At 41.8% G+C, this 121,896-nt stretch overlaps 3 protein-coding genes across 5 annotated transcripts; all 3 read left to right on the forward strand.

The window, feature by feature from the left end:
- The first annotated feature begins 19,938 nt into the window (after positions 1-19,938).
- On the forward strand, positions 19,939-24,206 carry LOC115573656 (cartilage intermediate layer protein 2). The gene is made up of 10 exons (XM_030404534.1): positions 19,939-19,989; positions 21,021-21,105; positions 21,397-21,428; positions 21,556-21,589; positions 21,711-21,746; positions 22,123-22,161; positions 22,248-22,419; positions 22,536-22,645; positions 22,799-22,982; positions 23,993-24,206. The coding sequence occupies exons 3-10, from the start codon at positions 21,417-21,419 to the stop codon at positions 24,096-24,098; spliced, it is 693 nt and encodes a 230-aa protein (XP_030260394.1). The 5' UTR covers positions 19,939-19,989; positions 21,021-21,105; positions 21,397-21,416; the 3' UTR covers positions 24,099-24,206.
- Positions 24,207-27,460: 3,254 nt separating this feature from the next.
- On the forward strand, positions 27,461-28,969 carry LOC115573850 (cartilage intermediate layer protein 2-like). Its single transcript, XM_030404895.1, has 6 exons — positions 27,461-27,489; positions 27,617-27,650; positions 27,772-27,807; positions 28,058-28,135; positions 28,222-28,393; positions 28,849-28,969. The coding sequence occupies exons 1-6, from the start codon at positions 27,478-27,480 to the stop codon at positions 28,967-28,969; spliced, it is 453 nt and encodes a 150-aa protein (XP_030260755.1). The 5' UTR covers positions 27,461-27,477.
- Positions 28,970-42,157: 13,188 nt separating this feature from the next.
- LOC115573831 (glutamate receptor ionotropic, kainate 2-like) lies at positions 42,158-121,340 on the forward strand. Of its 3 annotated transcripts, none has more exons than XM_030404849.1 (16): positions 42,158-42,264; positions 71,595-71,762; positions 73,468-73,731; positions 76,167-76,348; positions 78,678-78,731; positions 81,122-81,295; positions 98,443-98,586; positions 99,355-99,462; positions 99,572-99,685; positions 99,819-100,025; positions 101,678-101,901; positions 106,112-106,230; positions 107,592-107,809; positions 108,849-109,074; positions 113,042-113,292; positions 117,944-121,340. In XM_030404849.1, exons 1-16 carry the CDS (start codon positions 42,210-42,212, stop codon positions 118,106-118,108), a joined length of 2,673 nt encoding a protein of 890 aa, XP_030260709.1. In that variant the 5' UTR covers positions 42,158-42,209; the 3' UTR covers positions 118,109-121,340. The 3 variants fall into 3 exon arrangements, with proteins under 3 accessions (XP_030260709.1, XP_030260708.1, XP_030260707.1); XM_030404848.1 differs by lacking the exon at positions 42,158-42,264 and adding an exon at positions 48,865-49,532; XM_030404847.1 differs by lacking the exon at positions 42,158-42,264 and adding an exon at positions 48,866-49,532 and having other exon boundaries at positions 73,468-73,725.
- Positions 121,341-121,896: the final 556 nt, after the last annotated feature.

Below are 121,896 nucleotides of genomic sequence, written 5' to 3' on the forward strand. Positions count from 1 at the left end.
CAGGGAAAATTGTATCAACACAGAAATGGAACTGTGTGTGTGTGATTGGCTGCATAATGCAAGCTTCGTCATTTTAAGCATGACTGACATCCTCCAACATCAGCCTCCACTGACCTTTAAAGTGTTTGTCGTGAGTCGCTGCTCTTTAAAGAAGAAAACTGGCTACCTGATCCCCTTTTCGTTTTAAGAGCGCGGCGATAATTCTCTTTGGCGGTGAGACAATTTAATCTCTCCACCAGCGAGACCACATATCTCAACAAACCTTTCGGATCAAAGCCTGCCAGGGACTCCTCAACGTGGTGTCCCTTGATCGCCTTTTCTAGCACAAAAACAAAACACCCCCGAAAGAGTGTGTGAACTGCCCACTCTGGGAAAAAAAAGTAGAAAAAGGAGACTTTAATGTCTGGGACAGCGTAAGTGGAGTTGCTCGACACTCTGGCCATTGATACGCGGCCGTTGTTGCCGTCTCCCCTCCCCTTGTGTGAGGCAATGGTCTTCAAGGATGGGTGGTCCGTCTGGGGCTGAAATCGGACGTGTGTGTAGGGGTGTGTGAGCTCCCTTTGTGTCAGGGGAGAGGGGCCTTTGTTCTCTTAACCAGGGAGGTGGGACCGACAGATTAAGCCTTTAGAAGTGCAACCGACCACCATGAGGGCACGCCACGAGGGAGAGCGTGTTTTACATGTTTGCGTTGATGTGTGCGTGTGTTTATATGTCTGCGTGCGCGTGTGCACATTGCATGTGTCTGCGTGCGCCGCGTGGTGCGTGCGCGAGAAGTGAAAAATAAAGAGGAAAAAAACTGAGAGAAACTGACGGAGAAAAAGTCAGAGTGGGCATTTGTACCAATTTGCATGGAATTAGCATGAGTTAGTGAGAATCTGATGCAGGTCAGCAGGTCAATAGTTCTTATCCATCTGTCCTTCTGATGGCATGCCTCCCAGGTCAGTTTGATTCCTCTGTGAGGGAGCTAATCTCACCCCAGTGCTCAGTGAGCCTCTACAGCGTCCTCTGATCTGCTCCTTCAAACCCCTCTGCTCCCCACACACACAACAAAACGGGCCTGAGCTGAGAGCAGGGGAGGAGGAGGGAGACACACACACACACACACAAACGCACACACACACACACACACGCACACACACGCGCAAGCAAACAGATGGATAGTTGCCTAAAGATGCTAGCTTTTACCCAGAATATTCACAAGATAAGTGTTGGGATGAAATATCTCCACTAAATCAAGACAGCAACTCTCTTAAAGGATAAGTCCACCCCAAAAATGAAAACGCAGTGATTATCTACTCAATCATCAAGTTTCGTAGTCCGCAAAATATTCCTGGAGCTTCGCAGCAAAGCAGCATTCTGCTAAGCAACTGAAGAAGATAAGGACTTGTTTTAAAATTGAAAAAAATCTTTCCAAAAAAAGACCAAAATGATGGCTCCATAGAACTTGTCCGGATTATCCAAGTCTCCTGAAGGCCTGAAATCCTACATTGACTTGAAAAGATGTTATGTCCACCCTCTTTTAAGCTGAAATCGTCACTGAAGCTGCTAAGCTAAAAGCATTAGCTCAGCCACACGGTAGGGTGTAAATAACATATTTTCATAACAATTTGGGATAAAGTTACTTCAGGAGTCTTGGATCACGTCCGTTGAGCTGTCTGGAGCCATTATAAGTTTATTTTTTTATTTCTGCCATTGCTTTGCTGTTTAAAACAAGTCCCCATCTACTCAGTTGTTTAGGAGAATGCTGCAGCGCTGTTTAACCGCAAAGCTCCATAAATGTTTACTGAACCACAAAACTTCTCCCATCTTTCCATCAGAGGTGTAGCATCCCTAACCGTACTGCAAAATTCCCTCTCCCTCCTGTTTGTCCTGTGTGGTCCATGCATTCTGGATATGCTGAGAATTATTTTTAAATACTGTTTGACCCACGTCTGAAGAGAGCAAAGCTTTTGGGAATAGGACAAGCGCACCATCTGTGGCGTACTCCTCCATCAGCCCTCTATCTCATGAAACAGCCCGACCTCCTCCTCCTCCTCCTCCTCCTCCTCCTCTCCATTCTTGTTCCCTCTCTCTCTAGTTCTTCAGATTTCTCCCTTCCCAGTGTTCCTCCGTCTGTCATGGCGGCTGTCTGAACAAACAAACACGCGAGGGTCCATGGCGAGCCAGACGGCGTGATGTGGGATTGTTTGCTCTGGTTGCTCCCGTGCGGGAGAAAGTTTTCTTAAGAGGCGCACAGAGGTCCGGAGCTCAACGGAGAGACCACAAAACAAATATTTACCCTCCTGCCTCCAGCTCCCGGGCCCTTTCCTCTCTTCGCCGGACGAGCAACGAGAGGACGGACCCAGCTTTGGTTCTGAGGAGAGGAAGTGGCGTGGTTCACAGATACAGAGAAGCAACTTGATTGGTTTTCAAGATAATTCATTATTAAAAGCTGCACATGGGATAAGTGTGCCATCATGCAGCCAATCTCACACTCACACATGATCTCTGGAAAACCTGACAGGCAGACTAACAGGACTGTATCACTTCTTTTTTTTTCTTTTTACAGTCCGTAACCTCTTTTACCAGTGTGATTCCTCTGACAACCTCCCCAGTCCTGCTATGCTCTTCTTCTCCTGCTCATAATCTCTACTCTCTCTATGCCTTCCTGGTACGATCAAACGAAAATCAACAGATATCACGGTCCCTCCAATGCAGCCATTAGGCTCAGCCTCTATCTGAATTTAGAGTGTCTCCCCCGCCGCTCCCCTGCCTGTAAATATGCACATGTTTGACTGCGGGGTCAGCCAGGAAGACAGGAACCGGGCAGAAATGCCTACTTCCTGGAGGAGACGGAGCGCAGCAGGGGGGTTCTACCAATCATGCGTCAGCACAGAGACATTCTCGGCTGCACGCCGTCACACATCAGAGATGAACAATAAAGTGGAAGGGGTGAGTGAGAGGGCGCTGACAGGAAGTGGATGATTTCACTTGTTGAGGTGTGAGGCCTGTGATGAACAGATATGCAGGTGTTAATATCCTGCAGAAAGGAAATAGTTGCACGCTTTACTGACCTCCGCTGAGCTCGGGGCTGTCCTCGGCCGGGCACTGAATGCTTAGTGCCTGGTTCTCTTTCAGACGACGCAGCGAGAATAGACTAGATTGTTGGCTCATTTTTTTAGTGGAACTATGAACATACATGTTTTATGCCACACAGAAGAGCCACGCTGAAACGCTCCTTTGTTTTTGTTCACCAACATGGAGCACGCCTGGCTCTGAAAAATAACCAGATCAAGTGTAGGACTCTAGCGCCCTCTTGTGTTGAATCAATCTTTGTTTCCTGAGCACACTGAAGAAAGAGAATTAGACGTTTTGAGTAAAATGCAGGTCTGTCTTTGTAAATCGAGAAACTACAAATGGTGTTTGTGTTTCTAGGAGCTGATAGTGGATGCAAACAAGATGAGAAAAGCTTGTTATTGTCCCGATACACAGTAAAGTATATCTTCTGATATACTATAGGTCATCTGTCTATCTCTCATCTACATTTTATGGATCTTTGCATCTTGATTCACAATTGTTGTCTTTCATGATATTATTCTTTTTCAGGTGTCATTAATATATATGTTTTTAACCTTGTCTGCTGTCTGAAACAACTTTATTTTCTGTTCATGGAATCAATGAATATATACAATTTATTCGTACTTGTATTTACATTCCATGCTCTGCTCCGCTACATCTTATTTACCGGACATTTGCCAGTTTTTAGATTACAGCTGGTCAAACCCTTCTTACGCAGTGAAAACCATCTGTCTCCGAATTTGGTGATTTTGAATTTCTCTGATGAATTGATGGATTAAACGTTCTCAAAATGAACAAATTAAAAACCCTCTTTGATTAGCTGGAAAATGCATCGTCACAACGCTGCACCCAGGCTGTTTTTCTGAGCTAATGAAAGAGAGTTCTAGGTAAACAGGGGTCTCACAGGACAGCAATGCTACAACATAAATGACAATCTTATGGGATATGATGCATCGCTGTAGATTAAACTACTCATGTTAACGGTTAGTGGATCAGACTACAGGCAGGCAAACTGTGGGAACAAAAAGTGAGCGTTAATTATCCAAAGTCCAATTATCTAAAGTCCAAAATACAAGAAACAGAAGCGCCAAAAACAGGAAGGAGCAAAACCATTGAAAAAAGGGAAACACAGAAAAACTTAAAGAAGTACAAACTGCAATGATGCTGCGGGAAAACCCACACAGCAAAGACCAGGAGGAACAAACACAGGGACATCGGGAACTAAACAGGCGAACTGCCAACAGAAAGAGGAAAAACACAATGACTAATTACACAGAAGGCTCATCAGAGACAGGCGAGACTAATCAGGACAATCACAAGGGAGGGAAACCATTAAGAAATACAGGAAGTAACACAACATGACACATGAGGATGGACCTTACAAAATAAAACAGGAAGCAATAAGACTGAGTACCAATGTCACGGTTACCTGTTAGTAACAATAAAGTAGTGAAAATGAGCTTAACCTTAAAAATATCAGATCAGAACATAAACATCAGGCTTGATAATTAAACATTGACAGGGGCTCACTGTGTAGAATCTGTACTTTTACTTTTGATACTTGGAGTACATTGTTCTGACAATACTTACTTTTACTTAATTAAGGTTTTAAATGTAGGACTGTTACTCATAGCGGGGTGTTATCACAGTGTGCTATACTGAAGAAAAAATCTGACACTGTGATTCAGATTCCTCTTTCCCTGTTCTTTTATTTTATAATATTGTACTCCTTTGTATCAGACACTGAATATCTGTCTTCGTCTTTGTTATTCCTGTTGGACCAGGGACGAAAGGGAAATAAGTCCTGGCTTTATGATTCTATATGATATATAAGTCTGATATGTTGTATTTTTATTATAATATTTTGGTAAATTTGTTTCCTCTTGGGGACCCGGTGGCCCAGTGTTTAGAGCCTCCCTTCTTGTGATAGTGTGAACGGCTCTGGTTAAGTTCTGGCAGGGGACTTTTGCTGCATAATGTCCCCCTCACTTTCTCCCCTTGTTTCTTTCTTTGTTGTCTAAAAAATAAAAATGAAAAGAACATGGAACTATTTGGCCCCATGACTTGCTGAAACGTGACACCACAATGTCAGCATATGGCTGAAGGTGTTTTCTGTTCCTTCTAATAACCTCACAGTAGTCCCATCGTGGATAACGACCATTTGTGTTTTCAGTGTTTGCGTAACTGTTTGCTGCGTGCCATTAGACTATGCTAACTGTTTACAATATAATGAAGCAGAATTGCTTTCAGCAGTGGCAGCGGTCACCAGAGAGTTAATTTACATGGAACTTGAAATAACCTGAGCTTGCTTCCTGGGGCACCGGCGGTGTTTTTCTCAGCTGGGATTCGTCCTTCAACCAAAGAAACCAAGGTTCAAGTCTTTGCCTGGTGGAGTCCTGCTGATTTGTCCTTTCAGCAAGACGCTGAATCCTTTTATCTCCAGGGAGGTCGTTCTGTAATTAATCCTGACCCCGAGTCACCCCGGAGGATTGTGAACAAGAGGAGAGCTTCCCTACTGGGATCAATAAAGTACCTTAAGGTTAAAGAAAATATGTCTGTACAGTAGCAGGCTGCTGTTTCCACCACTAGGTGTCAGCTCGGTTTTACTGTAAAACTGCAGAGGCGGTGGAATCGCTGCTTTGAGCACACAAAGGATATTTTGCTCTACACAGTGTGATGACACTTCATCAGGTGTTGTTTAATAATAACACAGTTTTTATCTTTCTTTATTTATGCCTATCTTTGTCTGCAATCACTGTATGTCCGGTGGCGGAGGAAATGTTCAAATCAATCAAAAAGTACTGCATGCAAATGTAATCAAGTATTATCAGGAAAGAGTAGGGAAATTTTGAAAAGTGAAAGTATTCAGAATTGTTTTTACCTGCGACTGTATTACTATTATATAGATTCATTACGCTGTATATATATATATATATTTCTAATAATTTTTTGCCAACAACTGATGATGATTTTTTTTCATTGTGGATTAATCTGCTCATTATTTTCTCCATTAATCTGATTGTTTGGGCATAAAAATGTCAATAAAAGTGAAAATTGCGGTCACAATCACACAGAACTTCAAGTGACACCTTCCTATTGTTTGTTTAATTCAAAATTTTAGAAGAATTACGGGGAAAATGTTGCAAAATCTCACATTTGAGACGCTGGAATCATGAAATGATTTTGGATGAAAATGACTTTCTGTCAATCGACTCTTCGATTAATCAAGAAATTGTTTCAGTTGTATTTGTATACTTTTGTTTGGTTTAATTTAGTACAAATCAGTATATTTTAAAAAATCCTCATATGTATTGTGGAACGCAATTTTGGAATCCATTGTACTTGTTAAGTAAAAAAAGAATATAGATATGATATAAAAAGGATAATATGGCCCTCTAAACTTTAGTGGAGTTGACTTAGAAAGTTGAATGAAAAGAAAATACTGGAAAAAGTACTTGAGTGGAGGCCTCAATATTGCATGCTTAATCACCAGTAACTGTACTAGTAACAGAGACTGCTTTATGTAATACATTTTTCTTTAATCTTTGTAAAAATCTTCTAAATGTAAGATTCCTTTAGGGTAACTCTGCTGATTTTACACATTAAAGTTGGTTTACAGGTCTTGGTGACAACTTTCCATGTGAAAAATATTTGTATAAAGCCTTTTGAGGCCAGAGGAAGCTGAATGTAATTGCATTGATTGCCTCCAGTGATGCCACTCAGTGGTGATGGTGCATTGTGGGTAATGCTTGCATCCGGTTTTGGAAAAGAATGCAAGGAATTAATATATCACTGGTTTTTCTGTATCCATTTTGATCTTTTGTTTTAAAAACTTTCCATGTCTGCCAAAACCCCGTGCATACACTACCCACAATGCAAACTAAGCCATAGAGTGACATCACTGGAGGCAATTTATCAGATTGCATGCAGCTTCCTCTGGAGCCACAAAATGCTTTATACTACTTTTTTTCATATGCAGTAGAACTCCCCAAAAGCTGTATACACACTAAATGTGTAAATTGGTGGAGTTACCCTTTAAACAGATTTGACATTAACTCAACAATCAGCACTGAAAACAAAAGACAAAAAGTTGTGTATTGTTAATTATTATTTCCTGTGAATGACTTTATGTTTTTATGATATAAATCAACATGTTTGTATTTATATACATATATTCATGAGATGCAGCGTCCTATATTTAGATACAGGTAGCAATCAGTCACTGACGGGTTTCTGTTTCTTCTAATCAGGAGCCATTTTTATTTAATAGAGAGCTAATCAGTGCAGACAACATTTATTATCAGCTGATTAACAGCACTGTCTATCAAACTGAAGCTTAACAATCTCCTCTCAGCATAATTAACATGAATTATGGATAAAGAAAAAGAAAAAAAAAGCTATCAATATTGTGAGATCAAGAAAGAAAACAGGTTAAACATGATGATACTTGTCTTTGCCTAATAAAAGAACAGGTGGAGGCATTATGTATGCTCCAAGATGACACACAGTGTGATTATTATTCTGCATACTTCTGAGTCCAACGCAGCATGTGTTACACTGCCACAATCACATTCTCATTCATAATTAAAGGGGGAAAAAAAACATGCCCTCGTTTACTCCATGTTTCCTGTTGTTGGGTACACGATGTCTGGATGTTCTCTTGGAGACTTCCCCGTCTCCCTGGGAGCCAGTGCCCGTCAGGCCGTTTTTAGGCAAAGAGGCCGCAAAGGAAGGGCTGTCAGCGGATATGGATGTTTCCAGAGCTCATTAAAGGGCTGTCTGCTGCATGCCAGGCTCTGGGAGACAGAGCCGGAGATAGAAAGCAACATCATAAAGGAATTCCATCCATCATGTTCCTCCATGACATTAATATCTGTCACGCACCTCTGACAGTGTTATACTGCACCCCTGGAGTGAGACATCTTTCTATCATAGAGTTGCAACGCAAGCCAAGAGGGAGTGAGGGAGTGTGTGTGTGAGCGTGTGTGTTTGTGTCGTCATGTAAATGTGCATGTCTCTCTGTGTACTTACATTTGTTTGAAGCAGAGAGGTTTATAGATGTGTTACCCCTTCTGCTTTGTTCCTGTTATGAAACACTGACTGCTGCAAGAACTCTGTGCTTTTTCCCACTAGGAAAGCTTCAGTAGTATTCTGCACAGAGGCGGCGTTTTCAACACACAAAGCACTTCGGGCTGTTGAACCAAACGCTGAATCCGGAGCACTACTGTGGGATGTTTACATTGAGATGATTCATAATGCGCAATATCAGAGTGAAGAAGCAATATTGAGGTGAAAGCGCTGTGCTCAGCACATCATGGATTTAAATGCGAGTCCTTGCTGTAGGACGTTCCAAACCCCGCGTCCTGCCTCCTCGCCGAGCTGTGTGCGAAGCAGGAATGTCCCCAAATTATCCCCTTAATTCCTTCTCTCACTGAGACTTGCTTGATTCCCAGAGGAGAGATTCACTTCTGCGTGACTTCACAGCTGTGCCTCTGCCTCGCAGGGATTCTGTTGCTTGCTCAAGGACACATCAGCAGCAGCAACTTGGATGAAGGACTGTTTTGCTGTTTACTTTGTCACCCTGCAGTCAAACAAGAAAAAGACTAAACTAAAACTAAATAATCCAAACATGCATCACACTTTGGAAAAGTCTGCTTTAGCTGCATTTCAGCATGAAGACATTCAGAAACTTTACTTAAGCAAAGGTTGTACTATCACAATGTGAACTGACTTAGGTGTAAGTGTTGTCATAGTTTTAGCTAACTTCCTGTCCTTTCTACGTCACCACACTTGCATGACTCCTTCCTCTTATTGCGAGGCTGCTCTCTTGCCTCTGTTTTCTATAAGGGTGTTTCATCACTCAGCCTGTTTGGCATTATAAACCGCCACTGGGAGTGCCTGAACTTTCCCTGATCCGTTGTCTGTGTAGGTACCAGATCTCCGCGTGCTCACGAGCAGACATCTGCATCATCTCTTTATGGAGTTCTCTGTCCTGATTTGATAGGGTAGGGATACCGGAAAATGTCTTTTCTCTGTTACTGCATGAGAGGGATGAGGAGAGATGTGGGTTACTGACCAAACATTCTATGCCAGTGATAATTGTTGGAATATAGAGCTATTTAACACCGATTCTAATGAAACGAGATCACTCGCAGGAACTTTAATTACATAGATAAGTCAAAGCCCTGCACTCCAACTTTTAATTAACTAAATGCACACAAAAATCAGAGACGAGCAAGTTTCTGTTCTAATGATGAAAGTTTATTTATTTACTTTTAAATTGTATATATATATATGTATATATATACATATATACTGAGATCAAAAACATTGATCTTAAATTCAGTCCAGCAGGCGCGCAGGTGGTCAAGTGGTTAGAGCGAATGCCATAAAACGCAGCCGACCCCGGTTCGATTCCGGCCGGAGGTCCTTTGCTGCATGTCACCTCCCCCTCTTTCTCCCGTGTTTCCTCTCTGTCTACTGCTAATAAAGGTGTCTATGCCACAAAAAATCTTTAAAAAAAAAAATTCAGTCCAGCAACGTCTGATCAACCCAGCCTTAAATGAACAACTACAGATGTAGGCATAATTTAAAGTCTCAGCTGGTTGAGGACCCCCCCCCCCCCAAAAAAAAAGGAAATCATTAGCTGCTCTCCACTGAAACATCTCTGGAGCTTCACATCAAGGCAGTGTTGCCACATTCTTCTAAACAACTGAATGAGACGGGGACCTGGACCCATTCCGCAAAGCTAGAGATTCCAAACTGATTTGAAAAAAATTCTCTATTTCAAAGCATGTCACATGTTATCAATGATTGTATTTTAACAGCTCTTCAGCTCTTCTTTTTTTGTAATTCTTGCAGCACCCTGAGATGTATTCTCGTAATGAAAGCTGCCATCGGTTGACATTTGAATCCAACAACAGGTCAATAAATTAAACATCGACGGTGGGTAAACAAATTGCCTGTGAGCTGTGCTACTTCTTGGCAGAAGTATCTACTGTCTCTGAGCCCAGGCTATTACCCTTAGACTCCTCCGGTAATGCTCCCCTGATTGAAATCAGGCATTGAGGAATACAGTTCACATTCACATTATGGGATTATTAGACGCTTTATTCCCTCTGTGCCAAACATCAAGTCTCCATTTGAACCTTTGCTCTCTGTCTCTTTCTCCGTGGATCATAACCAGACTCAGCAGTTTTGACCTGAATAATCAGCCAATAAAACTGTAAATCAAGCTGCCGTGGATGGCTTTTCAATTGCACGCTGGTTAACCCCCGAGCAGATCCATTTTACTGTAGAGATGGCTCACACTGAGGCCAGAGTGTGAAAGACTACGAGTTGTGATCATCACTGAGCATTCTGTATTTTTTCAGCATCTTCTGCTCTTATATCATAGTTGTGTATATTGCCTGCTGCATCAATTCAAGACATTCTAGATTACACTTTATAAGGTTACATGTATTAACCATTAACTGGCTGCTTTTTTAGCATATTACCTATTCTAATTCACCAGTGGGACATTTATTAACCCACACTGGTTCTATAAGAGCTTTGGGCTACACCTCACTTCAAATGTAAAAACAAATTCAGAGTTAGAAGGATTCATTTAGAGTTATTTGTAATATTGTGTTTTGCTGTATCACACAGCATCTTTATTAAGTGTTATTTAGGCCCCTAAAGATATAATATGTAAGATTTATGTAGTAAAGGTCAAATCTTTAAAATGATAAGTTGATTGTTCTTAATGCTTTTTGGATGGTGGCCAGCCTGACCTACCAACCCAGATCTTCAGTATTTGACGAGACCTTTATTATATATGTTGTTGAGTGATTCATAATATTCAAGCTAGGAGAAATCTACAAGTTAACTGAAGGGAATGGTGATCTTCATTTGGTCAGTTGTTGCTAAAACTGCCAGGATAGAGTCAAAGAATGACGGAAGGAAGACAGAATACAAACAGAACCATTACCTCATCCATAAACATTTGTGCCTGGGTCACGTCTGATGGATTTTTATCACAAATGGCGGTTGTTTAACTGCGCGTTCATCACCTGCATTTTTGTTTACTCACATTACTCGCTGGAGTGTTTTTTTTGCCTTAAACAGCCGGATTACTTTCCTGTGCTTTAGCTGTAGGCTAGGAGGCAATGTCACGCAGAGGATGTGTGACTCTGTGTGAATGCCTTACGTCAATCACAAGACTCAGCACTCACCAGAGAATCAGGTTCTCTCGTCCGTTAACAACTCCGAATCAGAGCAGAATCCGATGTGTGTCTCAGGGTGTTCATTCCTCCAGAAGTCTGGCTCTGCCCTTGACTCTCTCACCCCCCCCACCCCCCAGCGACCCAGAAATTATATATTGTACATAAAAAAAAAAAAAACATTCTTATGGCACTTCCACCTTATAAGGTCTGCAAAGCATCTTAAGATCACAGGTTGTGTGTACCTACTTCCTTACTTGTTATTAATGAGCAGTAATCAAGACGTTACTAAGGGAGGTCTCTTAGATTATGGCCAAGTAGTATATGCTTATGCTGAATGGGGCATTAAAGAGTGACCAATCATGTGATAATATGCCACTTATTAGTTTACTAAAAAGCAACTAGTTCATAGTGAGTGTGTGTACCTTAGTGCAATACAGAATTTCCATCAGTTTTCTGCGCCTGTTTGGGATTTTTAACTAACTTTTTAAGGATTTACTTTGTGAACATCTCCTCTCTCTCACTCTCTGTCTCTTACTACCCCCCCATCCCCCCCACATTTCCTTAGATTGCTGCAGCAGCAGTAGAGCGCTGACTGGTTCTGACAGGACTCTCCTTGGACCTCTCCTCCGAGCCATTTGTCAGCAGGCGAGCCCCGCGCAACGGAGTGCAGATTGGCAGTTGACTGTAACAGCGTTCAGTGTGAGCGAGCATAGGCACCGTAGGGGCTGCGAATGAGAAATAATACAGAGCCAAGCTGAGTAAACATGATCCTGCAGCGTAATGAATCAGTTCATAGCACTTCCTTGACAACAGAAGCCTGTCGGGTATAAATGAAAACACATGCATAAATATTCTCCCTGGTTAATATTTTATCAGCTACAACCCGCCCTGCATCCACATGAAACACCACAAAGTGATGAACCAGCATTCATCTCAACGGTGACCATATGTTGTTCCACATTTCTTCTTCACTGTTTGTGAGTTGAGCGAGCGGCACAGCTTGTTTGCTACAGCTCTCCCCTTCAGCGCAATTAATCATAATTTCAACCATAACACAAGTGCAAAAAAAAAAACACCTTAATTCTCCCGAGTGCTGTTTTTGTTTGCACCCTTGAAACTCCTCCAGCAAAAGAGGGTTTCATTAAACACCCCCGTTCTGGAGCAGGATGCCTAAATCACAGCTGGTGTAAAAGCATAGGTGACTGGTGTTTTCATAGATGAGAAAGGAGATATGTGGTTCTAATTAGACTACTGGCTATCTCGGCGGACCTCCTGTCACCGCACGCGCCCAAACGCTCTCTTTAATTACTCGCAGAGAAAAGAGGATGTCAAGTGAAAATAGCAAGTAGGCTCCGTGCGAGATGCGCAGGATGATTTCTGCTGTGGGGCAGCGGAGATTCACGCCATGGCACAGGGAAGGATTCTTTAGACGTGTAATCGATCACAGAGAGCTGAATGCAGCTCTGAAAGAATAACTGTGGTAGCAGCAGTGAAAAGGGTTTTTGACTAGACAAGATGAATGAAACTTCCCCGGTTGATTACTTACGTTAAGTTATTAAGTTATGTTAAATTACATACAGTACTCTCATGTACCATTATTTTCAGACATAATGGTGAATAAGATACAGATTTGACTACTTATGATGATGAAATAGAGTCGTTCCCCTCCGGCTCCAGTCGGCAGACAATATAAGAGGACAAGTTCAGCTCTGCAGATCGCTGCTGCAGTTGAGTTGATAAACAGGAGTGAAGATGAAGTGTTTTTTGGGTTTTTTTTTTATCTCAAAAGTTTAACAGTAATCTCTGAGCTCTCCTCCCATGTTCCCACTGTTCCAGATCGGAGCAGAATCCAGGTGTTTTGTTCTCCGGAGGTTCTGACTCTAATCCAAACTCTTTAGCTGGCTCCAAGCAGCTGAGCTCCCCCTTCTTCGCCCGGCCACACAACACTCTGCAGACATCTTATGTTTTGTTTAGATAGACAACCCCCTAGCGGCACAAGTTCACATGCAAATGAGAATATCCAATTAAATATTGTTTAATCTCCAGACCAGCCTCTTCTTATTCTCAGTTGGTGGCTGCACCAGTCTGATCCGGACAGAAATGTCTCAGCAACTATTGGATGGATCGTTACGAAATCTCGTAGAGACACTCATGATGAATCCTGATGATTCGGGCGATTCCCTGATGTCTCCTGTAGCGCCATCATGAGGCTGACATTTGTGGCTGCGAGTGAAACGTCTCTGTTTGGATGGATTGCTATGACATTTTGGCTCACACATGAATGTCCCCCACGGGATGAATTGTATTCATTTCCCCGACTTCTATTTCTGCAACATTTTAGAACATGACCAAACACCTGCAAAATTAATGACCTCCCCGTCAGCCTCGGATGACCTGTGTGTCAGGCTAAAATAGGATGGTGAACATGGTACCTGCTCAACATCAACATGCAGCTCCACTGTGCCAGACAACATCCACCATGGCTTCAGACTATTTGTGCAAAGCATATGCACTCCTCAGCATTTTCACTCAGTTTTGTTTACACCGTTTGCTTTTTTTGGCAATAATTTAAAGCAAACACATTTCATCACCATGATGCAAAGCTCCATGTGGAAATAATGGTGCACCTGTGTTCGCAGCCTGGTTTCGGAAAAAAAAAAAAACAAGTGTGGAGATTTTGCATTCTGACAAATGATGGGAAAAACCTTGTGTGCTCCGGTGCACCTGTGGCACATCATGATTGCCCGCAAGCCCCGGAATTGTAAGCGAGAGTGAGAGGTACACAACAATCCTCCACGCTGGGATAAATCAGACAGAAAGAAAGCGGGAGGGACGGATAAACTAACACAAACTTGATGTTTTCTCGGGGAGAGGAACAAGACAACACTGCATTCTTTGGCTTGTTGGTGGGTCGCACACCTCCTCAGTTACCATGGTAACAGCCGTCCCCGCGGAGAAGGTTTCCGGCTCAATCCCGGAGGCCAATGTTTGATTGAATGGTTGTCAGGATGCAAGACGAATGATGACGTGTAAGAGCCCGCGCTGTCTGACACACTTCACACACAAAAGCACAGTTAAGAGCAATAAAAGGTTTGTGTGTGTGTGTGTGTGTGTCTGTGTGTGTGTGTATGCACAAGTGCAGAAGTGTGTGTACGAGGCATGCATTAAAGAGTGGGTCACCGGGGGGTCTAGAAGGATTTTTACCGGCCTGAGAAAAATATCAATGAGTCCTCACACTCGAGCTCGCTCCCCATCAGCTGGAAGTACACACATGCATATTTCAGGCCATGGATTCTGTACGACCTAATGTGTGCATCAATACAGTTACCCATCGCTGTGTGTGCATGTCTGTCTTGTGCTGCAGGTATGAAATGACTGCAACAGACACACTGTAGTGCTGGCTGCGGCTGTCAGTACTCGATTGTTGGGCTGGAGCTTGCACACGACCCTGGTACCATGTGGTATGAGATTGTAATCCATTACCTGGAGGATAACAGGCTAACAAAGGGGACAAAGACACACCAGAAACCAGACCTTAGTCAGTATGTTCATGTAGTAGATGCAGTACCAATTTGCATGTGCAGCAGACACAATAATACCTTCTTTTTTTTAGCATTGGCGGGCATGGGTTCGCAAAAATACCTTTCTCAAAATTGAAAAGGGATTGCTGTCATTTCTGGTAATAGCCGGAATTGTTCTCATGTTTCCTGCCAACTCTTTGACTCCACCAGTAATAAGCAATCCAAATAAATGAGAAACAAGATACGGATAGCTGCATTTAAAAGGCACATTATCAAAAATCACTGCTATGTCTTTCTTGCCTTTTTTTTTTTTTTTTTTGCAATGAAGTGAAGTTCATTTCCAGTGATAATTAAACCCTCGCCACGTTTTCATCTTCTTACCTCTTTGCTTTACATAAATTATCCTCAGGCCACTTTCTAGTGCGGTGGACTGAACAGTTGGAAGCTGAAGACAAGGCAGAGAAAATAGACTTTTCAGTTCATGGTTATTATCAGCGCCTCGTCTGCCCAAACTATAGGCACATATGGAAATTAATTAAGGCACTTTAAACTCTAACGTCAACATTACGTCAATGCAACATGCAGTTATTTTTTTTAAACAGTAATCAGTTGTTGTTAGGTCGTGATGACTTTTTTGGCTAACATCCAGGAACACCGCCGCCAACAGCTACAAATAAAACCAATCTACATATTCTCTACTAGCAGAATGTGGTGTGACGTGTGTCCATGTTACGAACTGCTTGTCTTCTTCCTGTTAACTCGACAGTTACGTTGCCTTCCCCTGGTCGCTAACGGTACAAACCTAAACAAGCTAGCAGAAGTCATTTAAGTAATTTCTATGCCTAGGAGCTTGGCTAACAGGTCGCTGCAGCTATTTTTTCTTTTACGGATGTTGTTCGGAGGAGCTTCCAAGAACTACACAGACTGACACATGTTGTCCTGCGAAAGTGAGCGGTCAAGCTCTGACCTCAATGCTCACAAACCTGACTGTGCTGTACTACGGTACATTTTAGTAGTAAGGTACAGATAGATAGATGGATGACTGGCTAACCTTACTATTGCGATCAAAAATGCTCAAAACGTTAAAAACTAATGGATAAAAGAGCATTTTGATGACTTTGATTGAAGACAATGCTAACGTCACTGCCAGGTTAACATGAAATAAACAAACATGTATTCGTCCAAAACTCGTCACACTGCATTGTGCGAGCGGAGAATCACCGTCTCTACTTCAGATGTACCATTTGTACTATAAGTAAGTGACTAGGGGAAGCAGGACCACCAGCCAATTCAATGAGTGGTTCGCGATTGCAATGGTAACGTTTATGACCCCCCTTAACAGCTTGTTTCATTAGAGGTGAGTGTGGAGCACTGAAAGGTCACCGTGGGTTTCGCAGACACACAGCAGTGCTAATGCATTGTGAGAGCATGAAACATTTCACCTGTGAGACTTTACAAATGGCCTTGTTCCCTGCTTTCTTTAGCACTGAAGGAGCTGAGATATCCAATAATAAAGATAGAAATACACAGGTGTGCTGTGCGCGTCTGTGAGGGCTTTTAGTTTTCCCGGTAATGGGAACCTGCTTGAGTTTTGTGAGACCTCTGCAGAGGAGAAATTGTCAGTGTGGCCGGGGTTTGTACTTTTCTGAGCAGTTATTTCAGATTGAGGTGAAGGTGAGGTGATTTAGATGGGAAATATAACGAGGGACATGCACAGTGGATAAAATGGACAAAGCACATCCTACTAGTAGTTATAATTTGTTAGCTTTACGATACATCACAAACACTTTATGTGAATGCTTTCTGCATTTATAATGCTCGTTATTTCACCCAAATTGCTGACACGGCCATAGTGGTGTTTGGGCAGTGGTGATAGTTTTCTAGTTTCATTTAATCAGGTTTTGAGATGTGCCCGACACATGTTCATACTTAAACGACCGAATGACTCGAATGGCAGTAAGTCCCAAAATGACATATATGATCGTTGGACAATAGCTGCCAATAACAGGTGAACCAGACCTTTGTCAAGCCGGACCGTTGTCATGTGGTAAACGTTGTAAATCGATCTAGGGTTAGGCTTTGGCACCAAAGCTACTTGGTTAGGTTTCGGAAAAGGTCATTGTTTGGGTAAATAGAAGTATATTATGAACGGGACCTAATTTAAAATAATTCACCTTGACTTTTGGTTTCACACAGGACATGAGCAGCTTTCTCCTGGGTTAAAGTCGTCCATCAACTCTATCCTCCGCCCATACACTTTGTCACTCTCTGTGCTACATCGCCTGACTTCCCCCTTTGCTTCTGTCAGCTGCTCATGGTCACAGCCTGAAAATGAACTGCGATAAGCTGCGTGCACATGCGACCTATAAAGCATTTTTTTTTATGTGAACAGGCTAGAAATGTGTCTTTGAGATTTCTACCTGAATATTCTGCTTGTGGGTTGTGTTACCAGCCTTGAAAAAAAAAAATTCTGCCTCAAACTGCCTCCTGAAGGTGATGGAAACTCTTGGCTCTTCCACCTGTACTCCATGATGGAGGCATTTCAATGGGCTTTGAATGTAAATTGTTTGAATCGCTCCTGTTTCATCCAGCTGAGAAACATCGCTAAACCATTGTGTCGACAGCTCAGATGGAGCGTTTATTTCCTCCCCTCTTGATTTCTGCAATTCCCTTTTCAGCTGTCAAAGCGCTTACAAAATGCTGCTGCCAAGCTCCTGACCAAGTCCACCAACAGGTCTCAAGCTACACCAATCCAATGTACTTACAATGGCTTCCAATCAAATTCACAATCCAGTTTAAGGTTCTTATAATCACGTTTAGGGCCTTGCATGGGCAGGCACCTGCCTACATCAAGGAGCTACTGCAGCCATATTATACCAGAGGGAATCTGAGGTCCTCTGATCAGGGTTGGTTGGTTGGTTTGTTCTTGCTCCAGGATCAAGACAAAAGGAAAATGTTCTTTTGAAAAAAGAAAACTTTGGAACTCACATTTAAAAAAAGAAGAAGAGAAAAGAAAAGAGAAAAGAGCCTTTTTCCCTTTTAAATTTGCCATATGAAAACACTTATTTTTATTTGTAGTTGTTGGTGGAGACCAAAGGTAACTAATTTAGAAAGATAATTTGCAGCATTGAAGCATGCATTTGGTTATTCAAATGTGTCATTTGAAGAAAACCTTTATTTGTCTTTTTTCATAATTAAAACGTGTACGTTTAACTGCTGCCTGACAATTTGGTCTGACTGTTGTGAAAAATGGTATTTAGGAGAGATTAGATCCTTCAGTTTAGATAGTTTTTTGTGTTTTTTGTTAAAGCTGGTGTCAGGTAACATTTTTCACTTTCACTTACAATTACCTCAGCCATCGTGATTAAGATGGAGATTGTGCACTTGTGTAAATCACTGTCGACTGCTGCGGTTTGCATCCATCCTTCACTCGAGCCCCGCATCCCGACTGGACTACTCACTTTTATGGCCATCACACTACTTCCTGCATTGATCGGTGCTGAGTGTGACCAATGGACATTAACTGCTAATGTAGATTACTTGCATGTGAACATAATTTTGTTGCACAGCGACTGAGGCGGGCATTAGGTATATGTCTTTTAATGCAGTCGGTCAGCGGGAAAGCTCTCACAGATACACATAAACAGGAAAGTGTGTGCGTGTCTGTGTGTTTGAGATCCCACCTAGAAATTGCTGTTTTCTCGGCGCTCCATCTGTGTAAATGGGACGGATGGTCAACACAAAGTCTGCAGTCAGCTCTTCCACCACACGAGGATGGAGACACCAATGATTTCCATGGAGACGGGGGAACGAGAGAGGTGGGGGTAGAGAGATAGAGGGAGGTGTGTGTATGTTGCGGGGATGATAAATGAGTCTACAGCATGCTGTCATTTGTACTTTGGCATCCAGTCCAAAGCACAATTTAGTGTAAAATATTACGCTGGCCCCTTTGGATGACAAAGTTTAATGCTGATGTATGAATAGACACAGACTGTCCCCAGCTGCTATTGAACAGAGGGAGGTAGCTATTCTTCACAAAGGGCAATTAATTAGCGTACACACAACCACTGCAGAGGATGGACACTGAAAAAGGGCAGCCGTACTCTGGTATTGTACATGTAACAACAAAATGCAGGCAAGCCAATGTAGCGAGCAGTGACGTTAGAGGATTAGAAAGAGCTAAAAGAGGGTGGCCACAAAAAAGGAAAACACTGAATGCTTTGACACAAAGCATTGCACATTTCTTGATATCGACACAATTAGAGCTTGTGAATTTAAACTGTATTTTTTTCACAACAGATTCGCAAGTTGGATTGAAATCTCTTGACCAATTTACTTTTCGTACAATTTTTTAGAAACATGCTCATTATTTTTTACTATTAAATTCATTTTCTTTCTTATAAAGAGGTTGGCTGCATTCCTTAGCAGCTTATCAGAGGCACTGCCCTTTAATTTATTCAGAGAATGTAATCACCCTTTTTCAGATGCAATATGTAAGAATTTTAGCATAAAACATTCCAAAACAAATATGCATTGTGTTGCATCTCCTGAAGTTAGCATGCTAACCAGCCAGCCCCAGCCCATCTCATCTTCTAATACCACTTTTATACCTCAAGAGGCAAAAGTCCGATCGTTTACTTCAGGCATCTAGACTTCCCGCTTCACTTCTCTCCTCTCCCTGCAATAACCCGCCATGTGTGCTGTTTCCCTGAGCCTCACGGAGCCTTTTAGCATTTTCAAGAGTTGCAAAGTGCAAAGTCACTGTTAAAATGCTAAAATTGCCTTGATTTTGTGAGGGATTGTTCAATGTCCTTCAAAAACGCTGTGCAGACTGGTTGGAAGGTTCTCTGGGACAGTGTACAGACAGGTCATGTGCGCGAAGACAATTCAGGAAGATCTTTGCAAAAGCAGTTTGGTTAAACCCCTCAAACAGAATGTACCCAGGCGTCAAGATGTTCTGTTACCCTGAGACAAATTACCCGCCTTATATAACCACAACAGCCTCTAAAATAACTGTGTGCAGAGTGCAGGTGCTGTGCACTAATTCCTATCAGCCACTTGCACCTGAATCGTCCTTTTATAATTACAGAGATAGCATGACAGCTGCCTTTAACTGCAAGAGGAAGCCAAATTTCTGTCTGGATTAGGGCAATCATGGCAGCTGTGCGGTTACAGCCCTCAACCACAGTTCTGCCAAGGACAAGAAGGTAACTGCTCCAGCTATAAATGTTCATTAACATCACAGTTCAAGTTAACTAGTCTAAAGATGTGTTCAGTCAGAAGAATCTGGGCTTTTGCATAGTTTAACCCATATCTGTGTCCATCTTTCTGTGTTGCAGTTTATTACAAAGTGAATCATTAATTGACACATAACGATTTATTTATCTTGTTGAAATTATCTTGTTGTCTAAGTGTTGAAATGTTAAGTTGTGGTACAGATCGAACAAATTTGAAATGAGAATTTAAATTTATCTCACCCAACCCCTACAACACATTCATATATCTGTTGGTTAATTAACTTTACAGTCTGTCTAACATCACATTGGTTCCATTCTTCCAGCAATCTCATGTTATTTATTTAACAGCTGTATTTACTTATTGTTTGTCATTTGCCTGTGACTTTGACCTTTGCCTTATGTACTTTCTTATCCGAGATGGCCAGTTTCCAAGCATCTGGCAGGTGGCATGTTGAAACCACACACATAATATTGCATGTGTTTATGTTTATGCATTCATTGTGTTGTATAACACATGCTATAAAAGTAAGGATGTAAATAAATGCTTTGGGCTCTGTGAGGCTGTAGTCACAGCAGAGGTTTGGGCTAACTGCTAACATTGGTAATGCTAGAATGCTCATGATGATGATGATGATAACAGGCTGATATAAAGTAGATTTAATGTTAACATCTTAGTACAATGTGTTGATTATGACTGCTAAATGAAATGCACAGGTGTGGCTTTTAAGGGTTGGTTTTGCACATATTGGGTCGGAAACAGAGAAATTAAATGCAGGATCAGATTCTTTATAGTATTCCCCACAACATATTTTCACCGATTTGGGAAAGTGATCTGGCTCACTCCCAAATCATTGTCTGTCCTTTTGAGCTTCTAGGCCCTAAAAATTCCATTATTGCAGCAGTTTGCAGAAGTGCTGCAATAATGGAATACTGGTCTGCAACACATGATGTCAGTGCGTGGGACTGTTTACTTATGTTGGTATTTGAATATCTGTCGGCAGTGTATTTAAGGGGAGAACCAGGAGAGAGGCTCATCAACCCCACGGCGATCCACGCACCGAACCGTCCAACTGAAAGGTCCCGCAGGTGAGTTTTTTTTTACTTTTACATTGGTGTTGCTTTTGAAGAGTCACAATAATGTCTCTTCTGAACTCCATTTTTGCAAAAGGTTTAACATTCTTCAAAAAGTGGCATGTTTTACGAATTCGAATTTTAGTTTCCAAATTAAAATTTACTATAATTCAGATGTATTAGACATAACAAATGCAGTGAAAATTGAAATATTGTACATGAATGTTATTATTTCATTACTTTTTTCTAATATAACTCAATTATTTGTATTCATCAGTAACAAACAACTTCTTTATATTTTTAAAGGTCCCTTGTTATCTTCCATCATGATTAAACTGGTAATGTATGACTTTTTGCATTTTGTTTCAATGTATTCAAATGAATTATGTTTTTTACATCTTTGATAAAGATGTAATGTTCTGTGTCTTCTTCTGTGATTTTAACCTTTTTGATTCTCTCTGATAGTTAGGTGTTGCCATCGTTGCAGGATTGTTTTTCGGTAAGTTAAATCTCAGTAACTGCAGTGGTTGTGATCCTGATTACGACTGTGACTGGTCAATAATTAGAAAATAGACATGGTCATACTGTACAAAACTTACTATTTAACTTTTTGCTTTTAGCTGAAAGCGACCAGCTGGCCATCGAAGCAGCTGAAGGTAAGACCCTCCGTTGTAGTGTGATAAAGATTCTCAGCCCGTGTGCAGTGTCTCCTTGCTCTACTAAAAACTCCAGATTTTGCAGCAGAGCAAGTCTCATTACATGCAGTTGAGGAAACCGAGAGAAAGACTGTCTGTTTCATATCAAGTCAACTTCTGTAACACCTCAACAGTTTTTAAGTGATTTCGGAATGGCAAGTTATTTTTATCAGATTCTTGTGCGGTCTGAGAAAAAGTCAAACAAAGAAAAATCATTTGGTCACACAGAGGCATCTCGTCCAATCTCCTTCCCTCCATCTTAGTTGCTTTTTGTGGCAGCCCTGACAGTTAAGGTACCAACAGAAGTGGTTCTGATGTTTTTTTGTTTGTTATCTAGTTCAATCAGGAACGCCCACCAACGTCCTTCACCACAACCGTAAGCGTATACGCCCTTTTGTTTGCACATATAATTGCAGTAAGATTTCTGTTTGCTAACATCTCAATTGAAATACCTCGCTGCAGAATGCTGGACAGACTGGTTTAACAGAGATAACCCCTCTGGATCTGGTGACTGGGAAACCCTCAAAGAACTTCGCAGAGAGAACCCAGGAAAGATCTGCTCAGACCTAAAAGGCATGGAGGTCACGACTCTGTCTGGGCACAGTGTGAGCGCAGCAGGGGAAGTGATCTTTAGGTATGTTCTGAACAAGCTTTGAATAGTTTGACCGGGTTTACAGGATTCATGCTGTATTCTACTAAATGACAAGGACTATTTTCAGTATTGGTCACTCTCTGTTTTCCGTTTTTCAGGAATGACCTAACAGATGGATTCGTCTGCAGAAACCAGGACCAGTCTGACAGAATGTGTAATGATTATCGTGTTCGTTTCAGCTGCCCTCCCCAGTTCTGTGGTGAAGAAGGTACTTTGAGAACATATTGTACAGGTCCAGTGTCAAGCTGCTAATTCAAAGTGCATTTCACCTTCATTGTTCATGTGCTTAAAACACTTGTTTAGAATGGCTCTTTGGTGCCACAGCTTCCCACCCATCACTGTGTCTCTCTTTTATTGCTAGTCACAGTGTGCTGGACAAAGTGGTATGACAGGGACGATCCCAGTGGAACAGGGGACTGGGAGCCTTTGAGCAACCTGAGGAGTGAAAACCCCGGACAGATCTGTGCCAACCCACTGTACATTGAGGCTGTCACCACTGACAGTGACCCCGTTCTAGCCACCAGCACAGGGCAGACCTTTCATATGTAAGTTGCCTCATAGGGAAATAACTAAAATGTTTGTACAATGTAATTTTAGCCCACTAAACAATCAATACATCTTAACATGAACATCTTTTTGGAAACCCTTAAAAATGTATCACCTGGAGCTAAAGCTTAAACAGTGAATGGAAACTTTGTAGATCTACATTTACATTAGATCAGATCACATTTTAATGAGCCCCATGAGGAGACTGAGTAGAAGGCACAAGACGGCTGAAATTTGAAACATACTGTAGCTGAGCCTTATTTTATTCTTCAACAGCTTTGACTGAGAAAAAAAGTCTTTGCTCAGTAGAAGAAGCACACATAACCCAGTGTATTGATTATTGATTATTTTCTTCCATTTTCCTTGGATTTCTGTGACATTTAACTTTGAATAGAGGTCACACCTGACATCACAGAATGACACCAAGAACAATATGGTATCACACAGGATGATAAGTAGATCTTGTCCTTTGACAATTCAGATCATGTTATTATCACAGTTAAACAATGATCTGTGGATTTGATAATGCACCTTTTGAAGCTGGGGTTGGTAAAGTTGAAGAGAATGTAGTTGTGTACTGCGAGTGCAGCGTATCGTTGTCATCATCGGCATATCCAACTACCTCATGTCTCTTTCACATGCAGGAAAACTGTTGTGTTTGGTGGGAGACTATTAAGCTCAGTCTCTCGTATGAGATACAGTGACGGTTAGACTCGCTCGCTAATAGTTTTAGCAAGACGTGAATAACATTGTGGAAGTCTTTCTGTGCACGTGGGTACGCAGGTACACAGGTGAAGTCATTTCATTTGGGCAAAAGGTGAGGACCACCACAGACACCACATTCTTTTCTCTTTCTTTTACAGAGTATTAGATGTATTGATTGCTTGAAATACAAAAAAAAAAAAAGCTTCTTAAGTGAATTACCAACCCTAGCTTTAAAGAAGTTATTGTTTGCTTTCAGCGTTGTCGTCATATACTGATTCATTAACTGCCGGGACTCATTTTTCAGCTTCAATCCAACTGTTGGATTCGTTTGCCGCAACGCGGACCAGAGATTTGGCGGTTGCCATGACTACCAAGTTCGCTTTGGATGCCCGTGCTTGGGCTACAACTGAGAAGCACAGAAGATATTCAACTTCTTATTCCTAGTCTGCTTTTTCTGTATTTTATGCCTGATAAAAGATGTGTAATTAACCCCTTTGAAATAAATGAGTTGATTATAATTACCTGTGTCAGGTTTTCTATATGCCTAATAGGGCTGCACAAAAAAATCTCGATTCACACACACACGTGATCTCATATCTACACACAGCAATTCTGAAGCATTTTATATCTCGAGCTGAATCACAAACAAATGCTCCTATTTTCCTCCCGGATTTTTTGAAGCGCCCCCAAACGCAGCACTGCCGCTGCCTCCTCCCTCAACCTGTGGTAAAGCGTCATTACAACACGTGATTCAGCGGAGGAAGCCCGCCTGCAGTTGAGTGTATGGAAGGAGTGAGTGAGAAGCCGTTTTTAAACGGGGCAGCAAGCCGCCAATCTGCCCGTCCTTTTGGCGGCTAGGTCCGCGGTTTTAGACAGAGGGCGGCAAATTGGGGGTCTGTTTTAGTCCGCCGATTTCCCGCCTCGGAGGGTACACTTATTTCCGCCTCGCCTGCTAGATGAGCAACTGGACAGCCGCTGAGATCAGGAGATGCTAGCGTCTCCTGGATCTCTAGCTGTATGGTTGTGTTAGCTTGTGGTTGTAGCCACAATCTAGGAACGGTCGCTACTTTCAAATTAAAAGCCCCCCGCTAAGAACCCAGCTCTAAACTCCAATGGGATGCAATGTAAAGCTCTTATTTTGAAGACAAATTCGTTGTCAACTGCTCACAGCCCAACGTCGGGCTTCACGTCACGTCACATGTTTACCTCTACCTCTGAGGCGGCTTTTGGAAAAGGAAGAAAATTATGCCTCCGTTTTAGAAAGCAGATCACAGCAGCTATCACATATCACCTAGCTTAAGATATGGCCCCAATAAACACTGTACAACATGAGGTATAAAAGGATGCCCTCTCATCTTGGGAGACTAGTTTTTATTTTTTTTATTTGTGTAAAAATAATTTCTCATCCAATGATGGAACTTGAAATGAACAATGAATGAATGCTTTGGCAGAGGCATAGCAGTATCTGCCATACTATCATGTTTTTTTTTGTTTTGTTCAAGTTCATCAGTGCAATAAACATTTTGTGAAAAAAATTGTGCCAGAGAATCGTGATCTCAATTCTAAGCAAAAAAATCGTGATTCACATTTTTTCCAGAATCGTGCAGCCCTAATGCCTAATAGGCTGTATTGTAATATGCTATAGTGTATGAAGTATAATCATCACAATTTATCAATTAGTTTTCACAAAATTCACCAGAAGTCATCAATTAAGGGTTAATTTGTAATTTTTTTCTTACAGGGGGACATGCCCCCGAACCCCTCTAGCGGGAAGGGGGCCCAAAATTTCTAGTACTCTCTACTACATAGCAATTTTTTTATTTTGGAACTCTGCCTTTCTACAATCCTGCGTACGGCCCTGAATCTCATCCAACCCCTACAATACCAGTGTTGGGCAAGTTACTCCAAACACGTGATGCAATATTTATTACTTGTTACTGTCATTTCAAAGTAATTCGTACATTACAATATTACTGTCTTTGAATTGAGAGGCATTACACTACTATTGCGTTACTTTTAAGCTGAGGCCCAAATGCAATAAGCAAACATTGGCTAAAGGGCCTTAAAATGTAGGCTACCCTCCATTCACAACCAACAACACTGAAAACAACAGTTTTTGAAAGGGCTGGCCAGGCTAAACATGAATTGCAATGTTAATATAGAAACATTTGGGGTGCACTACCTGTTTCACTCCCATGAGAAGATTTACATTGAAAAATCAATATGTGTCAAAACTTTTTGTGTGTCAACACCTTGGTCTCTATTAATATAAGGGAAAGCATTTTCTAAAAGCTTATGTCCTCTAGATGTGATTAAACATACATGATGCAAGGACATGTCCCACCCTCCTCGATGTATCAGGGACAGTACATATTCCAATAATGCATCTACATTGTATTGAAAGTTTCTGAAACACACATTGATTTTCAATGTAGCCTAAATCTGTTCATGGGGCAGAAACCGGCCGTGCATCCCAAAATGTTTGATATTAACACTACAATTCAGAATGTGCAGACCTTTCAAAAACAGTTTGTTACATGTGTCGGTGTGTGTTTGTGTGTGCGTGTGTGTTTTTGAGGGAGGGCCTACATTGTAAGGCCCTTTAGCTAATGTTTATTGTGTTATCTTCAACAACATACTCTGCCACCAGTCTCCTCACTTCTCGAGGTTCAAGCATCGCAGAACGGGAGAATGTTTTTTCTCCGCTCTCATCCTCAGTTTACTTTCTTTTGGTCACTAGCTTAATGTTAGTGTGGCACCGCTCTAGATGTTTCGTTCAATTACTTGTGCTATTTCGTGAGGTAGAGAGATCTTTTGGTTTCACACACAAAATGCACTTAACTATAATGTTCTTCACATCCTTGCCTCTGACGAACTGAAAATAATGAACGTATGTCCATCTCCAAACCTCTGCTGTGTAGTCACAGCAGAGGTTTAGGCTACATGCTAACATTGGTAATGCTAGAATGCTAATAATGGTGATGAAAACATGTTGATATTGCCGATTTCATGTTAACATCTTAGTACAATTTGTTATCATGCTAACATTTGATTATTACTGCTAAATGCAACGCACAGGTGTGGCTGAAAAGAATTTGATTTGCAGATATTAGGTCAGAAACAGAGGAATTGGATGCAGGGTCGGGTCTTGCTCAAAGATTCTTAAGAGTAGCCTCCAAAATATATTTTCGTCGATTTGGGAATGTGAGCTGGCTCAATCATTATTTATCCATTCAACTCTTGTGAATGTGAGAGCTATTATTCGCTAATATGTTAATCTTAATCGAGAATCACTTGTCTTGTATGGGTAATTGTTTTCTTTAGGTGTGGTCAGCATGATGTCAGTGCGTGTGACTGTTTATGTATGTTGGTATTTGAATATTTGTTGGCAGTGTATTTAAGGGGAGAGCCAGGAGAGAGGCTCATCAAACCCCACAGCGATTAACGCATCGAACCGTCCAACTGAAAGGTCCTGCAGGTGAGGTTTTTTTTTACTTTCATTGGTGTTGTTTTTGAAGAGTCTCAATAATGTCTCTTCTGAACTTTATTTTTGTAAAAATATAGTTCATGTTCCAAAAACTTGAATTTTTTACGGATAACTATTTTAGTTTACAAATGAAAATTTACTAAAATTCAAAAGTATTAGATATAACAAATGCAGTGAAAATTGAAATATTGTACATGAATGTTATGATATTATTACTTTTCTCTAATATAACACAATTATTAGTATTCATCAGTAACAAACAACTTCTTCACAGATTTACAGGTCCCTTGTTATCTTCCATTATGATTAAACTGGTATTGTATGATTTTATGCATTTTGTTTAAATTTTTTCAAATGAATTATGTTTTTTACATCTTCAATAAATATAAAATGTTCTGTGTCCTCTTCTGTTATTTGAACCTTTTTGATTCTCTCTGATAGTTAGGTGTTGCCATCGTTGCAGGATTGTTTTTCGGTAAGTTAAATCTCAGTCACCGCAGTGGTTGTGATCCTAAATACTACTATGACTGGTCAATAATTAGAAAATAGACATGGTCATACTGTACAAAACTTACTATTTAACTTTTTCCTTTTAGCTGAAAGTGACCAGCTGGCCATCGAAGCAGCTCATGGTAAGACCCTCCGTAGTACTGTGATAAAGATTCTCAGCCAGTGCGCAGTGTCTCCTTGCTCTACTAAGAACTCAGAAAGAAAGACTGTCTGTTTCATATCAAGTCAACTTCTGTAACACCTCAACAGTTTTTAAGTGATTTCGGAATGGCAAGTTATTTTTTTCAGATTCTTGTGGGGTCTGAGAAAAAGTCAAACAAAGAATAATCATTTGTCACACAGAAGCATCTCTTCATCTCTCCTTCCCTTCAGCTAAGCTCTTTTCTGTGCCAGAGCTGCTATTTACAGTACCAACCAAACCAACGCCCAGCGCCTGCCCTACCAACATCCGTAAGAAGATTACACCTTATGTATGCACATATAATTGCAGTAAGATTACTGTTTGCTAACATCTCAATTGAAATACCTCGCTCCAGAATGCTGGACAGACTGGTTTGACAGAGATAACCCCTCTGGATCTGGTGACTGGGAAACCCTCAGATCTCTTCGCAGAGAGAACCCAGGAAAGATCTGCCCAGAACCAAGAGACATGGAGGTCACGACTCTATCTGGACTCAGTGTGAGCGCAGCAGGGGAAGTGATCTTTAGGTATGTTCTGAACAAGCTTTGAATAGTTTTAATGGGTTTAAAGGATTCATGCTGTATACTACTGCATATGACACATTGATATTGTCTTCTGCACAGCACACTCAGCAAAACAATGCATTTATCTGAACAGTTGTTGAAGGATCTCTGTGGAACTTTTGTGTTGTTAGCTTATGTGAGCAGACGCCATTTCTAAACTAATGTTAGCTACTGGCTCAACATTGTACAGTATAAACTCACACTTTAACCTCTTGGGATCATGAATGCCTGTACCAAACTGCGTGGTAAACAATTCAGTGTTTCTGGAAATATTTAAGTCTCGAGTAGTGGAACAAACGACTGAAACATCACCAGACCATCCGTAGAGCCATGACAAGAGCATGGCTGAAAAGCACTTCTGTGAATGCATCCATTGGATTATTTTGAGTATGTGTCAATCTCTGTTTTTTGTTTTTCAGAAATGACCTAACTGATGGATTCGTCTGCAGAAACCAGGACCAGGCTGACAGAATGTGTAATGATTATCGTGTTCGTTTCAGCTGCCCTCCCCAGTACTGTGGCCTACAAGGTACTGTATGAGCACATTATACATGTGCAGTGTTAAGCTGCTAATTCAAAGTGCATTTCACCTTCTCTTTCATTGTTCATGCTCATAAAACACTTGTTTAGAATGGCTCTATGGTGCCGCTGCTTCCCACCGTGTCTCTCTTTTATTGCTTGTCGCAGTGTGCTGGACAAAGTGGTATGACAGGGACGATCCCAGTGGAACAGGGGACTGGGAGCCTTTGAGCAACCTGAGGAGTGAAAACCCCGGACAGATCTGTGCCAACCCACTGTACATTGAGGCTGTCACCGCTGACAGTGATCTTGTTCAAGCCACCAGCACAGGGCAGACCTTTCATGTGTAAGTTGCCTCATAGGAAAAGAACAAAAAAGTTTGCATGTTGTAATTTTAACCCACTAAACAATCAATACGTCTTCAAGTGAAACTCTCATCAAAATGCAACCTAGGCTTTTTTTTTTTTTGTGAATGTACCCGAGTCAAACCTTCTTGTAAATTCATAATTACGACGAAAGAGGCACTTTTAAGATTTAACGTATTTTTGTTTTCAGTCAAACTAATTTTCAATGGGAGTGCTACTGGCACTTTTACGATAGCATCAAAATCGCTATTTTTAAAACACTAAGAAGGCTCGAAACAACATGAAACTTTGCTCGTAGTATCACCAGGGTCTCTACACATAAACTCGAGCATTGAGAATATTGTTTGTGTACACAGAGTTTAATAAAAGTAAAGTTTTTGAACAACTCAGGTTAGCAGATAATTGTTCCGCTAGACGCCGTCCTGCTAGCTGAGAAGTATTGATTTCCGAATGCGATTTAACATGAAGGAGAGTTAAGGTGGACTGCTCCTAAAGCTTAGTTCCATATAAATGCACAGATAATTTGTCGTTTTGTCGTTAGCGAAAACAATATTGACCTTGAAGTTGAAAAAGGAGCCTCATAACAGAAACAGTACTAAAATAAAACGCTGGAAAAGTCGCGTGAGATATTGCGTTCCATTGTTGCCGGAAGACAGTAGTGTTCCACCTTAACTGTCCTCCAAGTTACATTGCATTCGGAAATCGACACTTCTCCACTGGCAGGACGGTGGCTAGTGGAACAAGCATCTGCTGAGGTGAGTTGTTCAAAAACCTTCTTTTTAGTAAACTCTGTGTACACAAAAAATGTTCTCGATGCTCGTGTTCATGTATAGAGACCCTGGTGATACTACGAGCAAAGTTTCATGTTGTGTCGAGCCTTCTTAGTGTTTTAAAAATTGCGATTTTGATGCTATCGTAAAAGTGCCCATAGCACTCCATTGAAAATGAGTTTGACCCGAAAACAAAAATACGGTAAATCTTAAAAGTGCCTCTTTTGTCGTAATTATGCTTTTATACGAAGGTTTGACTCGGGGACATTGAAAAAAAAAAGCAGAGGATGCATTTTAGCGAGAGTTTCACTTTAACATGAACATCTTTTTGAAAACCCTTAAAAATGTATCACCTGGAGCTAAAGCTTAAACAGTGAATGGAAAATTTGTAGATCTACATTTAAATTAGATCAGATCACATTTTAATGAGCCCCATGAGGAGACTGAGTAGAAGGCACATGACGGCTGACATTTGAAACATACTGTAGCTGAGCCTTATTTTATTCTTCAACAGCTTTGACTGAGAAAAAAAGTCTTTGTGCTCAGTAGAGGAAGCACAAATAACCCAGTGTATTGATTATTGATTATTTTCTTCCATTTTCCTTGGATTTCTGTGACATTTAACTTTGAAATGAGGTCAAACCTGACATTACAGAATGACACCAAGAACAATACGGTATTAAACAGGATGATAAGTAGATCTTGTCCTTTGACAATTCAGATCATGTTAATATCACAGTTAAACAATGATCTGTGGGTTTGATAATGCACCTTTTGAAGCTGGGGTTGGTAAAGTTGAAGAGAATGCAGTTGTGTACTGTGAGTGCAGCGTATCGTTGTCATCGTCGGCATATCCAACTACCTCATGTCTCTTTCACATGCAGGAAAACTGTTGTGTTTGGTGGGAGACTATTAAGCTCAGTGTATCATGGAGCCAGGGTATCTCTCGTATGAGATACAGTGACGGTTAGACTTGCTCGCTAATAGTTTTAGCAAGACGTGAATAACATTGTGGAAGACTTTATGCGCATGTGGGTACGCAGGTACACAGGTGAAGTCATTTCATTTGGGCAAAAGGTGAGGACCACCACAGACACCACATTCTTTTCTCTTTCTTTGTCAGAGTATAAGATGTATTGATTGCTTCAAACATGAAAAAAATGCTTCTTAAATGAATTACCAAGACTAGCTTTAAAGAAGTTCTTGTTTGATTCGTTTGCTGCAACGCTGACCAGAAATATGGCAGTTGCCGTGACTACAAAGTTCGCTTTGGATGCCCTTGCTAGGTTCAGGCCGGACCCCACAGCCACTACTAAGAAGAAGAGAAGATATTCAATTTCTTATATCTAGTCTGCTTTTTCTTTTCTTTTATGCCTGATGAAAGATGTATAATGGGCCTTTTTTTTTTTTTTTTTTTTTTTTACAAAATACGTTTTGACTTGTATGAAAAGCAAAGATGATACAAGCAACACCAAAGGGACCCTGGCACCTTTTCAGCTAAATAGGATTCAGCCACAATTCATTTTATCTTTTACGTCTGTGCTTTTCCCACAGCGCCAAAATGTCTTCTGTGCAAAAGGCCCATTAAGTGATTTATCACTCTATCTTGTCTTTTTAGTGATCATGAAATTATTACCTTGTAGAACTCTTGTAAGACATAAATCAACAGTCAACAGCAATAAAAATACTAATGAACAGCACGTCCCCTTTGTCATTAACTTCCGCTCATAACTCTTCACAGCTTGTTAGGATTATACAAACGAGCTCACGGGCTTTCGCAAAGTTGTGATTTAGTGTGAGTGATGCAGACTTGTGTGTATTCAACAGATGGTGGGAACTGATATGATATACAGACGGTAGGCGATGCTGGATAGCAGCACTGTTCAACAGTGTTGTGGAGGAGCATAAGCCAGAGAATCTGAATTTCATATCCAGAGCACATGAATGCACTAACAAACGCAGTTAATGTAGGCGCCGCTTCTCTTCCTTTTCCTCAACCTTTAACTTCTTCTCTATTTATAGAGGTTCGTGTTGTCGGTGCAGGCCTAGCGTCTCTTCAACCTCTGCTCCTCTGACCTAAATCACACCTCTGCCACGTTTCCCTCAAAGTCAAATGCTCCTGATGTGAGCCTACAACTACACTAACTGCTGAAAACCCCTTCAGTGTACACACACACACACACACCTTGAGAGAAGCAGGGAGGTACAAGTGATTCCTGCTACATCAACGCCGTCAACATTTCCTCAGGAGATGAGCGCTCGTGATAGGTGCTGCTGGAGAAGAAAACTCTGCAGTGCATCATTCGGAATGTGAAATGAGGGGAGAAAACTTTCCCACTGTCTGCTGTGGGGAAACCTTGTGTACTTTGGTGTTTCGCTAATGCCTGCATGTTTGCACTGCATCAGTATTTCAGCCAATATATATACATACATATATATATATATATATATATTTTGTGTATATATATATATATAGTGTGTATATATATAGTGTGAAGTGTGAAGAAGACAGTAAAGAGGAGAAGGGGGGGAGTCAACTGGGTGCAATCTGGTGAACTTCACTTTTTGGTTTTTTTTATGATGAAAGTGAAAAGGAGAAATTGTGCGATCGGATGGCGAAGTGAAATGAAATCTGCTTCGAAGCGTTATGGTGTTCCATTCTCTTCTATTAATCTCCCAATATTCCATGGTTGTGGAGGCCTATTAATAGACCAGGGGATGATTAAGTGGTGAAGCACTGTGCCAAAGAGGGAACCAAGCTCATTTTCTTTTTTTCCCGTCCTCTCTCTTCCTTACTCATTCTCTACATACTCCTCTTTCTTTTCCCTCCCCTGGTGACTTTATCTTCTCACTCTCTCTCCCTGTCCTCCTCTTATCCGTAAGCGCATACACTATATTACACGCCAAGCTTTTTTCACCTAGTTTAGTTGTCAGTTGAATTACGTTAAACTCAAGGGGGTGGGGATAAGGTCCTTAAATTCAGTTTTTTTTTTTCTATTAAGCATTTAACAAAAGGGTTTATGCAAGTGTTAATTGTTATGAGGCTTCAAGAGGAAGATTGACAGCCTTAACGAGAGAGGATAAACCCCCAGCGCAGCGTGTTTCCATCGCTAAGTCAAGCTGGATCAACACTGAAGGGTGTCCATTAGATGGAATTGCAGGAGGAAAAATATGCACAGAGAGATCCCTACTTACACCTGCAATCGCAAGGTGTCCTTGAGTGGAAGTAGAGCACGTTAAAAAAAGGAGTTTAGCTCATTTTCGTGCTTACGGACGTGATTAATGGGGGAGAGGAAAGGAGGAAAGGAGAGGAGAGAGGAGAGGAGTGACCTCGGCGAGCTCAAGACCGGCCTCGTTTCATCACCTCCAGAACAGCGAGGGCATAAATGAGATCAAACCCCTTCTTTATATTTCAATGCTGATGCTTTATCTGCTGGTCCACATCCAGATTTTATTCTCTGGGTTTTACAGGGGCTTAGGTGGCAACATTTTCCTCCAGGATAGACTTTGCACAGGGCTTACTGTGCAGATGCTGAGGACCTTTGTAACAAGTATTTGTCTATTAAAACCACACCGAGGATTTGTGCAAGGAGGAGAAACCACTGACAGTAATTCAGACGGCATGTGGCTTGAATATGTTAAAGGAAACGTATCAAGCATTTTCAATTTTTTTTTTTCCCCTTTGTGTTTGAATAGGTTCTGGTGCATGTCAAAGATCTTGAAAGTTAAAAGGCCAAAGTCCGCACTAACAGAAGTGACATCACACTATGTCAGCGTGTTACACACTTGCTTGATTTAAGCCTAGTGGCTAGTTTGGCGTGTAAGAAATAATTTAGCATAGCTGGTCGGTTGTTGTTAACAGTGCTGGCTCAGGCATGTATGAGCGGACCAACCAGAGAGGACTGGGTGTTCAGGAAGGGGCTAAAACAGAGCATTTTGAATACAGTGCTGCAGAGCTGGACAATGTGAGAAAGCTTATGCCTTTTTCACATTTAAACCTACTCTAGTTCTACCCCCAAATAAACTTGAACCTGTACCTGAATATTAGTGCGATACGTCTCTTTAAAATCAACCAATTTGTCAGTCAGGAAAAGCGGCAAAGTGTCTTGATATGATCGTGAGTGGGATGTTTAGAATTTCATACTGAGAGTTTATGCCAACATTTATTCATCTCTTATGCAATGAAATTGCATGAGCGAAAGAGATGTATTTCTGTCACTCAGCATAAGAGTTTCAGATTGAAAGTAGCGACATTTATTCTCCATCTCATACAGTGTGTCCTTAAATCTCTCACAGCTCTTAGCAAAGAGCGAACAACCGGTGCTTAACAAATCTGTCACACTGTTTACTATTTCTGTTTATCTGTCCAATATATTTTTAAACTACTGCAGTCTTGGCAACCCATGAAAACACTTGAGCTGTGGAAGGCACAGTCCATGTACCTTGAGTTATATTTAATAAATCCCTAACCAGGCAATTTCATAATTCTCAAATCCATGCGTCAAATGCTATTTATTCTAAAGACCCAAATTTATCACATTTTATGATGCTATAAATTTGATTCATGTTGAATTATGTGTAAATGAATGAGCTCAGCCTCCATCACTACACTCTCTGGATAGTGAAACAGCAACTTTAAATCCCTCTCACCAAAGCAGTATGAGCCTGAAAAGCTATTAGAGCATGACTCCTGAGAGATGAACAAGACAAAAGCGTTATGCCTGTACCTTTCCGGAAGGTGAGAACAATACCAGGCTATTTTCACTCTGACAAGCCATATTAGTCGTGCCAGCTTTTGCCTGCCGGCAACTCCTACGTGATAGCTGTCTGGGACATTTTGTTTCCAGTCACACTAGCTGATCCCTTGATTGAAAACATTGAATGCTGAGAGGGTGTTATCCCTGTTTGGAGTTTCTGATCCTGGATGTCTGAGGCGAACGCTGGGCCCTCTCATCCTTCGCTGCAACAGTTGATCCCCGGATCTTTGTGGAAACAGAGTGGATTGCATTACTGAGGTGGAAGCGTAAAAAGGTCAGGGATGTGTTCCGGCTGTCACCCCTCCCCAAGAAGATGACTTAAAATGTTCATGTGACAGAAGGTAAAGCAGATTTTAAATTAAAAAGTTGTGGCTTTCTTACACCTATGAAAATATCCTGCTAGACCTACTTTAAAGAAATGAAGACAGGTTTTTGCATCAGATTGTTATATAGGTCAAGTCAATTTGTTGTTTGTGAGTGATGCATTTCTACGTCAACTTAATTTTGGCATTTTTGGTGTATTAGCTACTTAAGAGTTTTAAATGACTAATTTTTATTGGGATCTACCTCTTCATTTGAAACGTGCTGGTGTGACATTTACTCACATATTCTTGTCAGTAATGTTTTATACTGGAAATATCAGCTCAAATAGTTATGTATTTACTTAACTTCAGTAATGCAAGAAGGGTGAATGAGGTTTGTATATTTCAGCCTGAGGTTGAGGAAAGGTCATGTGGTCACCAAAGGGTTATGGTTTTCAACTTATGGAAAGCCATAACACTGCACTGAAATAATTCTGGTTTATTGAAAAAAGCCAAAGGTACATCACTCACTGTACATAAAAACATTCAAAAATAAGTCAACTATGAATCCCATCATGCATTGCCCTAAGTTGAACAAACGCAGGTTAATCTGAAAGTTTTGCTGAATCTATCTGTGAAAACTGATATAACCTTAAGATATACAAGAGGCCCTAACAATTCTGAAACCCAGAGCTCACATGTGTCCTTTGCGACTCTGTAAGGACACTCCCACACAGGGTTTAAAAGCCTGCAACTCCCCTCCAGTCAGTTAGAACTGAAGGAGCCTCTTGGATGAAAGGTGAAATGTCTTCAAGAAACTGAAACACGTCTGGTGGCCTACGATACAGCACTTAGAATCACACCAATGAACATTTAAAAAGAAAATAATATTCCTTTCTACATTTTCTAAATCTGAAGATTTCCTTTAGTGTTTGAAATTGGTACAATAATAACAGAAACTTTAAAACGTTAGAGTGTAAAGACGAAGTCAATACTAGCCTTTGTCATGGTAAGCAATATTTTCATTCTTGTGAAAACAAACAACCATGACTTATCTTAATATGTATTGATTTTAAACTATTTTCTTCCGACTATGAAAAAGGAGAGAGTTTTAACTCCCAAACATTGCATGCTGGGAAGCTAATATGCGTATCGTGTTTTTTTTTAGAAACTTAATTTAATAAGATGATTGAGCTACGTACATTTATCTAACTCATCATAAGATGTACTGAGTTTAATTCACTTGAAACTTGAAAAGTATTTACATTACCACTCAATTCCTGTATGACTTTTCACAGTGTAAATACACAAATCTATTTTGTTATAGCTGATATCACAGATTTAATTATGATCTGACATACCTGAAAGTCGCCCTGTGATTTCCTGCATTACTGTGTGTGTCGACACAGGTCCGGATTTGAATCACTAGTTTATGTGTGTCATCATGTTTGCGCCATTCTTTTGTCAACGGTGTGTAAAATGGTGAGCATTAGATCAAGCCCTGATGAGTCACTAATAGGCACCTAGAGACCCCATTAACAAAGCCCCAGATGTGCACAAATCAGCTGCGTGTGTCCGCTCTTTCTTTACACGTCCACGTCGGCCTTTGAAAGGCCTTCCTCTTACTCTTGTTCACGGACACCACAGATTGAGATGTCTTTTCAGGGTGGAAAAAAGGAGTTCATTCGAGGCTTCCCTGTATCAGAACGTGGAGACTTGTGAGTTCCTCTCTGATTCTCCAGTATCTTTCTCTGCAGGCAAACCCTTGGCACCGACTAGTCTGATGGGAAAAGTCACTTTTCGCAAGCGGTGCCAAGATTTCTGTTTGATGGCCAAAACACTATGTAGGCAGACGGATGCATCTGTACACGTTCTGTCTATTCCTCACGTTCAAACTTTTCTCTCCGGGTCTCTATCAGCCTCTCTTTCTCTCTCTCTCTCTCTAATGCACACTTGCACTTACACACACGCGCGCACACACACACACACAAACACAGGGGGCTGTTTCCTCATCATTCACACTGAGAAATGCCCTGTAAGGACGTCCTTATCCTGCAAACCAGACTCTGCTGGATGCTCTGTAATAACAACTCCAGCCGTCTACCATCCAATCAGCCTGGCTCTCTGCTGTGTATGCCTATGTGTGTGTGTGTGCGTGAGTGTGTGTGTGGGTCCGTGAATATGTATGATTTTTCCCTCAGATCTGAAACCACAAAGCACAGACAGCATTTATTTCCCTGACAAGACCAAAGACACAAACAACTCATACAAAAATGAAGGGGGGAAAAAAGGAAGATATTTATTTATTTAGACTTATTTGTGTTGTTATGTGATTATGTTTAGATGTTATTATTAGAAATATCTCTGAATATTATATTTGTCCTATGAATAATGCTGTTGGCATCTGGCTAACTATGCCGAGGACCATAAATAAAGTGAAAAAAATAAAGTTCATAATAAATGAGTTGGGATGTAGTGAGCGTGCAGACGGACGGAAGTGGATTATGCTGCAGGAGAAATTCGAGAAGTTTGGACATCCTGGCTTTTTTATACGCCTGAAAACTGGGTCAGTTTTGCTATCCAGAGGAGTCAATTGTAAGTGACTACAGCCACCATAAACTTCTCAATCCTACCTTCCAGTGTGTGAGTCTTTTCACAGAGTATTCCTTTGCAATGGCACGACACAGATACATTAGAATAATGGCAACAATGGTCGTCCTTTGTAAATGTTGAATACACAGTCTGTTGGCTTTTATTACGTACTTTTGTGCAAATGAATACGAGCCCTTAAGGACTATGAAGCATAATCCTTTAATTCTTCTTGTTCATTCTTGTCTGAAATGATGATGCTATCTTCGGCTAAAACTAATTTAAAATTATGGACCCAGAGAGTGAAATCGATTTAACTTGAGATACACAGTCCAAGAAAAATGTGAACGTTGGCCAACTTGAAAGCCCTGCAAACCTGTGGTGTGTGAACAAACACAGATGTTTTCACTTGTTTTGCCTGATTAATCATTTTCTCTGGGTTTATGTGTGCATGTAAGCTAAGGGCTTGATGCTCCTGCTCTCCACCTGCACAATGTAGTGTGATGTATGTCCGCTTTATGACCTCCACATCCTTTTGCTTCCAGTGCCAACTCAGAGTCAACAGTACACATCTGTGGTTATCTGAGTGTTTTTTTTGTTTGTTTTTTTATCCCTAATACTTAGCTTTTCACAGTTAGCTTTAGATAATCACATAGGTGTTTTTAAATAGCGAGATTAGCCTGTCAGCTAGCCTTGCTGGCTTCCCAAATGGTACAACCAGTCACCCCTCTCTCATTTTTCATTCAAATCTGTTAAATCCCCCTACTGAGTTTAAAAACGAGCCTAACGTTAGGGTATGGCCCAGCAAATGTCGCTGACATTTATTTTAACTAAGTTACGGATGAAAAAAGCACCAAGATAACTACAGACACACACCGGAGATAGACAGATAACTGTCAGTGAAGTAAGCTAGCGACACGATTAGTTGCTATGGCTAATTTTCAAACTCTCTGTTGATGAAGAAGAGCTGGCAAAAAGTGAAAGTAACTTTGATCATTAAAGCTACGTCTTTATTGCTGTATAAGGGATATAAATCGAGTGGTTCTACTATTATGTGTATATGCAGAACTTTTTAGGAAGCCAGCTAGGCTAGCTGACAGGCTAACCTCGCTAGTTAAAAACACCCATGACATGTTCAAAAATGTTAAAAACACTACAAAAACAAACGGTGAACTATTAATAATATATATGTATATATATACATATATATGTATACATATATAAAGCAGAGTGTGAAAAGTATTTTAACAAAGTTATGGATAAAAGTATAGATATAGACTGCGTTGAGCGAGTGGAGATTTGTTGCACCTGTTTGCTGGGAGAAGTTGCATCTTTATCATTTTACTGGTTTGTGGAGTTTAGTTCACTCATGTAATTCCAACGAGGCGCTGTCTACGTTCAACATGAACTCAGGTCTAATCAGGCAGAATAAGCAGAAACACCTGCTAGCTGAACTAGGGGCTTTCAGCGTGAATATACCCCACAGCGGCAGACATTTTGACTTGTCATAGCAGGAAAAAGCACAGGTGGAACTAATGATACTGACAATGGCTCAGTTCCATTACGTGTCCCGGCGAGCCATTACACTGAACCAGAATGCACAATATCAAGAGCCCCGGCTGGAACTGCTACTCCAAACGGAATGCATGTTGTTATTAATGCTATTGATTACATCTGTGCTTTTCCTGCCCGGACCTGTCAGAATGTCTGCCGTGAAAAAGGTCCACACTGGTCTCATTACAGATCGGGGCTGTCAGTATCTATGGCGGGCGGAGGTGTCGCAATTGTCAAGGCAATCACTGGTATTGATTTTTATGATATGATACACTGCAATGACGATGCACAAACATGACTTGACTACACCACAATGAATAAACACTCACAGACAAATCATAATAAATAACGTCTCGAAACCATAGCTAATCACAGGCACTCATATTACTGTAATTTCAAAGTCATTTTTGGGGTTGTAATTTTTCAAGTCTGTAATTTTAAGTATGCATTACACCATGTAGTCTACTAAGTTACTTTTAAAATCATAATTGAGTAATAAGTACAATTTGAATTCATATCTAAACCTTTGTTTGCATTTTTTTTTGCCAGTAAGGCTCGCCGATCACAAATGGGCCGATGGAAACCCTGAAATACAGACCAAAAGAAAACCCACAACTGCAGTTCAGGTTTTTGTACTTTTACTTATTATTATTTTCATACCAGTAATCTTACTTGTAATTGAGTAATATTTCACTGTACTCATACTTGAGTATGGATTTTCAGCACTCTTTCCACCACTGATCAAAATGTGGCACTATACAGAAACTTTGCCACAAGTCATATGAAATAACTCTCTAATGTCCAAAATTATTATATTTCCCCCATAACTTTATTTATCATTTATCAGTGACAAGGTAACAATACAAAAACAACTAAAGCAAAGGACATCGGCATCATGACAGAATAAAGTTTGGACAGTGGATAGCTTTTCTCTTAGTGAGATGTTACATTCAACAAGGTAACTGTATTATATAGATATTAAATAAAGGTAAAAAAACAAAGAACTCCAAGCAATTATATGATATAATAACTTGACAGAGACTTCAGGATCTCTATGAAGAGTTCTTGTAGCATACTGACTTTAATTGCAAATAATTTGGGTAGACTCAAAGTATCTTTTAAATTCCATCCTTAAGGGTTCAAAAGTTGGGGAGACTTTAGGAACTTGGCTTTATGGATGTGAAACTTTCCCAGCAGAATTATTAAAATGACAGTCTGGGTTTTGTTCACAGAGTATAATATTACATCCTCGGCTTCCACTTTAACTGAATAGTTGGTTTGGGGATCAAGATAATCTTCTACTTTCTTCCAAAATCCTGATGTGTACTGACATACATAAATTAATTCATTATCAACACACCTTGAAACACAAAGTTCCATAGTAGGATGTATGTTACACAATATGTGTTAATGTGTTGGGAGACACTAAATTTACTGTTTTCCCTTATAAAAATAATTGCTGTTAAATCCATGCCAGGTGTGACAATGGTCCCGCCCACAAGTGACCTGATTGGACAGGTTCTCGAACAGCCAAGCCCTGAACAGTATCTGTCCTCCTGCCCCACGTCAAGTGACCTTGGTAAGCAAATTGGTTAAGTTACTCTGACGTTTTCATTCATGCTTTGATGGGACTGTCAGCCGGAGGATGCTAGCTTAAGAACATTAGCTCTGATTCAGGACTAGGGCTGCACGATTCTGGAAAAAATGTGAATCACGATTTTTTTGCTTAGAATTGAGATCACGATTCTCTGGCACAATTTTTTTCACAAAATGTTTATTGCACTGATGAACTTGAACAAAACAAAAAAAAACATGATAGTATGGCAGATACTGCTATGCCTCTGCCAAAGCATTCATTCATTGTTCATTTCAAGTTCCATCATTGGATGAGAAATTATTTTTACACAAATAAAAAAAATAAAAACTAGTCTCCCAAGATGAGAGGGCATCCTTTTATACCTCATGTTGTACAGTGTTTATTGGGGCCATATCTTAAGCTAGGTGATATGTGATAGCTGCTGTGATCGGCTTTCTAAAACGGAGGCATAATTTTCTTCCTTTTCCAAAAGCCGCCTCAGAGGTAGAGGTAAACATGTGACGTGACGTGAAGCCCGACGTTGGGCTGTGAGCATTGGACAACGAATTTGTCTTCAAAATAAGAGCTTTACATTGCATCCCATTGGAGTTTAGAGCTGGGTTCTTAGCGGGGGGCTTTTAATTTGAAAGTAGCGACCGTTCCTAGATTGTGGCTACAACAACAAGCTAACACAACCATACAGCTAGAGATCCAGGAGACGCTAGCATCTCCTGATCTCAGCGGCTGTCCAGTTGCTCATCTAGCAGGCGAGGCGGAAATAAGTGTACCCTCCGAGGCGGGAAATCGGCGGACTAAAACAGACCCCCAATTTGCCGCCCTCTGTCTAAAACCGCGGACCTAGCCGCCAAAAGGACGGGCAGATTGGCGGCTTGCTGCCCCGTTTAAAAACGGCTTCTCACTCACTCCTTCCATACACTCAACTGCAGGCGGGCTTCCTCCGCTGAATCACGTGTTGTAATGACGCTTTACCACAGGTTGAGGGAGGAGGCAGCGGCAGTGCTGCGTTTGGGGGCGCTTCAAAAAATCCGGGAGGAAAATAGGAGCATTTGTTTGTGATTCAGCTCGAGATATAAAATGCTTCAGAATTGCTGTGTGTAGATATGAGATCACGTGTGTGTGTGAATCGAGATCGCGATTTTTTAACGATTTTTTTGTGCAGCCCTATTCAGGACATCACAGCTTTGTCCGACCTCATGATTGTAATGTTCCTTACTTGTCAATAAAGATTAAAAAAAACAAACAAACAAAAAAAAAACGTATGGCTAGAAAAACGATAGTTTGTCTTAGCCGTTAATGCTAACTACAGTTGCTATAAACAAGACTACAAATGACATCGAGCTTTATGACTTTTGGCACGTTGTGGAGGTATTTGCAAGTATCAGGTAAGCTAGCTTTATACTGTGACTGAACTTGCTGTAGTTTGTCTCTGCTGTATTCTATGTTTATGTCATGTTTTTGATTTCTGCAGAAAATAATTTGAGCCAGCTTATAATTTTTTTCCAAGTCATATTAGCATTAGCAGTATGTATGTTGTAGACATTTGTAGAAGTGACATTACCTATTTTTCTGAGTCCATAAAACTACAGGTGAGATTTTGCACTGTGGTTCTGTAGTATGCTAATTTGAATGAGTGCATGAATGAATGAATTTTGGTTACATACATCTTGAGGAACAAAAATACAAATGTTCTCATGGTCAATGACTGAAAAAAGGATCGGCCCAAGGTTTATTTTTGCCCATCCTATCCAAAAGATAGCCCAAAAAATCAGCAATACTAAAGAAAGAATATAGATTAAATAATATATGAATACATCATACTACATTTTCATTATGTAACATTATAGTCTGTGCTGGTTATACATTTTAAGACTTTTTTGAAACCAAACAGAGAGAAAGTCCATTTCCAGAGACCAGAAACTGAAACACATCTGTATTTTACATTGATTCTCACTTATTTTCACTACATGTTCCCTCTTAAATTATAATCTCCTGGAAAAAAACAAACATTTTGAATACAGACAGGAAAGCTTTTGTTCACAACTCAAAAACGTATTTCCAATGTTTTTAAACACACAATGTCTCGATTTGCTCAATTTGCTCATTATAGTCCTGATGAAGCTCACAGAAGTGAAGTGACAGTGGCAATTTGCTCACAATTATGATGATAGAATTGGTAGAATGTACCATATTACTCAACCATCATGCTTCTGACAATCCTTCCATGCCATTTTTGGCATTATCGCCATGATAGATGGAAGTAACAGATGGCTGTCACAACAAAGTCAGAGTGCAGCTGCAGAAGTAAGTCTGTCTGACTGCGACTGCTGGAGGGGGGGATTTGCGGGCATCCGTCAGCACTAACAGGAAGTGACAGTGTGCAGAGAGGTCCTAATTACTGTCTCACTTGACTAATTGTCGTCTCTGAAGAATGTATTCCCACTGAGGTCCCGGGGAAGTCATTGACAGCATTGCTCAAGACATATAGGCCACTGCTGACTTCAGCATGCTGTTATGTTCAAAGGCGCTGCTGAAGCAAAGCCACAAGTGGGAAAATGCATTGAACTTATATCAGCCATGATTACAGGCTCAAGTGAGGCGCGTGGCATGGTGCATTTGCAAGGGCGTACGCTGTTATATTGCAGCTGTGAGAAAGGAACAGGTTGACGTGCTTTGTATGTAATTGTGAGTGCTAAAGGGGAAAGTGTGCATGTTTTTGTAGGGCCCTGTCAACTCGCAAAAAAAAACCCAAAACGCCAAGACATTCTTAACTACAGTCATCCTGACATAATGGGCTGATGAAGTGAGACCACTGTTGGATCTCTGGAAGCAGCCGTGTTAGAATAAACTTGTAGCATTCGGAACAATGCAGTAGAGATGAGCCTTTAGTACAGGCCGACTGAACTGAATGAATGTCTTCTCTTTCAGGGTCTTAACCATTCAAAGTGCATCAGCTTCTCGTTTCCATGGTTTCCTTCCCTGTGCCAACGCTATCTTTCCACCAGTCTGACTGCAAGAGAGAGGGAGGGGGGAGAGAGAGAGCATCAGAGAGAGAGAGAGAATGACAGAAGGCTTTTAGCAGTGGTTATCTCTCCTTTGCATAAAGTCCCCTTTGCATTACCCAGCGCCTGAATGGCGTCTGAATAAACACACCAGCCCAGCTCATGTGGAAGCCTCCGTGGGTTACAAGCGAGTGGGTGCGTATAAAGTAATCTAATTTGTGGTCTCCTTCAAAAAACGACACGGTTTGATCATGGATGAAAAAAAAGAGTACATCTCCCAAATGGCGTTTTTCCTATTAGTCACAATGGCGCTGAAGGAGCAGGAGTCATTTTAACACCATAATGAGACAATTTGCATTCCCCATCACCTCTTCTTGTTGAATCGGTTTACATACGCGGTTATCTAATCCTCACTGGCTTAAAGGGGAGTGAAAAGTTTGTTAAAGTGCGATTTCTCATTTAATAATCCAAATATCAACAAACATAATCTCAGCAGGGGTATTTACAGGGGAGAACGACTGATCCTTCTGTCCTTAAATGCCCGCTGCTCAAGCACAGACATACAGTACTGTTCAGATGAATGTTAGAAAATTAGGTTAGCATCATTTGTGGGAACCTTAATTCTATTTCACAAATTAAATTGTGGGCAGGGGCACCTGAGGACTTTTTCTCAATGTAATACCTTATTATCGAGCCAGAGGGCGCTGTGACTTTAAGTGGAGACCTATGTGCCTGTCAGTTGATGTCTTCTCCCTGAGCTCAATAAGCATTCCTTTCATGCTGTGTGAGGCTCTGCTGACTTCTACGGAAACCCCTAAATTTCTCCATAATTATGCTAATGGTCCAGATGGTAGCATGATGAGTGCCTTTCTCTTTGATATCCTTGCGCTGCACAGTGCTGCTTGTGTGCAAACCCACGCAACCTGCCACACGTTCAAAGTCAGTGCTCCCACACCGCGTATACTTGATCCCCTGTAATTGCTTTGGTGTTTCCTTTAGCTGATGCACCCTTAGCCCTCTTAACTACTAAATGCATTTTTTTTTTTTTTTTGCAAATGAGGATTTGACAGATCCGGCGATGTATAATGGAGTGGTACTCCAACAAAAGAGTGGGCAGGTGCCTGTATCATTTGCTTATCTACACATTTACTTTTATTTTCATTATTCCACGGTGTCATAAACATGCAACACATAAGGAAAATGCAGTGACGTCAGACTTAAAGAACACTTTAGTGACATCAGAGGAGATAGACATGCCATAAAGTATGCCAAGGTCACCTGGAAGCCCAATTTTAAACAGGTCATACAATGATATTGTGGGGGAGAACAGGATTGGTTGTCATATTCATTAGAAGTGTTGATAATGAAGTGTTCTGAATTGTGGTCAGAGGTCACCTTCAGGGTTTGTCACGTCAGAATGTAAATATCCAGCTCTTGCGTGTTTCTTTTTAATGGATTTATGATAAAAGAATTAAGTATAAAGAGTGTAGTAGTTTTCTTTGCTAGGCTACAACATGGTGCTTGTCGGGTGGTTGCCACGTGTGACAGTGAGTGACTGACACAAGGATGAGTTGAGTGTTATTGTGCTCTATATTGTTCTTTTTGCTGTTGTATCAGAAACGTTATAAGAGACGAAACACTTAAAGCATTTTGAATAGCGAGATGGCAGTTGTATGACACATATCCTGCCCCTTCCGCCCCCCCCCCGAAAAGCCAATCATCTGCTTCATCACAGGCGAACCAGGAAACATATCAGCCAATCGTGTTGAGCGCACAGTTTGGATTCATGTCGAGTTTAATCGATTTGGGGCAGCTGCGGATTAAATTCTAGTAGCATTTCAACTCGCATTTGTTCAGGTGCTCTGATGGAATGAGTGCTGTGGTTTGAGCCATAAAAGAGGTTGGTGTTGTTAAGCTGTGTGCTTGCGTAGTTGAGGTATTTGAGGAGGGGAAACCATTTTTGGGTAAAGTCACTGTTTTTATGTCCTGTTGACCATGGAAAGGGAAGTTCTGGCTCTCTCATTCAGATTGAGGTCTGGTCTCGTTAGCCAGGAAGAACTGCCTAGCTTAAAAGGACTGTGGTTATATACTAATTATACAAAAGTATAATACTAATACTCTTAAGGATTACTAAATTATTTTATTCCTTAATCGCTTTTAAATAGCTAGCACACAGCTTGTTAGCTTGATGCTAATTCATGATGGGAATTGCCATGATATGCTAACAAACGATCCATTTCACTTCACGTTGAAGAAAAACACGACGTGTGCTCATGATCAAAGGCACAAACCTTTATTGACTTCAATGGGGAAACAAACTATTAACTGCTAACTTCACATTCTCAACTTGCTCTGCTACGCCGCTTCAACTGAGCAGCTACAGCAACCTCAAAGGGTCAAAACTCGAAATTCCCTTTGGGTTAAAAATAGAAATACAGCCAGGAGAGGGCAGCACATTAACAAAATGTATTATTGTATGTATTATTCTTATTGCACTAGTTTGATGAGCAGGAACAGCTATGTCTCTGTGTACTTCAAATGTATTTTATTTACTAGTTTTATTTGCAGCATAGCAATGATCAGAAAGTCTGACGGACATGTGATATGTGTAGCTTTTGGAAATACGTTTCAGTCTCTGGAGGTGTATGATTAAACTCTTTTCCTGTGGTCTGGTGGTAAGAAAGGAAACAAAAGCCGCAAAACAACACCCAAGTATCGCTATTGTAACGAATTGGGAGATTATCATTAGGGGTCGACCGATTTCGCTTTTTAGAGGGCCGATACGATACCGATTATTAGAAATCAAGGAGATTGAAAACCAATAGTTGGGACTGATTCATTTGCAGTAAAAATTAAACTCTTTGTGTACATTTTTGACGTACTTTACTTGAGTATGTCCCTTTTTCTGCTACTTTATACTTCCTCTCTACTACATTTATTTGATAAATGTATTTGTCAGGTGTTACTGATCAGATAGTGTTGCAAGTAGCTCATTTTCAAATATGTTTATTTTGAGCTGGCTGGAAAATCACCGATACCGATAATCTGAAAATGCAGAAAATCCTCCCTGAAAACCAGTCTAGCCCTAATAAGCATATCCACTCAGCTCTGTTATATTTAGGTTAAATAAAGGAATGATTTTTCTCTTTATGTTCTCCACCTGCAGGAGCCGTGTGAGGTCGAGGCCGCTTTAAATGAAACGAAATGTTTCAAATCCATTCTTGAAGGCTTGCCCCATTTTGTAATTCCTTTTCCCCCCTATTGCAAATGACAATGGGACATCCAACCCCCTTAGTGTGTGACGACGGCGGTGAACAAGACGTATTAAACAGTCATCATCATTTTGAATGGAAGAAGTCTGAGGAGAGTAAGGTCACTCCATTTCTACCTGACACTTAAGACTTCCATTACACATAAAAGGGCGGGGGGTCCGTTAAAGGGATGCAGTTCTTGAGGGATTCAAATGAAAGTGGAGAGTGTGACGACTAAACCCTGTTCTCCCATAGTGGCTTTATTTTCGAGTAGTTCTACACCACACACACACACACACACACACACACACACACACACAGGCCAACCATTCACACCGGGAGTCACACAATGACGGTGTTCATTCAGGCTCCAGGACTCCGGTGGCGCCGATCAAAGAGCCTCTTTCACGTCTCCTTTGGGATTAAATCGCCGTCCACCCTCTCGGCGCACCACCACACCACCGTATACCTACTTATATAGCTCCAGCTGAGGCACCGGCCCATGAAGGAGCTGCTCGGGTGGGGTTGGGGGGTGCGAACGCTGATAAGGTGCATGTAGTGTTGAATCAATAGCATGTAGGGCCCGAGGAGGAGCCGCAGATATCCATCTTGTCGGAGACGCGAGCGACGTTTGAATTCAACGATCAGACGCAGAAACGTGATAGGCCTACGTACAGTCAGAGATATGGGCCCGGCTTTTTCCTTAAGAGATGTAACCAGGAGAGGATCAGTCCTCAGTGTGGAGGACACACACACACACACACACACACACACTCTCTCTCTCTCTCTCTCTCTCTCTCTCTCTCTCTCTCTCTCTCTCTCTCTCTCTCTCTCTCTCTCTCTCTCTCTCTCTCTCTCTCTCTCTCGAGGATAGTCTGTTGCTGGAAGGGTTTCAAGTCTAAAGTGGAGTTATTTGCATAGGTTAAATATTCGTTGCCTTTCAGCAGCTACCGTCGATATCACGGATTTGCTGTTCTGCCAATTTTAATTTCCTTTCATGCCACCTCCTCCTCCTCCCACTCCCACATTTCTGGATTGAGGCTGGACGTTGTTGAAAGGTCGCAGCTATGAGATCCCGTAAAGAGAGGCGAGGGAAGTTGTGAATGATACAAGACAGGCAGAGAGAAGGTGGGCAAAATAAAAACAATGCAATTAAGTCCTGCAGGCATGAGACGATATCGCCGGTGTGCAGAGGGTTGGCCAGTTGTTGTTGTTGTGTGCAGTGCAGTGCAGTGTGTGTGCGTGCGCGTTGTTGTTTTCTTTATGTGCCAAATAGAAGGAAAACACGTCTGTGGACTTTGCCAAGCGCACAACGTCGGCTGGATCGCTTCTGGTTGGTTTGAAGCACGAGGAAGATGAGGAATGTCTCTGTCCGTGGTGCTGAAGAGAGATCCCTCCTAACAAAAAAACACACACAAAAAAGAGGCTCCTACTTCATTCTAATAACTAATTAGTAACTCTGTTTTACATGCTGGTGCGGATCTGCTTTGCTCTCTGTGAGCTGATGCGCATCCGGTGGGCATCTGGACGGACTGCATGCATCCAAGCCCTGAAGTTGCACATTTTATTTCAGACAAATCTTCCAATCTTCGAGCGCAACTTTATTGGATAGACACAGAGCAGCCCATGCGCGGTGGAATGAAATAAACTTTCCCCACTCCTCCTCCTCCTCCTCCTCCTCCTCCTCTTCCCCTCCTCATTATTCCCCCCCATCTCTTCTCTTTTCCACCTCTTTCTATCCATCTGTAGCTCCATCTCTCTCGCTCTCTCTCCTCGCTCTCTCCGGTGTGCGCGTTCACAACGCTAACCTTGGCTCGACGTCAGAGCCTGTGCAGCAGTGCAGTATAATGGGAGCGCAAGCAACCCAGAGCGCCTCATAGGGGGGCTGCATATCGCTGCTGTATCCTCTGCTTGGCGCTCGCTCTCGCACTCGCTCTCTCTCTCTCTCTCTCCGTCTCTCCAGCACCTCAGCCCACAGCCCATGCTCGGGCTCCCCCCCTCCTCACTGGATCCGTACCCTTCGACATGGATGTCCCGCCGTCCCTCGACCCGGAGGATTGTTGCTTCTTGGCGCAGTGAAGGAGGAGAAGGGAGAAAGGAATCATGCCGGGACTGCTAATGGATTTAGGGAAAGCGCAAGTGACCATGCCGTGATCTTGCGCATCCAGGGCCGCCGTCACCCTGCCTTGCCCAGCGACCGTAGAAGAATTCCGGGGGAATCGAACCCGCGCACTGGGTGGATTAAAAAAACCACTGTGCATTTTTTTAAAAACAACATGAAGATTACCTCCCACCATCTGATGATAACCAGTCTCGATTTCAGGTCCAACCTCAGGCTGATCCCGCTTCTGCTGCTGTTTCTTGGTTACTCTCGCGGGATGCCACACGTTTTAAGATTTGGTAAGAATCTGTTTGTTTGTTTGTTTGTTTAGACACGATTTCATCTGTAACGACGTCCGGCCGCACCAGCCGGCCGTGTGGCCGCGCACCGTGGAGCGACATTCACGGCACGCAAAACGGCAGATTTAAGGAGACGTTTACGGTCTCACTCCCGCCGTGTTTTGTCACGAACAGCCGGCTGTGAAAAGAAGAAATTGTCGAGTTACATCTCTTCGTGTCCGACCATATTTCGTGACAGTCATTCGGAGGCTTATAACCGGGTGCAACACGAAACCTCCACGCACCTCCAATCCGGTCTGACGGTAACTTTGAGTGTAAATGAAGTGTAAAAGGAGTTTGTCCTATGCAACAGTTCACGGAGGCGTGCAGCTGATGAAACTCCGAGAGAGAAAAAACACCACCTCCACCACCACCAGAGTCTTGTATCTACACGGCCCTTTTTAAACTGCTGACACCCCGACATGTCCTCTGCACCAGATGTTTACATGTAAACATTACACCCGGTGTAAGGCTGCCGATCAATCACTCTGATCTCTCGCCGGGGGTCGATCAATAGTTTTACTTTTCATCTTAAATCCCGTTGAACTGCCATCCGAACGGGAATCCCCGTGGTTTTGATTTAGAAAAAACAAAAAACTGACGGAGTAACATGAAAGTAACAGCTAAAACTGAGAAAATAATCAGCCACGTCATCTTCAAGAAGAATTAACTGTTGATGATGAAAGTGTTTCCTCAACAGTTGCTGATTCGTAACTTAAAAAAAAAAAAAAAAAAAAACTGCGCTCAAAAAAAAAAAAAAAATCACTACATCACATCCTCTTGTGGCTGTCGCTTAATTAGATCCGTCTCAGGCTGGCTGCTCAACATACACAACAACATCTTGGAGTGACAGGAGGAGCCCCCACCACCACCCTCCTCCTCCCTCCCCTACCCCTGACAAGCGGATGTCATCAAATGTTGACAACACATCCTTACAATCCCCCCCTTCCAAAAAAAAAAATCCCCCCTGAGGGTCCTGTTTGAGAGTCAGGCCGCGTCCGCAACAGCCGCCGCTATGGCAACGGGATGTGCTTGTCCTCCTGCTGCATCCTCAGCTCGATGAGCGATTTCCCATCTCACACGTTGTCTGACAGACGCCGGGCGTGTACTCACTAATCCTCTGAGGGGCACAGAAAAAAGTCCCCAAATGATAGTATTGTGCACCAAAGTTTCCAGGCTGGAGAATAATGAGCACATTCTTGGGAGGAACACTGAGGGAATAATTGATAATGTGTCTGTGGAGGGAATTCTGGTCTGTGTCCAACAATATGAGATAATATTTGCCTCCACCACAACATGCATTCCCAATGTGTCGCCTACGGTGACGTGCAGGATCTGGCAGCAGGTTAATAATTTTTTATTTATGCTGCCCAAAATCACACTCACATTGCCACAGTGGGCTTTTACAGTCTGTGTAGTGAACGACATCCTCTGTCCTCAGACCGGCATCGAGCACGACAGACACAACAAGCGAGATAAGAGGTGATTCATGTCACTCAGATCTTGATCTCTCGTGTCCGGGTTCAGGTGGCAGAGATGCTGCCAGAAACCCTGCTTTTAAAAAAAGCCAGATCTCTGTCCGTGGTCCTGAAAGAGCGGCTGCACGAGCTGCCGAAGCTCCTGCTCAGGACCACAGGCAGCGAGCCGGCTCCACGGTGCCTGTTGCTGCACAAGACACACGACACTAAATGCCTCCCGTAAAAGCCTTTTCGTCTCTTGGCTTCACATCTCTCTGTTGTAACAAGGCTCCATTTCGCGTGGTGTAATTTGTTCCCTTTGGTGAAGATGATCTGCTTATCTGTCTGTGTTTGCTTGTACTGTGAAGGAGCTGAGTCTCCAAAAGAGAAGAGATAGATGACGATAGAGGTGTGCGTGCGCTCGGCTGATTTTTATCTAAAGAAGAAAATGTATGTCATTGTGCGATAGGGAAGAGAATTACAAAACTGCCTTGAGAGACAATAGAGCCCACTGGCCCTTTTTCCTCGAGCATTTCCTGTCCTGCAGGATGTGCTTGCTCAGCAGATCATCCCAGCTGCTCCTGCAGGAGGCTGGCTAAATGAGGAGGTCAACTCCCCTGGGCCTGTCTGTTCCCTCACTGCCCCAAGTTCCATTCTGCCCAGACAGGCGGCTCACATTGTACAACCACTGTTCTCCTGTCAGCCTGAGACCTTTTACACACACATACACACCGTACAACTAAAGCATAGTCAGCCCTTTGTTTGTATGCAGAGCGACAAGTGTCAGAGGAAACAAAAAAGAAAAGCCACGAGAAGTGTTCGACCAACAACCGCAGCCCCGGTGCAGCCGTCACAAGGTACAATAAAATACCTTCCGGTGAAGATTCTCTCCTTCTACCTGGCTCACACTTGCCTTGGGAGCTCTGAATTAGACTCTGCAGCTACCGATTCTTGTTAAGGGTCTCACAAACCCGGAGAAAGAACTGAATGTTTTTTTTTCCTACCTTCAATAGCCACTTTGGTTTTCTCTTCACTTTCACTCACACCGTAGGCTGAAGGAAATGCTGGAAAAACATCCACTTTAGACATGAAATGAAACGTTACTGCTCAGTAGTGAGGCACAAAAGACAGAACTCGGTGTTGAATTTGCAAGCTGAATTATAGTCGGGCAACATGCTAATATTCTCCCTGAATTTTAGAATACGGTAACGTCTGACCGTCTTCCTTAAATTATTTCAATACAGTAGCAGTTTAAGATGCGGCAGTTCTCAGAGTTCATCTTTCCCTTTTTGTTGTAGAGGAGCTGTTAGAATTGAGTGAAGTGAACAATGACAATTTCAATATATTCTGTGTATATATGATAATGTGTCAGTTAACCTTAATCCTACTGACTGGAGTGAGGTTACCTCATATCTCACAGGAGCTTTACTCCAGTTTTTCGATGCAAATGCATTGGGGTCTGCAGTTGTGATAGATGGGACTATTTTATATCAGTTAGACAATACTGCTGGCCAATATTTGACCGATCAGAGATACATCGATATCAGCATTTTTATTGACCGATATGTGCCATTATTAAAACTAAGTGCAAAAAAGATGCTTGGGGTCATTTTCTCATTATTACAAGTGAAATGTTTTATTTCTGTGCATTGATGTCGTTTTGGGCTATACAATTTTTCAATAAAATGTTAAATGTCCTTCTTCCATAATTTTTTATAAACATGTTTGAGGGATTGTTGCAAAAAAAAAGTATATAAGTATAAATTCTACGTAAACAAGAATATTGGCAGATATATTGGTATATATCGGTATTTTTAACCCCCTACAATCAGTACTGACATGGGCCACTAAAATCTAGTATCAGTAAAGAAAGTCGATATTAATAGTTCGGCCGATGTACGCACACTTTTTGACACGATCCCTCAAATGCTGACATGAAACACTTGACCAAAACGTATAAGGATATTTTGCAGTTTGTTAGTAAATTTAATGCTCTAAGATGTGAACTGAAACAGTAAACATCACTCCAAATGTAATAATTATAAATCACCCCAATCTTTCTTTTCCGCACTGGGTTCCTCTCATCGATATCGATATCGACAACACATCCGACGATACGATTTATCTGTGATGTACGAATACAGGACGATAATATCAGCCTACCGTATATCGCTCAGGTGCTGGACTATTTATTGTGTTCATGTTGCCATACACACTGTCCGGGAGAACAGGGGCTCACTGCCAGTCATTTTTAAGTAGTAAGACAGCGGACATTCAGCAGACGCAGATTGTTGGAAGTTTAAAAGACTGTCGGTTCATTTTGATTATCTTATGTTGAGGTCAAAATTCCCTTGGTTAGTTTAACATAATGTTTGCTTAAAGGTATTAATGATATAGGACTCAAGGGATGGTAAACAAACCTTTAAAGGGACTATATGTAACAATACGTAACGAAATACATGTATAAATCACTTTTTTATCGGCCATATGTGAGCAGATTGTAACGTGATGTGAAAAACGAGACCTTCCTCGTCTTTCTCGGTCGCCTATAGCAGCCTGTAGATGATTTGTGTTAGTTGTTTAATGCTGCTGGACTGCGGATTTCTTTGTGACGGACTCGCGTTGGATTTTCTGTGACAGTCCAAAAGATGTGACTTTATGCACGTTTGAATGCAAAGCACAACAACACCAGCGCTAGTTTAGAGATGGAGTCCACTTACATAAACTAACAGGCTTCCAGCACAACACAGTTCAAGTTCCACAAACCCTCTATAAGTCATAATGTGGATTGTACGAGTGATAGGAGCTGCAAATTGTATTTGTCATTTGCAAATGAACTGTAACATTCCTTAAAATGTGTTTTTTTTCAGATCACATTAATTACATACCTACAAATATTGATAAATGGTAGATTTACAGTTAATTAAACTTCAGTTAATAGCTATTTCCCGATTAACAAACACTGAAATGCTTTATAAAGCATTTGTCAAGCAATTATTTATTGTGACGTTGCAACTGATGGCGAAAAGACTTTGGGAAATAAGTTGACAATTCGCTATGATGGTTGTGTCTTTCAGTAGTTCCTATCCAGTCTGTAGGGTGTTAAATATGTCAGGGTGTCAGCTCATATTCCATTCTACTGTGGCAACAGTGCAATATGTGCATGATCTTATTTGGCTGTCCTCATAGCAAATGTTCATTCATACAAAGAAAGAATGAGTCATCACATCTGCCACCCCGTCCGAGCTAATCAAGTTTAACTTTCCGACATGTGTCCAAATCATGAAGGTGCCTCAGGAAGAAGTAAAACAACAATGAAATTGAGACAGTTTTTTAAATTCCGATGGCTATGGTTGGTCTGCGGCTGTGAGGTTGAGTGATAACATTATCACCGCCATCTTCAAACAGCATTGGCAGACGCAGTATGTCCCTGGGCTGTCAACTGCTGCTGAAAGCATTGTTGACTCAGAGATGCTCATTTTGTTTGTTTATTTCCTGCTTATGTTTAGATTTTTCCCAGTGCAGACATGCCTGGGAATATTTATGACTAAAAACACAACACTGTTTTTCATTTTGGAAAGGACATCAAGTCTATTTTTTTTTCTCCCTCAGTCCTCTGGCAAAAGACACAACCCCCTCTGGTAAAAGCTATGTTTATCTAGCTACTTCCACAATGCTGTGCCAGGAATAAAGGTCCTTTATTGCATTTCTAATATTTAACAGCCTTTTCATCCCCTCAACTGGGCTATGGTTGCGAAATTACAAGGCTGTCAAGAACAAGCAAGGGTAGAGGGAACAAATTCAAGGGGAGTTTGTAGTTAATTGACTTTATTTGCTTTTGCTTTTTCCGCCAGCCTGGATTATCAGCGCGCCGGAGTTTAGTTTGGGATTGCAGGAATTACGGATAACACCCTGTGCTCTGGCCCACTGCCAGCGCGTTCACAGCAAACACATTTAAACAGGCACAAAGCTGCTTAAAATATTCATGTGTCACTTGGCCCCGCTATAGCTTATAGAAATGTGAAACTATCTCCTCTCTGCTGGCAAATGATTTCCATGGTTTAAAAATACCCACCGTGGGTTTCAAGAACAAAAAGGAGATCTGTCCTACATTAGCATGCAGCACCACACATGGGCTTCAAGCAGGGAACTATCTAGATGGATTTTTTAAAACTTGTTTACGTTCCTGAGTCTTTGAAGGTCTTGCTGTCATGCCTCAGTTACAAAAGGCTCAATAGTGATTAATTCTTCTTTTTTTTTTTATCCGTTTTCAATTGGAAAATATCTGTGAGGTATGAAATTAGTTGTTGTGCTCAGCATTAAAGCAATCTTTGACATTTACCAGCTACATTCAAATAGAATATTTACATGGAGGAAGCTTTAGATGATTGATAGTTGCAAGGTTAACCAGTTCCGGCGTAACTGCCTCTTCATATTGTCTATTTTGAAAATCAAATGGAGAACACATTTAAGTCTTACGTGGAAGGCTTGCGTTCTGTATTCATTATTCACAGCCTCTCACTCTATGTCATTGTCACTCAAGGATTTCCCCAGGTATAAGGAGGGGTTAGGAGGTCATGTGTGCAATTGTTCTGTGAAACTGTCCCTTGAGAAGAGCCTTGCAGCTTGTCTTGCCGCGTGGTTGTCTGGCTCAGAGCTGACGGAAGGTCAAAGCGGAAAGCGCTCGCAAGGAATCATGTTTTTTTTTTTTCTTGCATCTTTTAACACATGTGGAGCTGTCCCTTTTCACAATCCCAACGAGTGAGATGGGAGAAAATTTAAAGTCACTGAGAGGTGTAAGAAAAAAGTGTTTGTGAGAGAGGAAAAAAAAGAGAAAGAGAGATGGGGGTCTGTGTAAAGTGTGAGCGAGAAGAAAAACAGCAAGTGTCGAGGCCAGCAGATACAGAGTAAAGATAGATTAGTTTGCCTCTGAGCAGTCCACTCTCAGCCCACTCTCAGTGTTTTATTACTGTTTTTCTGATTGTTTCTGTGAAGAGAGACAGAAAAGACAGTGGGAGTCCAGGAGTCAAGCACTGCAACTCTGAATAAACATCGGCTGTGTAGTACTAGCAAGCTGAGAATTTGCAAGGGACTAGACTGCATTGATTATTTTCATTAACGATTCATCTGCCTCAGGCTGTAACATGTCAAAAAAATGTAAAATATGAAAAAAATGCAAATCAGATTTTCCACAGTCCAAAGTGACATCTTTATTTTGCTTGTTTTGTCCAACCCAAAGTCTAAAACCGGAAGAAACGCCGCAAATACTTACATTGAAGAATCTGTGACGAGCAAATGTTTGACATTTTGACTGATGCAATTAATCGATTATTGGAATAGTGAGCGATTAAAGGGTAACTCTGCCAATTTTACACATTAAAAGTGTGTTTACGGGTCATGGGGAGTGCTACCGCATGTGTTAAGAAAGTAGTTTACGCCGCATGTAATGTGATAAATTGCTTCCAGTGATGTCACTCAGTGGTTAAGTTGCATTGTGGGTAATGTAGGGAGCCAGGTTCTGAAAAGGAAGAAGAATGTGTGGAATAAAATAGGTGTGTTCTCAGGTTCTGCTGTGTCAGTTTTGACCATTTGCCTTAATCTGTCAATCGTTGTATTTGTCATATACAGTATATACATTGTCCTGGTGCCTACATTACCCACAGTGCAACTTAACCAACAATTGACATAACAAGAGGCAATTTATCACATTCAATGCAGCTTCCTCTGGAGCCACAAAATACTTTTTATTTACTTTTTATTTATATATGCAGAAGTACTCCCCAAGACCTGTAAACACACTTTAATGTGTAAAATTGTCAGAGTTACCCTTTAATCGCTCACTATTTTGATAGTCAATGTATTGATACTATGATAGTCGATATATTTAAATATATATATAAAAAATGACAAGATGGCACCACGGACGGCAGCCACGGTTTGTTGGTGCGTGTTGTTTTGTCTTGTTTCGTTAATTTAACTTGTACAGCTCTTCCATCTTTATTTATCAATCATCCCACACTCCCACACACTCTATATATTGTATATATAATAGTCACTCTTTGTTTATTGTTTCTTGTTTATTGTCTTAATGTATGCACCTTATTCACCAAGACAAATTCCTCGTTGGTGTAAAACCCTTCTTGGCAATGAATCTGTTTCTGATCTCTGATTTCTGATTTCTGATTGTTTAAGTCAAAATGCCAAATATTTGCTCATAACAGCTTCTTCAATTAAATTATTTGCTGCTTTTCTACCAGATTTGGACTCTGGGTTAGACAAAACAAGCTAACTAAGTTATCCTTTAATTGTCAAATATCTGTAGCTCTGCCTGGGGCTATACAGATATGCACATGAAAAAGCTACAACAGCAAGGAAAAAAAACAAAGACCATAAATAACACAGATATCCTTGGGGAGCTAAACCCAGAAATGTGTTTTATTAAGATCTCATGCATTCATCTGTATTTGTTTTTATTACATATGTGGCTGTCTCCACATCCAGTAGACTGCACAATGGTGGGAATCAATACAAATCAATATGTTTGTTTTTGCTAAGAGGAATAATAGGGGGAAAAAAAAAAAGAAAAACTGGCAGCGAGGCAAGAAACCAGTGCCAAGTTGCGGTTGGCCTCTCCTGTGTGCATCTATCACAGGTTTCCTTCCATCTGTGAGAATTCAAACACATAAACCAAGAAAAAACAAAACAAATGTGTACGATAAGGAGGATGTGTGGGATCAGATTAATAATACACGTAGCTGTGAATTAATGACGACTTTAAACTGCCACGCGCTGCAGGGACTCGTGTAAGCCTGTATGGTATTGATGTAGTCATTATCACATTTCGTCTTCCTACTCGACACCCCTTTCCACTACGTTCAAACCCTCGATCGAGTGCATTTACGCTGACTGCGATATGCATTCCGAGCTGGCTGTGCCTTAAATGGTGTGAAAAATAGACCTTTTACTTGCTGCAATGCCGTGCCACTGTTTGCGTCATACGTGGGAGTAACACGTGAGCCCTTTGACTTCATCGGAGCTCAGCCGTGGCGATTAAGTATTAAGTGATCTCTTAATAGAGGAAAACAAACACACAGCCTGTCAGTGGTTTGTTATGGAAGCTGGTGATAGTGCTAATTGGGAGCCAGAGTAAATGTTTACCGTGTATATACTCTAATACAGTGGAGGGGTCATTGATTTTCTTCTCGCTGGATGGATTTGTTGCCATAGAACCCAACGGCGAATATGTATATATCATTTTATTCATGCAGCGTTATGTATTCTGTGAAACGGAAGACATTCGCATGTGAATTGCAAGCACGCAGAGCAGATATTTGGAAGGCACATAACACCGTAAATGCAAGCATTGACGTCCAAACTACCCGGGATTCAGAAGTCAATCGATTACAGAGAGCCCTCCTGCGCTTGCTATGATGTGAGGCACCGATCAGGTTAGGAATGTGGTGATTCACCTTCATCTCCAGCCAGCTGAATAAAAGAGTAAGAGGAGGAGGAGGAGGGCGAGCGGCTGACTGAAAGAGAGAACGCAGCAGAGTTCGGGCTCCCATTGACAGCACAGTCGGTCGGATGTATGAACGTTTCTCTGTGTGAACCAAGGACACGGGGGGAAATGAGCTCTGTGGGAGGACGTATTGAGGCAGGCTTACTTAAAATCATGTTCTTTGAATCAGCATGACACTCTATTGTCCGCCATCCACCAGGGCTATGCAAAATGTCTCCTCCTGCTATGTTGAATTTCATTTTTTCTGTTCTCCCTCTCCTTTTCGCTCAGAGGATTTTCAAGTGTTTGTGTAGCTTTCTCTAAAACAGTCCACTTGTTTTGAGGGTATTTTTTGAAAGGAAAGGTGAGAGCAGAGGATAAACACGCACAGGAAAGAATGCGGTTCTTTTGTGTGAGCTTTTTGCCAAAGTAAATGGACCGGAGAGGAGCACAAAAGTGTGTCTTTATTTGAGGAATTAAAAAAATCTCCTAGGGCCGTGCGATATTGCAGAAAGTATTGTCACGATCAATTTAATCCCAGTCATGATCCAAGATCTATACTGCAATCTTTTTGTTCCCTGTAGTCTACAGCCAGACTTGAAATGTCCTACAAATTCCCCCATTTGCACCATCAAAACACAACATTGAAATAAAGATGGCTCCTTATTTGCCATGTTGTGATGTGTAGTGTGTGAGTGTATTACTCCACATGGCTCTTCTGACTTATTGTAAATAATTTGCTCAATCAGCGTAGCTATCTAGTTGGTAACATCACTGGTTTGTTCACTGGTCGATGAGGTCACGTCAAGTTTGAGAACAGAAGTAAGAAAATGGCAAATACTGCGATCAACTTTTTTTTCTGGCTGCAGTAGCGTCTGTCAGGGTTTCTGCTGCTTATCGCCCTCACCTGTGAAGACACATTTCCTCATTTGTTTGATATGAGCCCCCGATCCCCACCCTTATCCATGTGCACAAAGCATTACGGGGGCTTGGAGCAGACTCGGATTGATCTCCTGTCTTACATCTTTTTTTTTTCTTTTCTTTTAAGGGTTTGAGGAGACATAATGAAGCCAATCGACTCTGTTTCCCCCTCGCGCAGCTGCCGACGCGATTATACCCACATTCGGCCATTACTTTCCGAACATGACAAAAGGCACCGAATTTCCTCCCCAGCAGGGTGTGGATTAATATGAGAAATGGTGACATAAACAGGAGACTGCAAGAACAGAAGAAAGATTAGAATAGCAATCTTGATTTTCACCTTTATTCTCCTTTTTCTTACATTTATCCTCAAGATCTTTCCTTATTTATTGAGAAGAAACGAGTGCACAGATTTGAGGAACTTCATTATTCAGTAATTTCTTTTTTATCGGCAAGCCTTTGGCTGTTTCCCTCCGTAAAGCCGGGTCTCTTTCATTTGGTTTTTTTCTGCCGCTGAGCAATTGCCCCTGTGTGTGTTTGCAGAACAAGCGAGACAAATTGACACGCCTTTGCAGGAAAGTGTAGCATATTGACTCGTACCTGTAGCTGTGATTATCGGCTAGCTTGTGTACAGCAGTGGGTGATGGGATGCTGATGAACCCAAACTGGGAGCTGACATTATCCTGCCCTGTGGCTGAGGGAGAGGGTGGAGGTGGTGGAGGGGTGCAGGTGTCCGTTCAGGTCTAATGGGCCATCCATTCAGTCGTTTAATTGAGTGTCTTTTATCTGCCTCCAGTGACCTCTTTTATTCTCCATTTCTTCCTCTTCGTTTCCTGCGCTCATCCATTTTTTTTTTCATCCTCCCTCCCTCCCGTCTCCAAACTCTCCTCCGCGTAGTTGTCTGCAAGAACGCCCGACTTCAGTCAGAATGGCCGTCACCTGTTGTTTTTCTGAGCACATCTGACAGGTTTTGAGGAAACAGTGTGATGGCGAGCTGCACTTTCAGATTCAAATCAATACCAAGAATACAGAAAATAGGTTTTCTCTTCTTTTCCCTCACATATTTTCCTCTCTGTCCTTCACTGTCCTTCTCTCAGTGTCATCTTTGTCTCCCTTTGGCTCTCAGCTTGTGTCCCAGTCCTTCCCCTTCTGCTTTGTTCATTCACACTATCATCGAGCGTTACTTTCCCTCATCCCCCGGTCTCAGTGTCCTTGCACACAAAGGCACGAAAATGACATGCACATTCCGGACCATTTCCCGTCGCACCTTTCGAATTTCAATGCAAAGAATACCTTTTCAGTCTCGGACATCTCCAATCCGTGAATAGAGCGTTGAACTGTAGGTTTTATCACCGCAAATGTCTTTATAACATGCCTCAACATGTAAGGGACTTTGTGGAAGCTTAAAATGAGCCCACACATTGTCATTCTTCTCATGACAGAAATGGCTTTGATGAGGCAATATACTGTAGACACAGTATGAATTTACTGTGGTGACAGAACTCAAATTCAAATGCACTCTGTGAAAAATGGAATCCTCTTGCAATGCTTGTGATTGTAATTTCCTTTAGGAGTTTAAAAAAAATATTGTCCGTAATAATCTTATATCACTTCTCAGCTTCTAGGTCATTGCCAATCTGAAAAAATGATAATCACCTTCTGTGCAAGCATATCTAAATTTATGAAGATTAAAAATTATTATAATCAGATTATCGAAAATCCTGTAAAATGTCTTCTTTTCCTCTCCCGTCGCCCTTCAAAAAGCCCAGCTGTGAGCAATAAAGAGCCGCCTCCTGAATTAATTCTTGACCTTTGGCTCTGACGGGAGATAGCATCTGCCCTTCTACAAGAAAGAAAGTCTAATTTTACAGCCATTTTGTTCAGAATTACAATGGGAAGAGTGTAATACAGGGCCATTTTGATGAGCGGGAGAAGAGCGAGAATTAGAGTGAGAGCAGCAAGGGGAGCAAAGAGAGACGACAAAGTCTCATATAATTTGCTGTGACCTGATTGCATCATTATAAATTGAAGGCTTTTTTTAGAGGTTCTACACCAAGGTCGACTGGCTCCATATGATCTATGTTAAATGCATGTTGGAGATGTTGTAATTCAAGTTTTTCCCTGGTATCGCTCTTTTCTCTGATAAGAGTTCACGTCTAAAATGCAAATGTTCAGAAACAGCACGGGTGTGAGAGCATTCTGGCGAGTGTGCTGAGAGACAGATGGAAATCCCCCTGCTTAACTTTCAGAGGGTTAGTATAAGACTCCAAGATTACTGTTTGTCAAGTTCTCATCTATATTTATTTTGGTGAGCGATGCAGCTTGAGGGCTGCTGGAGTATCGAGGGACGCTCGAGACACCCAGTCCATCCTGCCTCGTACTTCTCTCTGCTGCGAAGCCATAAATGGATGAAAACGCCTTTATCTCAACGTGGAAAGTGATTATGAACCAGAGACACACATTGTGCATGCATAGTCACAGTGTTCTCCAGGCTGGACTCCTGCCTCACTCTTAGCCTGCAGTGGATAATTAGCATCTCTCACACGTGCTTAGGCTTGATTAAAACTCAGTTTACAGTGAGCAGCGCTGTGAGGTCGCCATCTGTCACCTGCCGAGGCCACCGTGAGATGTACTCTAGTCAGAGGCAGTGGGGAAGGCTGTGTGTGTGTGTGTGTGTGTGTGTGTATGTAGTCGTTTGATAAAGCAGGCAGGGGAAAAAATGGGGGACAGAAAGAGAAATGGCGGTGACGGGCGCGGCAGTAAGCATTAGGATGCATTCTGTTCAATAACCGGTCCCTCTCACTCCCCGGCTGTATATTGCAGCCAAATCACATATTTTCAGTGCTGGCAGAACGGGCTCCCGAGTGCAGTTTGGGGATTTTGTGTTATTTACTTGAACTTATAACCTTGCGACGGCAGTTCTGGGAATACTCGTGTTTACACTTGGAAGTCAGATGGGATGTGTGAAAGCTCATAAAACCCAGTGTGTGAAAGCCGCTCTGTTTGTCCCCAAAACACAAAGTTTTCGTGCCACAGACGCAGTATACACCCCTGTCGCTGCAACTACTATTGTTGGAGGATATATTGTCAGAGAAATAATAGCAATAAGCAGTATTATTGTCATTCTGACACCATTCTATGCTACTTCAGTAATATAAAAGTATAATATTGCAGAACACCTTTTCAAATGGCAAAGGAAGAATATTCAGAGGCTGGAAGAGGAAATGAAACAAATACACGGATATCCTAAACAGATAAAACATAAATAAAGTAAAACCACACAACCACAATTTTGAATAAAATCACATGTTGAATATTTAGGTCATATATCAGAAAGTCATGACTTAAAGGTATCATATTCTGCTCACTTTTGGGTCATACTTAGATTTTAACATGCTTTAATGTTTGAAAAAGCACATTATTTGTCTCAGACTGTCCATTGCTGCAGCGCCTCTATTCAGCCTCCGTCTGAACGCTCTGTTTTAGAGCTTTAGTCTCCTGAAAAGCCTTGTCTGCTCTGATTGGACAGCTCTCACAGGTGTGAGCAGACAAAGCAGACAGGGCACACCATGTTTCTACATCAGCTCTGCCAGTGCTTTTGCAATCCCTGCCGTGCTGAGGGGCGTGGCTGAGGGCGTTGACTTTATCCATGTGATGTCACAGCCTTACAGCTGTCATGGTGGGTCGTTTAAAAGCACAGTTTATGATCACTGACTGTGTGCATTTCACCGTGTATTGAGTGTTTTGATACTTTTACATTATTTATATAGTACATTCATAGACCTGCAATTTAATTTAAAAAGAAATGTACATTTCAATCCCAACAATATGGGACCTTTAAGAAATCGATAAGGCCATTATCACGCTTTTGTTGTAGGATGAGCGAATTTACATACCGTGTGCTATTTTGAAAAGCTTGACTACATGTGCCCTGTATTTACAAAAAAATGAAAAAGATTACCAAACTGGAAACAACATAAAGACTTATATTTAGAAAAATATTTGTCAAACTGGCAACCCTGAACGATGCCTGAGGATGTGCTGTCTTGTTTCTGCATTTCCCAGCTCCTGTCTTCTGGTCTTCTATTTATTTTCTTCTCATTTTCAACCGACCGAGAACTTATTCCACAGAGGAAAATATTTGATTTATTAATTGCATTTTTTAAAAAAAAGTAATTACTATTTACTTCACACTATGATCTTTGCTTGCAAACTGTTTTGCTTGGGTTGATAAAGCGCCTCATAAACAGATGACATTATCAACAGAAAAATTCCGCTGTTACTATTTTGACAATCATTAATCTTTCAAGCTTTCGAGTTTCATACAAAACATAGTTCCAGCTTCTCAGTGCTGAGACTTTGCTGCATTTTCTTTACCTCTAGTATACTGAATATCAATCGGTCGTACAAAACAGGCAATTTTAAGATGCTACTAAGGCAACAGTGATGGACATTTTTCACCATTTTCTGATATTTTACAGACCAAACCATTAAACAACAATTTGGAAAGAAAAAAAAGAAAAAAATGGTAATGCAAGAAGGGCTGTACCAAATACCATTATTTTCTTTTATTTCAAAGCTTCTGTTGAGGTTTTTGAATGCAGCCTTGAAAGACTGTCATCATATATTATTGTGAGGTCAAAGCAACCTTCAAAACATCCTTGAACTAAATCATCAATACGAACAAAGCGATTAATCATCAGCAACCTTAAAATTCTTACAAAACCTTGGTTTCTTTGAGATCTTTGCGCAGTCGCCATTGCCATGAAAATGATGACGTTTAGATACGGCACTGGGCAAATGCAAAAAAATTGGCCAATATGACCTCTTTTTGTAAAGCCTCCATTTATCTACTATAGTGAGAGCACAAATGTGCATGTCAGCTTGTACGACAGCCTTGTTAAATGTATTTGCACTACACTGCAAATCATGCACTGGCATCTCATTTTGTTTTCTGTCTTTGTCTGAGCAGGTAGTGGAAAAAAAAATGTTCAATACAACACATGCCACATGAAGAGCTCTAGTTGTGACCTAATGATTCTGTAAAAAGCTTTTTTTCAAATCTCAGGAACAATCTGTTAGTTCTTTAGAGTGTGTGTGTGTGTGTGTGTGTGTGTGTGTGTGTTTGATAATACTACAGAAGCTCCACAGCATTTGACTCGAGCTGCGTTCTTATGTTTCTTTAAGGAGCTCGTCTAATCTCAAGAGCGGGCGCGTATTTCAGTGAAATGTGTTCGTGTGCATCCGTGTAATGTGCGCGTGTGCGTGTGCACTTCCACATCTTTATTTTTCTCAGTCGTGTTTCTTTTCAGTTGCATTCACAGTTTGAGAGCAGTGGAGAGGTTGGAAACTGCGAGCAGACAGAAGTCATTTGGGACTTCAGCGATTCAAGGCCCGTGGAAGTGTACTCACAGTTTGGCACAATTAGTACCAAAAGGGGTCCCTGCTTGACAAATTAGCACACAAAATGTCAGCCGGTAGTTTAGCACATCCACAATGAGCCCTTGCAAATTAGCACATATTTTTAGGAGGGAGCTGGCACATTATTATGAATAGAGAGAGTCTGGCAAATTAGCACATCTGTTGCCAGCGCTCAGAATTAATAGATGTTATATGATCACTGGTTTCCCACTTGGAGTTGGGTCAGGGACGAGGGTGGTGGCACACATTTCTAATTGAAGACTGTATGTGTGCTCATTATAAGAGATTGATGAGATTGAACTTTTGGCGATGGTATGGATGGTTATCACCCCAAGTGCAGCTGAACTTGGTTACCACCGAATGCTGCGGGCGCGGGCTTTATATTCTCACATCGCTCACGTTTTCCCCCTGTCTCGGTTGTTTCTTACCTGACACGTTTGTTTAGGCTCAATCTTAAGGGTGTGTGTGATTGTGCGCGTACCCATGCTCGTATTCAAGTGCGTGAGTCAGCCCCGAGGCTTAGCGTCCAGCGGTGGCAGGTGACAGTCTTGTCCAGTGTCAGGAGGCTTTAGGGTGACAGGAGTGATTCTATTGTGGAGGAAAAAACACACAACAAGCCAAACAAGTCGGATAACAGGAGCTAAACTTTTGTTCACGTAAGCTGCTTTCTAACGGTTTCATGTTCCGTTACCATAACTCCAACAGAGTGATTGATTAAGCTATTGATTGATGGCTGACCCGCTTTTTATTGTGATCATTTGATTTATGGTTTCATCTGCTTTTCTCTGGTAGTGGTTCTTTTCTCATAGTCTTTATAGTTTAGTCTTACATGCTCTATAACACCTGATTTCTTACTCTAGTCATTGATGGGAAAGTGTACGAACACATTTCACGAATACAAGTAATTTACTTTTATTTTTCAGTTTTGACTCCTAAATAAGTTTACAAGGCTCAACCAAGATCGCTATCATGTATCTTCTTAGAAAATGTGCCTCTATTAACAAAATTTACTGCTTTCCTTATCTTTCTCTAAGAAAACCAAGGCTCTATATGATGTTATCTTCGAGCCACAGCCGGAGAAGATGTAGCTGGTCAAATAATACGCTGATATATCACCTCTGCAGGGGTATTAAAGCAGGGTTTGGCTCTGCCCATACACGTAGAATACAATAGAATACACTAATGTTCTTTCTTTTATTAGAAATAAGGTCAAACGCCAGGACTTCATTTCCTTTACAGGCTGCATTGATGATAGCTTGTTTGTGTGATATCGTAGCACTGGCGAGCACAGCGAGCACACTCCTGCACAGTGGATGTATCTAGTGCCCATGGTCACATTTCTGAGGAATCTTCAGGGATAAGGAGAATTGGCCCTTGTGCAACGTAGGAAGGTCAGTCCACCGCAAGGGGAGCTTCAGATTAATGACCAGGGGCGGCGACTCTCTGCAGGCCTTCATGCATCATGTCCCATTCACCGCCAAACATGTCAGGGAGCGCTCCCACTGGGAATTTCGGGGATATTTACGGAGCATTTCCATCACTTTTTGCCTCCTGCCTGTTGGCTTTGAACGCCGATGCTCAGCGGCTGAAAGACTGAGGGAGACAGAAACAGGCCAGGGTGTTGGGGTGTAGTGTGTCGAGGTCTTGAAGCCTAACTGACTTCATACCTGGGCCGCTCGCCCTAGCGACAGTGTTGCTAGCTGGTTGCTATGGCAGCCTCGCCGCCATCCTGCAGCTGCGCTGCTGGTCATTAGTCACAGAGACAGGCTGTATGCACTACTATCACAATACTCTTCCTCCACCAATCAGCTGCTCACATTCCAAAACTGCCGATGTCTCTCAGCCATAGCATAGATGTATGAGTCACCATGGCAACATATCTGAGTCCCCTCTCCCAGAGTACAAGAGCATCCTTGAGCAGAGAGGGCTAATTATATTTTCATTCATAGTTTTGTAAGTAACAGCTTTCTTTTAGTTATAAATAAATTGTCTCTGCTGGTACTGACAGTGAATTGACTTTTTGGAAATTTGGAGTTCAAAATGTAATACTTTATTTCCATGTCAACATGATTTATTGGCGTTTGTCTGATTGGGCTCACTTAAACAAAATCAGACAAAGAAAGAAATCATAAAACGGCTCTCTCATAAAGAAGGTAATAGATTAAACAAGTCTAAAGCAGACAGGTAATATCCAACTCATTATCCTAAAAGCATAAAACATGTGAACGGTGGAATACATTTCACCGAAAGACATTTTGATAGCCACTACATGATTTCCAAGGTTAATCTCTGTCCTTAATGAAGCCACGTTACTTTGTAATGTTAAACCCAAAACACACTTTGATTAACTGTGGACAAACATTTAAAGGGAGTCAAATTTACATAGAGGAGACGCCCTTCTACACTGCCTTTTCATTTCCACTTTCAGATCTCTCTGTCTCTGTCTCTGTCTCTCTCTCTCGCTCTCTCTCTCTCTCTCACACACACACACACACACACACACACACACGCACACACACTAAGACACTCAGATCAGCAGGCCTGTTTTCTCGTCAGGGTGATTATCCAGCTCATAACTCACTCAGAGCTTTCATCAGTGCGATAATTCACACCGGTCCCAATGATGGCGGCTCCATAATTCACACACGCGCTGATTATCTTGGCCGTAACTCACACACCTGCAATCAGATTGACCACGATGCCAGAGAAGGGAGAGGAGGATGGATAGATAGATGATGCGGCCTGAGTGTTATTAGACTATAAGCAAGATACATTCATATCATAGGGTTATTACAGGATCGGCTATTTAGCTAGGACAGCAACTAATGGTTATTATAATTTCTTTTAAATGCCTTGTTCTGTCCACCAAACCAAAAGGCATTTAGTTTACTTTCAGAGAGGAGTAAAGAAACCACAAAATATTTACATTTAAGAAGTTGGAATCACTAAATTCATAGTTGCATTACTCATTACCACAAGAAAGTAAACTGAGTCCTTGAAATTGTACTAAGTATAGCTCTTGAGTAAATTGTACTTTGTTACATTTTGTCACAGGTTATTCAATGTCCTGACACTACAATTTAAATTTGACTACAAATGTACACTGGCAACAAATATTTGTTATTGGTCCCCTAAATAATAATCATTATCGTATAAAGGTGCAATACGTAAGAGTTAGCAACCCTGAATTCATACGGGCCAGCATAGCATCAGAGTAGCGCTAACTTCTGCTAACTGTCTTTTTATTATACATCCCTGACTGTAGCTGCTGTTGGCTTGTTTGCTCAGTTAGCTAGGGGAGTGTCGGTGCACAGGAGCTCTGGAGCCCTGGGAGGAAGAGGATTACAGGCCAAGAGCTAGGTGGTTAGCATGCTAACTTTAGTGCTCTTCAACACAATACAGACACATCTTTGAAATAACGCCGACACCGTTTTTCAATTTATTGAAAATTCAGTACATTTTCGAACGTTTTGAACCTAAATTCTTACATATTACACCTTTAAATCAAACAATAACCGTTTAATCTTCCACATATCATCTTGCAGTGAAATCTAAAACTTGACATCTCCTTTGGAAATATTGAATGTAACCCTCTGCGGGCTTAATTTAATGTTCCCGCTCGCCTGTGTACTCAAAGGTGTAGGATTTCTTTCAAACCACCGTGTCCAATGCATACAGTATGCCGAAGAAAATTTGATGAGCATAACTTAATACCCTCACGCTCATTTCCACACTGGTTGAGCGGGCCTGTGGAGCTCCGGCTGCTCCCTCAGGGCAATAGAGTCATAATTATCTATTAGGTCAGACTGACATGATTCCAATCATCTTTAATGGTGATTCTCGGGTATTCGTCCCTTTGAAGATTAATATGCTATTTCAGTGAGATGAAATGCCACGAATAGCAGCATGTTAACATCACATCGCGGTACTACGGGGGGGACCAACACATGAGAAACTCATTATAGCTCACTCAATTACGGTGAAGCACAAAATATGTACTCAAGTTCTAACACTGTAGCGTCTTTCTCTTTTCCAAGTCATCTCCTTCAATTCTCCGTTGGACTTTATTTAAAAGAAAATCCAATAAAGTAAACCAAGGAACCACAACATATGATGGTGACAGTGATAAAGCTCGCTCCCCTAAATTAATGACATCTTCTTTGCCCTCCTGCACTTCTTTTCTGTCCCTCCCTGCCATGGTCAGATGCTATTTATAGCGTCGGCGGCCATTATTGCACAGCTCCCCCTCTCGTTCTCCTCTCTTTTAGAAATGCGTCACTCTCCCCGTCTTTTTCTCTTTCCGTCTCACTTTTCCGTCTCACTCTCTCTGTAATTGAATCGATAAACAGGCTTTAAACTTTTTTTCTTCAGTTTTCAGGATTTCGTCAAACTGACTCTCTGTCCTCAGAGAGGACGGGAGGCGTGGACGGACTACTGAGCCGAGCTCTGGACGCAGAGAGTGTTTTCTCAGAGCTGCTCTCACAACCTCCCTTTCATCTTTCCCCTCCCTCATCCATTCTCTTTTAAGTTCGATTTCTGTAAAGCTTTTCTCATGATTTAGTCCATCCTCAAAGGTGTCGTAGCCCTGCGAACGTGGGTGCCGTTTTCTTTTTTCTTTTTCTTTTCTGTTATGTTTACTGTGAAAGTTGAAAGTAGTTGCTGGACTCTACAGCTGTTTCAGCTGTTTGACATAGAAATGTTCTGTGTAAAACTTGAATATGCTACCATCCCCACAATATTGCATCACCTACAACACGACTTCATCATTCTAATAATGGATGAGTGAAAATACTAATCATCCTCACTGACTCCATTGGAATCAGGGATGCATGATAGGAATTCTAGCAGATATGAAAACTGATAATTACCCACTTCTACGATACCTTCACACAAGTTAGCATTTTTGTATCTTAAATAGAAGTAACTCCTTCTACTTCCCCTTCTTCTTCTCTGTGTTTATTGGTGGATTGTAAACCATCTTTAAAGGTGTATACTGCCCCCTACTGTATCAGAGTGTGTAGACGCTGGGCTTACTAAACATACAACAAGGAACCTTTAACTGGTTTTGAAACAGTCTTAATAATGATACCTCTTTATCACCTAATATGCAAACAAGACTATAAGTGAGGAGGATTCCGTATTTGTGTGTAGTTATTGTAGTTATTTGTAATGCCTGATGGATTCTGACTTGTCCAGCTCAGATAACTCACGAAATTAAAACTGTTTTTCATAGCGTAGTAGTAAAGTTTAATTTGTTTCACCGTCGTCATATTACAGTTATCATTTATACCTATAAATGTATATATAAAACCGCTGCGTCACGCATCCTGCAAACAGCTTTGCAGAATGTGAGGCCTCTTTCTTTCAGGTGGTGGTGCTCATACCACTTCCGACCACAGGGGTCGCCAGATTCAACTAAAAATGAAAGTTCCATGTAGCTGCTTTAAGTCAGTAAAAGAAAATTGGCTTCTTATTATCAATTTTTATGTTTATCAGCTATACTTTCATGATAGGAATAATACTTACTAATATACATTCTACATTACCAGGTTGATATACAGTACATCATGCTAATTCATTTAAATTTAGTGTGTCCTGAAAAGATTTGACAAACAAGTTTATCATTTGTCAAATCAATGCAGGTAAATGATGTCCTGACACAATCTTGAAATGACACATGTGGGCAGGTTTGAACGTTGCCTCCCTTTGTTTTAGGATTCTGAACCATATTGATGGACCATCTGGAGCCTTACACGTTTTTGTTCAGCTCATAGGAATTGACAAGTCTGAAGGGAGCCGTTTTAAGTTGACAACACCTTACTTTGTGGTGGTAATTATATTGTCTGGCTTGCGCGATGTGGGGAAACGGCGTGTATTGTTTGTTTTTGTTGTGTCGAGGCTTACTCCTTCGTCAGTTATTGGCCGTCACAAGGTGTGATTCACATACATCTCAAAGGCATGAGATTTCTCAGGCAGGCACAGCTTGAAAGTCCCATCAGGATGCTTTTACATTGAAAACCAGCAAAAGTAACAGAGAAATATGATGTAGAATTAACAATCTGAAATGTTTGAAGTAATTTTAAAAGATCCCTGATGTTTTATCTCAATTTCTGAGGTTTAATGATCGGCGTTCTCCTTCACTATCTCTGTCTGTCTGTTCTTGGTGCCCTTTTTATACCACTTTAAGTGTTTCCGATTTTTCCATTGCTCTAATTTTCTCTTTCTCAATTTTGAAATCGTTTCCCTGCTCCCTGCACTCTTTTTTTTTCTTTTGCTATTTTCTCATTTGAGAATCTTTGAAATCAATGGGACAAAATGGAAGAGTGAACCTTCCTGTCAAGGCTGAGTGAGGAAGTTAAAGAAGGGCACCCACCCCTGAACTCACCTCACTTCATAACTAATTGCCTATAATTACACCGACGACTGCCACAGAATGCAAATCAGATGAGATCTGATGGACTAATCTGAGCTGGAAATCAGTTTCATGTCATTCTATGACTGAGCTGTGTCAAGTAAACACCATGCCATCGATAATATGAGAGTACAAATAGTGAAATGTTAATATTGATAGCACTGCTGGGGCTGTGGTTGCCTGCATCGTATCAATCATTTACTTGAATGTCAAATTTGTTACAGAATCTATTGCAATTACAGGAGAAAGAAGTGGCTTTTTCAGAGGTCTTTCATCTTGGCTGAGTTTTTTTATTTTATTTTATCGACCCTCAGGAGGAATTTTTGAATCCATTGAGAGCGGCCCCTCCGGAGCAGAGGAACTAGCCTTTAAATTTGCCTTGAACACAATCAACAGGAACCGCACCTTGCTCCCCAACACTACGCTGACCTATGACATCCAGAGAATAAACATCTTCGACAGCTTCGAGGCCTCCAGGAAAGGTGAGTAAAGGGAAAATATGCACCATGAAAGCATGATTTGTTATCACTTTGAGTTAATACAAACCATGACATAAATGAAGAAATAGATGGCGTATGGAAATTAAAACTACTCCAATTATTTAAAAAAACACATAAACATTCAGTGTGAGCAAGTAAAATTCATCCATAATAAATAGAAAAAAATGTAATACATCCAAAACAAATTTTCATCAAATCATTTTTAATGTGGGACATTGACTGTTTGGTGTAACAAGCTCTCAGATTATGTGAAGTGAACATTAAAAACCAAAGATTTGAACTAAACAATTCCCTTATATGAAATGTATATACATCCATATTTGATACCTATTAGAAATTTGATATATCTACATATATGTCTGACCCATACAAATATGTATGTTTATGAATGCAAGTTAGATATTTTGGAATATATTTTACATGGATGATTATTTATACATGGTAAATATACTGTATGTATTTGTGTAAATGTGTAATATACAAACAATACTTATATATACATACAATATCATGTACACACATTTGAAATTTATCACAATATATGTATATATATACATATTTTACTGTGGGTATTTCATATGTGTTATAAACTTATACCTTTTACATATATGATTTATATTGTTAACCTGTATGGCTGCAGCATATAATACCATATAAACATTTTACAAATACACATTTTCATAAACGCACCTATATTAAATTTGTCTGTGGGTCTATGTATTATCGAAATATCCAAGGATGTATGTATGTAATAATCAAATATTACCTTACAGGTAACATTTGGTAGCATCACTTTTGATATGCAGGCATACAGACATTACAGTTCTATATGGGAAGTCAATTTACAGTACTGCAGTGTACTGTATAGTGACATCAAAATGTAGTGCGCATGGCCTCGACACGACACATGTGTAATGTAATGTGACGTGTAACATTTGTTAGATGCAGAAATTACCACAGCACACAATGAAGATGATAAATAAGTGTCTGAAATCTCAATTTACTGCTCACTATAGTAATAGTAAATTATTCATTGTTTATTCTAAAAGGAACAGGGGATGAGTTTACAAGACGGTGATTGTAGTCACTGCCATTATGTCAATTTGATTGACAACATATGTATAAACACCAATACAGTCTGTATTATCAAAATGTCCATGAAGGCTAGACGTTAAATTGCTAAGATGAAGAATTTACCAAAAGGAAACAAGAGGGGAAACGGCTGAACAGTGTCCTTGCAGCAGATTGTTATTCACACTAAAGGTACCTTGTGGAGATTTCTTTGCAAGCTTCCAGTGTTACTCTCCAAAATTAATCATGCTGCTTGAATGAGACGGATGGAAACAAAAACGTATCCTTAACTTCAGTGCACATCGTAGCATGTCACTGTAAAAGGGACTAAAATTAGGCGTTGTATTTCCATAACTGCAGATCGGAGCTGGAGCCAATAGATAACAATGAGTACTGTAGAGGCATCTGATGTGGGACTGAATGGCAATTGTACCCTTTCCCCCTGAATACAAAAGCCCGAGTTGGAGGGATTTTTGTCTAGTATAAAACGGGTATTATTGTTTGCTTGGGGTGATATGTGGGCAGAAAACAGAACAACAAAAAACAATACAAACAGTGACATTTTTCAAAACCCATTACACTGACTTGGTGCTTCTCACTCTTTCTACCTTATCAGCATGTGATCAGCTTTCTCTCGGGGTGGCGGCCATTTTTGGCCCCTCACACAGCTCGTCAGCCAATGCCGTCCAGTCCATATGCAACGCTTTGGGAGTGCCCCACATCCAGACCAAGTGGAAGCATCAAGTGTCCGACAACAGGGACTCGTACTATGTCAGCCTGTACCCCGACTTCTCCTCCCTCAGCAGAGCCATCCTCGACCTGGTGCACTTCTTCAAGTGGAGAACCGTCACTGTGGTGTATGACGACAGCACAGGTACAGGTACAGTTGGTGTCTGTCTTCATCTTCAAGTTGTGCATGATGAGCATGATAATGTTTGCAACATGCAGCCTTCACTCCTTAGATTTTCCAGAAAAACAAGAGGTACCAGGTGAACGACAAAAAGCAGCACTGCTGCTCAGAGTTCAGTGAGTGCTTTGTAACCTGTCAAGTTAATTCAGAAATCAATAGCTTACTGTTCTGCCTCAGTCCTGCAGGTGCTGCCCATGTCAGTCTTCCAGAAGAGTGAGCAGCAGCTTAGAAAAAAAACCACATTACCCAGAATGACCCAATGTCTCTTCAGATTAATGCCATGCAGAACTGTAGTATGTGGGGGCTGACAACAGCCATTAATAACACACGGAGACACTTGATCTCTGAGGGTGGCCATCAAATGTGTCTGCGAGCCATTTCATCTATGCTGTGACTTTGTGGAGAGGCTCATAATATGCATTTTAAAAAGACGAGCTGTATTTTAGCGGGAGTGCGGGATATTTTTACGAGGTAAAATGTAACCGGCGCAGAGAATATAACGATATTCAAATGCTCATTCGCAATTTATGAGCTATTTGGCATGATGTGGTTGACAAGTTATTGTAAGTAAATTAGATAAAGTTGAAAGGAGGTTGACATTTTAGACAGATTGAATAATGAATTCACTCCCTACTGAGCGAGTGAATATCATCTTGTAGATGACATCCTAAATGGTGCCTGGTGGTGGAATTTGAGCCCCCTTCTGTTCCTTTAAAAAACATCATTTTCACAGTTTCATGTTATTCAGCCTCCTCCAGCATCTCTACTTTCACATCTGTTGCATACATGCATGTTAGCACCCGTACGTTATCCTCCCTATGACTCGTCCCACTTGCCACGTTATTCTTACTCATCTCCTTGACCTCGCGTCACTTCCTGCCTCCGAGCTCATAACGTTAACACCCTCGTTCCCCTTGCAAACTGCTCCGGCGAGTTGCCAAAATGTGACCTCTCGCCTCACTCTTTGTCAGCGAGGAGCGGCTTGGGCCTCCACGGTGGAGCATTTCTGCTGCAGCACACCTGACGCCCTGGAAAGTGTGACAGCTGCATAGCCGCGTCGCTTCCCCCACCCCTTCCACCTGGTCCCAGGCTGTAATCACACAGCTTCATGCTCCAGGGCCCCACGCAGCTGATTGGAGCCTATCTGACGGCTGGCAGGAAAAACTATCGGAGGGGATAAAATATTCACACACAGCCGTTAGAAGATCCAGGGGGAAAGTCTGAAGGCATTAGCCAGAGCCCACAAACATCTACACTGACAGTGTTTCCCAAATGTTGAGCTCCCTTGACAGATTCTTTTTTCTTGCTTAACACCTCCCAAAGTGTCGGTACGAACAAAAACAGGGAGACGCTGACATGCCCTAGAGTAGGGATCTATTGGGATTACCTGCGGAAAGCTCTAGGAGGTTCAGTATTCCTCCCTCCAATGCCACTTTTCACAACAAGACCTGCATGTTCCTATTTCACACCAATCTTTCCATAGGCTTCAGGGAGACCCAGTCCCACTCACAGTAAGACCATTAAACTGCTCACCCAGCACTTCATTTCAAAATAAAAAATAGGCTGAGCTATCTTAAAGTGGTTCCACGGAAAGGAAAAAAAAATCCTATCTCTCCAGTTCCCTCTCAAACTAGCCGGGCTGCACCATCCATTTTTATACCCATGACAAGTAATCATCTCTCCCATCAATCCAGCCTCTTTCATCCCTGCACTCTGAAGTTCTTTACTGAGGGAGAAACTCATTGTAATCTCATCACAGTATCTCCCGGAGAGCTTTCTACCTGAGCGTGTGGTCGAGAAATGAAAGGTGAAGATTGTAGCTCAATATATGACGGCGGCATCAGGCTCCCTAGGGGCAAGTGAGAGCTGGGCAAACAGAGGCTCTCTCATCAGAGTGCGTCTTAAGCGTGTGTGTGTGTGTGTGTGTGAGTGAGAGAGAGAGAGACAGGAGAGGCAGGATTGACCATGGCTTTCCATCAGGATAAAATTGAACCTATTCCATGCTGCTGTACGGTATCATGGAAGACGCGAGCGGATCAACATTTGGGAGGCTTCTGTGGGATTGGAAGTTTCTGTAGGCGGGTGCAGATCGAGGCTCTTTCCATTTAGTGCTTCTGGTATAAAAGAGTGCAATGTGCTGGGTTGGTGTTAAATTCTCTTGATAGGTCTGTAGCAGTCTGTTTGCCTGCCAAGCATGAGTAGGCGGATCAATAGACTGTGGATTAGGAAGGCATGCATATGAGCTTTTTCTGCTGAGAAAAAAACCTGAATCCTGCTTTTTGTTTTGTTTTTTTGTGGCCTCCTCAGAATAAGAGATGCTTCGAAATGGCAGCGGATCAAACACATAATGTTGCAGCATCTTTAAAATTCCTTTTTCACGCTATATGTATCCTCTTTGTCTGCAGGTCTCATTCGACTGCAAGAGCTGATCAAGGCACCGTCACGATACAACATTCGTTTGAAGATTCGACAGCTGCCCACAGAGACCAAGGACGCCAAGCCACTTCTGAAGGAGATGAAGAAGGCAAAGGAGTTCCATGTCATCTTTGATTGTGGACATGAGATGGCTGCCTGGATCCTAAAGCAGGTATGAGCTCAGCTAATGAGCCACGATAGTTCATTAGAGAACTTTCAAAAACAGAGCCTGGGGTCTATTTATGGCACCCCACAGTGATTAATATTAAATGAAGAGATCCATGAAAAATTCAAATTGAAACGGAATTAAAAATTGTGTTACTTATGTATAAGTGTGTGTGTGTGTATGTATATATGTGTGTGTGCATGTGTATGTATGTGTATAAATATATATATAATTTCCCAAATATATGGTTAATTTGGGAAATGATTTAGAAAATTATTGAAGTGAAGTCATTATTATGAGGAGTGTATTTATTCTTTTATTAGTTTTAATAATAGTTTTTTTTATCAGAGTTCATTCAAATGTCTGTCTTCATGTCATAATAGCATTTTTCCCAGCAACACTATTCATAATGTCATTTCATGAAAAGTGCTTCCACAACAAGCTCAACAGCTGCCACCAGATTTAGCCAATAAGCACAAGTTAGCTAACGTAACGTTAATGTCAAAGTAATTGTGAATCACTTACATAGCTGCCAACACAGTACACAGACACATCTTCCATTCACCTATCTTAAGAATGCTACACATGCTACCCACCTAGCTTGCTAACTGACCGAGGTTGGTTTATCAACTTACTTGGGGTCAGTGACGACGCAGTGTTAACCTCAGTGGCTACCGTTTAGCCAGGTGACTCCCAGTTAGGCGACCTCAGGTATGTTTTGATTCTAACTGTGTAAAGATCAAAAAGACTAGAGACTCTAAAAATTGTTAGCATTAGTTACTGTCTCTGTGTGCTGGTAATTTAATACGCTTTACTTAAGTTAATGATTTGTACTTTTATTTTGAAGGGTTAATTTTTGAAAAAATTACGAGAAATGAAAGTGTCGATATGATGTGAATACAATCTTGAAAAGGATTTTTCCTTTTTCATGAATTGCCTGTAACAAAATAAAAACGATATCCAACAAAATTAAATAATTATTAACGAACATTTTACATTGATATGTTGAGTTTTAAGAATTCCTTCAATTATTTCACAAATTGTGAGTTCATTTATATATTTTGCGCAACTTATTCAAATAATAATTGTTTTCATGATGTCTATTTTATCGAATGTTTGTGGCTCCATGTCCACTTCTAACTGCTCACTTATTGAACTTAAAGTAGTTAAGTTTATTTATTTGAACAGTCTGTTACATTTGTCTACACGTAATTGCATCATCGCGCTTCCTGAACTGAACAAACCTGAAATGTACATTATTTACCCTAACAGAAACACAGACTCAGTGCTCAATAAATACACTCATAGTTCATTCATTATGAATGTGTACTAAATCAACAAGCTCGTATGTGTTCCCATTCTCTCCTTCTCTAAGCACTGATGCAAATGATTCAGATACCTACGTTCTGCTCTGTGCATCTTTAATCTCCCTGTAAAATATTAGATCTCTGCCACTGACCCGTCATAATGGATGCTCTCCATTGGACAATAAAGGTTTTTTAATTAGAAAGTCTAATTCTGCTCACAGGCATGTTAAATTCATTTAACAGGGGCACATTATTTATGAGAATGGAGGGGGGTTCTTATTGAATTGAAGTCTTCTCAGAAGCATATTGCGCTGCTTGACTTCTCTATACAGCCATGAGTCGAAAGGGAAGCAATAAGAATGATTATTTATTGATGTTGAATATACTTTGTAGATGCCACGAAACTGTGTGTCAACAGCTCAATTCGGTGTCTCTTCCCCGGATTCGTTACGGCCACAGTGTTTTCTTGCCTGTGAAGAGCCGCAATGGTGCGCTCACAGAAAATAACAGGACATCATAACGTTTATTTCTTTTTTTTTTTTTTTTGCCTTTTCACATCAAGCAGGAGCTGTGAAATAAACAACATCACATCAGTACAAACAACACATGTTGTGCGAAAAATATCTACTTAAAAATCCTTCTTTTTTTCAAAAAGAAGCTTTAGATGTGTCGTTTGAGCTGTTGTAAGATGTTGGTCCGCTCCTTTTTATTCATATTTCAGAATAGTTTTCTCCTGCAGGGTTTTTTTGGGATGGGCTGGGGATTAGATGATGTCATACCATGCGTTTGTGTAATAATAAGTCAATATATGTTTTAATTCTTTGATTATTTAATCTGAATTTAATACAAAGTAGTCTGAAACTTTTTCTCTCTCACCTGCCTTCCTGGTCAGGGAAGAGATTTTGGTATCAGAGTGACTGTGCAAGTTCTTTTAAAGCAAAATGATGATCTGAATGAAAATAACAGAGAAATGGGCTCATAAAGGTATACATCTTTTATTTCTAGTGACTGTTCTTTTCTCCCTGTAGGCGCTGGCCATGGGTATGATGACAGAGTACTACCATTATATTTTTACCACCCTGGTGAGTACTCTGGCACCTCTTATTTTTTATGCTGTCAAAATGCAATTATATACAATGTTGTGTTATTATGGGGGTTTTTTGTTGTTGTTTTTATGCACAGCACTGTCCACTTGACAATGCATGTGTACGGTTTGAACTGTTTCCTTTTCATCGCATCGCACACAATCACATGTTTTGGCTTTCTTGCGAGGCAAAAAAATACATCCATCTGTCAGAGTGTCTGACAGCCGTTTTTCTTCTCTGAGAACAAAATTAAATGTGACTCAACCAGGAGGCAGTCGAAGGAAAACACGCCATTATTTTTCGTTTTGTGTGAAGCTTTTTGAACCTGAGCTACAACCTGAGTGCTCACTGATGGAAATAGACGGTGTTCAAAAGCCAACTCATTGTCATGCGGTTGATTATAAATACATCTTGCATTTCTAAAGTATCAGTTTTGAAACTTCTTCTTGTTCATTTTGTAAAATCTGCGCCAACCCTTTCGACCCACCTGCCCGTCTACAACCCTGCGTGTAGGAAAACCAAAGCGCTTGGATATATTTTATTCCGACTCTGGCAGCGATTGAAGTTTTCCAAAAGGTCTTTGATCTAGCCTCTACAAAGATTACTTGCCACGCCGCTGATGAACAGCAGTGCATCTTCACTGAGCCATGGAGAACAGAAGACTGAGAGCTCTGATAACAGCCCTCAGCAAATGAGACTGTCACCCATTTGGTCCATTATATAACAAACAAATGGCATGCTCTGAAAGGCTGAGGGAAAAGGTTGGACAAAAACCGACCTAAAACAGACATTTACGGGTGCAGAGGACACGTAACTACCCCTTGTTCATCCACATAAGAACCTGGCTTGATGAAAGGGGGAGTGAGTGACAGCAGGTATGTCATTGGGAAAGGAAGAGAATAGTGATTATGGGGCTGTTTCAGTGGCATGCTGCTGCTTGTCGGGGTGGAAACATGCCTACTTTAACATCAGCCAGTGTTTGGCAGGTTGGAGGCCACTGTGCCGGCCAAAGCCGCTGTACACTGGTTCTAAGCCATCCATGCTGCTCTCGGAATAGGACAGCAAACATTGACCGCGGCACCCCCATTCTGCGTCCATCACCTGCTGTTGCTCTGTCAACTGTGTTGCTGCATCCCAGAGACATCTGCCTGGTGAGATGCCAGACATGCTGTATGCAGGACAATTGGGTTGTCCTTTCACTTCCACATGATAGATGGCAGTCCACCAAAAGCCTGCCTGTAACCTTGAAAGCCTTGCCTTAATCAAAGCTACTGCCTCAGCATGAAATAAAATAACCCCTGAAAAACCTTCAGTGGGCGCCCCTCTGCTCTTCTTTTGCTAAAGCCGCCACTCAAACAGAGCTGCAACCATCGAATAGAAAAAAGGAATTACAACTATGTTGCTTATTGTTGAAGTATTCTTTTAAGCAAACATTTGTTGGTTCCCGCTTCATAAATATAAGGATTTGCTGCATTTCCTGCAAATTTTGATAGTAAATGAAGAGTTTGGGGATTTTGGTCTGTGGTTTGGACAAAAGAAGCAATTTGAAGAATTCACTTTGGGCTCTGGGACATTGTGATGATCAACCCACTATTCTCAAACTGTGTTGTGAGGAGTGGTATGCAATCTTCTTCTAGTCGTACCCAGAAGAATCCAGAAAACGTTTTTTTCTAAACACGTACTATCAAAATACTGCTGAATGTTAGGAATCCTGTAGTAGTTTCATTGTAGCATCTTCCGTAGTCATTTTCATGCGCCTAAATTCGTCATCCATGATTAGTTAACGGGCATAACTGAGGTGAGGTGAAATTAAAAGTTGAAAACTAAATGGGAACTGTCAGGAATAGGAGTGCAGCGCTGAAGGGGAACATTTTGAACAGCCCTGTTGAACCTGAAGTTGTTGACAGTGAAGCGATCATGAGTGCAATTGGCTACTTTAGCGTCCGACGGCTAACATTAGCAACAAATGACGCAAAACAGTAACCATATGGATATGCCTAATATTTACTGAGGCGGTACACAATGTATAAAGTTTGATACACACCGAACCAAACAATTAATCATCTGTTAGTCTTTAAAATAATTGGTAAATTAATCTATAATGACAATGATCATTAATTGCAGCTCTATACCCAAATGACTACTGACGACAGATGATGAGATGTACATTGTGAAATATTAACATTTTTCTGGTTTCTTTACTCCTTAATGACAGCAAATTCAATATCTTGTGGTTTGTGGACAAAATAAGACATTTGGCATTGTCATCTTGGTTTTGACTGAGAAAACACTGGTTTTCCAGCATTTTAGAGACCAAACAGCAAAAATATTCCAATTAATTAACAATGCAAGTGAGTTGCAGCTGACTGTCATCTTCATGCATCCAGGACCTTTTTGCCCTCGACATGGAACCGTATCGTTACAGTGGAGTCAACATGACGGGGTTCCGCATCCTCAACACAGAAAACTCTCAGGTGTCGTCGATCATCGAGAAGTGGTCAATGGAGCGCCTACAAGCCCCGCCCAAACCGGACTCAGGCCTGCTGGATGGATTCATGACGGTAAGCCCAACACTTCTTGTACTGCTGACGCAATGCATACGTTATGCTGTGTTTGCAAAAACACGCTTATAGCTGCACATCATCCTTGTGTGTCCATATGACCGAATCAATCGGAAGCCATATGTAATTCAACAGCACCTCTCAGGGTTTTATGCTGCAGGCACTTGTGTTAATCTAGAATGATCTTTATGAAGCTAGGTGACTGTAGATTGAAAAAAATAAATCAATGCTTTAAAATACATAATAATTTTTAAAAGAAAATGAACGAGCAGCAGTTGTCAATCACAAGTTCCGTGGTGCAGAGCTCCCGGGGTGGGCGCATGAGCAGCATGAACGCCCTCTGCGTGGAGCCTTTGGGTTGGTGCTCCTGGGTCTAAATGCTCAGTAATGAGCCGGTGTGAATGGTAATAGCCGTTTATCTGCCCTCCTGCCTCTCACAACTCTCCTCTGGGAGCGTGGCCAAAATATGACAATCTGTCAGTGCTCATGCAGAGAGAGGGAACAAATTGGATGGAAATTATGGCCTTGGTTTTTTAGGATGGCGTCCAAAAAAGGCATGGGATAAGGTGATTTGAAAGTGAAAAAGGGAATGGAGCTCATCATGGACGTTCAAGGTCCTTCTTCGGGTTTGTTGTTGTAAACAGTCAATTTACTCCACCTCCCGCGCAACACCTTCCTTGCTGACAAACACCTTTTTTTTCCCTCCGTCTTTCAGCCTGCCTTCTCTTGCTTCTTGCCAGATTTGAGATCGGGTATCTGAAATTGGTGTAATGAAAGAAGTGTCTTTACATCAAAGAGTGAGGGACAAGCCTTTTGAATGGTGCATGGTGTCTATTCATGTATCTGTCACAGCCTTAATTTGCACTTACATGTGATGAAAGATGGAAATGCATTGCAGCAATAGAAATCAATGCGTTCTTTTCTTTACATAGCTGTGTAAATGTACCACACTTAACTTTCAAGTGTTGCCAGGAACATGCTGCAAATATATAAATATTACATTCTAGTTCCCCTTAAACTAAAGCGTGTGCCTCCCTTTCGTCACGCAGAGCAAAAAAGATTAATGCAACGCACAACGAGGTTAAAGCACTTGTGCTTTTTTTTCCTCCACCGGAAATTAATGGACATTAGTGGAGAATGTTGAATTGATTAATTGCGTTGCATGAATCATTTTGTCAGATCCTATAGTACATATTGACATATTTCACTGGACTAGAACCACCGTTGAATAATAAATAATAAGTCCGGAGGCTCATGCAAGCTTGATAAAGTACTTCATTAGAGTGCTCTATTTATGAATCCCGGCTCTGATGTGTTTTATTCTTTAGAGTGTTTCACCCCTAAGAGGATTCCTTATAATGGGTGACTGAAGAAATAGCAGCCTGAGTATAAAAACATTGTCATTTTTAATGTTTTAATAAGCCGATAATGGAGAAACAGTTCTGCTTGTGATTTAAAAAATAGCCTCTATTTGCATTTCAATTGCATCGGTGAGATTAAGAATTCTCTGTATCTCAAATAATGGATTTTTAAGATTTGCCTGACGTATAATGTTACAGTGGGATGAGAAGCCTCCTTGAGGGGCATCGTTAAATGAAAGCAAGAGAGGGCTGCAGCAGTCAGTGTTTGACCTTCCACCCCCGACCCTCCCTCCAGCCTTTTATTTCCTCTCCTTTCATACCTTCTTCTTCTCTCTGCAACACTGAAGCCTTGCTGGGCTCTGGGCTTGTTTGCGCTCTGTGACCAGGCAACAGTTGTATAGCAGTGGTTACCAGGACAACGCCGTCCGTGTCACCTTGTGATTTCATGAAGGATTGATTGACTGAGATTGGGAGGGGGGTGAGCGGGATGGAGAAGGTGAGATTGTGGCAACGGCGGGAGGAGGGTTGATTAGGAAAAGAGGGGGGGATGGGAGGACGTTCCAAGCACCGAGAGATGCATGCGATGTTTTCTCACGCCACAAGGCTTGCATTAATGCGGGGCAGTGTATAATCACAGTGACACTCTGTGCCCTGGGTGAGGCCGACTGTTGTCTCAGGGAAGGCTGCATAATGAGGAGTCCCTCCTCGGTCCAGGCAGGCTCGCGGCCACAAACACGTTCGTTCTTTGCCGCTCTTAACTCTGTTTGTCAGGGGTATCTCTGACGTGGAGGGATGCATGATAACAAGGGGAGGATGCTTATTAGTTCAGTTCATTTGTGTGCCGACGTGCAAGTGCGGGTGATCTCGTCTGTTTGTGTCGACACTTGAACCGCATCCCCAGAGTAATTAGAAGCTCAAATTGTTGTAACCCTCCATCTCTCCGTCATGTGAATTAACAGCAGTTAGAGACCCTACCGCAAGATAGGTAGGTAGATAGATAGATAGATAGCTAGATAGATAGATAGATAGATAGATAGATTTGTCTCGTCTGTGCATAATTGTCGCTTGCAGCTAATGAGATATTTGGTTTTTAATGTTTTGTTGTAATTTGAATTCTTTTAAATCCCCATTCACTGAGCTAAGTATATCCTTGGATTTAATTGAGGAGAAGAGAGAAAATGAAAAAACAAAACAGCATCCCAGTTGAGCTCCTCACTAAGGGCCAGATATTTTCTACATCTGCATCATTTCATTAATGTCTACATCTCAGTGAGCTATAATTACCACAACAGAGGGCTGGTAGTCCTCGACGCAATTGAAAATTCTGGTGTAATAGCTCAAAAATAATGACTCTGTTATTAATAGAGAGCAGCTATTTGCGTAATATGTATGACACAACGGAGTTGGTTCACATGGGACACAGTTAAAACAGCGTGTTGGTGTAACGCAGGCTAAATGCACTGGAAAAACACACGAGGATACTTCTGAACCAGTAAATCTGAGCAAATGCGACTAATTTCTTTTTCCTTCCCATCAGCAGCTACTTCTAAGATTGTGCAAGACACTTCGCTTTAAATCAGCACAAGAATGTGCATGATCAGCAAACTTCTCCAGGATAGTGTAAATGATAGCTAATGACAAGGATTTCAGGAAACAACAACGCAGCATTTGTCTCTTACACAGAACTTTTAATTGCCTTTTTTCTCCCCCCCCCCTTAAAAAGCTGTCATAAAACACTGTTTGACTGCACATAGTACGCCAGGCAATCTAGTTTTGGTGGCATATAGATGATGAAAGAGGGGAACAGAGAGATGGATACATAGGTAGGTTTAAAATGTTGCATATTCTTCATAACTAAAATAACAACCCTAAAGATTTTTTTAAAGATTCAACACGCGGGCAGTAGGTAATTTGAGGGGGGTTGCCATCAACCTTGGGTATGGAGCTTTTGGGGATGCCAAAATATGTCTCCCTTTTTAACCTGCTAACTCTCCCCTTCCACCCCGAGACCACTAATAGGCTCACTGCTGTCCATGACACCATCTAATCCAGAACTAGACCCACAACAGATGAGAAATTATTTCATTTTGCAAGAACGTTTTCATCTTAATTGGTTCAGCTTTGCCTGCCTTTACAGCACTAGTGGCGCAGGGAGCTCACTGATCAGTTGCATGCATTGTAAATTACTCAAGTGATGCTGCTCAGCCAATAAAATCAGTGTGTCGCATTAAGCACTGTGATGTCAGTAAGAGACTGTTAAAAATTAACAGACCGTTTTCTGCGTCTGGGTATAAAACTACCTGGATCTCCCAGACTGCCTCTGCTTTGTGCGGTCCATAGAGCATGTGCACCAGAGACTAACTTCTGCTCTAGCCCTCTGCTAACATGAATGGAGATCTCATCTAGACTTTCCAAATGTTATCAGACGAAATGGGTCAAACATTGATTTTCAAACAAGCCATTTCATGGGGGACACCAAAAAAATTGTGCAGCTGCTTCTTTCACAATGTAAACTTCTGAGAAAAAGTATTTTTTGACCCCCGCGTATCAAGTGACGATATAATTACACAGTTTGGCCACTATTTTAAGTTAACTTTAGAGCCCAGCACGACTCCTTCTTCCTTCGGGCTGGGTTGCATTACAAGATCATTCCCTATCCTGTTAGTATTGACACGTTTCACTTAGGAAAAAAACCTCCAAACTCAATACCTCCAACCCATTCCTGAGCATTTGTAAAACGTGCCGCCATTTGCAATCTGCATGTAAAATGGCCCCTCAAAACTATTCGTGGGACCAAATCTGGAGCACGCAAATGGCACAATTCGAAGGCAGCTTGGCTGACTTCTTCAGTAGACTTCTATATTAAAACAGTGACACAATGAATCCCCTCAGCCACAGCTTGTTCGGGGAAACTCACTAGACTGCGAACACACAAACAGGTCGTTTGCCAATCGAGGTGTATTTACTGTTCCCAGTGGACGACACATTTAATTTGAACTGAACTCTGGGACCTGTTTTGTTAAAGCACACCAGACAAAACAAAGATATAAATTATATCGGCAGGTTTTTATGACATGTTTTTCCATTTAGTGCTGGATGACTCGGCAATATTAGGATCGTGCCTTTAAAACATATATTTACTGAGAACTACAGTATGTGTACTTTCAGAGTATTCTTTTGTTTCACTTTTCAAATTAGGAAATACAGTCTGCAGTGTTGCAGAGAAACGTGCTGGGGGAACGAGGAGTGGGGAGAGAGCCGACACCTCGCTGAATTAACAAGAACTACTGGGAATAGAGTAGAAGCCACCCACACACACAGAGAGCGAGAGCAGGAGAGAAGATAGCTGCTGGGTGGCAGCTACACTCTGGTTTTACCACCATGCCTGTTTACATACATGCGTGTGTTTGTACTGTACAGTATGTAAGTGTGAAACACACTGAGCTTGTAAGATGTCTAATTCAGTTGCCCACGTTTGGTCGCACCTCCTGAGGGGAGGACTATGCTCAGGTCTGGCCTCGACGGTGGGTTTGTTGTCGGGTAGCACATGACCGACAATGGGACGAGAATACCGACACATGAATCCCTCTCCCGGCGAGCTTCATTCATACAGTATTTCAACCAAATGAGGGTCCTCGGTGTGGGTATCGAGCCAAATGTGGTGTTGCCCAGTCGATATGATATTGAATTGAGGACACACACTGTAATTTAGCCCGATATGAATCACTGCACAAATGAGCTTTACTGGAAATTAGATTCAGTATTCGGGGATCCATTTTGTTTGTTCAAAACTGACTTCAGCTTTTCTCCCTGCAGCTAAATTAAGTACTACAGTGGATTTGATGTGCTCACATTAAATATCCACATTGCAGTTTTGTGCAGCTGGTTCTGTTTGGTTCAGCAGACGATTGATTTATCAGCATGAGTGATATTATGCGCAGATTTTAGCACTGTCCTATGTCAGCTAATTAGTGACCTGGGATTTTTTTAATGGTAAAATATCTTACAGTATATGCATATCTTATATATCATCGATCTGTTTGCAATGCGTGCACATTGTAAAAAACAAATATCAGCATATATATATCATGAATGATTTTTTTTTTTTTTTACATAAACATACATTTATCGGCATGTGTCCGGCTCTAATTAGGTGCTACTGCAGGCTGCCCTCCGGCGCTTTAATAACACACCTATTTTCTTGCAGCTACATATTATAGCACGATGCTTTGATGTTGTATTTGATTCAGGATGGACAGAGCTAACAGACCGGGCTCCACACAGTTTCACAGGTTGGTTGCGTCCATTACAGCACTGTGATCTCCCTCCGTCTGATCCCAGTTGGCAGAGGAGAGAGCCTTTTAAAGACAGCAACTGTGGAGAGCAGACACTCGATGCCCTGTGCCGGGCACCACCAGCTGGGCTTGGCACAGCATCAACATTATTAGCACTGATGCTCCCTCGGTCCATAGAGGGCTTTTGTGAGTGCAAACAGGCAGCGGGAGAGAGACGGGAAAGGGGGAGTTTAAAAAGAGAAATGTATTATCTTTTTCCCCTTGGTTTTGCTCCCTTTAACAAGTTTCACTTTAATGTCTCTTTTACTGATTGTCTTTCCATATTTATAAAGTGGCGTGAAAGAGAAAAAAAAAAGTGTTAAAACGAGGAAACAAATGACCCCAACAACATCGTCATACAGTGGCACACACACACACACCAGAAATTCCTCGACAGTAATGCAAGCATGCGCCTTGTGATGTTATATAGGACAATAAAAGCCTGTGCAATCAGGGACTACAACCGTCATCAGATCACTATCATATAACTCCCCCCCCTGGAGGCGGCGGCAGGCGGCAGGAGCTGCGTGTGTCATGGTCACACTCATGCTCAGGGATACTGGCTGGCCTTGGGATCTCACTGTAAGTTATCATCTTTGAGAGCCTGGACCACCCACCCCCACCCCGACACACACACACACACACACACACACACACACACACACACACACACACCCACAGGCATACATTATGCAGTATCTATATAGTATGAACATAGCGTGTAATCATCATCTAGTGGAAACGTGCATGCACAAGAATGCAGTACAATCTATACACAGACATGGGCCAACATCTATGCTCTATAAGGTCAGATGGTCATGTAGACACAGGAGCAGTGGTGGAAATTATTAAAGTGTATACATAAATATTCTGTATCAGTAGTGAGTTTTAGACAGAAAAGGCGGCACATTTGCTGCAAGGTAAAGGCGGCAATGTGCCGCCCTGTCTTTCTCAAAGGGAGGTGTAATATTCCTCCTTTTCCAAAAGCCACCACTTGGCGAACAGTGACAACGAATTTGTTCTTAGCGTGGGGCCTTTTAATTTGCGACTGTTAGTAGCTTGCCGCTACAACAAGCGGACACAACCAAACAGCTACAGAGACCAAGGAGACGCTAGCATCCCCCGGATCTCAGCGGCTTTCCGGTTGCTCATCTTGATGTCCGCAGATGAAGTCATGAACTGACTGCTGTGAACACTACTGAATGATCACATAAATATTATAAGATTGGAATATTTCAGTCAATAATGAATGCTGTTGTACTTTTAGTCTACAGTTATTCGATAAATATATTTAGTGGTTATTATGCAGATTAAGCATGCAACGATTTCTCAGACGTAATGTAGGTGCTAACCACAAATAAAACTCTTTACATCATATCAACATTATGTGTTGAAAACTTGTATCTTGAGGTAAACATGTATGTAACGCCGTGATCCTACCCGTTCACTGAAGCTACATAGTGCAGATACAAGTGATAGGGGGCAGAGTGGCAGAGACATCATTCACCCTGTTACAAGACTCGGTCCCATCAGAATGACTTTGAAGCTGGCATTTTAAGGTAAAAGAGCTGCAGAACGTTGCCTGGAAACAGACAACTTTCCCGCTCCCTAATGCTTCGAAGTGGTGTTATTGTTGCCGCCACTGGATAGCCTTGCATTTTCCAACCACCAACATCCAAGAACAAAACGAGAGTCAATTTATTAATTCAGTTTTGAATGGAAACGTGAAAGCAGGTTGAAATGGTGCCAGGCTGCCAAGATCTCTAGTCAGTCTTCATTTTCCTGGTAGATTTCGTCCCTGGTGGCAGAAAAAATATTATATCTATTCCATAGGCAATGCATTGTGCAATCAACATTTACTTCATAATGATACGTTAAAGCAGAACCATGTCCATTGGCAGTTTAACCACTCAACATATTTCAAATTAACTATACCTCAGCTACATTAAAATGCCACTTATATGTTAAATATTAATGATCCAATAATAGTACAATCTAATAGAGGTCATAATGTGCACTTTTACAAAGTCCATTTGATTATACTTTCATACTTTTAAGAGTACATCTGCAGTGGAGTATTATATGGTGCTGGAATATTGCCACTCAGTTCTGAAAACGTCGATTTCTGCACACCTTAAGCACATATACCAGTATGTGCATAGACAAAATGACAAATATGACATATGTCTCCTATATGCATATATGGAAAACAAGCAGGAACACATGCTGGCATTATTATCGCAGTAAATCAAGGCATATTCTCATGTAACATCAGCATGAAGACAACCAAAGATGTTGGTAGTACCTGTTTTCGAAATGAATAGAATCTTCCTACCCAGGTATTCTGTAGAGGTCTCTGCAAAAAAACCCCACTGTTTAGCAGCAACCCAGATGTAATTAACACTGCCTGTGCTGTTTACACTATGAATCAAGTGTTGACTCGCTCAATACCGCCTGCATCCTCTCTCTCTCCCTCTCTCTGGCCACACAGTCCACCAGATGGTGGCGAAATGCACGGAGCTGTTCAACCCTCCAACAAACCCTCCCTCTCTTCTCCTCCACGCGATGGAGTCCAGCTCTAACCTGTGTCTCTGATGAAGCCCAGTTTTAAATGACCTGCCATTTAATCACAGGCCATGTTTCATAGATGCTTACAAGTGGTTCGAGTCATAAAAGCTTTGATATTCCCGGAAATTTTAAACAGTGTGACTGTAACTTACTGGAAGAGAAAACCTGTGGAGTAGGCACCAACTAGCCTCTTTAGCTAAACCTAGCTGGAGGCTGATTAAATATGAGGAAAGGCCATCATGTTAAACAGCCACTTAATCAGATGTAGGTTAGGCAGCGTGGTGCTAATTAGAGTGGACTCTGAAGAGGACAGTGCTGCCAACTGCATGCTGTTGCCTGAAGGGTCTGGTGGGACACCACTGCTCAGAGCATCCACAGCCCCTTTTGTCAGATTTAATAAAATAGTTAGGCACGCATCATATTGGATTTTGCTTGTGTGCAGATACTTTTTAAGCCATGCTAGCGGCATGGCTCAAGGCCATGCAGTCAAAACTGTTGGATTGACTGCCATAATGTTCTGGACACAAATATTAATGTTTATGAGAGGATAAATGCTACTGACTTTGGTGATCCCCTGTCTTTTCCTCTAGGACAGGGAATCAGACGACAGACCAAAGCTCAAACTTAATGGTGGGCGAATGGTCAAAAGCAAAAACTTTTTTCAAATTGTATTGTTAACATGTAAAAGATTGGATCTGAAATTTTTGACCAAACCTTCTTTCCAGCTTCTGTGGTTTTGTAATCATTTTGTCAGTCGCTTGATGAGATTAACAAACTTCAACATCAAATTTCGAATTTGTGACATTTCCATCAGGCTCACTCGTGAGCCATGAGTGCTTTGTATGCTAACAGGCTTAACTAACATGATCAACATAGCAAACATTACCTGCTAAACATCAGCATGTTCGCATTGTCATTGTTGGCATGCTGACATTAGCATTTAGTTAAAAGCGCTCTTCAATGAAGCCTCTCAGAGTGGCAAGCGTGGCTGTAGACTTTTGTGCTTATTGCTTTTTCACCCAAAATAAGCCTTTTTTATAGAGAAAAACCTGGTGCACAAAATGTATTTTTGGCAGCAGCACCGGTGGTTTGTTTGGAACAAACAGAAGAGGGACTAGGTAGTTATCATGAGCAGCCTGTGCATGTTTGAACTGCTTCTCCCATTCAGCTATTTAAACAAACACTTTGTTTTCAATGTTTTATGAGCTCACTAACAACCTCCTCTTTTGACTTTTTTCCCAAAGTTCAGATATACTAGGTACAAAATCCTGTGAGTAACACTTAGACATAGTAATATAACAATGCAGGGTCAGAGTAGATGTTCATGTTGCTGCTCATCATCCAAGGTTGCTCATCATCCAAGGTTCTCAACAAACTTCAGTACATTCAAAACTCAGCTGCCCGCCTCCTTACCCACACCCGCTCCCACGAACACATCACCCCTGTTCTACAACACTTACACTGGCTCCCTATCCCATATCGAATCAACTTCAAGCTCCTCCTCCTCACCCACAAAGCCCTACATAACCAGGCCCCTTCCTACCTCACAGACTTGCTCCACCACCACACTCCAACCCGCAACCTCCGATCATCCGACGCTAACCTCCTCTCACACCCGCTCAGGACCAAGCACCGCACCTGGGGCGACAGAGCCTTTTCCATAGCCGCCCCCTCCCTCTGGAACGCCCTCCCCAAACACATCCGTGACTGTTCTAACCCATCCACCTTCAAATCATTACTCAAGACCCACCTTTTTAAATCTGCTTTTAACCTGCAATAATAGCTATCTTCTTGTGCCCCCCATCAATCATTTTTTTTGTAATCACAAACACACACAGTTACTTGCATATTGTTTGTTTGTCCTTACATGTACTTTTTATTTATTTCTCTATGTATTTTTCCTCTGTTTTTGGTTTTATGTAAAGCGTCTTTGAGAGCTGTAAAAGCGCTGTACAAATAAAATGTATTATTATTATTATTATGTTTATCTCAGTATTTGATAATATAGGGATACTTTAATAATATCAGTGCTTAAAAACATACATCAGAGTTCTGCCGGCTCCCTCTTGACTCCTGCAGGACCCTCTCCTTTAAACCCAAAAACTCTGCAGTGTAGTCCTTCATCCCCTTTTAAAGTGCACTTAAATCTACAATGAAACCATGAATGTGCTTTCACATAAATCCAGCACCATCAATGGATCTGTTACCCAGGGGTCCTCATCAGAAGAAGCCAGCCTTACATCCCTGTGACAAAAACCTCATTTTCGAAAAAAAAAAAAAAAAATGAAATGCAGCAACTCTGCTCTGTTGCCTCAGCATGTGGAAATGCAATGTGAGAAAGGGATTAAACCTCCAACGCACAAAAGAAAAAGAGGAAAAATGACAGCGACTGCACTGGCAAAGCCCCCCCCCCTTTTTACCCACAATCTGGGCAACACTCGCACAGAGCTCAGTGAAATACTGTAGAGAGCAACCAGGGAAGGCAGCGAGAAGACACTGGAATAAAGACAAAAGGGATAAAAGAGAGGAGTAGACAGAAGTGAAGGGAGGAGGCACTGTGGAGGGACTGGGGCAGAACATAGACGGTCAGAAAGAAAAGAACGAAGGGAGACAGAGTGGAAAAGTAAGGGACAGGGAGAAAGATGGCACTACACTGAGCCGCAGTCACCCGAGGGCTTTTTTTCCCCACCAGAATGATCAGAAACTGGCTTCACTCCCTTCTTTGCCAGGAGGCCTGAAACAGCCATAATATGCCCCATAAATCACATCTCACATTTCAGAGTTTTTCCAACTGTTGTCTTTTCATTTTTGTGCTGGAAGTGAAAGTTTGCACAATTCTCAATGCACTGACTCCGTTTTGCATCTGCATGGTTACATTTTACATTACAATTTAATGACTCTAATAGTAGACTACTAAAAGGAGCAAAAAATAGAACATTGCAGCCCAGTCACTAGAATAAAGTGTTGGCATTTTATGTTGCAACCACATACACATTAATATGTACAAAAGGCTTGTGTCTGATATTTTTGGATGACAAAAGCTTCGACAGCTTTGTGGTCTTGATACTCAAATCAGGGTCAGAGTAAGTTGGATCTAGCAAGAAAACCAGTGAAATCAATAATAACGTGGAAATAATGAAATCCGCCTGCCAGCACCTGTTTATCCCACTAATTCTATGTTATGTCTAGTTTGTTTGGTACAAAACCAGAAACATAAAAAAAGACCAGCTCACCTGCACATGACATAACATCATAGTAAAATCCCAATGTGTTGTTGTTTTTGTTCCCTCCGGACAACTAATGCTAGCTGTTTTTCGAGTCGTCATGGTCAGCTAAGCTAACTAACTAAATGCTCCAGTTTTTTGTTGAATGGTTAGATTTAAGGGCGGTCTCAATATTCTGTTCAGCAAGAAAGCAAATCGGTGTCTGTTCCAACATCCTCATCGTTGGTGATATAATTGGAAGTTGTATGCAGCCTCATTCATTGTCAGGGGCTCCTTTTGTTTGCGGTTAGCTCGCCAACTAGCTGCTCTTCGGGAGGCAGTATTTCCTTCAAAAGTTGGAATTCAACACTAATTATGTACAGACAGTTCTCAACAGTGTCCATGCTCCCCATGGGAATCTCATTTTTGCAGATAAAACAAATGGATAAAAACATCGTCTCACTCAGTAGGGGAGTGAGTGAGATTGGGTATTGTGATTGAAATAGAAGTTCTAAATCACGGCGTATTGTTTACAGAAAACTCTACTCGACTAGTGGAGATTTAATTGCCAAAAATCACAAAGTTGAGAAACGGCGTAATTTATCTGACAGCAGAAATTGTGACTCGAATAGCAAATACTCGCACCGACGGTGCAGTGAAGCAGCACAAATACATATAAACTATGGAATGAAATGAATAATTGCCTCCTTCTTCTATCAAATCATCAAACCCCATGGGTCTGTCTGTGATCTGAGGGCAAAGTGACTTTAGCTTCAAGAAAACAATGAGCTTCTCTCTCTCCCGCTGACACTGTGACTCTGATGCTGATGGCAATGCTGCCTGTGTGTGTGTGTGTGTGTGTGTGTGTGAGTGTGAGAGCGCGCGCGCGTGTGTGTGTGTGTGTGTGTGCCCGCGCGCATATGTGTGTGTGTGTGTACACGCATTGTTGCTCTGTGTCTGGCAGCTGCAGCCCAGCGATGCATGGTGAATAACAGGTCAGTGCTAATCTCATTAGGGCTAATCAGATGTATATGATATGTATAAACAGAGGAGTTCCACTGTACACAAGCAGGCACAGCACACGTCCATCACCAGACGGCTAGAAGTGTGTGTACGCATGTGTGTTCAGAGGAATTCTGGGAGGAGGATGACTGATTGAGAAGAGGTGAGAAGAGAAAGGGAGACGTCGTTTTTCAGGGTGCAACATTATCAGAGGAATTATGGAATTATGCACAGGTGGAGAGCTGCTGTGAATACTGATGCAGCAGAGAGGAATATATTTGTGTAAACACACACACTCACACACACACACATACACTCGGCAGGCGGCTCCGTGGAGTTTGCCGTTCACCTGCTATAAATGAGGAAACTGCATGCAACTACGACAAATGAGGCGTGCCTCTGGGAAGCTTGCGGCTCGAGGTTTTTCGCTACATCCGATCGTGCTCCTGTTTTGTGTGTGCGGCTTACACACATCTTGCTAATTGGCTCTTGCGCGTGTGTTAATGTCTGGATGTTCCTGATGTATGACGTTTATGATAAAGGGCAAAATGCATAGGTGAACCAAGACGTAAAGGAAGGTGTGGGAACCATGTGAGTCATTAGAATGAAGGCAAACAGTGTCTGGACTGGTATTTTAATTGAGGCAGAAGGGGATTGTGTTATTTCAGATGTGGGTGTTTGACAGAGAGAGACACGGAGAGAGAGATGGAGAGAGAGACAGAGAGAAGGCTACAGGAGTTTTGGGCATTTTGTTTGAAACCCCTTTCCCCTCGCTGTTTGAGTGCCCCAGGGGTTCGAGATTGGTTTCACTTAAAGCACTTAAAACACCCCAAAGGGATCTGCGCTTGGCTCTGAAATAAATATCAAGATCGCTCTTGGATTGTTTTTAAATTGAATGCAATCTGCCAGAGCTGTGAGCCATCATTTCACGTTCCCCCCCCTTGATCTCTCCGTCTTCCACTTGATGCCAGCCTCTCTTTGTTTCCATCACAAAGGGATTTTCAGGAATTGTTCTGCTCTGAAGGCAAGTAGGGAAAAGATCTTTGCCATATAAATCATTTGAGCCAGACAATATTTGATGTATCACGGCAATCAAAAGTTAAAAGATGGAGGAAATATATCCAGGAATGGTTGTTACGTCGGAGGGGTAAGCTAACAGAACGGCATAAATCATTCAAACAAAGAGGCTGATGGGTGATTTGGCGGAGTGGTTTGTCCTCAGAGTGAAAACACAGCAGAACGGCGTTTATACTGTAAAACATCACATAAACTCCTGTTCTCGAATAAGCTGATGCGTCCTGCAGCCAGATCTTTCTTTATGTTTCAATAAACAAATTCCTGTCTTTAATATGGCCCATATAAAACGCTCTTTACACTGCTGCTGATGAAGCATGTATATATTGTTTTTGAATCACTCCATGAAATTGTCATTAAAGTATGTTGTAAGGATTTTTCTCTACTGCACACATATATAAACCCTTGTATAGAAGTCTCTATCGTTTAGGCAATTTTCTTATCAATAGTGTGCTAAAATGTCCAATCCATCCATCTCTCATTTGCACCCACTGAGTCTTTTGATGGTCGTGGAGGGCTGGAGCTAATCCTGACATTGGTTGAGAGGCGCGGTGCACCCTGGGGACACTGTGCTGAAATATGCCAGCTGGAATTAAAGGAGCAATTTTTATGATACGGACAGAATTGAACATTATCAGCGCAGTGTGAAGAAACAACAGTGTTGACATTATGTCAAAGACATCTTTGTCTTGTGTTGCAGATGTGTCCACTGAGGATGGCATGCTAACCAGCTAGCCCGAGCAAATCCAGTTTTTTAATACGAATTTTGTATCGCAAGAGGCGACAGTCCAACAGTCCTTTACATCTGGCAGATAAATACCAGCTTGTTCGCGTGACAAATAAACTCACAAAATGACAACAAATGAAAACTCTTAGTTCTATTTTTTTTACTACACTGAAGTTTCTCTCGTTTACTGAACTAAGATGATCTTAATTGCCTCAACGTTAAACACACTTCATTTAAACTCAACATGAAACTAAATGAAACCAAAACAGTCTGGATTGTCCTCCTCCAGTCACCTCCAGGTTACTCGTTATAAATTCTCAATTCAGCGACTAAAATGGGAAATATTGCAGCTCCACACGTCATTTTTACCTGCTGAAAATGTCCAACTCTGTCGTTCCTCTCACACTGCACGCTCCTCTTGTCATCCGTGAAGTTAGTCTTGCTAAGACTGGCTGTTAATCACCTCCATGCTGTATCCCTCTGCTGTCAAACTGGCCTCAGTCTGTCCTGAAGTCTGTGTTCAAACCCAGTTTGGTGTCCTGCAGTCTTTAATCTCACCTCAGGCAGCCAAATATGTGGTGACTCCCCCTGTGTACCAATGTGCCAAGCACAGCTAACTGAGCTAAAATCGCGAGTGACCATCACATTCTGGCCATATTCTACGTATTATACCTTTAATAATCAGTCATAAAATAGTACCAAAAGCACTGGTGGACTTGAGGGAGGATCATGATAAAGTGCCCTCTCGGGTGACCTTTAGGTGCCCTTTGTGCGCGTGGTGCCCCACCTCATACAGCTGGTACCCCATTTGCCCCTCCCCCTGCCCTTCAATCATCCTGACACTGCCACTGATGAAAAGTAAACTTCCAAGCAAAACTTCAAAACTCAAATCTGAAACATCTAAATCAGTTTTAGTGTCTTTTGTCAGAAATATTAAGCAAACAAGATAGCAGATTTTTTTTTTCTCCACAGACTATATTTATACTGTATATTTAATGACTTACTGAGCAAGACCCATGTTGTAGTTTGACCCGAATGAATAAAAAGCGTGTCGACAGAAGAATAGAAATGTGGTTTCAATTGATTGTGGAAGGAAAGAGTCCGGGTCGTTGGTGGAAAGTTAAAAGGTCAAAAGCAAAAGTAAAGCGGTGGTAGAGGGCAGATTTGATTTGAATTGCATGAATTCCACCATGACACAGTCGAACAATTTCGAACATTTCCAGAGAGAACTCCAAATGTATCATGTTACTTGTGAAGTAGAATGAAACTTAAGGTGATTAGAACAACTTTTTCTGAGATCGGATTGAGCTGTTTGTGAGAACACATCCGTGAAACTAATAAAAATAAGTCTGGATTCAATTTAGTCGCTAACACAATGATTGGATGATAGCATGCAATGAACTTTCCCTTCAGTGGAGAAAATAGTGTTTGGATGCTGACTGTGTGTATACTCCCTCTCCTTCCCCCCCACTATTCAAGAAATAGATTAGCAGGATGGCTCTTTTCCTAATCAGTATTTGCCATGAAACCCACAACATTAGCACACACACACACACACACACACACACAAACACACACACATCCACACATAGCCAGCACTGGGAGAGCAGATATGGCACTTGCTGTTCCCGTTCTCGAGGAAGCAGTGGGGATGAAAGAGTGCAGAGATGGCTTTACCATCCTCTGATCTGCTGCTCCCTTTGACATCAGCAGTCGCCAGCTCCAAAAGCACAGGAGAACCGAGGGGGAAAGCTAAAAACCTACAATCTGCCACAGCCACACATACTCCCTCCCTTCCTCTCTGGTTTGCTCTTGGAAGTTTATGTCTGTAATCGAGCTGTCACCATGAATATTAGTCGGATGAATTCTGCATGTAACATAATTTCTGCCCCTCCAGACCCTTCATGTTTTCCCTTTTCTCCCACATGGATGGCATGGATGCTCCACTGCACCTATAGAGGCAGCATAGGGAGCTGATATGAGCTGAACAGCAGCGCGCTGGTCTCCTGCTGTGCGCCTAGCTGTTCTGGAGCCCGGCTCATTCTCTCTGACAGCCCAGTGCATTCACAAAGACCCTATAGCTGCAGATGCTCTGCGGTCTCAAAGTCATTTTTCATACTCCCTCGCAGGTTGGTCACCCAGGACTTGTCAAATAAGATCACCACAGTGTATTTCAGCCTGTGCGGGACCATGGAAAGAGGATCTGAGCTGAGCTGTAATGTGTAGACCTGGGTGAATGTGGAGAGGCTCGAACTGTGAGGACAGACAGTGTGAAAGGAGTTCATGTGTGCAGGGCAGAGCTGTGAAGATAAATCTCAGCATGTCGGTGTGATAAATTCCAGCTCGAGCATTTACTCCCTTTGATGACTTATTACTGGGGTTCAACGGACGGATATCGTCCAGGCTTTTCAATGCAGCTCACCGTGTAGCCCAGCTCTGCTTTGTGCCATGTGCTTAGCATGTTACACCAAGTCTGTCAGTCAGAGTCGTCCCATCTGCACTGGCGCCTGTTTTGTGTTTCCCTCTTTCTGGAGGAGAAGCGCACCCATCAGGACCCATTAGTCTTCACCGTGACAGGCCAGCCTTCCACTGAGAGACTCTCCCTGGCGGAGCTTTCTCATTGCCTCAGACAGTGGTCGGGTATTTTTACTAACAGGCTGAGACACTGTGCCATTTGTGCAGGGCATTTACCGCTGGCATTACTCCTAATTTATGTTCTCTTGTCCCGGCTAAAGAGTAAAGCAAGTCACCCGAGACCTCACACAGTTTCTTATGTTCCTCCGCAGGTGAACAAATGGGCCGATTAAAAGGTCATGTGGACAGATGTATTGGCAGGTGTTATAAAAATGCCTAATGATATTACCCCTTCTGTTTGCAGACGGACGCAGCGCTGATGTACGACGCCGTGCACGTGGTGGCCGTGGCAGTGCAGCAGTCGCAGCAGATCACCGTCAGCTCTCTGCAGTGCAACCGCCACAAGCCGTGGCGCTTCGGGGGGCGTTTCATCGGCCTCATCAAAGAGGTACGAGGCCGTCAGTGTGCACCCTGCCTCGACCTCTGACTAATCTGCTGAACGCTGTGGTTTGGCCACATTATATTGATCGGTGCAATCGCGTGTTTGCAAGTATTTCCTTTGTAAACCTCTGCAGCATCGTCTTTCTCTTGTGATCATCATGCTAAAACCCATTTAAACGTCGTTAACAAGTTTATTGCTTAATCTCAGTAACGTTCATGATGATGTCCTCTATGCAATCCACATTTAACGACGTGTTTTTTGTGATGTCTCGCTTCCGTTCTCCCACTTCTCCTCCGCGCGTATCTCCACCGGTGCCTATATCAAAGCCTCTGTGTGTCTCCTTAACTCTAGTCAGGGTCAGCCATTTGCTTTGTTCTACAAAGCTCTTTCATTCTGTGGATGGTATCATTGCAGGTAATTTTCAGAACGAGCCATTGTAGTAGCTGCACTTCCTCCCCCTCCTGTGTCGGCTATCATTCTCCATGCCCGTCTGTTCCTCCAATGGCTTTGAAGTAAAACTTCAAGCACAATGAACCACATGCATAATGAACTCTTACCTGTCAAACCCGCTTCCATCCTCGCTGCCTTATTGTTTCTTGTTATGTTGTCGAGATAGACAGTGAGGGGAGAGCCAGACAGAATTCATAATTGGGACGGAAAAAGTTTAATGGTTAGTGGAAGGATTGATATTGTCGGGAGAGACGATACCTTAAGGTTAATGGAATGACTCCGCTGAGTGCCGAGGATCTTAGTTTATTATGCTGCTGTCTGCAGGCTCACTGGGACGGTTTGACCGGACGTGTTCTCTTCAACAAGACCAATGGGCTGAGGACAGATTTCGACCTGGACGTCATCAGTCTGAAGGAGGAGGGGCTGGAGAAGGTTTGTCACACAGTCAATGCGTGCTTCTGAGCCAGAAAGTCTGGGCATCGTACTGCTATCAGTCGACAAGACAAGGTGATATAAACTTGACACTGAATTGTTTCAACAGATTGGAACATGGGATCCTCCCAGCGGCCTAAATATGACAGAGACTCACAAAAGCAAGACATCCAACATCACAGATTCTCTGGCTAACAAATCCCTGCGTGTATCCACCATCCTGGTAGACACAGAACAAATTAAAACACACACACGCACAGTCAACAAATACACACAGGAAAAAAACAAACAGCTCAATATCTAATACAGAACTGGCAGACGTGCTACTACACCAATTTATTTTTTCCCGTGTACAGGAGGAGCCATATGTGATGTTTAAGAAGTCAGACAAGCCTCTGTATGGGAACGACCGCTTCGAGGGCTACTGCATCGACTTGCTGAGGGAGCTCTCAGGCATCCTCGGGTTCCGCTATGAGGTGCGATTAGTGGAAGACGGGAGGTACGGGGCACTGGACGAGAGCACGGGTCAATGGAACGGCATGGTGCGGGAGCTCATGGACCACGTGAGTCGGAACTACATCACCGGGGTTACACATCGTCACATGCAGAAAATGCAAAAAGAAAAAAATTAAGGAGTTGCCATAAATCTGAAAGCACAAGTCATTTTATGAGCTGAGAATAACCAAGAATGCAATGCAGCAATCTTGGCAGAAACAATAATATCTAAAGATGTATGCCGTTTTACGTATCGACACTCTTGTTTTTCATAGATTTAACACTGCAAAAAAATCAGCTTATTCAGTATGTTTGTTTTGGTTTTTTTGTGTCTGGACTTATAAAACCCAATATACTCGGACATTTAAAGTACCTTCCAATTTGAATAGGTTTGTTTTAGATCGAGAATCCGAAGTCTTGCTCTTTTTTCCATTGCAGCAACTGGCTTTATTCCTAGTGGTTATTAGTTACTGCATCACTATTGCAAAACATTGAAGTGTTCAGCTGCTCACTGATGGTAGTTCCCTGTTTCTACCCTAATTTGTTTCAGTGTAGCAGCTGATAAAAGACTACCCTTCCATGAAATCCTATTTAAATCTGTCAGATCTGGATTTTAATGAGGATCCACATCAAACTGTTTTCACTCACAGACACCAGGCATCTAAATGCAGCTGATTTTTTTCATCAAGGTCTCTGCAGGAAAGTGTTGAATAAAGTCTCACAAGTTAAAGAAAGTGAGATCACGTTCCTGGCTCTTTCCCTTTTTATCTGGGGATCCGCACCAAAAGTTAATGTGGTCTATTCTGGGCCAAGACCCAAACTCCATCCAGGTTTCTTAGAAATCCATTTAGTAGTTTTTGTGAAATCCTGCTGACAAAGAAACCAACCAACATAACCTCCTTGGCGGAGGTAATAAACACATTCCATTGCTCAATTTATAGATGTTCTGAGGCTCTGGAGCCTGACTTGGTCTGGTATGACCAGTAGATTATGGTGGCTAATGTTAGCAAACTTCAGGTACATATTGCTGTTTAGCTGACATTACGGAGCCACGTTGCTAATCTAATTACAGTTATCTTCTTTTGCTTCTGTCAGACTAGGTTTCAACATTCATTAATATTCCATAATTGTCACTTGCAGCCATTTTGATAAGACATTTAAAACCTGCATCACATTGGAAATCGCTGTACATGTCTTACTTTCCATCATCGCGAATTGTAATTTGTCAGGTAGCATGAGCAGCAGAAAACAAAAAAAGGGCACCACCCCCACGATCTGAAAAAGACTGAAGGAGAAAACGGAAGATTCACTGTAAAACTCTGTCTGTTAAAGGAGAAAGTATTTCCTGAAGGGTTTATGCAAAAATATCTCACAGCAAGCGCTAAGCACCAAGGACGCTAATCTTATGTTGAGAGGGGACACAGAGTGCACTTGTCATAGATTTATCTAATCCCACAATAGTTACCTTCATGACTCACCTCTGACGGCACATAAGAAGGATCAGACATGTAACCTGTAATTTACAGAAAAACTCCTACCTGCTAATCTATCTGAACTAATGACCCCAGCTATTTCCTCTCCTCTGTCGTGGCTCTCCCTCCTCTACATATTGACCCGGCCGGCTGTCGACAGAAATCAGATGTTAATTCAATTGGTTGTCTTTTATTGGTGGACTCAAACCCCTAACCTCCCCCGCTCCACCCCAATTATCTCATTACAGAAGGCGGACCTGGCGGTGGCTCCTCTGGCCATCACCTACGTCAGAGAGAAGGTCATCGACTTCTCGAAGCCCTTCATGACACTGGGGATAAGTATCCTGTACCGCAAGCCCAACGGCACCAACCCCGGAGTCTTCTCCTTCCTCAATCCCCTCTCGCCCGATATCTGGATGTATATTCTGCTGGCTTGCTTGGGTGTCAGTTGTGTGCTGTTTGTCATAGCCAGGTAACATGTCAACCCTCCCCCCTTTCCCTTCTCTCTTCCTTCCTCGTTCCCGCCTTCCTTCCCCCGCTTCCTTTCCTCCCTCACTGTTTGCCTGCTTTGACTAACACACAGCAGTTGCTCCCTCCGGACTTGAAAAGAGGAAATCATTCACCGAAAGTCATCAAGCTGTGACTGCTTGAAAAAGCAGTCCTGCAAGAGGCAGCCTCTTTATTCTCAGGTGCCTTCAGTGATGTAGATATGGTCTCCAACAACAGAATATCAAATCAAAAGGCCTTGCTTTAAAGGGCCATACCAGTGTTTTTGCAAGCTTCCTTATACTCTTTACTACTGTTGATCTTTTCCCATTTGTTTTTATATTCAGAATATAAGCTAGGGTTTTCAAAATCAAAACAATGAAAGCAAAAGCCATCATTTGATGATCTGAAGCAGCATGGAACCATGGAAGTTGTGGCCTCGTCAATAAGCAAACCTCCACTGCTGCTGAAAAGCTGTCTGATATTACATTTAGAAACGTTAACTCTCTAACGCAGTGTGTATCTCGACAGAGGCGTTACCGCTTTGTGTAAATAGCAAATGTACCTGCGCCCACCTGCACGTTGGTCTTAAAATGAGGTGTGTGTTTAGTCGCGTTGATGGTGCATTGCTGTCTTTAGGCAGCAGCAACTGACTGTCAAACGTGCAGTATTTTACCTATTGTAAAGGGTGCATTATTCATACAGTAAGATTTGCCTACATAGGAGGGTAAAAGCTGTAGTTGTGAACTTGACAGCGTTGGACACATTTGGAATAATCTCAGTACACAACTTAACAAAATATATAACAAAGATCTTAAAATTTTATTGAGGGGTTTTTACATATTCTTTAAAAACTCTTTATTTTTTGTCAGGGTTGGATTGTCATGACCCTTTGAATACAGCCTAAGCGTCTGACTGTTTTTTTTTTTAAAAAGTTGCAGTCAGCAGTTGGCTGCCAAAACAACAAATGTCAGAGCCTCCCACACACACACACACAAAATTGCGTTGTTACCATTCACTGATGAAGTAGCTTTGATAAAGATAACAAAGACAGTAATAAAAAAGGAATCAGTTTAAACACTGATTTTGTTACCTCACAAAGTAAAAACACTGGTATGGCCTTTAAAATCAGCAGAGTCTTCATGCTGTTCGGGGCGTATTTACGCAAGCCTCAGCAACAGTAAAACCAGCTATGCGTTATATCTCTTAAATGGGCTGTAAGAAATGTACAAGTACAACGCTGACGTTGCACAAGTACAATTCTTACACATATCTTGATGAATCCACCCATCCCAACCAAAAACCCCCTGATGCATGACCGATGTAGGAAGATTTGTGTTAACCCCAAGGCTCCTCTTCTTCACTGCTTCCATCCTGAGGGGTTTGGTTTAATGCACGCTCCATCGAAATGTTACCGGCAAAATGATCACATGAGAGGAAAGCAGCAACTGTCACCTAAGTTAGTTCAGAATATGCAAATTAAACCCCCCTTTTTTGTTTCCACGGTTGGTCAGGGTAAGTGATTAGCATGCAGTTACATTGATATTCTTCTGCTTGGAATTGAAATGGCCTCGGTGCTTATTAAATTATAATGCTCTTGTCTGAGTGCATGCATTGTGCCCCTTTTTTTGCACACCGTGGCAATAAATAGTGCTTGCCCTCACACCGAAAGTATTCAGTGGAGTTTAAATCTGAAGTGTGGTTTTTTTTTTCCTTTTTTAACAGTTCGCTGAGCTGGTTTGCCTCATAATTGTAGTATTGATCGCACAGCCCCTGATTGATTGGTCAATCCCCTAGATGAATAGCATATTATTTTCTTTAATCCCCTGATGAGGGAGCTTATGAAGTCCTGTTTTGCACAGTAAAACACTAAACACCTCAATCTCACCGGGGATTCACGTCTTCGGGCCGCTTCCCACACATATACATGCTTTCTTTTTTCTCTAACTAAATAAGCGATCTCATTTCAAGCTCCAGAGAAATACAGTTCACTCAGCGGTTCCTTCAAGCTCTGTTTGTGGTTAAATTGATTCCTCTCTTTATTAACAAAAGAAATGGCATTCTCTCTCAGATTGCAAAACCTTTTTCCCTTTGTACACAATGTCCACCTGCCAGGAGGAACGGATGATTTAAATTGCATTATAACATGTTTACATGTAATTACAGGCTGTTGCAGTTTTGTCCTAGTCGCGGACCCTATGATTATAACACCCCCGACACAGCCTCCTAACTTGGCCTGAGAGAAGAAAGGCAGCAGATCCATAATGCCAGCCAGAGTAATTGAATTCAACAGACAGTTAATGGAGGGAGCGTGTTGTGTTATTGTGGCCGGGGACGGGCGAAGGAGGAAAGGAACGGGAGCGAAGGAAAGAGACAGGGAGAAGAATCGTTTTAGAATTCTGTGTGCAATTCAACAATGTCCCTTGTGCTCAGTGTGAGGAGGTGACCTTACGTCCGCATGTTCCACATCGCCTTCTTCCTGGTGATCGGTGTGCAGAACACGGCCCGCAGGAATACGGGACTGCTGCAGGCAAAGGTCATACAGAGGAGCCGCCGGGCTCGGTGCATACAGAAGACACATGTAGACACTGAGGGGGACAAATACAATACAATCAGTGTGTGTGTGTGTGTTGTATGGATTTACAGAGATTCACCTGCCCTACGGCACATATCGGATGTCACCCACAATTTGCTTCAGGCTGCAGCTTAACACTAAATATAACGTCCGACAACAGCATAAATAAATCATCAGAGAAAATGTTTGACTTTGAGATGGATGTGATTGAGCCAATGCAAATGCACTGACAAGCGCACACCCACGCAGCTGTAAAGGCTCAAACATTCATGCGCCAGAGGCTTGACACACACAGTCATAAAACCGTACGCGCATGCGAGTGCACACGCCGCATTCCGCACGGCTCCGCAAGGCCATCGTGCCGTTTCTGTTGCCGGTGGTTTCAAGGAGACCGAGCTCATTGGCATTCCAGCAAATCAGGCATCCTGATGGGGTTGACAGGGAGAAATATAATATGTCATCGCAGCCACGTCCACCTAGATGAATCTCGTGGGGGGAGGCGGAGGAAATACATGACAGTGTGACAAAAATGTTGCCGCATCCACGATGCTTGTAAAATCAGATAATTAGGCTGCTGCAACAACAAAGAAAGATCAAGTGACATATCTGCATGTAGATCTACAGCAGTCTCTGGGAAATAGGGCTGCCATAAAACAGCCAACATAAAACATTTGGTTGGGTAATGTGAAATGCTGCTCTGGGTCTTGTAAACACGGTGCATGTACTATATATACATATATGCGTCTCTGAAAGCGCTGCTGACAAACGGCATCACATTTTCAGCACAGTCTGAACCTTTAGGACTCGGCACACAGGCTCATTAGCATGCCACACGTCTGAGGGGGAAACGCTCCCCAAACCGCCTCACCTGATGGGCCCCTCAACTCTGCATAAGCAATGTTCCCTCCATCACCCACTTCAGCACAAACTCAATCAGATCCTGATGCTTAACGCTAACCCAATCACCCTGCGCTAATGCCATGCCACTTTTGCTTAGGATAATAAATGAGAAATGTCCACAACTGACCCAGAGACAGTGGCAATCAGCCGAGGCAGGCAGCAAGGAGGTGAAAGGGGGAGGTTCATGGGGCAGGAAAGGCAATTCGGGAGTATGAGAAAAAAAGGGAAATGAGCTAGAGAGTATAGGAGCAGAGATGGCTGTTCGGAAGCCAGTAGGAAAAAATGAGAAGAGTCCAGTGTTGGGGGTGTGTGGGAGGATGTGGCATCAGCAGAGTTACTGTGATTGCGCTTGCTGGGGGAATCAAATAAAGGCTCCTGAGTCAGTGAATCCAAATGGGCTCCAGAGATCATCACGCTCTGGGACATTATCACCAGTGACAGTGTTATTCCAGCCTATTGATCTGTTCTCACAATAAACTGATGGCATTTGAATATGCCAATAAGTTGATCTCGGCGAAAGCCAGGATGATTTGCTTTGGTCTCTGCAGAGGCTCTGACCCTGAGGCCACAGCACCAGATTCCTACACATTTACATTCCCTTTGTTCCTGCTCATGATGTTTTAAAGTGTATGTTTTATGTGCCGTTTAATCTGCACCAGAGAACACGCTGCTCCTCTCTTTGTGCTGACATATCTCTCTCTGTGCTCTCTCCTTTTTATAGGTTTAGCCCTTATGAGTGGTACAACCCGCATCCATGCAACCCAGACTCGGATGTAGTGGAAAACAATTTTACGCTTCTCAATAGTTTCTGGTTTGGAGTTGGGGCTCTCATGCAGCAAGGTAGTTGCCTCAGCCTGTGGCTGCTGTTGCTCTGTGGAGCTGGAGCTCTCTATATCCCACTGTCTCTGAGGGCTGGGTTGTTTTATCCAAGCCAGTGGCAACAAGAGAGACCTGAGGCTTCCCGTGCGAGGAAGAAAGAACTTAGTGTGAATGTGCATATAATGTTGTTGTTTTTTTTTATTTAATTAATCAACTAGTTCATAGGAACATAGAATAAACCTACAAGTGTATTATTAGCTTTGGTTTCAAAGGTCCCATACTATGCTCATTTTCAGTTTAATACTTTTATTCGGGGTGTCTACTAGAAAATGTTTACGCGCTTTAATATAAATTTAAAAAAAACCTGTTTCCTCATAGCGTTCTTTGCTGCAGCACCTCTGTTTACCCTCCGTCTGAATGTTTAAGGGTTGCCTGTCTCTTTAAGGCCCCCCTCCCAAAAAGTCCTCAGCAGGCACCGCCCAACATGTTTCCTCGTCAACTCTGCCACGTTTCAGTGACTGTATAGTTGCGACATCATAACCTCAAAAGTGCAGTATGTCAGAATTTTAACTTCCAACATTAATTCTGAAGTCGTGATGGCTCATTTGAATTCTTGTTCATCTCTTAATCCTGGCTGTGCGCATTTGAATTGAGCAGTTTGATACTTCCACAGTATTCATAGAGCAGCTAGACCTACTTTATGATGAAAGAGACATGGATATCAAACTTTCTTACATATGGGACCATTAAAAACCTGAACTTATTTTATCAGCAGCAGCGCAAATAGCCCATCTACAGTCTATTATTCTTTATCATAGTAATGTTGGTACTATAATACCCAGTGTCCTCTCCGTTTGCCCTTGGCCCATCAGCACCTTAGAGGTCAGTGGGGTGTGGAGTCAGGATGTGAGGTTACCTTGGGTACATGACTCTCTGGCCCAAACAGCCTGTCACTTCTCCGCCCTGTTCTGAGCGACTGGTATTGAATGTGTTTGATTCGATGTGATTGATTTTTAAATGACCTTCTTGTTCCCAGGAGGCCGTTTTTGAATAGAATTTTTTTTCTGAGTCTCCTCTATTATTTCAGGTTCTCACAAGATAATTTCACTTGTTTGAAATCCGACCGTCATCTTGGTTTGAGAGCTCTCTTGAGCGCGAGAGACTTCTTCTCGAAGCGAGTGGCACATCTGCCTGAGATGAAAAGAGAGTTCTTGAAACAAGTTGAACTGTTCGTACAGGAACTCATTTTTGTTTTTTCACGTGTTTAAAAATAAACTTGATAATTAAACGTGAGATTAGAAATCATAATGAGGACATGCTGAGATGAACTCATTTTGCTGTGTAACATTCACCCCTGCCACTCCCCCCCACCTTCACACCAGGCTCAGAGCTCATGCCCAAGGCCCTGTCGACTCGAATAGTGGGAGGCATCTGGTGGTTCTTCACCCTCATCATCATTTCTTCATACACGGCCAACTTGGCCGCCTTCCTCACTGTGGAGAGGATGGAGTCGCCCATAGACTCCGCCGATGACCTGGCCAAGCAGACTAAAATCCTGTACGGGGTGGTGGAGGACGGCGCCACCATGACCTTCTTCAAGGTAATTGGGTGTGCCAGGGTGTTTATAGGCGGGTTTTATGAGGAAACTTCCTTTCTGACTAATTAAAGTTATAATCCGTAATGTTTCAGCTCTGATTTAATTGGCAGCACCTGTCATTAACAGTGGTAACTGGTGGGACTTCGTCATAAATACAACACAGCAGAAACCGGTGTATCTGTTTACTGTGCAGCCAAACAAGCCTGTGTTGTTTTTCAAAAGAAGTCAGTCAATACTAATTAAGACTGCGAATTTCATGCTGCACACAGCAAGAGGAGTTGGTTGCCTTGCTGATGAGCTGGAGGTGCCCTGTCATCTGCAGCTCTTCATCTACCAGCTCACCTTGGCCGCACCGTCTTGTTCCATTCCTCCCCGCAATATTTAAAAATGATCCGCTGTCTGAAAATGCAGAAAATGACCATGTCCTGTATTGTAGGTGCATTTTTGATGAACGGTTGCCGTTAGTGACGACCTTGCCGACAGACACATTGATTTTTCCTGTGACTGCTTCACAATAAAGCCGTCCCCCATGTTTTGCAAGATAAACACCTTTAATGTTAAACGGGCAGCAGAAGGAGATTTGCAGGAACTTAAAGGATAAGTTCACACAAAAAAATGAAAAATTCAGTCATTGTTTAGTCTCCATCATTCTGATGGAAAGTCAGGTGATGTTTTATAGTCCACAATACATTTCTTGAGTTCCACCAACCCGCTGCTAACTACTATTGTATAAAACTGTATTTACACAAGTAAATACACTGAATGGCTGTCTCTGAGACAATCCAGAACATAATTTGGATCTAAAATAGGTTTGATTTTATGAAAATCTGAATATTATAGCTCTAGCCACCTAGATCTATCATTGCACGTGGGTATTTCTCTCTCTTTTGTTTTTTAAATAATTCTGGTAAATGCATTTTGCAAAGACATTAAACAAAGAGCCAGCAAAATTAAAGCTTGTAGCAGCAGAATTAAGGGCCAGATTTATTTCAGATGCACCACCACCAATCTCATTCAAAATCTGTTTTCTGATATCTTGTAGAAAACAAAAATCTCAACCTACGACAAGATGTGGGAGTTCATGAACAGCAGGAGGCAATCCGTGATGGTCAAGAACGTGGAGGAGGGCATCCAGCGGGTCCTGACCTCGGACTATGCCTTCCTCATGGAGAGCACCACCATCGAGTTCGTCACCCAGCGCAACTGCAACCTCACACAGATCGGAGGCCTCATAGACTCCAAAGCCTACGGAGTGGGAACACCTATGGGTAAATGACCTCAAAGCTCCCTGAGTTTCTGTGCCGCCTGCTGTGTTATGAAAGGCGTTTGAAAACCTCAAGGCTCGGGGAGAGATACTACGTGACAGATAAAGGTATAGAGTGTAGATGATGGATACGCTCTGAGAACTGGGAAGGCTGACCTTCATTGATGGGGTCGGGGGCATAATGGTTCAACAGCATGAGGTGTAAAAGGTTTAGCTTAATGAAAAGCGAATGGTTGAATTTATGGATAAGGTTAAAAAGTGCCCGGGGCTCGAGAAACAGGCTCCGATCAAGCTCTGCCTCACCGTGTGTAGGTTTATTTCTCGACCATAATGATTTCTTTCACAGGATTATTTACAGAGTGGAGAAGCAAACCTGGTTTAAAGAAAGCTCAGACAGACTTTTAATGGTGTGTTTCAGCCTACTTTGGCGTGAAAGACAGAGAAACAATCGCACAAAGCAACCCTTAAGTCAATTTGGTGCAATTCCCCGTGACTCACTTGACACCGTCTGAATCGTACCTGAGCATTAAACCACAACAGAAAAGCACTTCAAAGAATATAAAAGGAGCACTTAGAACATTTTTTAAACTTCTCATTTGATGCAACTCCTGTCAAGAATTTGTATTCTGGCGTTTTAAAGAGCCACAGAATGAGCCAGAGGAGCTAAAACCATCAAAAGCAGTGTTTTTCTTTTTAGCAAATTAGATCATAAATTAGAAACTTTACACTTCTTGTTTTATTGTAACAGTTGTGCTGCATATAAAGCATTCTGTGTCAGGGTTAATAAACATTCAGCTTACGACCCCGACACTCCAGGGGACCGTATTGGAAAAAGCTGGTGACGGCTCCAGTGTCACAGAGGTTAGACCGGTCGTGACGAGGCCATGGAGAGCGCTGCAGCTGGCCATAATGGCCACATCTATCATCAGCGAAACGAAGGCCATCAAAATATGGCGGATTCATTCGGGCCATCCACATCTGGACCTGGCCGGCACTGATGAGTATGGGGCAGTTATGGATCTGCGGGGATGCGGTGATTGCCGAGGCTGTAACAAAGCTGAGGTGATGCTGTGAAATATAGTCCCACTATGGCTACGCAAATGCAGAAGTACTTACACTGATGCCCTTGAGATTGACACAAAGACATCGAGCGCGGATCAGTCCGACTTCCATTCATGTGCTAATACAGCGTGTGAAATATACGACTTGAAAATACATCCCAAATCACTTTTAATTCCGCAATAAGTGGTTTAGTATTTTAATGCATAAAAAATAATGATTAAAAACGTCCGCTCGCAGAGTTATTACTGCCCACCAACTCATTTCATTTTCTAATCCTGATGTTCATTGCTCAATATTTCAGAAGTAAAGCTGATCACAGCCTCTAAAATGTTTCGTCTGTGATAGACGGGGTCTTGAGCCAGTTAATTGCTTCATTAATTCAAAGTGACTTCTGTTTTTCATGCCAGCACTCGTTTTGGAAGAATAGTAATATTTTATTTCATCAAGAAGGGTTCTTCACCACGAGGAGCAGTGGTGGAGTATAACTTAGTACATTTATTCAAGTACTGAACTTTGGTACTATTTCAAATTACAAATTTAAGGCAACAATTAATAAATCTGCAATCTGTCAACTTTTAAATTAATGGCCAACCATTTTTATAATCGATACATTTCTTGAGATCCTCTGTAAACTGAATATCGCTTTCAACATTTTCTGACATTTCTCAGACCAAGAAACGAATCGATTCATTGAGAATTGCAGTCAAAATAATCACTAATAGCAGTTCTTCATGTACTTTAATTGGGTATTTCCATTTTACAAAATACTTCTAAAACACTGATATTCGGAGGAAAGTATTGTACTTCTTACTTCAAAAACATACAAATTGAGATTTCTGCATACAAGACATGACTAAAACGTGACTGTTTGGATCATTTATTGTCACTTTTTTATGCAAAAAGCCCAGACATATTGTGATTACAGCTTTTGAAATGTGAGAATTTTCTTCTTTTCCTTTTAATTATTCTAATAATTTTAATTTGTTGATGATCATTTTCAAGAACAGGTATTGTGAAGGTGTCACTCTGGACCCTGAGTAATTCATCTGCATTGAGTTCTTCTCTCAATACTGATAATATTCACATACTTTAAGTAAGATTTTAAATCCAGGACTCTCACTTGTACTAACCCTATTAATACATTTCCAAAGTGAAAGCCTCTGATAAAGACCTCAGCCCTCACGTCAACCTCTAGCCTATAACTTTTGCCCTGCTCAACACTGTTTAGCAGCTCGTTCCCTGTTGGGCTGTTACAGCAATAAACCAGGGCGAGCCGTATAATAATAAGTCTTAACCTCTTAGTGCTTGTCGGTTTTAACGCGTCCTGTTCCCAAAACGGAAATGCGTCATCTGAAGCCATCGACTTAAACTGTGATCACATTAATACTCGAGGCCAGACAGCGTGGGAATGATGGATGTCCTCCGGTGTTGAACATCTGTCAGGTAGTTGTGTATGCACAGTGTGTCAAGCACAGCGCTTTTTCCATTTGCCCGGGCCCCCTCTCCATATCCTCCTCTCTAAGGACCCATCCTATTAGCATTTATCCTAGGCCTGCTTTGTTAGGCCATCATTAATCATCTGAAATATGAGCAGAGCCGGAATCAGGGGACTGGGATACTTGATAGATCTCTCATCTTCAAATGAAGCAAGCATATGCTTTTTCTCATGCACGTGCACATGCGTGTACCCGGCAGAACGTAACATACTGCACATGCACAGACTGAATATGCGGCTTTTCCTCATAGAAAAGCACGTGTACATTCACAATAATACAAGACTATTTATGATCAAAGCAGCGAGCACTGATGCGCTGTTCAGGAATCAGTGGTAATTTACCGTTTTTGTATTAATGCCCCCTCTGTCAGTCTAACTACTCTGAGACATGGAGATGAAAGGATGATGGATGGCGAGTGATGAATGATAGATGAGATAGAGAGGGAATCAAACTGAAGGGGCTGACAGGCAAAACTGTATGAGAGCAGCAGACAAAGTGATGCTACCTGGAGCCCCGGAGTCTCAGCACAAAATGTTCCCAAACGGTTTCTATTATAAAAACGGGACGTTTTATTGCTCCCTTTTAAGTCTCTCTGAATGAGCGCACGAGCCTGAAATAGAAATGTACCACCAGGCGTCATTATGTATGCGTTTCTAGAATAACATAAATGCACTAACAAGTTTTTTAAAGCGGTCTATAAATGAAACATGAACGCTCACTGTAAGTATTAATCTTTCTTTGGCCCGGTTGGGGCAGAGAGCGTGCGCTGCGCCTCCGTCGGCCCCTGTGTCGCGTCACACGCAGCGGATGGCAGAGGAACGCGACCCCACTCGGGGTGCTCCGCAACAATTACTTCTCCTTTGATCACGCCAGCATTTGGGCTTCTTTTTTGCTCATCCTGACATTAAAATGCATAAAAACACACTGATAGGGGTAACCCTATCTCAGATGCACACATATAATCCCAAACGCACATGCACCCATGTAATGTACACCCCACTGGGCTCCTCTTGTTTTTCCTGTTTTCAGTCGCCATTTATGGCGTATGAAAGCGTGTGCAAACAGCAGCTAATTCGTCAAAATCAACAGCAGCTCTGCCTCACAAAGCCAAGTCTTTGTTGCCAACTCCCTGCGCATTATAATTCACACACTGCAGAGAGGAGTGAGAATTTTAGAATCACTCTGTGAATATAGGGATTAGCGGGATTTGAAGAAGGACTTACAAAAAAACTCCCTCTAAGCAGCCAACAATAACACGACAGGTTATATGATCACATCGAGCCAGAGCGTGTTTCATACACCCACCAACACTTATATATACCTACTCAACAATGACTTTGCCAGGCACATTCCCTTTCATATCTGGCTGTTATCCATGCTGTGTTTTTTTGTTTGTTTTTTTCTCCTCGCAAGGCTCTCCGTACCGGGACAAGATCACGATAGCCATTCTGCAGCTGCAGGAGGAAGGGAAGCTGCACATGATGAAGGAGAAGTGGTGGAGAGGGAACGGCTGTCCCGAGGAGGAGAGCAAAGAGGCCAGCGCTCTGGGGGTGCAGAACATCGGCGGGATCTTCATCGTGCTGGCTGCAGGACTGGTGCTGTCAGTGTTTGTGGCTGTGGGGGAGGTCCTTTATAAGTCCAAACAGAACGCCCAGCTGGAGAAGGTAACTGCAGTCTTCTCTGATGCACGCTTAGAACTGAAGTCGTCGCTTTACATCTCAAAGGTCATCATTTCTGTTCAGAATTTTTACCTTTGGGATCTCTATTCTATTATTGAGGATGATCTCTTCAGTCATCACTCATCCCTCAATTTAAACACACATCTGACTGGCTATGAAATGTCTCAGCTTGATACTAATGTCTCTATGTGACCTACATAAGCAGAGAAGGACCATCAGAAGGGAGATGTGCGTTAGCGTTTCACTGGATAAGATACCAAAAATTTAAATTATTTTTTTATGAAGGCTGCTGAGGATTGAGGTTTCTCACAGCCTGAGGAAAGAAGATGCTCTGTAGTCCGCTGGTTTGGCAGCAAAAGCTCCGGTATCTCGCGCCAGACGGCAGCAGAACAACTGGCTTTTAGCGTAGCATTTAATGTCGCCTTGCCAACAAGCTTTATCTTGCTGCTGGCTTATCATTATGAAGACATTATTATACATGGGAATTTTGATTGCTTTAGCTTTAGCTCAACAATATTGCTATTACTGAGAAACCAAATCTGTTAGCTGTCAGATAACATGTAACCTACATGTATGAAGTTTACTCAAGCAAGTCTATTTTTTGTTACAGTTGTCATATTACAGTTTTTAGGCAGAAGTGTTCAACAAATAAAAATAGAAAAGAAATAAAAAATTATGTTCATCTTTCTTCCAAAACAAATACACCAGTATGGTAAACCAGTTTAAGAAACAGCTAGTCGATAGCTATTTGCTTCGGCATAGTTACATGTTTCCTGTAAAACAGGCAGCTAGGAAAGGACTTGTCGCAGATATTGATTGGCATGGTGTTACGGTGGCCAAAAGCACTTACAGCTGATGGCGCCATTTTTCATTTTACAGCGTCGTAAAAATTTAGGATGCGTTTATTGGAAGACAAATTTAGTAGACGCCCCCGAGTGCTGGATGAGTCATCAACACTTGAGAATGTTTTCTAGGACATTCCGAACTCTGAAATACCATTAAGACTATCTACGAAACAATCGCCTGACACTGGTGTGTGGGTGGAATAAAGAGCAAAACATCTGTGATTAAAAACACTCAAACATCAATTTTGACTTCGTGGGGAGTATAACCAAACTTCCAAATACAGCACAACACACGTACTGTATTTTACACTTGTGTTTTTAGTTTGCCCGTTTGTTCTGTTTTGCAGGTTCGGGGATGAGTTCACTTTTTTTAAGTCTTTCTGAAAACAATACCCACGTGTCCATGTGAACGCATGCTGTTGGTACCTCCTCCTCCTGTCCATACCGGCTGAGAAGAGATCTCTTGAGCCGAAGCTAATATGGCGTTTCAGGCATCATGTTTAGCAAAATCAAGTGAATTTAAGTTGGTCTCTTTAGTTCAGTATTCCTCTTTGTGTTTCCTTGCTGAGCTACAATGGTGGGATAAAAAGTGACAGCATTTTCTACTAAATTTGGGAGTGTGCTAACGTACATTGCGTTTTAGCATGCAGGACTAGATTTTTCCCCAGAAATCTCTTCACAGCCAGTATGGACGAGAGGAGCGATCACTGCGGACAAAATCTCTTTCACTGTACATTTGGCCATGTGAGCATTCTTTGTAGGCAGACTTGGAAAAAAAAAAAAAAAGAAGCAAACTTATCCTTTAATCTTGAGATGCAAACAGTGCATCATATTTGCAGCTTTTTTTTCTCCCCCTCTGGTTATGTTTCTTTCTAGCAAGAGACTGAAATGTATTTCAGGCCATTCTCTGCTCTATTTTAGTCCTGAGAGCACATGATTCATCACACAGTGTGGAGTAGGTATTTTAGTTCACTTTAACTTGTACAGTGATGTTTCCCGATAATTGTGAAAGTCCATTTGATAGCACGTTTTAATTATTTACATGTACAGAATTAGCACAGCGCAGTGGCGTGTTACTTTATTGCGATAGTAATTAGTTTCCGGCTTTTTATACGCTCTGCATATGTTTCAGAGCTCATCTTAGAGGTCATTAATCAAGAGCCGCAAGACTGGGTCACAATATTCAGATAATTTGCAAATGCCACAGTCTCTTGGCTGCCAAGGTGCTAGTAATTTACATGCTGACAACAAGCCTCTCCTTTTCTATTTTCTTTCCCTGCCAACCTCCTCCACCCCGACGTCACCCGCTTTCTTTACCCCCTTCTTTTCTCTGTCACTCTAATCCATATCCCTCCTCATTGTTTTCCCCACGTTTCTCGCACCCTCTCCTGCCCCTCTCTCTATTTCTGTAATCACTCATCTCCTCGAGGATACAGAATATCTCATTCATTCGCCAGACGCGTATATGTAAATATGGAGGAGGAAAAAAAGCAATATGTGGTGCATAAGCCACCTACAGATACCAGCCTCACACACCTACGCTCATACACAAACCGCAAAAATAATAGCTCTGTACTTTACTGCTCTCCCCCTTTTCTTTTACATCTTCTCTCATAATTTGAATTAGATTTTGCATAATCAAAAAAGTGAATGTATGGGAATATCTCTTGGCAACGTTGGCGCACATGATATCGATGTTTGATGGGATTTCACACCACATACATAATGCAAGGAGGCTCATATTGCAGGAGTTACATAACACGTGTCACTGCGGGGGGGTGATTGATGTCCAAAACAAGGTACCAATATTTTGGGATTTAATCTGCTGAAGTGGATATTTTGTCCTTTGCTCAATACCTTTGCATTTTCTGCTCGCAAGACGACATTACAAATGTTTCTCTCGGTTCTTGGCAGGGTGCAAAAGGCTCTGAAACAGCATTCAGGCTATTGTGTGATGGTAAAGCTTGACAAGAGGAAAATCTGGGATGGATCAAACGCGTAATTGATGTCCTGTAAATCCCAAAGATATTGTTTAGGAACTAAATTAAGAGGATTCAAGTGTTGTCTGTAGCTTGAGTAATCCTTGCTGCTGTACATCTACTTCTCTTTCCTTATTTTCAGCTAGTAGACGATAATACCAGGGCCAGTTTCATACATGCAGATCAGTGAAGACATCACAAAGATCCTTACAAAACTTGTAAAAGCATTGGTTAATTTTCTTTCGGGGCTCCAGAGGGACCTGTCCAACCTGGAAAAATCAATTTTGAGGGTTTGAGACTTATCATAATTATGATAATCAATAACGGAAATTTTAGGATCCCACCCTTACCATCCTGCAGTCCTCGTAACGATCTGTATCTCACAAATTTCCCTTCACGAAAGTGCAATGCTAATGTGCTATATTACTAGTGACAGTCATGCTGAGTGTAAACATGGAACACATTCGTTCAACAGACAGCACAAAGAACATAGAGACATAAATAGTAGTGGAAAAGTTGATGATGAGATTTTTTTTCCACTCTTGGTCTCTTGTGATCAACAGCAGCAGGCTTCTTCCTTTCTTTCCCATTAAAGTCCTAATCCGAACCATAAAGCCTTTTAAAGCTCTTTGCAATTTGTGATTTTGGGCTGTTTAAACTAGACTCTGACTTGACCTCACATCAAGTCCAAAAGTATGCGTACATAATTTTATGGGCTTTTGGTGCCAGGCAGTTTTTACGGCCTGATTTTCATGCTCAACAAATGGGAACATTCTTTGGGTGTCCACATACTTTTGGCCTTTTTGTGTTTTGTGATACAAACACAGACGCACTTTTGTAAGAAAAAGACAGAAAAGAACAAAAAGACTTCAGAACAATTTTTGTGAACAAGCAATACAATAACCCTGTATAATGTCCACTACAGTCGACAGCTGTTTGGCCCGATGTCACAACTATGGTGAACCCCAAAAGCCTCGCTCACAACTCGAGTTGGATATTATTTGTATCTCTCTGTCAATTTAAAACACGGCATCATGAATAAAAAATTACCCGAGGGGAGAAGAGACGCACCTAGTACCTCTTGAACAACTGTTAAATCCTGTTTTTCTCAGAGACCAGACAGGTTAAGAATACTTTTACACTAAGTCAGATGTAACAAATATTTCCTTCCACATTTTTCTTGTACAATTTAATTATGTGACTGAATTTGCACCAAGGGTATATTCTGTTTATTAAGATAATGCCTTATTTTTCTCTAGTTTATTTAAAAGTCTGATATAATTTCCACTTGAATAGTTTTATTAAGTCTTCAGATTTTATCTAAATCTGGGTCCATTGACTCAAGTTGACAGAATACAACCTTGGGCATTTAACATCAAGTGTAGTGGACAGATGTATTTTAAATCACAGAAAATGTACAAGAAAATATTATCAAAATCTAGATGAAAGTATTTCTCATATCCTACTTACTCAGGAAAAATTGTTTTGACCCGAGATTTAAAGGATTTAACAGTTATTCCAGAATCACTTCGCATACTTTTTTAAGTTGGTGGGATTTTTCTCTTATTTAAAAAAATATATATGACTTTTTAATTTAATGATCAATGCATGAAAGGGTTAAAACGATAGAAATATTAACATCAACAATTTTCATCAGCGGTGTAGGCTTGACTCTACAGTACATATTGGCAATGATTTTCACATCCAGCCAATATTCAGTGTTTTCAACTGAGTTAAACAGTTTTGACTCTGGTGTCGAGCCACGCGGTGCCAGCTCTAACTTTTCCCCTCTTTCCTGTCGCTCTCTTGCAGCGTTCGTTCTGCAGCGCCATGATGGACGAGCTGCGCGTGTCTCTGAAGTGCCAACGCCGCCTCAAACAGAAGCCTCAGCCGCCCGTCATCGTTAAGACAGAGGAAGTCATTAACATGCACACGTTCAACGACAGGAGACTCCCAGGAAAGGAAACCATGGCATGAACACTGAGCATAAACCACCCTCCCCACCAAACCCCTCGATTAAAACCACGGAGAGGGCTACGGCGGGGTCAAATTGATGCTGACTCAGCCACAGACTGAGGTTAGCCGTCCAAAACAGGATTCTTTTGAACCCACTTGCTTATGTAGACAGATGTTTCCTGTGGAAATATAGATACCTGAGCAGTGTCACCTCACTGTGACGTTCACTTTTTCGAAGAGAGCTGGAAGGGAAGGACTCAAATGTATGTAATATGAAAAAGATTATCCATGCAGGTTGGGACAAAACATAAGTCTGGTCCACACTAGAAAGTGGACTTAAAAACACACACATAACACATATAGGCACACACACACACACACACACACACACACACACACACACATTCTATTGTGACAGTAACACCAGATGTAGTTTTTCTGTTGATGTCAATGCCCTTTTGTCTTACCTCCATGTGTGTGACCCCATCGGCCCCTCCCTCCAGTGGCTTGAGTTTCTTTCAAACGATTCGAACAAACACTGATCTCACACCAGACAAAAAGGGGAACAGTAGTCAGTGCCAAATGGTTTGCTATGAACTGATGTATAAAAAGTGATATTTTAGTTCGGGATCATTGATGCTGACCTTGTCGAACACCCATCATTTTCTTCTGTAATGCCTTTCTCGTGCCAAAGTTCTGCCATTGTGAAGAACTTTCTACCATGCCTCCTCTGTTCAAAGCCTCTACAAGCAATGTATACTGTCAAAGTCCTTCTTCATGTCCGTCCTTTCACGCGGTTGCAATTGTCACTCTGTATCAGTTGTTGTTTAAAAATGCAGGATTTCTACAAAAATGTTTGTTTTTGTACAAGAACAAGAAGTTTTGTAGTACTTTGTATCATGGTAGCCCCCTCCTGTGGACAAAATATGTAGCAGATACCAACTGAGCCCTCAAACTGTGTCAACTGTTGGCCGTGGGGCTTCAAACTCTGCTGTGTAGGGTTCATCTCTCTCATCAATCAGAGATTCAATCTTTTGTCTGTCGGTAGCGTGGGGCCAGCTGTACATACTGTCTGGGGACAATGTGGTGCGTAAGAACAATGAAACCTGTGTATCAAGTGGTGCTGAAAGTAGGAAAGGTAGTGACTCATTCTAGACATCTGAGCGGTTCATCTGTTGGCAGAAAGTCCGACTGACAACAAGTGTGTTTGACGATTGGTAGATTTGATGAGTCACCATGAAAGACATAGTAAAACATGCAGATCGCTTGTTGCTTGTGTTAAAGATGAGTATAACTCTCGTTGCCAGGCTACAATGCTGTTACCAGACTGTGATTTAGCCGTAGTAGACTGCAAAAACTAGTAAATAAAGACTACTGTGAAGTCCTCAAAGTTTTACTTAAAGGGAAACTTCGGTTTTCCTCAACCTCGACCCTTTTTCCCACTGATTGAGTGACTAATGGGGAAAACACTTTCTGAATGAGACTACTGCAGCTGGTAGCTGCTAAAAAGGCTGTGATGTCTCTAACACAGCGAATTATTTCAACCAAATCAGAGGTGATTATTTTTGGAGGATTTGAGGGTTTTTGATGGTATTTTTTTTGTTTTCTTTTGCCAAATTTAAATGAGGTTTGTTTTAAAACAGTAAAAATGCAAATGGGGTTTGGTCGCTTTGGTGTGCAGCTGTTTTTGGTTACACAAAAAGGATAATATTCCTCAATTTAAGAAAGGTCTACCTCGATATGCGAGTATTCTAATATGTTATCATGCTGTCAGCTGTAGCTAGTTAGCTCAGTTAGCCATGCATTTAGCAGCAAGGACTTGGAATTCAGAGCACCGGGGAAGTCTTGGTGTTTTCATCAATAACTCGGTACCTTTGTAACAGGATGAGATATAAAACACGAAACATAGCCGCCATAACATCAAAACTGTTAGCACTTGATGTTCTGTTGTTAGTTGTCGTTCATTTTTGAATGGATGGATTTTGTTGGTTCACAGCTGCCCCCTAAGGGATTACATTGTGGTCTGTTTGTGGCTTCAGCGCTCTCGCTCGATATTGGACCAAATTTGGAAAAATTGTCTTCCCTTTGAATCACTTAGACACAAATCTTGGGAAAATAGGGTCAGTTGGAAAATGCAAGAAGTACCCTTTCACCATAATAACACAAACTCTTACACTAGAAGAAGGAAACTCGATTGAAGATAATGATTGAAACTAGTTCATTTGATAGATTGAGATCTTTGCATTGAGGATGGGCCATTTAAATTAATATTCAGCTTTGAAGAAATCAATAAAAACACAAGATCCATTAAGTGGCTGGAGCTGTCGATCGCATCTTCTTCAGTCAACTTCTCACCGTGAGCTTTGAAGCCAACAATGGATGAAAGTTCTTGTGAAAAAAAATGGCAAAATCGAGCATCTACTATCCCAACTAGTTAATTATCTGCTGAGGAAGATCGTGTCATTTGGCCAAAAGCTCCAGAGCAGCTGCCAGGTGACAAGTTTGTTCTGTAAACTGCCTCATCCAAGATCAGGAGTAAGTTTTGAACCTCAGCAGTGGGCGACTTGTGAATGTACTTGCGGTTGCAGTAAATCTGACGGGGGGCGGGGGGTAATAATCAGCAGCTTTAGGGTAAATGTTTCACCTTTGGGTGTGCTCCTCTCTCGCAGCCGGAGCAGACGATTTATCCACTAATTGTCTCCAGATGTGTTTTTCTCTTCGTGATCGCATTTGGCCCCACGACACGTCCTGTCTGTTGTTCCATGTTGTGAAATGACAAGCATACTTGGTAGGTTACTTCTTCACTGCCCCTGTCTTCCCACCCGGTGACTCATTTGACCCGTTCATACAGGGATTTCAGAGACAGCGCACCCACACACACCCACGGGGCCCGGCGCTGGTGCTGAAATCTCTGCTGTACATGTGTGGATAATAGTTAACGACTTATTTAAAAAAAAAAAAAAAACACCCCATACTCACCACGTGATGAAAATAGACAGGGAAGATGCACTCCTGAAACTCATTGGCATTCTACCAGTGTTGCTTGTCATTTTCCACACAGCTAAATCTCGTGGTGCGAGCTGAAGTGATTGAATACTTGGAAACATTTATTAGAAGCGACTCCAAAGCCTTGGATGTCCTGTCGGAAAAAAAAAATATATATATATATGAGCTCATGGAATTTGACAGTGATGCAAGGTTTTACAAATAATGTCATTAAAAAATGTCATGATTGTAGCACTGCCTTATATTATTCATGCAGCCTTTTTTTTCCCCCTCCTATTCTCTGAGTAACAACTGAACAGAAGACAGGGTATGTTTTGCTAACTTGTTTTAGAGTGCATCGAGCATAATGATGAGCATTATGTCTCGCAATATCCTGAAATGTCAGCCTCTTCTAATTGATTAAGTGCCCAAAGACGTGATTTGCATTATCCAAAGGAATGCATTAGGTAATTGCTAAGTTGTTAATCAAATCAAGATTGTAAGCATGTTGAGCAGCTATTTTTTCTTTTTTTTTTTTCCTTTCCAACTGGCCGTGTGCCGGGGCTGCGTATCGCTTTCCCTGCGTTTCTAAAATCACCCCTCTGAGATCACAGAAATCCAGATGACTGTTGGCATACAGAATTCAGAATGATGCACAGGAGGCAGCTCAGCCTGACAAAAAAAAAAGGGGCCCGAGAACGTTCCACGCCTCCTGACTCTCTGATTTTTCATTGTTTATTGTTATTCTCCCTCCCACAAGCGGCGGCAGGCGGTCAGACAGCACTGGGTTTCTGACAAGGTTTTTTTTGGAGGGGGGGGGGAGT

The sequence above is a fragment of the Sparus aurata genome, chromosome 22, assembly GCF_900880675.1.
Source record: "Sparus aurata chromosome 22, fSpaAur1.1, whole genome shotgun sequence".
NCBI lineage: Eukaryota > Metazoa > Chordata > Actinopteri > Spariformes > Sparidae > Sparus > Sparus aurata.

Excerpts from the sequence above, each read along its gene's own strand:
- LOC115573656 (XM_030404534.1), top strand. Across the intron at positions 22,420-22,535 it reads GCAGGGGAAGTGATCTTTAG|GAATGACCTAACAGATGGAT; the intron begins GTATGTTCTGAA and ends TCCGTTTTTCAG. Across the intron at positions 22,646-22,798 it reads CCAGTTCTGTGGTGAAGAAG|TCACAGTGTGCTGGACAAAG; the intron begins GTACTTTGAGAA and ends TTTTATTGCTAG.
- LOC115573831 (XM_030404848.1), top strand. The coding sequence starts at position 49,409 with ATGAAGATTACCTCCCACCATCTGATGATAACCAGTCTCGATTTCAGG. Across the intron at positions 71,763-73,467 it reads CTTCGAGGCCTCCAGGAAAG|CATGTGATCAGCTTTCTCTC; the intron begins GTGAGTAAAGGG and ends CTACCTTATCAG. Across the intron at positions 76,349-78,677 it reads CTGCCTGGATCCTAAAGCAG|GCGCTGGCCATGGGTATGAT; the intron begins GTATGAGCTCAG and ends TTCTCCCTGTAG.
- LOC115573850 (XM_030404895.1), top strand. Across the intron at positions 27,651-27,771 it reads CGTTGCAGGATTGTTTTTCG|CTGAAAGTGACCAGCTGGCC; the intron begins GTAAGTTAAATC and ends TTTTCCTTTTAG. Across the intron at positions 28,394-28,848 it reads GCAGGGGAAGTGATCTTTAG|AAATGACCTAACTGATGGAT; the intron begins GTATGTTCTGAA and ends TTTGTTTTTCAG.